We start from the raw sequence: 139,501 nt of genomic DNA on the forward strand, positions 1-139,501 counted from the left end.
TTTGGTATTCGGAATTTATGGTTTTTATGAATTTGAAAATCTCTAAAACAACATCTGTGTGTTTTGAACGGTGAATACAGGGCCTATACTCTATACACACCCTTGGAAATCTTAGGATTGACTCCAAAAGTCCACAGCACAAATTGTTCCCAAAATTTAAGCAGCAGCAGAAATTCATATTTTACTCTTCCTTTAACTATCTCATCTGCAACAGATCGTCCGCTTGTCTTCTTAATCAATATCCTCTCTCTCTTTCTCTCTCTCTTACTCTTCTTATCATGTATATCTAGGTCCGTCGCTAGTCGGCCCAACTGTTCATTCTGATCAGTGGGAGGTGGCAATGGTGGAAGGAAGAAGAGTTGGGGTTTTAGTTGAAAGAAGACTGACTTCTCTATTACTTGCATTTGACAGAGGTTTTAATCCATCGCACGAGTTTGAAGCCCTTCGCGTGCAGGGCTGACTTTGTATTCTTATTTGTTAAACATCCCCAACAGCAGCCATCAGCACCAAGTGCAGCCCAGAAATGTTTCTTTGTGGAAAGATCTTACATGACTTTCTATCAATTCATCACGCCACTAATTTTCGTTTTTTGTTGAAAATCATTCAAGGGTTTATGCATGCTAAGTTCCGTTCATGGAAGTGCAGTAAGTTCAGCTTTGGAGTTTACAGGGTACCTTAGTTAACGTTTGAAGAACAAAGATAACGGTCTATCAGGTAACCCTTTCCAATCCCATACTCATTTCAATCAATTGGGTAGAATTTGTTTTGACAATCTGTACTTTCCCCTTTTCTTTTCTTTTCCTTTTTATTTATTCTTCTTTCTCGCCCTTTTAGGCCAGAAACAATTCTAGTTTCACTACAAGTTGCTTATATGTCTAGATTTCCTAGTTAAACTCCCTAGCCCCCTAAATTTCACTACAAGTTGATTTTGCTTTATCTGGCATTTTTTTTTTGTTTTGACTTTTGAAAAAACAAAATTTCATAAAATACAAGCCATGTAAATGATAAACCAAATTCACTCAAAGATAAGGGCTATCAAAGTGGTTTCTTAAGATCACTGCATTAACCTCCATCCAAAAGATGTAGCAAATCATACAAAAGTCGAGGTTATCAAGGTGGTTCCTTGAGAGCAGAGAATTAATCTTGGCCTTCCATGCAGTATGCTAGGATTTCAACTGATCACAGCCATTCATGTAGGACACCAAATTTTACCAATTTTTTTTTTTTTTACTGAGACATCCTAAGATTAGTCATCTAATTCCAACCATCCAAATTATGTACTAAGATTTGATCTATTCTAGTCCATTTAAATGATGCATCCAATCAACCTAGGGATCTAAGCCATCAATGTGGTCTCTTGAGATCAATGAACTAATCTCAATCATCCAAGTGACATGTCAAAATTTTAACTAATTTGGGCTCATAGTTTTCAAGGCACCAAAGTGGAGCTAGGCGATGGATTCTTTTACATAGGAACCATGAATCTTTGGGTAATTCCCTAGGTCCCATATCAACCAGCTACCATCTTTCATTGATAATTATCTATGAACTTCATAAAAAATTATAACCTTCATGTTAAAACATAGAAAATCAACATATTTATGAGAAAAAGAAGAAAGAAAAGAGTGCTCAGAAAATATAGGGGCTAAGCCCCTATTTTTGTCTAGGAAAAGGAGCAAAAACAAAAAGAAAAGAAAAGAAGAAGAAAGCTGGAAGCAGAAATCGAGGCATAGATGGATTAAGGAAGGTGATGAGAATACTAAGTTTTTTCATGATGGAGCAAATGGGAGGAGGAGAAAAAATTTTGTATCTAAGTTAGAGGTAGGGGGGGGGGGAATTCACTAACCAGGATGATATTGCTAGGAAGTTTGTGGAACATTTCAAATCGATTTATAGAAGACCCTTGGAAGAGAGGAGGGAAATCGAAGGGATTGATTGGCAAAGGTTGGAGGAAGATCAGGTTAGGTGGTTGGAAAGAAACTTTGAGGAAGAAGAGATTAGGAAGGCGGTGTTTTTGATGGACAGATCCAAAGCTCCAAGACTAGATGGTTTTACAATGGCTTTTTACTAGGATTGTTGGGAGATGATAAAAGGTGATATTTGTGAGGTTTTTAATGAGTTTACAGAGAAGCATATAGTCAGTTGAGGCATTAATTCCACATTCTTGGCCCTAGTTCCAAAGAAAGCTGATGCTCTCCATCCTAAAGATTTTAGGCCAATTAGTTTGGTGACTAGTATTTATAAAATCCTGGCCAAGGTCTTGTCTTTAAGGATTAAAGAAATCCTCCCCTCCATTATTAGTCAGGCTCAAGGGGCTTTCATCCAAGGGCGTCAGATAATTGATCAGATTCTGATTGCCAATGAATGTGTGGAAGAGATGAAGAGGTCCAAGCAAAGAGGCTTTGTTTGTAAGCTTGATCTGGAGAAAGCCTATGACTTGGTGGACTGGTAGTTCCTACTAGAGGTTTTGAGGAAGTGTGGGTTTGGGGAAAGATGGTGTAGTTGGATGACTGGTTGTGTTAGCTCTTGTCACTATTCCATCCTAGTAAACTGGGTGGTGAGGGATTTTTTTTCCAGCTAGTAGGGGAATCAGACAAGGGGACCCACTTTCACCCTTCCTCTTTACCTTGGTAGCTGATGTGTTTAGTCGAATTGTCACTAGGGCTGATAGGGAAGATGTGATAAGGGGTTGGAGAGTAGGCGCAAACCGAATTCCAGTCACTCACCTTCAGTTTGCAGATGACTTGATGATCTTCTATGAGGGAGGCTTTGGTGAGAAGGTGGAAAATTTGAAAGAATTGATTACAGTTTTTGAAGGAGTCTCTAATTTGAAAATCAATCTAGGAAAAAGCTACATAACCGGAGTAAGTTTAGTTTTTGAGGAGGTTGAGGCGATTGCAGGCTGTCTTGAGTGCTCCATTTCCTCTTGGCCTTTGTCTTACTTAGGGCTTCCGTTGGGAGCAAATCCTAGGGAGAATAGGTTATGGACCCCAATCTTGGAGAAGTTAGAAAAGAGATTAGCTGTGTGGAAGAAAAATTATATCTCTTTGGGTGGGAGGATCACTTTGATAAAAGCTACCCTCATGAATCTACCTACCTATTATCTCTTTGTCTTTAGGATACCGTCTAGGGAAGTGAAGAAGTTGGAAAAATTGATGAGAGATTTTTTGTGGGAACCGGGAGAAGGTAAAAAGGACCATTTAATTAATTGGGGGGTTGTGGGTAGAAGCAAAGAGGAGGGAGGATTAGGGCTCGGGAATGTGCTTAAAAAGAACTCAGCTTTGTTAGGGAAGTGGTTGTGAAGATGGCCTTTGGAGTGGGATAGACTCTGGCACAAAGTAGTGAAGAGTATTCATGGATGTTCAGAGAGTGGTTGGGATGCTGGTGCATCAAGGAGGGCTAACCTAGCCACACCTTGGAAAGCAATTCACAAAAATCTTCCGCAGTTCCTCTATTGTGTCAGGTATGACGCTTGTTCAGGTAATTCTATTCGGTTTTGGGAGGACATTTGGGTTGGAGATCTCCCTCTGAAACCTTGTTCCTTCATTGTACTCTATTTCCTTGTATAAAAATGAGGTGATCTCAAAATTCCTTCCGTCGAATTTATTCTTACCAGCTTTGTCTTGGGATTTTGGTTTCCGTAGAGGGTTAAGGGATGAGAAAATTGAGTGTTTGTCTACTCTTATGTGTCTCCTTGATAAGGTTTGGCTGGATCCCTCAAAACCTGATAAAAGGATTTGGGCCATTCACCCCAATGGGTCTTTTTCTTGTGGCTCCTTTTTCAAGTTCCTTTGCCAATCTCCCTCTCAACAGAGTTTCCCTTCCAAAAAAGTCTGGTGTAGACCGGTCCCCCCCCAAGGTTATGGCTTTGTGCTGGGAAGTGTGGCAAGGTAAAGTAAACACGATATAACCTACAAAAGAGAAGACCCGTCCTTTGTATTTCACCAAACTGGTGCATTATTTGCAGATCTCATGGTGTGGATTGTAATCATCTATTTTTATCTTGTAGCGTAATTGCAGAGCTCTGGGCTTGGCTTCTATCTTTGTTTGGGTATAGTTGGGATATGCCAGCAGAATTAAGCACAATCTTTAACCCTTCTGTCTTCTCTTGGTCCCATAAAAGAGGAAGGAAAATGTGGAGATGCTCGGGAGCAGCATTGTTATGGACAGTATGGGAAGAAAGGAATGCCAGAACCTTCCAAGAAAAAGGAAGAAGCAATCAAGCCTTAAAGGACTGCATTATGTCCGGGTCATTACATTGGTTAAAGACTCTAGAATTATTTAACCATTTCACTTTTACTGATTGTTGGAAGGATTGGAAGTTGGTAGCAAGCTGTTCCTCCTACAAGGGAAGGGTAGTGACTAGCTGGGTCCCCCCTCCTCTTGGTTCTTTGAAGCTGAATTTTGATGGGAGTAGCCAGGGTAACCCGGGTCCCTCTGGGATGGGAGGTGTATTGAGGAATGAGGCTGGAGAGGTTGTCTTAATCTACTCTGGCCCTTTAGGAGTTGGGAAGTCTATCCGGGCAGAACTGTTAGCTGCAATACAAGGAATACTTCTTGCAAAAGAAGTGGGCGTGGAGCAGCTTATGATTGAAGGAGGCTTTAAGACAGTGATGGACTGGTTGAATAATCCGGAGGATGTCACTTGGGGCTACAAAAATGAGTAAAAGAAATTCAAATGGCTGACAAGAAATATGTCTATAACAGTACAATGGGTTTGGAGATCAGCTAATGCTTTTGCTGATGTCTTGGCAAAACAAGGGATAAATAGGGAAACCTTGTTCTGGGCACAATTGTAACTATTGTTTTAATTTCAACACTCATGTTTTCTCTGTTGTAGTTGTGTATTTGCTGTTTGGAGAGGCTGCTCCTCACGCCCCTAAGGGGATTTTCTTGTATCTATTCATTATTTTAATGGAATTGATGTTATTTATCAAAAAAAAAAGAAGAAGAATGTGTTGATTGGATAGAATTTTAAGTTCTTCCTTGCTTATTGGTTCAGGTTTTGAATTTGAGGAACTCTAACAAATAAAAAAATAATAAAAAGAAACTAGTATATAAACCCACAAATGAATATCTTAGTTTATGATATCCATTTAATTATTATAATATCAAAAACAAAAAAAAATAATAATAATGTTTCATAGCGGCATGTACAAAATAGGTATGAAAGCTGAACCACTGTAGTCGAAGTAGCAGAGAAGAGGAGAAGAAGAAGAGATGCTGAAAATGTCGAATTGTACTAGCCAGTCGACCAGTTCTTTATTTATAGATGAATATAGTACAAGGTACAAGAAATTACTGGGATGCCCCTGATTAGTGATGGGACACCCAAATGACTTAAATCATTAAACAGGATTAGGCCCATTAACACAAGCCCAGTTACAAGATAAGTTAAACATAAGAATGGGCTAATAAGAACTCTTATCAGCCGAACATCACTCTAACATTCTAACACTCCCCCTCAAGCTAAGCATAGATATCAATCATGTTTAGCTTGCCAAGTATGTCCCTGAACTTCATTGATGCCAGCCCTTTAGTTAATACATCTGCAATCTGCATCTCTGATGGAGTATAAGGCACACAGAGTTCTCCTGAAATAATTCTCTCTCTGACAAAGTGTCGATCAATTTCAATATGTTTTGTCCTGTCATGCTGCACAGGATTGTTGGCAATGTTGATAGCAGCTTTATTATCACAATACAGCTTGAGAGGACCCTCTGTCTTGATACGAAGCTCATTAAGGAGAGTCCTGAGCCATAAGAGTTCAGCAATCCCATGTGCCATAGCCCGGTATTCTGCTTCTGCACTTGATCTAGCCACAACATTCTGCTTCTTACTACGCCATGTGACTAGGTTTCCTCCCAAGAATGTACAGTAACATGAGGTTGATTTTCTGTCTTCAACAGACCCAGCCCAATTAGCATCAGTGTAGGCTTCAATTTCAAGTCCGCTGTTTTTTCTGAATAAAATTCCTTTCCCTGGGCAAGTCTTCAAGTATCTGAGGATTCTTTCCACTGCTCTCATATGAGGGGTCTTTGGTGAGTGCATGAATTGACTGACAACATGCACTGCATAGGCAATGTCTGGCCGAGTAAGGGATAAGTATATCAGTTTTCCTACCAACTTTTGGTACCTTTCCTTATCACAGTATTCCTCACCCATTGATTCTTGTAATCCATGGCTTGGTTCTATTGGAGTGTCTGCTGGCCTACACCCCATCATGCCTGTTTCCTCTAGGAGATCTAGCACATACTTTCTTTGACATATGTAGATTCCTTCTCTTGATCTAGCAACTTCAATTCCAAAAAAGTATCTCAGATTTCCCAAGTCTTTGATCTCAAACTCTGAAGCTAAGAACTCCTTCAGCCTCTTCATCTCTCTCACATCATTTCCAGTAATCACCATATCATCCACATACACAATGAGTGCTGTAAGTTTGTCATCCTGTCTCCTTGTAAAGTGAATCAGAATGTGAGTAAAAAACATAATCGGCTATGGGATGCCGAGTGGTACAAGAACGAACAGGCTTACGGAGAGCAATAGGAAGATCCAAATCTGAATTGAGTGAATCAGAATTACCTTGGATTGCAGAGACAGATTGATCTGAGTTCAACTGGTTGCAATCATGAGGTTGAGGGGCCTTCTTCCTTCTACTATATGTAAGTATCTCTTTCTCTTGTTTACTGGAACCTTCAGAAGTATCAGCCGAATCTGGAGAAGCAACTGGCACAGTGGAAGTCTCACTAGGTTGACCCGGAATGTTATAGCTAGTAGTAGTGGAAGGTGCTGAAATGGGAACAAAAAGGAAGGGAGAATGAGAATCCTCTTCCAACCCACTACTCTTCCCCTTAAGAGGATTTTGAGAAGACTCGAAATAGGGTTGAAACTCAAAAAAGACTACATCCCTGGTGACATATTTTTTCTTGGAGACAGGATCATAACACTTATACCCCTTCTGCGTAGGAGAGTACCCCAAAAATATTCCCTTTGTAGCCTTAGGATCCAGCTTGGTCTTCTTTGGATCTTTCACATGTATGAAGCATGTACAACCAAAAACCCGCGGGGGAAGAGGAAATTCTGGAAGAGTGGGACACAAAACAGAGAAAGGGGTCTTCATACCCAGTACCTTAGATGGCATCCGATTTATCAGGTATGATGCAGTGAGAACAGCTTGAGACCAATATTGCTTAGGCACATTGTGCTGGAAAAGAAGGGCTCGAGCTGTCTCCAATAGATGTCTGTTCTTGCGCTCAACGACCCCATTTTGCTGAGGGGTGTAAGCACACGATGATTGATGTAACATGCCTGCATCTTCCATGAATGAGTTCAGGGATCTTTCAAAGTATTCAGCTGCATTGTCTGAACGGAATTGCTTGATCTTTTTATCAAATTGTGTTTCAACCATCTTGCAAAACATCATAGTTATCCGGGGAACTTCTTCACGTCCTTTCAATATATAAATCCAAGTGCACCGAGAATAATGGTCAATAAAACTGATGAAGTAACGGAAGCCATCAATGGAAACAATGGGTGAAGGACCCCAAACATCAGAATGAACCAAGTCAAAAGGGGCTTGAATTTCATTACTAGAAATTGGATACATTGATCTACATTGTTTTGACATTTGACACACATCACAAATTAAACTTCGACTCGAAATGCCCTTACATAATTCGGGAAACAACATTGCTAAGGAAGAAAAGGACAAATGACCTAGCCTAGCATGCCACAAGTGCAGCCTTGCTATTGACTCCACACTCTCCGGACTAGTAGTAGAAGCTTGCATGGCTGAGCTGACATCTTCATCAAAGTAGTAGAGGCCCCCATACTCATGACCACTCCCAATCGTTCTCCTCGTCAATCTGTCCTGGAAGACACAATGAGAAGGAAAGAAAGTTATACTACAGTTCAAGTTTTTTGTAAACTTTGAAACAGACAACAGATTTGAGGTAAGACTAGGAACATGTAGGACTGATTTAAGAGAGAGATCCTTACTTAGGTCAACCACCCCCTTTGGAGAGGGACCCATCAGCTACTCTCATCTTATCTTGGCTAGACAACAAATGATATGTGGAGAATAAGGAGGACATATGTGTCTTATGGTCAGTGGCTCCGGAATCAATCACCCAAGAGGTAGAATTAATGGAACTAGATGCACTAAATGCAGAGGCTGTACCTGATTTGGCAAGAGAGGTGGAAGCTAAAGAATTGTTCTTCAGACGGGCTAATGCCCGACTGAGAATCTCTACCTCACTAGCTGTGAAGCCCAAAGTACTTGGTCCAGAGGAGTCGGCAGCCTGCCTTGCGGTGGAAGATGACACTGTCTGGATACCCTGTGAGTTGTCACTACTGTTGTTGGTGGCAAGATTCCCACTTGCTGTGTGGCCCTTCTGTTGCCTTTTGTCCTTTCTCAGAGCAGCTGGCTTCAGATGAGGGTACAGGACCCAACATTTCTCCTTTGTGTGTTTCTCACCACCACAATGTGTACACTTGAGGGACTTCTTATCTGAAAATCTATTCCCCTTAGTGGAGACTAAGACTGAATGCTCTCCAGGTTGTTCTGTTGACTGTGTCTGGGAGTCAACTTGCATCTCCTTTCTCCTTACTTCTTCATTCCTCACCAGGTAGTAGACATGGTGAAGCTCAGGTAATTCATCTCTCCCTAGAATCTGTGACCTTATACCTTCATATACAGGGTCAAGACCCGCCAAAAACTTGAAGGCTCTGCCCTCCTCAATCTGCTTATCATGCCTCCCCTTATCATTAGCATTTTCCCAATCCAAAATCAAATGGTGGTCAAGCTCTTCCCAGAGGCCTTCCAGTGTTGCAAAGTAGGTTGCCACGGACATGTCTCCTGTCCTGTAAATTCTTTATGTAGGTTCCAAGATCCTTAATTTCAAATCCACATAAACAATTAGGACCGACACCAAAGATCCCCTTCGCTTCACAAACAAGGTGTGATCGGATTGAGTCTTAGTGTAGCCAAAAGCAATCAAGGCCTTTCTGAATCTGTCAAACCATGCTCTGGGAGATTGTTTCAAGCCATAAAGTGACTTCTTAAGCCTGCATATGTTTCCCTTTTCAGTATCATTGTAAAAGCTAGTAGGAAGATCCATATACACTTCTTCTTGCAGATCCCCATTTAGGAAAACATTCTTCACATCAAGTTGAAATAAGGGCCAAGAGTATGAGGCAACAAGAGAAAGAAGTATCCGAACAGAGGTCATCTTTGCAACTGGTGCAAAGGTCTCTAAGTAATCAATGCCATAGGTCTGTGTGTACCCTTTTGCAACAAGTCTTGCCTTGTACCTTTCTATACTTCCATCTGCCTTATATTTTACTGTGTAAACCCATCTGCATCCAACTGTCTCCTTGCCTTCTGGTAGATCCACAATGTCCCATGTCTGATTCTTAATCAAAGCTGCCATCTCTTCCTGCATAGCTATCTTCCACTCAGGTTTGGAGAGAGCCTCACTAACACCCTTGGGTATAGACACTGAATCAAGAGAGGAAAGAAAAACACGGTAGGAAAGAGAAAGTCCACTGTAGGATAAGTACTATGAAATATAATGAGCAGTACACTTTCTCTTCCCTTTTCTGAGAGCAATAGGGAGATCAAGGTTATCTGTAACAATGTTAGTAGAATCAATGGGAACTGAAACAGTAGCAGGACCAAGAGGAATACCTGAATCCATGTCAGCCGAATCTGGAGTCTCCAAGGAATCGGTAGGAAGTGATGTGAGTTCTGCTGTAGTGGAATCAACCTCCTTGTGAAGTCTCTGTCGTAAGTAATGCTGAGAAGAAGAACGCAAAGGAGGTGGCAAGGTAGGTGACATAGGGTGGTGGTCAAGCACAGGAATAGACACGGGGACTGAAACTGGGAGAGGAATAGACTGCTGACTCACTTCCCCAAAACACTCCCCCTGAGAAGGATTCTTTGAGAAGAAGTGTGTGGATTCAAAAAAGGTGACATCCATGGTAACATACCGGCTCCCAGAGACTGGATCATAGCAGCAATACCCTTTCTGATTCTCTACATATCCAAGGAAGACACACTTCTTTGCCTTGGAATCAAGCTTCGAGCGGTGAGGACTAAGGATATGTGCGCAGACACACCCAAACACCCTGAGAGGAATATGAAAATCTTCCCCTGAGGAAAAAAGAAACTAAATGGGGTGCTGAATCCAAGTATATGAGAGGGCACCCTATTAATCAGATATACTGCTGTGAGAACTGCATCACCCCAAAACCGAACTAGAACTGTAGATGTGATCATCATGCTTCTTGCGATCTCAACAATGTGTCTGTTCTTCCTTCTGCAACACCATTCTGCTGTGGACTGTAGGGACAACTGCTCTGATGGACAACACCATATTCTAACAGATATGAGGTAAGGTGTCTTTCAAAATATTCCCTGGCACTGTCGGATCTGAACACCTTTATTATTGTTCCAAACTGTGTTAGTATCATCTGATGAAATTGCCTCACCAAGGATGGTACTTCATCGCTGGATCTCATCAGGTAAATCCAAGAGTATCGTGAGAAATCATCCACAAATAAGAGAAAATATCGATAGCCTCCCATAGAAAGAACATGGTAAGGGCCCCACACATCCGAATGAATAACATCAAAAGAAGAAGAACATCTTTTATTATTACGTTTAAATGAATGTCTGCAATGCTTTCCAAGTTGACAACCTTCACACTCCAGACTTGACAAACTAACAGACTCAAAAAGTTTTGGAAACAAAAAACTCAAAGAAGAAAAAGGTAAATGACCCAAACGATTATGCCAAAGCATAATTTGACCCACAGACCCTGACTCACTGTCCCTGCTGACATGATGACTCTGATAAGGAGGAAGTACATCCAGGAGGTAGATTCCATTCACTTCACGACCACTCCCAATCGTCCTCTTTGAATCTAGATCCTGCAAAATACAATGACCAGGAGAAAAAATTACTGACCAGTTCAGGTTCTTAGTCAAACTACTAACAGATAACAAATTAGTGCTCAATTTGGGAACATGAAGGACAGAGGGTAGAGAAATAGAATTACTAATCCAAGGAGGTCCCTCCTTACCTGAAGTAGAAACATAATTTGCAATGACGTGTGAACTACCTGTGTGAGCAAAGGAAGTAGAGTGGACTCCACCAGTGCCACCTGTACCTTGCTGTCTGCTTGCGGCTGAACTGGAACTAGCTGTATCTCGCTGGTTCAGAAGTAGCCCATACCTCTCAAGTTCGGCCCTTACTGCAACAACTGCAACAGACTCCAGAGCAGCTATAGTAGGAGGGGCCGGAATGTCATCAGTAACTTCCATGTGTGCATTTCCCTTCTTATTTTTCAATCTAGTTGGCACAAGATGTGGGTGAAGCTTCCAGCAAGTATCTCTTGTGTGTTTAGGCTTCTTACAGTAGTCACAGATCAAATCTCTTTTATCTTCCTTCTTGATTTCACTGCCACTCCAATCTCCACTTTGTTTAGGTTTCACAGCACTTACCATGGAAGACTGATCAGGAATAAGATTTTTCATCATCACATCTCTCCTGCACTCCTCCCCTGACACAAAGGCATATGCTTGAGAGAGAGTAACACTGTCCCTGGAAAGGTGCTGTCGTGCAATATCATACTCAGGATTTAAGCCAGTAAGAAATTCAAACACCCTATACTTCTCTAGATGTTTCTGATAGGTAGCTGCAACCTTAGTGGTTTCCCAAGCAAATGTCTCTAAATGGTCAATCTCCTGCCACAGGGTTTTAAGGGCTGAAAAATAGGCTGCAAAAGGTCTATCTCCCTGCCTTGTAGAAATAATCTGATTTCTCAACTGATAAGCCCTAGCAACATTCTCCCTCTGTGAATAAGTTTCTGCAACCCCATCCCATATTTCCTTAGTTGTATTTGCTCATAAAAAATTTTTACTTATATGGGGCAACATGGAATTACACAACTAAGTCATCACCATATAATTCTCCTGTACCCACCGGGAGTTGCTAGTATCGGGTTTCACCTCTTCACCAGTGATATACCCTAATTTCCCACGAGCACCAATGGCCATCTTTGTAGATTGTGACCATTCTAAGTAATTTGCACCATGCAACCTAACTATAGTAATGGTCCCAGCCCCGAAAGGGTCTCCAGCACCTCCTCCCAGCACCTCCTCCCACTGGTCTCATTTCACTCCCGGGCTTATTTTCAACTCCGTGGCCCTCCATGCTTCTCAAAAAATGTAAAGAAAATAATTGAAATTTGCAACAAGATCAAACAAAACACTTTTTGGAACCAACAACACCTTTCTGGTGTCCTAGACCTTCTTTCCACAAAAGATTCCTTTTCTGTGGGACGGGAGAAGAGAGAGAAGAGGCAACCGCTCTCTCTAGAAGCCTCCAAATCAGGCAGGACTTGAATCGCCCCTTACAAAAAACTCGAAGGAACCCTAAAAAATTAAGGCGCCACTTCCTAGGTCAAAATTGAAGAGTCCAACAGAAACAAGACTCTTCCTCTTCACTTTTTCCTGATTTTGATGAGAAACCCTAGACCAGCTACAGGGCACACAGATTCACAAAAAAAATCCAAAAACTGGGCTTACCCGAGAGCTTCGATCAGCCTCTTAAATCACCATGCAGTCGGCCGATCTAGGGCTGCATGAGAGAACAACTTCAAGGAACCTTTGGCCCGCTCTGATACCAAGTAGAAATCACTAATTTTTTTTTTGATGAATAAGTAGAAATCACTAATTGCAGATTTAATCGAGTTTCTTGTGAAAGGAAAGAGGGGGAAGATGAAGATTTCAGTAGTAGAGAAGAAAGGAGAAGAAGAAAAGAGTAGGAAGTCAACCAGGATTGTAAAATTAACCCTAGCCGCCTACCTCTCATTATATTTATACTTAACTTAAAGGATGAGATATTACAAGGATGCCCTTAGTAGGGTGACTACTAATATAGCTGAACAATCACAACTTAAAAAAACATAAACTAATGGGCCTAAAGCCCAACAACTTCCTAACTAAATAAAAAACAACTCGGACCAACTCAACACTCTTCTAAGTCTATGTTCAGGGCTTTGATCGCTGAGGAACATCATTCCTCTTTTCCTTATAAGAAAATCTGGTGTAGCCACATACCTACAAGAATTTGCTTCTTTGTTTGGGAAGCTTGCCTACAGAAAGTTAATACCTGCGATCTCCTTCAGAAAAAACTCTTGGGCAGACGCTTCATTTCTCCCCATGTTTGTATTCTATCTCGGTCAATGATATTAATAGAGATGTTTACCCCTTTCTGTTTTTCCCTCATCCCCTGCAAACAGTCTTGAAACACCCCGTTCTCTTCTGTGAAGGGGTGATTACCCTTAACTTTGACGGCTGTGCCTTAGGCTACCCTGGTTCTGTTGGTATTGGAGGTATAGTAAGGGACGAAAGGGGCAATATATGCTGGACTTTTAGTGGCCCAATTGGTTTAGTTGACTCCACAAAGGCTGAAGTGATGGCTGCTCTCACCGGAATCAGGACAATAAAAAATTTGGGAATTCAGAATTTGATTATTGCGGGAGATTTCAGCAAATACGATAAAATGGTTGAGAGACAAAGAGGGGGGCCCTTGGAGACTGAATCATTATCTGACAGAGGCTTGGGATTCTTTGAATTGTTTGAATGTTAACATAGTCTGGATTCCTAGGGAACAGAATCATGCTGCAGATGGCCTAGCTAAATTTTGTGTGTACTTGGAGCAATTGTATAGCAACAAGCTTCCTCCATTGTAACTAGTAGGGGTTATTCCCCTGCTTTGTATATCTCCCCTTGTTCCCTCTCTTTTTCCTAATGAAATCTGGTTAAATTTTTCTCAAAAAAAAAAAAAGTTCTTGGATGCCTCCATAACCAACATCACAAACACTAAAAAGTTAATTGAATGCTTTGAAATTGTCATTGGTTTGAGGGTTAGCTTCTGCAAAAGCTCTATAGTAGCTCTGAACTCTGTGGAAGTGGAACTCTTGGAGAGCTTCAAATCTTTGTTGGGGTGTAAAGAGGAGAGTCTTCATATCTCATACCTGGGGATGCCTCTTGGAGGGAATCCAAAATCTCTCAATTTCTGGAGACCGGTGGTGGAAAAATGCGAGAAGAAACTTTTAGTTTGGAAGAAGTGTTATCTTTAAAAAAGGGGAAGACTTACTCTTTTGAAGGCCTCCTTAGCAAATATGCTAGTCTACTTCCTTTCAACTTCCCAGATTCCAACCAAAATCAGAAATCAGATTGAGAAGCTTCAAAGGAACTTTTGTTGGGAAGGAGGTGGGGAGAAGAGGAGTCACTTAGTCAGTTGGAAGCAAATTTGCAAGCCTAAAGAGAATGGTGGCTTGGGAATTGGGCACCTAAAAGAAAAAAATTCTTCTCTCTTAGGTAAATGGCTATGGAGATTCCCTAAAGAACCCAATGCTCTCTGGACTGCTGTCATCTCAAGCAAATACGGATCAAATGCAAACGGGTGGGTTATCAATCTCCATTTGAACATGATAAAATCCACAAATCCATGGAAAGGTATCATCTCCACCTATTCTTCTTTCTTTCCTTTTATAAGATATAAAGTAGGAAATGGCTCAAAAATAAAATTCTGGATTCTGGAAAGACCTTTGGTGGGGGGAATCTATCCTTGCTGCCTCCTTCCATAGACTTTTTACCCTCACCCTTTACCAAGAAGGTCCTATTTCTGCTTTCCTTCCAGACCAAACTGTTGAGAACACCCTTAACCTTTGACTCAGAAGACCCCTAAGGGATTTGGAAAATTTTGAATTATTAACTTTAGTTCAGACCCTTAAAGAAGTTTACATCTCCCCCTCTAAGTCTGACACCCGAATCTGGACCCTGCATCCTACTAGCGAATTCTCTCCTAAGTCTATGTTCAAGGCTTTGATTACTGATGATTATCATCCCCCCTTTCCTTCTAAGAAGACCTGGTGCAGCCACATCCCCTCAAGAGTATGTTTCTTTGTCCGGGAAGCTTGCCTCTAGAAAGTTAACACTTGTGATTTCTTACAAAAAAAGTTTCTGGGAAGACTGTCTTTTTCCCCTCATGTTTGTTTTTTTTATGCCTCAGCGAAGGAGAATCAGCAGATCACATTTTTCTTCACTGCAAATTCACCCAAAAGATTTGGTTCCATTTTCTGAAAATGGCAGGTTACAGTTGGGTTACACCAAAGCATGTTAAGGACTTTCTACATCAGTGGCAAGGAACAGGTCTAAGTAAGAGGTGTAAAATTTATTGGCAACCAGTGTTACACGCAGTGCTGTGGGGTGTTTGGGATGAAAGAAACAAAAGGCTTTTTAACAACAGATCAAGGCCCCTGGAGGAGTTAATTTCAGACATCTCTTACCTGTGCAACCTTTGATGGTGAATTCTGATCTTTTCAGAGGTATCTCAATCAACGACCTCAATAGAGATGCTTACCCTTTCTTATTTCTCCCTCACCACCATCAATCACCCTTAAGGTTTCCTGAACCCATCAGTGAAGGTGAGATAATATTAAATTTTGATGGAAGTGCTTTAGGTAAACCCAGATTAGCTGGTATTGGAGGAACATTAATGGATGAAAGGGGCAACATCTGTTGGACTTTCAGCGGTCCAATAGGCGTGGCAGATTCCACAAAGACTGAAGTAATGGCTGCCCTCACAGGAATCAGAATAATAAAAAGCTTGGAAATTCAAAATATAACAATTACAGGTGATTCAGAAAATACTATAAAATGGTTAAGAGACAGAGGGGGGGCCTTGGAGATTAAGTCACTATTTAGAAGAGGCCAGGGACTCTTTGGACTGCCTAAATGTAAAGTTAGTTTGGATTCCTAGGGAACACAATCATACAGCAGATGGCTTAGCTAAATGTGGTGTATTCTTAGAGGAGCTATATAGCGACAAGCTTCCTCCTTTGTAGTTTGTAGGGGTTCTTCCCCTGCTTTGTACATCTTCTCATGTACCTCTTTTTTATTAATGAATCTTGGTTAACTTTTCTCAAAAAAAAATGGGAGGATTTTTGGTGAAAAGAGTGGAATAGAAATGGAAATATTTGATTTGGTGATAATCAAAGTGTCACATTGGGTGAAGACCCTAGAGTATTTCCAAAGGTTTCTCAGCAAACGACATTTTGAGAACTTGGAAGGAAGTGGCATTATTGGGCTCAAGCAAAGGAAAGAGTAAATATGGATTTTAGACCCCTAACAACCAACTTTATTAAACTCAAGTTTAATGGGAGTTATATTGGTAGTCAAGCTGTGTGATGTGGACAGAAAACAAATTACATTTAGCACCTCAGGTATACAACAATAAACTCAAGAAAAACCAAGTTGAAAACAACAAAACAAGTTGGATTTTTAGGGATTTCAGACCTAAAGTAAAACTCCTCCTGGAACAGTTTTGCTACAGTAACAATGGCAGTAAGCTGACCCCGTGCGAACATGCAGCAATAGAGGGATTGGAAGGTGCCAAAATGGGTCGATTCCTCAAACCTAAGCTCCCGATACTTGAAAACCCTACCTGGGGCTGAGCTACAACTCAAACAAGAGAGAAAGAACTAAAAAAGGACCCTACAGAAACAGCCCCCTTCTCTTTTATATGACCCAATGACTTGTTGAAGCCAATTAAAATATTTACACATAAACCCCCCCAAAAGATAACTTTTGTTACAAAAAGACTCAAGAGACCAAAACCCAACAGATGTGCACCCAAACCCAATTGCCTCTGACCAGGATCTAAATTATAAAATGACGAAAATACCCCTGGTCCCAAACTGTCAACAAAGCTACCCAAAAGCAACAATTCCTACTACAAAAGCATGCAAAACATAATACATTCACTTTTTTTTTTCTCTTTTTTTTTCCTTTTTTTTGGCCTCACCACTGTGGTTCGAATGAGAGAGGTGTTCCAAGACACAGAAGGAAAGGTGTTAGCACTGTTTTTAGGACCATTAGCAGATTGTAATGCATGGAAAATAGATCTGTGTGGATTGCTCCACTACTTAAGATTTGCTAAGCAATTTGGTTTCTACAACTTGGAGGTGAAAGCAGACTCTTAGGTGGTCATTTCATGGACAAGATGTAGCTCCCAAATCCCATGGGTCTATAAACATACCTTTTGGAAAATATAAAGCATTATTAAGGGAGTTGAATGTTGTCTTCAAATGAGTGAGAAGATCAAGAAATGGGATGGCGGATGTTTTGGCCAAACAAGGCACAAGAAGGCAACAAATGTTTTGGGCAAAATTATAAATTATAAAGTTTGTCTTTGGGGTGGAAAAAACCACCTTTTTTTTTCGGTTTTGATCAATAACAAGTAACTTTTATTAATCTTTATGAAGCTTTAAGTACAAGTAGTGTTTTAAAAGTGCAAGGCGCAAGGTGAGGCACAAAAATAAAAAAAAGAAATGTCAGAAAATTAAAAAAATGCCAAAAAATTAAAAAAATGTCGGAAAAATAAAAAAACATTAAACGTAATATTAATAAAAAATATAAATATAATTTTAAAATAATTGTATTAAAAAACCTATTATCTAAAATTAAAATACATAAACATAACCTGTGAAGCGTATTCAAATGAGAATTTAAAAATAAAACTAAACATATAAAACATTTTCCTCAATTGCATAACTTCAAGTAGCTAATGTGATGTAAAACATATTATATTCCTGATTCTATGAGCCACGTTTGTACCACGCCCCTCGAGACAAGCCCAAACAAGTCCATGTTAGGGTCTTAAATTCTTAGTTCTCACACAAAATTAATGATTTTATAATTTTAATTGCTTTTTAAGAAGATATTCTATTAAGATGAATGAATAAACAACACTACCAAATAGGGGGTTCTCAAAGCTTCGGTGAGCCTGGGCTAAGGCGCAAGGCGCATCAGGTGCACGCCTAGGCGCACCAGGTGCATGCCTAGGCGCACCAGGCAGGCACCTTTTGAAAGGGCTGAGCCTAAGATCTAGGCAAGGTGCATGCCCTAAAATGCACCTTGCCTATGCGCCTAGGTGCAGCTTTTAAATCACTGAGTACAAGTAGGGGGAGGAAAACTATCTTAACTCCCCCACAAGCAAAAAAAAAAGAAAAAAAGATTAGAAATGAGCCCAGAACAAAGAATCCCTATTCACCCCTTGCTTGGCTAACCCATCAGCAAATGAGTTAGCAATTCTCTTCACCCAGTTGCATTTTATCTCAATGTCCTTAGCCAACCATTTGAATTTTTCTTTTCATTGCTGTAGTTCCACATTTTGGGCTTGTCTTCCTTTACCAGCTCATCACCACCTCCGAGTCACCTTCAATTACCAGCCTCCTAATGTTCAATTCTCTTGCTCTTTGGATTCCTTCCAAGGCCGCAAAGATCTCATCTCTAAGAGAGTCACCTTCTCCAATTGGTCCTGAGAAAATGGCTAAGACATTCCCTACCTCATTCCTGAACACTCCCCCAATACCAGATAGCCCTGGATTCCTAATGCTATTGCAATCAAAATTCAGTTTTATGAAGCAAGAGGGGGGAGAGATCTAAGAAGGACTTGGAACCCTCTTAATCTGGGCAGAATTTGCTATCTTTTTCCAATTTCTCAGCAAGTCGTCCAAGGTAAAATCTATGAATTAGTCCGAGGATTTCAGCCATTGTACCACCCTTACATGGATCAGCTCTATTATGTTCTCAATGCTTCTCTCCTTGTCTGAGAAGATTCTTGAATTTCTTTCTTCCCATAATGATCGGCATACAACAGTCCTAATGCACTTCCACATGAAAAACCCACCTATTTGTAATACTTGAACTTGATATTAATAAAATCTCTTTTTACTGATAAAAAAAATCATATAGACCAGATTGAACAGTTCAGTGGTTGAAACATATGGTTAAATGTTTTTTTTTTTTTTTTGACTAAGTCAATTGTTTTTTGTCTACTGGTGGGTTTGGAGTAAAACCAAACCATCTTGGCCTTGGAGTGATGGGCTATATGTTGACTGTTTGGTTCAACAGGTTGAAAATGATACTTTTTTTCTTTTTACATAAACATGATCCTTTTCTTAGTGGTTTTCTTCCTTACAAAGTAATGCTTGTTTTACGTTCACAAGTTAAGGAGAAGGTGACCGTGCAAGGAGGAAAGGGATCGGTTGTTCCTAGAAATTTTGTTTCCATTGGATCATGCTTTCCTGCAGTTGCAAGTCCCAATTATGCTGCAGCATCACCCAAGAGCCCTCATATCATGGAGACACATGTTACAGCAACAGCCAATATTCTTCGTAAGTGTTGTTATTATCACCATCATCTTCTTCATCATCATGATTCAAATACTGGTTATGCCTCTTTAGAAAAATAGTTGTAATATCAATATATTTATACTAATGACAATTTTTATGTTCACCCGAATGTGTTAATGCAGCACCACCCAATGGCCCTCATATAATGGGCACAAGTGCTGCAGCACCACCAAATTGCCCTCGTATCACAGAGACACGTGTTACAGCAACAGCCAATATTCTTCGTAAGTGTTGCCATTATCACCATCATCTTCATCATCATGATTCAAATGCTAATATATCACATATGCCTCTTTATCCAAAAAGTTGTCATATCAATATATTTATAGTAATGACATTTTTTATGTTTTCACTCTAATGTAATTAACACAATTTGGAGGCACTTAAAGGGAAACAGAAAATTGAGTGAAAGTTCTTAACAAAATTTGTGAAATTCCTTACCTGTTTGACAAATCAAACATACACTAACAAACCTGTTTGATAGGAATAGAATTGTATGTGTAAGAAATGGTAATAATCAAGTTATGATTTCTCAATCCTTGATGGATAAGGATTAAGAAGGTTCTATTTAAGGGATGATCCCTCTTGTAATTTTTTTGATAGATCCTCCTCTTGTATTTTTTGCTACATTACTTCCCCATTTAGTGTAGTCTAAGAATGAGAAAAGAGGAGAGAACCATTAATGAAGGCATTTTGGTTCAAAAGAAATGAACGGTTGCCTTCATTCATTTTTATTTCTTTTATATTCCACTATCATTTATAAGAAATTCAAAGTTCTTATACTTGCTATTTTATGTGATTGATTTATCCAACACTTTGAATTGGATATGCACACACTTGGTGGGGCTGCCTTGCTTGCGCTGCAATGCCTTATCTCACTGCATTTGTGGGCACCCTGAAGGGATGGGATATCCATCACATGGATGCCCAAGTCTTGCGGAATGGACTGGGCGAATTTCAAAAAATTTCTCCCATCTTTGCAGGGAATCGAATTCCCTATTTTGAAAAACATATTTTTCAAGGATCAATCTTGAACCATGAACCAAACTAGATCTGAACCAAAAGGAGTAGGAGGGAGGATGTACCTGATACGGAGAATTAGTATCTCCCAATGGAGGTGTTCACGCCCAAGGAAGGATCCAAAGACTGTTCCCACTGAATATGGCGCAGTGCAGGATGGAGCAGAATCAACAATGTTCTTCAAAAGAACTTGACCCTTCGCAAGAATCAATTGGATGGCTTGTGAGTACAGTTCCAATCAATCTTTTTCCAAAAGATTGGTATCAAGATCAGATCTTGATTTCTCCCAAGAACTGGAGATCGAACTGAAGGTAATGGCGGCGACAGGAAGGAGGCGGCAAGAGAGATTTTGCAAAGGTTGTAGAAATCTCTTTTCTGTGATTTCAGTTCTGAAGACAAGAGTCTTAGGTTGCATGTCTAAAGGCTGCCGCCCCCTCCTCCTTTTATAGATTTAAAGGGATCAGCTCCTAATCCTATTAGGAGCTGCTGATCCAAATTATATTTGGATTAGAAGTCCCTTTAAGTGATAAGGGAGAACCCTTATCTTATCTGTAGATCAGATCAGCCATCTCCTAATCTAATTAGGAGGCTTCCAGATCTAAATCTTATTTAGATCTTGGACTCTCTAAGTGGATAGGGTCTAGACCCAATCCTATCAGCTGATCCATCTCAGAATTCACCCCCTTTAATTGACTGATCAAATCAGCCCAGTTCGAAATGGGCTTAAGGCCCATTTAAGGTTATGTACTCACTTAGCCTTCCAAACTGCTGCCCAGTTGGGCTTCCTTGGATTCCAATTTGTCCGGATTTGTTCTTTTAACGTGAGCCGGACAATCCCAAATCTTCAAGTGCCGTACCCTTAGTTTCTTTCCGGTCCAAAGCTCATAGGGAGTCTTAGGAACCGATTTGGTTGGAACCCGGTTCAGCACGTATATCGCAGTCTCTAATGCGTATCCCCAAAAAGATGTGGGTAACTCTGAATGGATGAGAAGTGACCGGACCATATCTAATAGGGTCCTATTCCTCTTCTCTGAAACACCGTTAAGTTGTGGTGTAGCAGGAGGAACTAACTGTGATACTATCCCGTTTACCTTTAAGTAGTCCCTGAATTCGTCAGAGAGATATTCGCCGCCTCGATCTGATCGAAGGGACTTAATTTCTCTCCCTAACTGTTTCTCAACCTCTTGTCTGAACTCTTTGAACTTTTCAAATGATTTAGACTTATGTCTCATTAGGTACACGTAACCATACCGAGAATAGTCATCGGTGAATGTAATGAAATACACGTGTTGGTTACGGGTCCTAACACTCAGGGGACCACATACATCAGTATGTATAAGGTCAAGCGTGCCTGTACATCTTTCAGGCTTACCGTTAAATGGTCTCTTTGTCATCTTACCCTGAAGGCAAGGCTCACAAGTGGGAAGATCTTCTACAGTTAGAAAATCCAAATGACCATCCTTTACCAGTCTTGTGATTCGGTCAATACTGATATGGCCAAGTCGGTAATGCCACAGGCACGTGGGATTAACTGTATCACGTGCTCTTTTCTTGGGGATTTCAGCCGACGTAGTTTCGGCTATGTTAGTTTCTAGAGAAGGATGTAGAACATAGAGACCATTCTCCAGTTCCCCATACGCGATGAATTTATTGTTTCTTTTAATAGTAATCGTATTACTGAAAAAGACAGAATATCCATCCACACAAAGTTTTGAGACAGAAATCAAATTTCTTCTTAGATTTTGCACAAAAAGACAATCTTTAAGTACAATATTTCCTTCTCTAAATTTTAATTCTACGGTGCCTATTGCCGTAGCTGCAACGCTTGCAGAAGTCCCCAAGTAGAGCATCACTTCTCCATCATTCAGCCTTCTGCTTACCTTGAACCCCTGCAGTGAATTACACGCATGAGTTGAAGCCCCGGAGTCAATACACCAGGATGCAGAAGCCACCGATAAGTTGGTTTCTATGACACAAGATTCAAAATTACCTTTCTTGGATTCCAGGTACTGAGGACAGTTCCTCTTCCAATGGCCGGTTTGTTTGCAGAAGTGATATGCATCTGCTGTCATGTCCTTCTTCTGCTTCTTGGGCTTGGTAGTCTTCTTCTGAGGCTTCTTTGCTTTTCTCTTTTTCTTGCCCGTTTTGTTAGCTTCAACAAGCATCACCACAGGCTCATCCTTCTTAAGTAAGTCCTTGACCCTTTGCAACATATTGCTGAGCTCTTGGATGCTGACATTCAGCTTGTTCATATTGTAGTTTAATATGAACCCATTGAAGGAAGAGGGCAAGGAGTTCAGAATGGCATCCACTTGAGTGCCAAGATCTAGCCCGGATCCAAGGGCTTCCAGCTCGTTAATGTATCCCATTATCCGAAGACAATGGTCGTGAACTTTCTGCCCCTTGGACATCTGAGCGGTCATGAACATTTTCAAGACCTTCTGTCAAGTAGAACGGTTCTGCTCTTCGTACATTGTTTTCAGACTGTCCAATATGTCCTTAGCGAGTTCGATCTGATCGAACTGCCTCTGTATTGAGTTGTCCAAAGAAGCAACGACATAGCAGCGGGCTAGGGAGTTTTTATCCTCCCAATCTTGGAATTCTCTCCTACGGGCTTTAGAAGCCCTATCACCCGGACGCTCCGAGGCAGGAGACTTGACTACCTTGTCCAGTTTTTCAGATGTTAAAACCAGCATTAGGTTACGGTACCAGTCGACATAGTTTGGGCCCTTAAGCTTGTTGTCGTCAAGAAGCTTTGCAAATTGTCCGTTTGCCATTTTCTGATAAAACAACAAATATCAGTCCACAACCTTATTTGATTCATGTTCATATCATAGACATGGATTTTAATCTATGTTCCATTCCCATTTGTTCATCTCTGAGTTTTCCCTCCTTCTCAGGGACAGAGACAGCGATTTGTCTCTGGAAATGTGGGAAACCACATAGGGTGCATGGAGCCAACTGTTTCAGCTGCAAAACCCCACCACCTTTCTGTGAAGGATCATATCCACTCATCATATGAGCTTTCCCTTTGGCCTCTTTCAGACAAGGTTCAGAGCCGTTTTCAGGTAAACCTTTCTGTCTAGTGAGTGCTCACCCATCATATTCGTGAACGCCAAGGTATCGTGAGAGAGTTCCCATTTTCTGGTGAAGCCTCTCCCACATCGGTCTATGACGCCCCTATCATCTTATGAAACACTTAGACAAGCCCAACAGGAAATGGATAGCCCATTTTCTGGTGCGTTTCCTCATTACTGAAGAACCCATCCTCATGCTAATGGGTTCAGCCCAGCCTTTGTTACAAGGCCTGGCCGAATACACTGTTATGGACAGTGCACCCCTGAAACCCATCTTATGGGCTCTATGGGCCCAACACTTACCCTAATTGGTCCCTGGGCCAAGCCACCTTGTAACACCCAGGGACTGTGGGCAGATGCAAGATTAGCCCATCAGGTATTATCCTCAATGGTCTTACACTTAATCTCTCAGCCCATAATGATCAAACACTGTCCAACAAGGGAGGACCTCTCCCTCGACTGCAAGGAATAGTGTTGCACTCTCTGCTTACATGGATCCCGGGAATTAAAACCTTTTGCAAATCATTTCGAAACCATAACTTATATATATATATTTATATAAATATATTTTGCAAAACAAAATCTCAACAATTGAAATCGGTTGCCGGCAGTCTTGGTTTCCATCAGAGAGAGTGCATCCCCGATCATTACCTTTGTCCGACAAAGGGGCTGATCTTGTCACTATGATCACCCACTCAGATGAATTCTCGGACTGTCCCAACATACCCAGGTTTTGACCCCCGCTAAGGATCTCACTGATTGGTACATCAAAGACAGCCCAATCCGACACCTAGTGTAGTATCATAATCGAGTCTAGGGGTCAGGTGTAACTTTCCAGTTTTGCCCATCTATCTCCAAGGTCCAGGGCAATACTAGAAATCTGGTCCGGTTCAAAGGTTCTATTAATCCTACACTGCATGTGCTTCGGGTCTCACCCTGGTAGCTGAGACAAGCCACCCCAACAGTTGGCAGCACACCAGTGTCAGCCTTGGTAGGATAAATCTCCCCAGACTTACCCAATGGCTGTGAACATTCTAAACTAACACAAGTCTCATTAAGTGTCCAGTTTAAGGGTATTACACAGAAACACACCACAGGAACATGAATCAAATGTGTACTTTATTCATTTACAATAAATTCATAATGTACATATTTCTGATTGAAGCTAAGGGCATACAACTGTCTAACACACCCTCCATATAAATCCTGGCTCCCTTTTGTAGGTGACAAGTGCCCTACTGATATATGCTCTATAGGTTTTTTGTTAAAAAGCCTCAAAGGTAGTAATATTTTTTTTTTGATAAGCAACAGTAGTAGTAATTCATTAATAGAAGAAAAACCTGTTTGCTCCCAAACAGCAGCAGACCAAGACTAGAAAAGCTAACTCCAATATAGGTTGTGGGCAACATGCTGAATTGGTGGATCATTTATGGATTCATTGTCCATTTTCCTCTCAGATTTGGGGATACTTTCTCAGAGTCTTGGAGTTCAGTTGGGTAATGCCCAGATCGGTTAAGATATCCTCGGTTGTTGGAAGGTGAGAGGCCTTAGTAAGAAAGGGAGCCTGGTGTGGAGGACTATTCCTGCTGCTGTCTTATGGTCCATTTGGGCTGAGAGGAACAGTAGAATCTTCAGTAAGAAAGGCAAAAGTCCTGAAGATACCATTCAAAGAGCTGTGGGCAAACTGATTTCTTGGATATCGTATCTGAGGAATTTAAAAATCTGAATTTATCTTCTTTTAATTGTTCTGATTTCTGGTGGAAAGTGTAACTGCTGTAGTCTTCAGGCTGCCCTTCTGGGCCTGATCCCAGTTTATAAGTTTTTGAGTTGAATAAAATTACTTTACCTTTTCCAAAAAGAAAACAACCAGAAAATAAATAAAATTCCAACTATTAGCTTTTTATGGATTGCTCCCTAGTCCAGGGCAACCCCATTCTAAATAATCTTTTGCCACCCCAGCCCTTGCTAAAGTGTCTTCTATGCCATCGGGACTCCTAGGCACCCAGTTGAATGAGCTATTCAAAGTGGCAGTCATGGTTTTGCCTGTCTTACCATTGGCCTAAACTCCAAAGGCATTATGCCTTGTGATCTCATCCAACATATTATAGTTTGGCAATTTCCTTCCGTCTCTATTTCTCTCATGCTCCATGCAATCATCAGTTCTAAACCCTGAAGAAGAGCATGCATCTCAGCTCTAAGAGAGTTTCCAAAACCTATTGGACCAGAAAAGCTGAGTAAAATCTGCCCATTTAGTCCCAAACAACTCTAATACGTGAATCTCCAGGGTTCCTGAGGCTGCATCCGTCAAAGTTGAACTTACTCTTGTGCTCTATTGGTTCGCACCATCTAACGGTTCTTTCAGGTTTTCTGATTTGGAAATCTGCAACAGCTGTCCATTCTCTTAGAAGATTGTTTAGAGTGATGCCTTTAAACCTGTCTAGATCATATTGGAGACAGCCTATTTCACAGCATAGCAGACACAGCAGATCCAGCTCCCTATGTGTCTGTGGTACAGTACACATTAAGCAACTTTTGCAGCTCATGTTGCACTTTGCATACTTAAAAATTTACTTATTGTAGAATTGTTCATTTTTAAATAGTTTGATTTTTTACATGTTTATTGCTAAATGTTTGCAGCAATAACTCCACATGCAAATCTTGTCAGATACGTCCCCCTGTATCAAGCAGCACTTAAAGGTGATTGGGAAAGAGCAGAAAAGTTTCTTCAAGAGCAGCAAAAAGAGATATGCCAACATTATGGGCCAAATAGTGCCCTCATATACGATTACAGAAGTATTGTAACTGCTAGAATCACAAATGCTTCAGAGACTGCTCTGCACATTGCAGCCGGAGCGAGACGAGTACACTTTGTAGAGGAATTAGTTAAGTTGATGCATCGAGAAGACCTAGAACTGAAAAACAAGGATGACAATACAGCTCTCTGTTTTGCAGCAGCTTCAGGAATTACCCAGATTGCAAAGGTAATGGTAGCAAAGAATCCAAAATTGCCAGGAATTAGGGGTAATAAAGGAGCGACACCACTTTATGTGGCCACTTTGCTAGGCCATAGGGACATGGTTTGGTATCTTTACTCTGCCTCTAAGAATTTTTTGACAGAGCACGACCTTGTCAAGCTTCTAATTGCTACCGTCACAACCAATTTATTCAGTAAGCAACAGTCCTCCTTCTTGTTCTTGTTCTTGTTCTTGTTCTTGTTCTTGTTCTTGTTCTTGTTCTTGTTCTTGTTCTTGTTCTTGTTCTTGTTCTTCCTTCTCCTCCTCCTCCTCCTCCTTGCAAGATGAGCAGGACCTCATCTTCTGACAAGTAAATTATTTATGCCACGACTGAGTCCAGATCTCGTACACTTTGCCATTACTCTAACCAATGGAAATTCATTAAATTCTTGTAGGGTGGGGGTTGGTGGGTCTATGATTTGATAAACTTTTAAACGTCAGTGGATGAATATGATAAGAGAAGACCTCCCCTTCTGTTTACCAATGCACTTACTCATCCCTTTTAGGTTGGGGTCAAGTTACTTCATCCCTCCATTAACATGCCCACAGTTCTAGGATGGAATGTGTTCAATTTGCATTTAGAACTTAGGTTGTGTTTGGTAACATTTGTGTTTCAACCAACACTGTTTTTAAGTTGAAATGCCATTTATACTTGAAACACAAAGACCACTATTTCTATTTGAATCCTGTTTAGTGAGAAATATGTGTTTTTGATCCATGTCAGCACCACATCAACACAACACAGTCAGGGCATTGAGGCTTTGGCTCCCACAACATTTTATTACTGTTTTAACTCAAAACAGTATCAACCAAACAGAAAATTGACCACTGAACTCAAAACACTTGAGTGGTGCCGATGTGGCAGTTTTTCAAGTAGAAATAGCCATGGTACCAAACATCCCCTTAATGTGTTCAATTATACAAACAAAAATATCTTTATTTATATATTTTAGAGCTATAGTGTTAAGTCATGAATGAAAAGCTAAAAACAGGATTGAGAAAATTAAAAAAAAGTAAAAACTCGATTTGGTAAAACAGAATTTAATGTTTATAAATGGGAGGCCTTTTTGTTAATTCTAAAATATATATTTTGGAGGCAAAGATAATATGTTTATTGTTTAGGGTCATTTGACAAAAAGGGGCTATTAAACTTAAGGATGGAATAAATAATAACTGAAATTCTAGGGAAGCATAAGTAATTTACCCTTATTATTATATGAAATTTTAAAAGGCAGTCTCTATTATTTGTGTATTCTGTCAGTCATCATATTCAAAATTTGGAATCCAGTTGCCATGACCAAGGGCCGAGGCCTTGTATTTAGGCAAGAAGTTTTGGAGTCTAATTTCATAGCAAACAAAATATGCTAGACTCTTTTTGCAGCACTTTGGAGAATTAGAGCTGAGTGGCTCTTGTTAATGTATCTTCAATCCCCTTCTAATGTGGTCTATGGAGCACGTGGAAGGATGCTGATAAGCCATTTTGTGCAAAAAATGCTGAAGGTTAGATCTATATTTAAGGGACCCCTACAAATAGAATGCAAGGTTCAAAATATTGCAACAATTTGATGCATGTCATACAACATGTATCAGTTTTTGGGGTCACTGATACATAGAATGCTTTGAGTTGAGTGATTTTAATAAGTATAGAGAGAGGAAAAGGTGTAGAGAGAGAGAGAGAGAGAAACTCCAAGGGACCTAGACTCACTTTAGAATTTGTAGGAATAATCCATACAGTAAGCTTGCAAAAGAACTGTAAAGAAATCTTCATTAGCTTCAAAAGGAAGAGAATACATCTATTTATATAGTGAATTGTGTGGGCGTGACTATTGTTCTTCATAATTACCAAAATGCCATGCCTATCTTGTGCATTAAGAAACTCAATAACTTTCTACCTACTAATGCAATTAAACGGAAATTAAAATATAAACCCTACTAAACTATAAGGACAAGATACTATGGGCCAGACCCACATGGACTGTCCAAAATGACGAAAATGCCCCTGAACAGATCAGTCAAATTGCCAAGAGTTTTCCCCATGCCAAATCAAAACCTGTTTTCTGGCCTTCTTACAAGAGTAGGTCTTATAAGGTGTGGATTGATCACCACCTCCCGTTGAGTTTATCTCTAACTTCCTCACTTCTTATGTTTGTTTTGTTCTTTTTTCTTGGTATTACTTTATAGTTTGGGGTTAAATTATCTGTTGTACTCCACTAACATGCTGTTGTTTTGGTGACTAGAAGTGCTCTTGTGACATTTATAGCTTTTATGAGCATAAATACCCTGTTTTATACTTATTGCAGGTGCTTTCTTGATTACCTAAAAAAAGAATTATACTTTAAGGGATAAGCTTTTCCAATCATAACATTAAATTGAGAATAAAAAGTTGCTGACAGATCTAGAAAAATTAAAATAAGATTAAAATTTGAGATAATACAACCATATTGAATGTTTATAAATGAGAGTACTTTTGTCAACTTCAAATTTATATTTGGAGTCAAAGCTAATAGTTTTATATTTTTTATTAGTAAAAAATGATTTTATTATATTACTTGGAATGTAAAAGTGATTAATACAACTTGTTTGACCCGAGTGTCAATTCTTACTTACAAACCCAAATTACATGGATGCCCAAGACAATTGTTGCCTCATAGCCCCTTATTTAGCTAAGGAGTCAGCTAACCCATTTGCTTCTAAGTTCTAACCTACTTGAATTCGACCACTATTTCTTTTGCAAGCTTTTCCACTTCCCTTGGCACATGTTGAAGGATCCGAGGAATACGCCTGTTGGATTTAGCCCATAAAATAACTACTTGTGAGTCTTCTTCCGCCTCAATCATTCTAAATCCTAGCTGTTTAGCTAACCTGAGGCCTTGCAGTAAAGCCAACAGTTCAGCCTTAAAAGAGTTTCCCAAACCAATTGGCCCTGAAAACATTGCCAAGATCCTCCTCTCAGAATTTCTGATAACCCTTCCTATTCCAGCCATGCCCAGGTTTCCAAGAGAACTCCCATCAAAATTCTATTTACTTTGTTTCCTTCTGGGGGTTGCCAATCCATCCTCACTCTATCTCGTGCTTTCGATGATTGCGACATTTCAGTCCAAGCCCTAAAGAAGCCAGTTACTGAGAAGGTTTTGAAGGTGTCCAAGGTCTTTGCCAATACTACTACCTTTATTTTTATGTTGTCTATTACTTCCTCCAGAGTCCTACTCTTTTCCAAGAAGATTCTACTATTCATCTCTTCCCACATCACCCAAATTGTTGCCTTAGTGTCTCTCCAGTGCACGTTCCCCCTTTTCTTTGGTTGCCTCAAGAAGTTAGGGTTGAAAAGATTCACTGCATCTTGAAGGGGTCCCACCTGTACCTGAAGAGAGACTAAAAAACTCCCAAATTCTATCATTCTATGCACTAAAGAACAAGAGATTAGTAAATGAGATAAGGTCTCACCACTACCCCTACATAAGAAGCACATTTGAGGAGAGAGGTAAATAAAAGGCCTTCTTTTTTGCCGCATGTCACAAGTATTTACCTTACCAAGAAAAAATTCCCAGCAGAAAGCTTGAATTTTAAGTGCAACAGGCCTACTCCAAATTTCTTTCACTAGGAAGTCCACCCCTTGAGTGTTAGACCCAGCAAGGGATTTAAAGGAGGAACAAGTAAAGAGGCCATTTGGAAACCGGCCAAATACTAGAGTCCTCAAGGGTAAAATCCAAAGAAGCCTACCTTAAAGTATCAAGTAAGTGGATTGAAAAAGAACACTCATTTTCCCTTAACCCCCTTCTAAACCCCAAGTTTAAACCAGTTGGAGAAGGTGCTCCCATTCTGGATATGGCCTCACCTTTAAACTGATAAATGGCAAAGAGTTCAGGAAATTGGTCTTTGAGTGGGGAACAGCCCAACCATAGATCCTCCTAGAAACGTATTTTGTCACCCCTTCCCACATCATACCCCTATTGGAGTAAGAAAGATTGGGTAGACTTCATGAATTTCTTTCCAAGGAGAAGCTGAAGAAGAGTAGGGAGCAACTTTACCATCCCAACTGTTGCCTTCCAACCCATGAATGCTTACTATATGTATCACAACCTTTCTCTCTCAAAGGAAAATCTCCATAACCATTTACCTAGTAGGGACATCTTCTAACACCAATCCATGCATCATGTGGGTCCCTTCTAATATCTTAATTATTGCTAATTTATTCTTGACAGATGTGGCCTTGGAGATCCTCTCAAAGTGTCCTCCATTGGCAATAGTTCGAGATGAAAATGAAGAGACCGCTTTACATATATTGGCCCAGAAACCTTCTGCCTTTGCAAGCGGATGCAACTTTGGGATTTGGAAGAGATTTCTTTATTCATGTAGGTGTCCTTGACATCTCATCTTTTTCTATTTCTTTGATTTTAATCTAGAGCTAACAAAACTATATAGATTGGATATTTGGATCAGGTAAAATTTCTATGCCAGGGCCTAAAGCTAATCCAGTCCACTAAGACTGGCTTTGGACCCAAACTCATGACATTTTTACCTAGATATGGCACTACAATATTCAATTATATCTATACATACACATACAAATATTGGATTAACGGGGCCAATTAAATGTCCATCAAAGGTGAAAATAACTAGTATCTGAGAAAAGGTAGTCCAACTCTATCTTCAGCTATAACTTATTTTATTTCACGTGTCAATTCTTCTAGGTGATGAAAAAATAAGTTTTCTTGGTCTCTTTGAGAACTGTTTTACCCATCCCATTTAATAGTTTAATGTTTGATTGCCCTCTTATACATGGTATTTCAATTTTATCTTAAAAGCAAATGGTAAATTAGATTCTATTATCTATGCTGTACCATTTAATGAGAGTACATCTGCTGTAACTGTGGTTGCAGCAGTCCTATGTGGCCTTCAATGAAACACAAGCATGCCAGAGATGAAGATAGGAAAGCCATTCATGTGATATTTTTGTTTTATTCACATAACTGGCATGCCCGCATTTCATTGAGGGGGTCATAAGGGAGTTCTGCAACCACGGTCAGAACAGATGTGCACTGTCATATAATTTGGTATCGTATTCCTAAATTATGTATTAAAAGTTTGGCCTACAAAATAAATAACATTATTAGACTATTGTTTCTCTCATTCTTAATCTAACCACTGAATTAAGACATTTAAATACAGTACAAAAAATTTCAAATCTAAATATTTTTTGTCTTTTTGTGCTTTTATCTTTACACACTTCTGCACATGCCCTTACACTAGTACATGCTAAAACAGATTCCAAACTTCAATCACCATGTGGCAAAATAAAGAGGAAGAGAAGAAGAAATACTTCTGTATTGATAATGTGTTGAAAAAACATGTTGAGCATACAACTTAAATAGGAAAAGATAGGAGAGACAAACTCCTAGGATCTCTCTCAATTACTCCTAGAATCTCTCTCAATTAGGGATTGATTAAATCTTTCCCTTAATCCTAGGATATGACTTTCCTAATTTTATTCAAATCTAATCTTTCCTAAATTTATACAAATTTGTAATCAATCAAATCAAATCTTTCTAAATTTGCAGCAAATTATATCTTTCTTAATTTGCCGCAAATCATATCTTGCCGACACTCCCCCTCAAGTTGGTGCAAAGATATCTATCATGCCCAACTTGCTAACTTGAAGTTCAAATGGCTGTCTCAACAAGCCCTTAGTCAAAACATCTGCAACTTGCTGCGTGGTTGGTACAAACGGAGTGCAAATTATTCCTTCTTCAAGCTTCTCCTTTATAAAGTGTCTGTCAATCTCAACATGTTTAGTCCTGTCATGTAGAACCGGATTATGAGCAATGCTGATAGCTGCCTTGTTATCACAATACAGTTTCATAGGAAAACTCACTGGTATCTTAAGATCTTCTAGCACCCTCTTTAGCCAAAGAGCCTCACACACTCCTTGAGCCATTGATCTGAATTCAGCCTCAACACTACTTCTAGCAACTACACTTTGCTTCTTGCTTCTCCAAGTAACTAAATTGCCCCAAAGAAATGTGCAGTACCCCGAAGTTGACCTTCTATCAGTGATCGAGCCTGTCCAATCCGCATCTGTATACACTTCAACCCCTCTCTTCTCATTTTTCTTGAAGAAGAGTCCTTTTCCTGGTGTGCCTTTTAGATACTTAAGAATTCGATACACAACTTCAAGATGTTCTTCGTACGGGGAGTGCATAAATTGACTCACCATGCTCACAGCGAAGGCAATGTCAGGACGTGTATGTGACAAGTAAATCAATCTTCCTACCAGCCTTTGAAGGTTTGCATCCACTCATTCTAGTTTCTTTCAAAAGGTCTAGAATATATTTTCGTTGCGAAACCACAATGCCCTTCTTTGATCTAGCCACTTCCATTCCAAGAAAGTACCTTAGTTGGCCTAAGTCTTTAATCTCGAATTCCTTGGCTAAGCTCTGCTTTAGTCTGCTCATCTCTTCAATATCATCTCCAGTCAAGATTATGTCATCAACATAGACAATCAGAACCGATACCTTGTGTTCGGTGGATCTTTTTGTGAAAAGAGTATGATCAGATTGTCTTTGACTATATCCTTGACTTTTAACGAACCTTGTGAATCTTTCAAACCAGGCTCTGGGAGACTGTTTAAGTCCATATAGAGACTTTTTTAGCTTGCATACCTTAGTTCCAAACTTCTCAGTGAAACCAGGTGAAGGCTCCGTATATACTTCTTCTTCCAAGTCTCCATTCAAGAAGGCATTCTTCGCATCCAGCTGATTCAGTGGCCAGTCAAGATTAGCTGCAACAGATAAGAGTACTCGAACTATATTTAATTTCGCCATTGGAGAAAAGATCTCAGAGTAGTCTACTCCATATGTCTGAGTAAAGCCTTTAGCTACTAGGCGAGCTTTGTATCTCTCCAAGGATCCATCTGAGTTGTACTTCAGAGTGAACACCCATTTACAACCAACAACTGTCTTTCCATCCAGCAGATCCACTTTCTCCCAAGTAGCATTCTTTTCCAAAGCTCTCATCTCCTCAAAAACAACTTCTTTCCACTTAGGAACATTTAGAGCCTCCTGGATACTGTTAGGAATGGATACACTAGACACTTGTGAAATAAAAACACAATATTTTTGTAAGATACAAAATTTGACAGAGGATGTTTTGTACAAGTCCTAACACCTTTCCTAAGAGCAATGGGAAGATCAAGCTGACTGGAAGAATTAGAATTACCTGGAGGAATATTTTCAGCTATTTTTGGAGAATTATCATGAATTTCATGATCCACCCTCAGATCAGATTCTTGTTGATGCTACGGAATAGTGCCTCTCCTTTTTAGTGCTAGATGTTCCCTTGAATATACAAGGCCTTTATACTGTTTCGCACGCATCTCTGTTGTTTCAGCTTTTTCATTTTGAGATGGCATCACCGAAGGTTGTTCATTTTCAATATTTAATTCATTTGTTTCCACTGATTTTGTATTTTTTGCCTCACTTTCTTTTGGTGACTGGTTGTGAGGAACATCATTATGGACAAATTCAAACATTAAATCATAACCATCTAAAAGACCATCTTCACTAGTGTGCTCTCCCCCTGAAGTTGGGAGTGTTTATAGTATGAGGTTCCTTCAAAGAATGTGACATCCATAGTCTCAAACATCCTTTTCAAAACTGGATCAAAGGATTTGTAACCTCTCTGATTAGTGGGATAGCCTACAAAAATACATTTATGTGCTTTTGGATCAAGTTTTGAACGTTTAGGATCATGGTTATGAACAAAGGCCACACTTCCAAAAATTTTTAAGGGAATGTTTGTCACTAGCCGAGAGTTTGGAAAATAGTCAATGAAAACCTGTATGGGTGTTTTAAAATCCAAAATTCGTGTAGGCAGTCTGTTAATCAAATAAGTGGCTGTTAAAACGGCTTCTCCCCAAAGATACTTAGGAACCTTAGTTTGAAAACTTAGGGCTCTAGCAACTTCAAGGAAATGTTTTTTTTTCCTTTTAGCCACCCCATTTTGTTGGTGTATTATTACACGAACTTTGGTGTACAATTCCTTTCTCAACAAAAAAATTCCCTAACACATTGTTAAAAAATTCCTTTCCATTATCACTTCAAAAAATTTTAATCCGAGTCTGAAATTGTGTTTGAACCATGTTATAGAAAGTTTTAAACACAGTTTCAGCATCTGATTTCTCTTTTAAAAGGAAAACCCAAGTGACCCTAGTATGGTCATCAATAAAAGTAATGAACCAACACTTTCTAGAAAGAGTTGTTACTCTAGAAGGACCCCAAACATCACTGTGAATCATGGTAAATGGTTTTGATTTTTTATATGGTTGGGACGGAAAAACAACACAATGATGTTTTGCTAATTCACAAGATTCACACTTAAAACACGAATGATTTTTATTCATGAATAACTTGGGAAATAGATGGTTTAAATATTGAAAGCTAGGATGTCCTAATCGATAATGCCATAACAAAACTTCACTGTCACTAGAAACAGAGATAGAGCTGAAACAAGTCTGTCGGTCTTGCCTTCCAAAGGTTGATCCTTTATTAAAGAGGTAGAGACCACCATCCAGTTTAGCACCCCCAATCATCTTCCCCAAGGTTAAATCCTAAAATTCACAACAAGAAGACCAAAAATTAACCCGACAATTATGATCAAGGGTTAGTTTGCTGACAGATAAGAGATTGTATGATAGGTTAGGAACATGTAGAACATCTTTAAGGTTTAGAGAAGGAGAAATAGATATAGTTCCTTTCCCAACAACAGTAGCAAAGGAACCATATGCAATTTTAACCTTTTGATTCCTTGCACAGGGTGTATATGAAGTGAAGAATTGTGAAGTGCCGGTCATATGATCAGTGGCACCTGAATCTAATATCCAGGAACCATTAGATTTGGTACAAGCAATGGCTGTAGTGAAAAAATTACCTGACTGGGCTAGAGAGCAGGATGGGTTAGAATTTCTTAACGATTGAGATTGAAACATTTTATATAAGTGCTCTATTTGTTCCTTTGTGAAAGGAAGAGACTCTGAGGATGATTGCTGCCCTGGATCCGAATTGCTTACTTGAAACGCGCGGACATCTCCCCCTGACTTCTTGTCACTGTCTGATTTTTTCTTCCAACCTGCTGGTTTCCCGTGCAGCTTCCAGCAGGTTTCCCAAGTATGCCATGGCTTTTTACAATGATCACACCAAGGCCTTTGCTTTCCTCCTCGTTTATCTCCGTCTACGTCTGCACCTCGGGTCACAAGAGCGGACCCTTCATTCTCAGTTTTTGTTTCATTAACATTCTTCAACATCACTTGCCGTCGTGCTTCTTCTCTACGCACTTCTGAAAAAACTTCTCTTATAGTAGGCAAGGGCTTTCGCCCTAAGATACGTCCCCGAACCTCATCGAGTTCTTTATTCAAACCAGCCAAGAAGACAAAGACCCGGCCTCTTTCTATCTTCTTTTTGTACTGAGCACTGTCACTCGGACTTTCCCATTCTTCTTCTTCAAATAGATCTAGCTCCTGCCAAACAGCCATCATCTCATTATAATAAGCAGTTATTTCACGCTTACCTTTGCTTTATCTTCCACATTCAGGTATTATGTTCGAACAGTTGTGAATGATTGTCCAGATCTGAATAGGTTTCCCTAACAACTTCCCACACATCATGAGCAGTTGGCAAGAACATGAATGGTTTTCCAATCACAGGATCCATAGAGTTGATCAACCAGGCAGTAACCATTGATTTTTCAGAACGCCATTGCTTGTACTTTGGATCATCAGTGGCTGGCGGTTTCACTTCGCCATTCAAATAGCCGAGTTTCCCTTTGTCGTCGATCACCAACCGCACGGACTGAGACCACTCAAGATAATTCTTTCCATTCAATTTGTGAATGGTAATTTGAAGAGAATTCTTAGAAAGAGAGGTGGCCGCTAACTGAATACCTCCCTCCGAAGATGTCACACCAGTGGTAGCATCCGAAGAGGCTGAACCAGAGCCAACCATGGTGGCCTTAAAATTCATGATCGAACCCTAAAGCTCTGATACCAAGTGGCAAAATAAAGAGGAAGAGAAGAAGAAATACTTTTGTATTGATAATGTGTTGAAAAAACATGTTGAGCATACAACTTAAATAGGAAAAGATAGGAGAGACAAACTCCTAGGATCTCTCTCAATTAGGGATTGATTAAATCTTTCCCTTAATCCCAGGATATGACTTTCCTAATTTTATTCAAATCTAATCTTTCCTAAATTTATTCAAATCTGTAATCAATCAAATCAAATCTTTCTAAATTTGCAGCAAATCATATCTTTCTTAATTTGCCGCAAATCATATCTTGCCGACACACCATCTAAGACTTGTCCCAGTGATATTGGATCAATTACATGAATCCTGTTCCACCATTCCACCTTGTTCAGTCCATGAGATACAAATTTTCCACATGCCTTCTTGTTTGTTGTTTATTGTACACCTGATATCATTGTCTGAAGCTTGGTTTCACTACTTCCAAAGGCCATACAACCTTTATTCTGCTGCTGCAAGTAATTCCATTTTGTGAGTCAGAATTAGTATATCACAAAACCTGTCCTAGCAATAACTGAATTTGGATATCTCATAGAGCGCATCTATAGTTACTTGCATATAAATCAGGCAATTAGGCAGAGTTATTGATTAGGAGTTGTCCAGTCCTCACCACCACAAACCTTAAGTTGACTGTTGTGTGTCCTTACTTGTAAGGAAATTCACGTGATCTATTCATAGTCATCAAGGTGACACCTAGGTGATAAGGTGTTCTTGGACGGTTGCCTCGTCCAAACGCCTACAAACTTATATGTAAGATAGCACATTATATTTTCATTTTATGTTATTAATAGTAGTATAATAGACACTATTAGACTAAATTATTGATATTGTAGGTTTATAGAATTAATATTATTATTCTTGTACTAATATTATTTTTATTTTTGTATTTGTTTGGGTCCAATCGATGCACAAGTCAAAGACAATCTTGAACCCTTTAGGACTTTAAAACCCAAATTGATAAGTAAGAAATAACTTAGAAGATTTTATTCAATTGACACACAAGAACAGTCAACTGGACTTTTTTCTTCTTCATCTTCTTTTTCTTTCAAGGACCATTATGTTTTGTATGTTTTCTTTCCTTTATTATTTTTCTTCTTATAAATATGTTGGTTTTCTATCTTTTGATATGGAGTTTATACTTATTTCTTAAGGATTATGGTAATTATTAGTTAAAGCTTACTATTTATTACTATGAAACCCAGGGAACTACCCTAGGATATATATTAAAAAACTCATTGCCTAAGCAAAACTTAAGCATCCATCATTAGGCGACAAGGCACTCTCCCTGTCCCCCATTGCCTAGCTTCACCTTGGCGTCTTGAAAACTATTGGATCTACTAATTTTGCTGGATCCATTGCTTGTTTATCATGCCACATGAGATTTCTGGCTTCCCATATTCTTTTTGAACAATTATTATTTATCTTTCTAGTTTTTTTTTCTATACATCTATTTATCGCTAATAAATAAATTGAATGAACTGAAAATGGCTTTGAGATTATAAATCATTAGTAAATTGCATAAAAGTAGGGCTTTATTCAAACTAGATGATGAACTCTTGTCTATTCAATTGGCAAATTTAGTGATGTTTTTGAAATAAGAACAAAGAAAAGTAAGTAGGAAGAAAAATATTATTTTTGGGACCAAATTTCCCTTGTTTTGAAAAAATTGAAAATTGAAGAATTATTTATCTCCCACTCCATTTCCATTCTTCCTCCCTCTCTACCTCCTCATCCAAACCTTCTTTTTTGTATTGGATACGTCTAAGTCTCAAGAAAACAATCAGATATATTACATACTAGATGATTTTAATGCAATGACAACTTCTGGATTTTCATATACCATCTGGTCTCTTGTACACCGAGTGATTTGTACTAGAAGAGGCTTTCTTAAAATGTTAAGGCCATGCAGTCTGTTTTATATCAGATGTCTTTTAGTCTTTAAAAAACAATCTGATCAAGTATACCAATAGTGTTTACCCTAAGGGGTCATCTAGAATTGTTGGAGATCATCTGGTTTGTTTAGTGCTGGATAAGTACCTTAAAACTAAAATGGTTTGTTATATACTAAATGATTTTTACCCTAAGGGACCTTCTAGAATTATTGAGGACCATTCGATCTGTTTTCTGTCGAATATCTTTAAATCTCTAAAAGGTGTTATATATATTTTTCCCTTTCATTTGCCCATTCATTCTTCCATCTCTGGCAATATTATTTCTCCTAGATTGAAATGATGGAGGGTGCACCTTGGCGCGAACAGTTGGGTTGCTCCATTGCGACCTGGGTGACCAGGGTTCAAATCTTGGGAACAGCCTCCCTGTATGTGCAGGGAGCCTCATGCACTGAGCTGCCCATTTTATAGATTGAAATGATGAAGATAACAGTTTGGCCTTGATCAATCTATAAATGCCTCCAATTTTTAGAGAGAGAGAGAGAGAAACTAATTGGCTCCCCATAAAAACAACATTATAATTATTCTTTAACCAGCATAGTGTGATTGTCATCCAACTTCTATCATCTCCCACCAACTCAAATCCATATTATCTGCACTTGATGGCTGTGTTAGGGTGTTTAGCCAATAATAATACCCCACGTCAGCCATGCATGTGAAGTGAGAACCAGCATAGTGTGATTGTCATCCAACTTATCATCTCCTGCCAACTCAAATCCAGATTAGCCACACTTGATAGCTGTGTTAGGGTGTTTAACCAATAAAACACCTCACATCAACGATGCATGCGAAGTGAGAGCCAGCATAGTGTGATTGTCATCCAACTTCAATCATCTTCTACCAACTCAAATCCGGATTTGCTGCACTTGATGGCTTGTTAGGGTGTTTAGCCAATAATAACACCCCACGTCAGCCATGCATGCGAAGTGAGAGGTTGTGAGCAGTTGTGCAGCATATACTCTTGATGGCTGACATGGGGCGTTATTAGTGGTTAAACTGCCCTTAACACAGCCATCAAGTGCAACTAATCCAAACTCTTAACTTCCTTTCTTTTTTCCCTCAACACAATCAATAAATTTCGCTTTGAACAGATCACTTTTTTTAGAAGCAAATTGACCACTACTGTCTTTTTTTTTCTCCTAAAGGTATTCATGTGGAATTACCTACCTTACCTTTTCAAAGGAAGACAAAGAGGTCTGCATGGCTCATATGATCACAGCAGGTGAGCTTTCTCTCTCTGATCAAAGCTGATAAAGTAGAGGCAACCCATGAGGAGACTCCAGTCTCCACCTATATTTGCCATGAAACTCTGTGGCCCTTTGCCAGATTGGCTATATGTTTACTACTTTCCACCTTGTATTACTGATATTTGTGTAAACTTTCTGAATGTAGCTGTCCATGAATTCAATGCACTACTTTGGAATAGCTTAAAGGCAATAGGTAAACAATACTTCTAAGTTCTAATGTGATCAATATTATTTTGTTCTGATGTAACTCATCTTTTTCTTGGAGAATTGAATCTGAAGCTTGATCTTTCTCCAGTTCCATATATAAAGCAGGTGTACGATACCAAAGTGATGCACTTTCAAGCAATAGAGGTAGTCAAAGTGCTTTGGCATGAAGTTCTGAAATTGGATGACAAAAATATGTCAGCATTACTAAGAGAGCCTTCACGACCACTCTTTGTTGCAGCAGAGCTGGGGATTGCTGAATTCATAGCTGTGCTTCTTCGTGACTATCCCGATCTACTTTGGAAAGTTAACAGTGATAATCAAAGCATATTTCATACAGCAGTTGCCCATCATCAAGAAAAAATCTTCATCCTCATACATGATATTGGTGCACTCAAGGATTTGATAACTTCTTATGTAGATGGCAACAACAATAACATGCTACATCTGGCTGGAAACTTAGCTCCTTCGTCTCGACTCAACACAATTTCAGGTGCTGCACTTCAGATGCAGCGAGAACACCAATGGTTCAAGGTTTTTCAATCCCCTTTACTTGGTTTCTTATTACAGAGATATGCTCGGGATTCAAATAAATATTTGAGATGATTATGCTATGCATGACCCTTAGTTTATGTTGCATTTGGATAAGCTCAGCATTTGTGCTTTCAATGCCCAAAAGCACAAAGCCACAATTTTAGGCTTTACACTTTGGGGCTTAAAGGTGTTTTGGCTTCAGATCATAATGTTTTTGAAAGTAACTCTTCCCAAATGCCCAAAATGCTTTTTGGCTCAATTTTGTTTTCCAAAGCCCAAAAGTTTATCCAAACACAATTGTTTGTCTTTTGCTTTTGTGTATAAGGTAATTAGATCATATACTAAATTCTATCCCTTTTCTGTAACATTCTCTGGTAGGAAGTGGAAAAGGTCATGCAACCATTGTACATGGAGATGAAGAACTCAGAAGGGAAAACGCCCCGCACGTTGTTTACAGAGAAGCATGCAAACTTGGTTAAGGAAGGCGAGAAGTGGATGAAGGATACAGCATCATCATGCATGATTGTAGCAACACTAATTGCCACTGTAGTGTTTGCTGCAGCCTTTACCGTTCCAGGTGGAAACTATGATGATAAGGGCATTCCTGTTTTTCTTGAAGTCAGGTCCTTTATAGTTTTTGCCATATCAGATGCATTAGCCCTATTCTCATCCATCACGTCAGTGTTAATGTTCTTATCTATCTTGACTTCAAGATATGCAGCAGAGGATTTCCTGGAGACATTACCCAGGAGGATGGTTCTTGGTCTTACAACCCTTTTCGTATCCATAGCTACCATGGTGATAGCTTTTAGTGCAACCCTTTTTATTGTTCTTAGAAGTCGATTGGATTGGATTGCCATTCCAATTGCCATACTGGCTTGTGTTCCAGTCACCATGTTTGCTTTGCTACAGTTTCCTCTTTTCATGGATATTATCCACTCTACACATGGATTTGGCATTTTCTACAGACCAGGTAAACACATGCTTTACTAGATAATGCCAATGCCAGACCGAAGCATTTGGATCATAGATAAACAATCAATCCTTTTTCCCACCATAAATTCAGTGTGTAACATAATTTGTTTACAGTAGATACCATACATCATGTATTTCTGTGTCCTAATTTCATGTAAGTCTGTTAAATTGTGTATATAAGTACTTGAATTGTATTCAAGACGGTCTTTGTAATAAAATTGTTCATGGTTGCAATTATAAATTCATTATAGTTTTCCCCTCTTCCCAACTTTGTGGTAAATCAATATTATTCATTATTATATAAACAATTTTAAAATTTATTATCATAATACCTTTAAGCAAAGTTGGAAGTATAGGAAATACAAAGTATGTTAGAAAGACAATTTTAAGAGATATAAGCTTTGGATATGCAGGGAAAATTATTAGAAAACCAATATGATTATTGTTAATATTTGTGAGTATATAAGTTTTAGTAATGAATTGTTTTTTCTCTTATTTTTGACAGATATGCACCAAAAAGGGAAAATATCTAAAAGTAAAAATTTAGAACCCTTGTGATTATGACAAATTGAAGCATGGTGTGGTGGTGAATTTGTTGCCTTTTTATGCCATAAAAGTTATGGGGTTATAGTATAGAGTAAATTAAGGGATTTTAATGACATGCATATTGATACACCCGTGGTATCAGTACATATTGGGTCAATAAACCCCATTGCTATCTTTAAACCCAATAGCCATTAATTTAAGCTGGAATTTGGTTTATGTTTTTTTTTTTTTTTAATGAATGTTTTATGGATTCCAAGGTGTTGCTTCTTCTATGATGAAAGAACCCAAACAAACATAAAAAATAATCATAAATTCTGACCTTTTCGGTTAAAAATCATAAACTTCAAATTTATGGGGACAGGTTAAAATTTAAGTCATACCAAATTACAAGAAGACCCTCTATGTAGGGGAATTATGACCTGGCTAGTATATGGTCAATGAAATCCAAACTTGACATGTATTGAAGCATCAAAACCCTATCCCAACCTTACATCCAAAGAAACATGATCCTAACCCAACCCTATAAGGTTGGGTGTCAAGACATCCAATGGACATAATTCACTTAATTTATTTATTAATTGACCAAATAAGCAACTTAATTAACTCAAATGACTTAATGCTTAAATAAATGATTCAGCTTAACATAATTAACTAATTTGACTTAATTAACTTAACTTGATGGACACAATTGACTTTATTATCTTAACTTATTTAATTGATTGAATTTATTTAATTTTAATAACATAGCTTAATTGAATTAACATAGTTAACTTAATTGAGTTATCTACCTACATTTCACTTAAAATAATATAAAATATTAAAAATTGAAAAGTTATTATTTAAATTTAATTTAAAAATAGTTTAAATTCCACTAAAAAAGATAAAGAAAGGTTAATAACTTCAATACTACTTTTAAATTTGAAATTCATCTAAAATAATACAAATTATCTAACACATGACCCAAAAATAATACTTGCATCGGACCTTGACCAAGTCTCCCTGGTCGAAATGTCTTAAGGCCCTATTTTAATTTCGCTAAACAAAACTCATGCATTACAAACAATAACTAAAAAAATTTTATTTATTTAAATTTAATTAAAAATTAATAAAAATAATGAAAATTTATCCAACAATAGACAAACTTAATAAACATTATTAAAAAATTATTGAAAATTAATACAACTTCATCAAAAAATACATAACACAAAAGAATGCTTGGGATGGATTTAGTTTGACCTGACCCAATTACGAATGGCATGTCTCTTCTTCCTTCCTTGCCCCAAGGGAACGCTCCTAGCCCCCTTCCTTATACCCTTGCAATCAAGTTGCCACCTCAGCAACTCTCTTTCTTTTCCACCCCTCTCAAGTTGCCACCTCAGCAACATTTTCTCTTTCCAACCCCAACTAAATATGTCAACCTACAACCAAAATCATTCACGATTCTAGGTCGTGATATAATACGAAACCACCCAAAAAATCCCAACTTCTTATAGAAACTTACTTCCCTATTCCATCTCTCTCTTCCCGCCCACAGGTCACTACATCACCTCTCTCTTCCTGCTCACAGTTCTCTCTCAGTTTTACTGAACAAAACCTATCTTCCCGTTCACAATTCCCTCTCAGTTTTACAGAACAAAACAGGGGCGGAACGCCATCAGTTTTGCACTATCCCAGGTAAGTCTTTCTGGCTTATGTGGGTCTGTTTTGATGGAAATAGTGGACGACGACGCCATTGGATCCCTTTGGCAGCCAAATTAGGGGCTTTGCTCCATCGTAAAAACAGGGGCTCCACCCCATCGTGCAGTATTGATGCACTATTCCATTCTTCTTTTGGACGTAAAAACAGGGGTTTCGCTCAATCACGTACATCCCATTCTCTTGCAGGTTATGGACGTCATACAACATTCTGTTAGTTTTGGACGAAAGAACAGGGGCAGAGCATGACCGTTCGCACCCTCTCAGGTATATCTTTCCGGCCTATGTGGGTCGGTTTTGATGCGAATAGTGCCATAGGGTGATCCCTTTGACAGACAAAAAACGGTGAAAGAGAACCCCTATTTTGCTACTGTCACTGCACCATGTCCAGCGACCACTGTAGCATATACGCGGGTCAAGAAGATGAATTTAAATTGATCAGATCCGAAGCCGAATCCAAACTTGGTATTAAACCGTGGCTGTGTTCGCTCTATCCCGTCGGTTTGGACCGCTTTCTTGATTTGGTCAACTCCAGTCCAGATTGTTTTTTGATCCGGTTGTTGTTTTGAAAATAATAATAATAATAATAATAATAATAATAATAATAATAATAACTTATTATTATTATTATTACTATTTAATAATTGTTATTATTATTCAATAACAATTTATTTACTATTGAAAATTATTAATTAACAAAAATTTAAATTAATGTTATCTATGAAAATTAACAGAAATTATCAATAATAAATGTTATTGATAAATAAAATTATTACCAACAACAGTTATAAAATAATAATTACACTTATTAAATAATAACAATAATAATAATAACAACAATATTTATTTATTATCAATAATAATAATAACAATAACAATAACAATAACAATAACAATAACAATAATAATAACAACATTTATTTATTATCAATAATAAATAAAATTATTGATAAATAATAACAACAACAATAAATAATTATAAAAACTATTGAAAATTACTCATAATTAAATAATAATGACAGTAATGTTCAAAATAGATTTTGTTACACAATACTTTTGTTATTATTATTGAAATATACTTTGGCACTATTTAATAACAATTATGAAATATTAGTAATAATGTTAATATTATTATCAAATTTTCAAAATTTCAGTAATTACTGTTGTTTAAAATGGTTTCAATAATAATTTGATAGTTTTCAAATTTTAAATTTTTTTAGTAATTTTGTTATTGAACAATTTATGGTAATTTCAGTAATTTTGCTATTCAAAATGATAATTAAATAAAAATAACAATTATTATCAATAATTATTGAAAATTAAATAGTAATGACAGTAATTTTCAAAATAATTTTTGAAAAGTTTTACTTATTAATGATAATTCAATAATTTGATAGTTATGATAATTTCAATAATTTTTTTACTGAAAATGATAATTAGATAATAATAATAATAATAATAATAGTAATAATAATAATAGCAGTAGTAATAATAATAATAATAAACAATTATCATCATCAAATAATACAGTAATTACATAATTTCAATAATTATAATTTGATAATTTTCAAAAACACCAGTGCAATGTTTGGCTATATTAACTTTATCTTTTATTCACATTGGTGAACTATATTAACCTTATTTCCATAATCTATATTTATTATTATTTTCATAAACTACATTAACTTCTATTATAGATCATCTTAGATTTTTGTCAAACTGCTTGGACTTGATAGGCTTATTTTTATTTTTATTTTTTCAATTTGCTTATAGGTTTCTATTGTTTCATTCTTGCTTAGCAAAACCCGTGCATCGCATGGGTCCCAACTACAATCAAGAAATAAAAAATAACTCCATCTCAATATGTATTTTACCAGAAAAACAAATTAGATGTATTTTGATTAGAAATAAATAACTTAATAGGGGTGTTCATTAATCATTAGTGAATTGTTTTTGTTTGGAAAATCACAATCTTACACATTGGGGAACAATGTATCGTTATTTTGTTTTTCAAAAACTTATTTTATTTTTTGAAGCCTTTGTCAAAACTTTTGATTGTTGTTAAAAATCACCCAATCTATTTTTCATCAAATGGAACTGAAATTGTCTCCAAGACTTGGTAAAACCATCTGGAGTAAAAAGGACCAAATGGTAAAAAATAATGATATGGTTCATCCCTTCTACAACTGTAACTGTTTTTTGTTGTTTTTAATTATTGGATGATGTTGTCCAAATTTTCATGCTCATGGATAATCCAATATGATTTATATTGGATGGTTTCAATAACTTAATGAAGAAATAAAAGAACACTGATAAATGCACTTATTTGGATAAATATTTTCTAAGAAAGGAAACGCTTGCCTAAATGAATAAGTTTGCCTAAGTAAGGTAAATGACTTATTAAAAAGCAAACAAAGCCCAAAAAGCATTTTCTCAAAATCATCATCCTTCTTGCGGTGGGAGTGACTGAGAAATAACTTGTCCCTGTATGCTCCACAAGTTTAGTCACAGTGACAAAGGAGGGAAGCACGCAAAAATGTGCATATTTGGGTGGTCGATCAACAACCACCCAAATCACCGGTAAGCCTTGGATAAAATCCAATAGTAGTATCACTCTAGACCTGAGAGGGTATTAGCAATGGTTGAGAAAGACCCCTGGTGCCTAAGTATCCTATTTGTTCTACAGACAGATGTTGCAAGATGCTACAAACTACAAACTTCTTCGTATCTTTGGTCATGGAAGAGCAATAAAATGATCATTGAAGTCGTGCCAGAGTTTTGCAATACCAAAGTGTCCGGCCACGAGTGAGGAATGATGTTCTTGCAGCAACCAGAGCTGCAAATCTAAAGAAGGAATGTAAGTTCTTCCATGAAAAAATAATAATCCATTCCGAACCATATGGTTGGGAAATTGTTCTAGCCATTCGACAACCAACTGTAAAAGCTCAAGGGTCTTGGGGTCAGTGATGTACGATTGTCGAATTTCATCGAAAATTTCTGGTACTGACCGAGAGCGAGAGAGAATGCTGGTTGGGACCATTGTGACAGGGCATCAGAGGCGACTTTAGCAGACCCAGATTTATATTGTATGGAGAACTCAAACCCGAGCAATTTCACAAGCCATTTCTGTTGGTTTGGCGTTTGAATGGTCTAATGAAGAAGCTCGTAGAGACTTCTGTGGTCTGTGAGAATAACAAAAGGTCGGCCAAGGATGTAAAACTGGCAACAGGACAATGGCCAAGAAAAAGTTGTATTTCCTTCATTAAACTTATCAAATATATAGGCATTTATCAAAACAGATTCATAACCGACTTTATAACAAACTTCATTGCGAGAGTAAAACTCATCGCAACTTGCTTCAACTGGTATTCTCCTAATACTCCCCTTCAAGTTGGAGCATGAGGATTAAAGATGCTCAACTTGGGTAATAAAGAAGCAAACCTATCTCGGCCAACAGCTTTGGTAAAGATATCTGCAAGCTGAGTTGATGTAGGAAGATGAGCCGTAGTTATAGCTTTAGACTGAAAGTGCTCTCGTATGAAGTGACAATCTATTTCAATATGTATGATACGCTTATGGAATATTGGATTAGCAGTTATGTGGAGTGTTACCTTGTTGTCACAGTATAACTTCATGGGTTGTGGATGAGAGAGACCAAGATCAAAGAAGAGTTTCTTCAGCCACAACAGTTCACATGTGGCAATTGCCATTGCACGATACTTGGCTTCAACAGAAGAGCGTGCCACTGTTGCTTGCTTCTTACTCTTCCATGACAAAGGAGAGTGTCCTAGAGTTGTGAGATAGCCGGTGACGGATTTCCGAGTGGTTGGGCAACTAGCCCAATCCGAGTCACAGTAAGTTCGCAATTGAAGATCACAATCAGCCGAAAGGAGTATTCCTTGCTCAGGTGCAGCCTTTAAGTATCAAAGTACATGAATTGCAATATCTAAATGGTGTTGTCTAGGATCACTCATAAACTGACTTAGAATATGAACTAAATAAGCGACTTCTGGTCTTGTAATAGTAAGATAGAGAAGATGACCCACAAGTCGCCTGTACTAATCAGGTTAAGCAATTGGCAAGCCAGATTCAGGTCCCAAATGATGTTGTTGTGCAATGGGAAACATATATGACCCACAAGTCGCCTGTACTAATCAAATTAAGCAATTGGCAAGCCAGATTCAGGTCCCAAATGATGTTGTTGTGCAATGGGAAACATATTAGGTTTGCAACCTAGCATGCATGCATCCTTAAGGATGTCAAGGGTATATTTCCATTGACTGAGAAAAATGTCGGAAGAAGACTGGGAGATCTCAATTCCAAGAAAATATCGAAGGGCTTCGAGGTCCTTAATTGGAAAGCACTGTCGTAGGTAATCCTTGAGAGCATAAATACGAGCTAGATCATTTCTGGCAATCACCAAGTCATCAACATATGCAAGTATAACAAAAATGCTGCCTAATTGTACTAAAGTAAAAAAAGGTATTATCAACAACTGATTGCTTGAAACCCCGTTGGTGAAGAGCATGAGCTAGAGTTTCAAACCAATTACGTGAGGCTTGCTTGAGACCATAAATGGATTTGTTCAAGCGACATACACGCTGATCCCTAGGAGGCAGAAGTCCAGGTGGAGGAATCATGTATATTCTTCATGGAGAGTGCCATGGAGGAATGTATTGTCCACATCCATCTGATGTAATTCCCAATTTCGGGTTGCAGCCAGAGCTAAGAGGCAATGTACTGTTACGAGCTTAGCAACTGGGGCATATGTCTTTGTATAATCAATGCCTTTAGTTTGAGTGTAGCCTTTTTCTACCAAGCGGACTTTGTAACGCTCAACAGTTCCATCAGACTTAAACTTGACTTTGTAGACCCAACAACACCCAATGGGAGTCTTTCCCAGTGGTAAGTCAGTTAATGTCCAGGTATGAGTCTGCTTAAGTGCAGCTAGTTCAGTTGACATAGCTTGCTTCCAACAGTCATGCTTGTTAGCTTCATTATAACAAGAAGGCTCGAATTGTGTAGAGGGGATTGAAGTCATAGTTATTAAATTGGAGATTGGGTAGTGAGTGTTGCATGAGTCAATTTGTGACTGAAGTGTTGGACAAATATAATCAGCCAGGTGTGGAGGAGGTCTCTTGGAGCAAAGTGGACGATGGTTATGTGAGGTTGGTGGGCTATAGCAGGTTTAGGAGTTGGCGAAATGATAATGTCCATGTCACTAGTGTAAATGTTAGGCTCATTAAGAGTTCATTGTGATGGACTCAGGGGTTCATTGTTTCCTACAGTGAATTTGGCCAGGCCTTGTAACAAAGGTTGGACTGAACCCATGTGGTTGATGTATAGATCGATGTAAGGGTCCCACGCCATACAAAGATAACCAACTAGGCAACAAGTTAAGGAGTAAACGAGCACATAAGCTTAATGGGCCTAAAGCCCAATTCGAACTAGGCTTAAGTTAGTTAATTAAAAAGGGCAAGATATAATTTATAATCTGATTAGGATTAGCTAAAGGATAAGATAAGTCTTATCCATTCAAGAGTCCAGATCCAAATATCATATTTGGATCAAGAAACTCTCTCCTAATTAAATTAAGAGGTTGATCCTAAGAAGGCTATAAATAGGGGGCAAATTCCTCAGTTTCAAGACACAACAATCTACAGAGTTCTCCTATGTTCTTGCCGCCCCTACCCAGTTCGATCTTCACTTGTGGAAGTGATCAAGAAGTGTTCTTGGTATTGCTTCTTGGCAGAAGAAGCAATCTGAAGTCGTGCTCACCAGCCCTTGTTCGATTCTTGCTGAAGAATCCTAGTTCTTGCTGAAGAGTCATCCTACCAATCCTGCTTCAACACGCACTGTCATATTCAGTGGAAGCGGGTTTTGGTTTTCTCCTTGGGCGTGAACACCTTCATTGGGAGTTACTACTACTTCGTATCAGGTATATCCCTCACTTCCTAATGGTTTCAGATCTGGTTCGGTTTTGTTTAAAAAATGATCATTGAAAATGCAATTTTCTAAAATAGGGGATGCGATTCCCAGATGGAAGAGAGAAAATTTTGAAATTTCGCCCAACTTTCCTACAGGGTTCGGCCATCCATATGATGAATCCATCATCCATTCACACTGTACTAGGACTATCAAAAGGATGGAGGTAGAAGCGTGAATTCTGATCATTGGAAGAGGAGATCTATTCGGTAAGAGCCCGGAGCTCTGATACCATATAAAACTATATGGCAGCAGGACAATGGCGAAGAAAAAGCTGTATTTCCATCATTAAACTTATCAAATATATAGGTGTTTATTACAAGGATCCAAAGGAGGCTGGCGTGGCATTTACCAAAATCGATTCATAACTAACTTGATAACAAATTTCATTGCGAGAGTAAAACTCATGGCAACTTGCTTCAACCGGTATTCTCCTAATAAAGGAGGTATTGCCGCCATTTATGAACGACAGCTGTGATCGCCTTCCTCCTTAATATATGTGGAAGCTTGCTGAAGCCGAGGTCCCAATTTTGCGCTGAAATAAGCTATTGGGTGGTGGTTCTGGGAGAGAATTACCCCAACAGCAGTCGACGATGCATCTGTTTCCACCGTGAAGGGAATGGAAAAGTTGGGTAATGCCAACACAAGGACAGATACCATAGTGGATTTGAGAGCATGAAAGGCTTCTGCAGCAGCTGGAGACCAATAAAAATGATCCCGTTTGAGGAGATCAGTGAGAGGAGCTGCAATAGTGGCATGGTGTCAGAAAAACCTGCGGTAATAACCCAAGGAAACCACGGAGTGCTGATATGGTGGTCGGTTGAGGCCATGAAACCATTGCCAAAATCTTCTGAGGATCGGCCTTAACCCCCTCTTGAGAGATTAGATGCCCCAGATACTCAACCTCGCGCCTCCCAAAAGAATATTTAGATAGCTTAGCATAAAACGTGTCGTCCGAAAGAGTCTTGACCGTCTCAAGGTGCTGCAGATGGTTAGTTCAAGAGGAACTGTAAACCAGTATGTCGTCGAAACACACCAAAGCATACCTTCGTAGATACGTCAGAAAATTGAGTTCATTATAACCTGAAAGGTATCCGGACCATATTCGACAAGCCGAAAGGCATTACGAGAAATTCATAATGGCCCTCGTCTGTTGAGAAAGTCATTTTTGGCACATCTGATTCATGTACTCGGGTTTGGAAATAGCCGGAGCGTAGATCAATTTTCGAAAAATAGGCAGCCCCATCTTACTTGTTGAGCAACTTACTGTCGCGATCGGAAATTGATCTTTGGTAGTTACTGCATTCAAGTCTCTATAGTCGACACAGAATCGCCATGAGCCATCTTTCTTCTTTACTAGAAAGACTGGTGAGGAGAAGGCACTGGTACTATGGCGGATGAGTTGGGCTCTTAAAATTTCCTTCACCTGACGCTCGATTTCTTCTTTCTGGAAGTGGGGGCAGCAGTATGGGCAAACGTTGACAGGGGAGGATTGTGGTACGAGGGAAATACGGTGCTCAATTGGGCAATGGGGTCGTAGTTGAGTTGTTGAGTCAAAAACAGGGGAGAATTTAAGGATCAAGGCTCGAAAGTCTGGTGGGGTGTCCATGGGAATTTGGCCTGAAAGGGAGGAGGGTGGAAAAATGGAGGGCTCGTTGCACCTCGATAGTCGATATGGTAGAAAGCAGCTGCCACGTCAGTTGAAACCAATTGATGGAGCTGATTGTGAGAAATCAGGGTGGGACTAGAAGGAGAAGTGATGCCATGTAGTTTGATCTAGTTCCCTTGGAGATGGAAGGACATGGTGAGGGCCTTATGTTCAATTGTAACGGGGCCAAGAGTTTCTAACCATTGGATTCCTAGGCGGTATTTCTCGTAGCAATTGAAGCACAAGCCTTATGCTGACGAGCTTGCTGCTCTGATGGGGTAAGATGACGGATATGCAGGGGAAGCTTCGGAGGTGGAGGTAGGGTCAACAACGGTGGTTTGTGGGAAGGTTTGGTCAGAACAGAGCTGGTGGAAGGGAGTAGAGTTATGGATGGTGGCAGTGGTCGAGGGGTGGTGGAAGGAGGGTGGGTTGGAGGTGGATAATGCTGGAGCTTATCTTCGATCAACTTTGCCAATGCAATAGCCGACGAGATTGAGGCAGGGTTCATGACGGCTAATTCTCTCTGAATCTCTGTTTTAAGACCCGAGAGGAAACAATTCAAAATGGTTGTAGCAGGCAACCCATCGATCCTGTTGGTGATGGTCTCAAATTAAGATTGGTATTCAGAGACGGTAGAAGTTTGGGTGAGCTTGAATAGGGAGGCTTCGTGGTTGACGAAGGAGGATGGACCAAATCTTTCTTCGATGGCTATTGTGAGGTTCTTCTAGGTAGAGCTGCCAATTCTTGTGCATCCACTAGAACCAGCTCAGAGCCTTGCCGATCATGTAAAAGGATGCTATATCAATCCTCTTCTCGTCAGGAATATGATGGAAGTCAAAATATCGTTCGGCTTAGAAGATCCAATCGTGGGGATTAGAGTCGTCGAAATGGCAAATCTCACAAGGGAGGGGGCGGATGGTGGTAATGGCTGAAGAAGGTTGGTGAAAGTAAGAAAATGTGTGGCACACCACTTGGCTAGTTCAGTGCATACCAGGCAAATCCCAGACACTTGGACTAATCTAAGGCTAGGACCCAGACCAAGGATCGGCCGTACTGTAGGGATGGCAATTTTCCCCATCCCCAATAGGGTCAGGGATGGGGATTAATAAGGATCATCGGGGTTGGGAATGGGGAATGAGGTCCCCGCCCCACCTCGACCCGACCCAACCCCGAGTATATATTAAATCTATAGTATTATTATATATATGATATTATTGATATTTTAAAAATTTTATTTATTTTAAGTAATTTTTTTTCAAAAAATACTATTAACTAAAAAAAATCTAGGGATTCGGGTCCCCACGAGGAAATCGAGGATTGGGGATGGAGGACAACTTTTATCCCCAACAAGGATAGGGGTCGGGAATGGGGATTTTATTCCAAATTTGGGGTTGGGGATGGGGAATATGATCCCTGCCCCATTGCCATTCCCTATCATGCATTTCAATTCTCAAATTCATACCTCTTGAATCCTTCCATAATGCCATATACAAACTGATACAAAATAAATCCCCATTCCCCAAAACAAACTTGAGTTAGGAGACGAGAAAGAATTTCTACCTGCTAAGAAAATATATTTCAAATATATATTTTCTACCCAATAATTAATTAAATCAAACTATAATTGATGTGGATAGACATTATTGAGCCGCAACCAGATAGATCTAAGCTTCTGCAAACCTCTGAGTTTGTGGTACCCTTGATTTATCTTTGACTAGCCTTTCACTTGCTTCTCTGTTATCCCCTTCCACTAGATTTTCGATCCTTGCAAAGACAGGCTTGGGCTGAGCCATGACCTGGCCCTGCTTCAGCCCACCCCATTTGGTATCACTCTGCAAAGAACATGAAAACACTCAATCCAATTATTGAAACCTATAACCTAGATTTTAAACTTGATATAACTGCAGGGGAAAACAAACCCAGGTTGTAGCATCAAATTGATCCTTTGAATAGCCAAGCTGTGCATATATCCTTAAACTTAAACTTGGAGCAATAGGAGATAATGCAATGGCTATGATCCTCATAGCTTCCAATATGGTAACAAGATCCTGAACAAAAGACCCACAATAATAAAAGGAATCAGTTATCAGTAAGAACTTCAAAAGTAGCCCTGCTTCACTTGGTTCAGCATAGAATCTAGCAGATGCAAACTGTAATTATTTTGGAGAAAAGAAAGGGGAATCATATTACTTGGGTTAACCTTCTATAACCAATGCCAATGGTTTCCTAAGACTGATCCAGTGCAAAATTTATTTCTTTTTTTTAATGGGGAAAAATAAGGAAATGAAGTTGTTAAAAAATAATTGGGGGAACGGGGGCAGATGTGGGGGAAGTGGTTTATTGAATATGAGCTAGTTATGAACCACACTTAATTTACTCACCCTAATCATCTTTCATTTTATTCCTACCTTCCCCCTTTTTCTCTTCCTACTTGTCTCTCATGTCATGGTTATGAAAAAGAAAATTGAGGATCCAAGATGATTAGTGAGTCAAACAAGAAACCTTCACAGCAGCTTCTGAAGCAGCACCCCCTTTCTTGAAAAGAGACCACGGTGCATGATCATCCATGTACAAGTTCCCAGCATTACCAATCTCTAGTACAGCTTCACAAGCTGATGAGAGTGAAAGGGATTCATAGTGAATCCTTGCTTTCTCGACCTGAAAAGTAAAATAGCCAAAAGACATTAAGAACAAGAAAAGGCCATCAGTTGAATGTAGATTTGATACCAAATTAAAGCAACCTGCTTCAATCAAGGAAACATGCATATATAGTATTTTTTATAAGCAACATAATATATTGCTATTATCGCAAGCTAAAAGAACCAGATTCTCAAGGATCTGGATGAAACTATGTACAAATAAAGAACAGCATAATGCTGACCAGTAGGACAAAAATCAGAGAAGTAAAAGTTCAACTTTAGTTTACCCGTTTCTAGGCCCTTCCACTCTACCATTCTTTGTGTTGTCCCTGATAAAACACTTGCAACTGTCTGCCAACCCCTTAACAGATAATCCATTGAAACCTCCTTGAAGTCTTCACAGGCCAAAACCCAATAAATGGTTCTCACCTTAGAGATCAACTGAGTTTGTATCTTTAGCTTTTTTTTTTCTAAAAAATTCTTAGCATTCCATTATCCCAAAATATTCCACAAGATGGTTGAGTGCAACAACATAATTTCTCTCTTTTTTTGTGTGCAAGGTTCAAAATATCGTCACATATCGGCCGATACGTATCGTATTGGAGCCTTCCCGATACACCCCTACAGGGGGTGTTTCGGGTCAGCGAGTGGTTCAGGGGAGTAAACTGGCCCCTCTGAACCAGGTTCAAAAATAAAAAATAAAACAAAAAACAGTACCGATACAGGCCAATACACCCTACCGGTGTATCACCCTGTATCAATATTTTGAACCTTTTTTGTGTGGCAAGAAGCAGGTTGAGTGATAAACAACTCATTAATATCTGAGGGAGGTGAGCAAGAGGAGGATAAATCCAAGTGTATAGTATTGTGTAAACTAATGAGTTGTTTATTATATACGATTTCCAAGTGTATATCCAAGGGTATAGTATATCTAAGCTAACAATTAATATTATATTATATACGATTCCACTACATGCATAGTTTGTACTAATGGGTCTACAAAATAAAATACAATAATATGATGCAAGCTGTCTTACAAAATGCCATGTATATGTAATTTGATGTATCCAAAATAGAGATTGATTGGATGGTACTAGGCATCTTATGTATTGTCCTTTCCCCTGTAGATGGCATAATATTTCCAGATTGCCCAAAAGAAATGGTGGTAATTTGGATTGTTAAGGCCAGGCCATTGTTCCCAATTCATGCCATTGGGCCATAATGTGATTTGGGCCTCAGTTTAGATGCATCATCAATAATTCGGAAATAGATCTTATTAACTCAATTGTAAGTTTAGTCAGCGCATTTTTTTGGTAAGTAACTGAAATTTTATTAGAAAAATAAAAAGAGTAAATACAACAGAGCAAGGAGAGGGGTAAAATCACTTAACCCTCCCCAAGATAAATATTGTATTACAGCATTGCCTGAAACATATTAGCTCTTCCCACCCCTTGTTTTGCAAGTTCACCACAAAGGAGTTAGCACTTCCTTTACTCCACTGAAGCGAAGCTTAATTTCCATGTCATTGAGTTAGCCTCTTATGCAACTTTTTCTCATTTGAAAACGTCCAGAACCCATTCTCTTCCTTTTGAAGCCAGCCAATGGCCAACATTGAGTCACCTTCTACAATCAATTGTCTGATGTTTATTTCCTTTCCTCTCCTTATCCCTTCCAGAGCCGCCAAAACCTCAGCTCTTAAAGAATCCCTACAGCAATGGGACCGGAAAACATGGCAAGAATTTTACCTTCCATATCCCTAAAAATTCTTCCTATACCAGACGGGCCTGAGTTGCCTTCACTACTTTCATCAAAATTCAGTTTTGTGAAGCCAACAGCTGGAGGGGACCAAAGTGGAATAGTCACAGATTTAATGGAAGATGAGTAAGCCACTTCTTTCCAATTTTTGATAATATTTCCTGCTGAAAAACCTTCAGTTTAACCGGTGCATTGTCCACCTTGGAAGTCAGGATGGTAGAGAATGGATGGCGGAAAGATCAGACTATTTTACAATCAAATCCTTTTCTCTAAGATGGAGGGTGCTAGCCGTCAATCTTTCCTTGGAAGCAGATTTTGGAGGTTTCATGTTCTATCCAAGGTTTTCCTTCTCTATGTACGCAATAAGTCTTCACAAAATTCTTGTAAAGGATCACCTGATTGTAAACAGATTGAACATTGGTAATTTTTGCTATGTGGATAGAAGGAAGGCAATGTGATATTGGCATTGGCTGATCAATTGCAAGGTTGGCCATGAAATCTGACGCTCATTTCTTGAGACTTTTCAATCACCATTAGGTGGTTCTGGAGAAAATGGCATGTCTATCCTCTTGGTCTTTTGATTGGATTAAACATGAGAGGCAAGATCCTTTGGAACATTTTGCCTTTTGCTCTTTTCTAAGTGATGTGGTAGGAAAGAACAATAAGATTTTCAATTAGAAAAGTGCCACAGTGGGATTGATCATTGGCAAGATCGAGAACATTATCATAACATGGTCTAGGGTAATTAAAGAATTTTCTGGAGTATAGCAAGTTTATTTTAGGAAGCAGTGGGATCGCATCATCTTTGACTAAACAGGTTGTCCTTTTAGGGGAATTTGTAAATGTTGCTTCTAATTGCTCTTTGAAATCCTATGTAGTTGAATCTCATATAAGTAAACTTCCCCCTTTTTCCTGTTTTAAGTAATGAGAATTTTCCAACCATTTATCAGATAAAAAATTAAGTATCAGTAATAGAGGAACGAATGTGGGGCCTCTTGACAGTGTTGGCCGGCCAGAAATAAGAGGAAGAGAAGAGAAGAGAAGAGAAGAGAAGAGAGGAGAGAAGAAAGTAGGTTTTGCAATGTAACAGTACTGGCGGCGCCAGTCTTTATTTTACTATATATAGGGCGGCAGAAATAACAAGGGAAAAGACCCTTGTGCACCTGAGTACAATAACCGACATAACAGAAATAAAAAAACACTTTAATTAGACAAACAGGCCCTAACATCTGCAACTAAGTTATTTTAACATTATTCTAACACTCCTCCTCAAGTTGGAGCATAGATGTCAATCATGCCCAACTTGTCACACGAATCTTTGTGCCGCACATGATGGAGACCTTTAGTGAAGATATCTGCAAGTTGTTCTTCCGAGCTGACATATGGTGTACACACTTCTCCACTTTCAAGTTTCTCTCTAATAAAATGCTTGTCCACTTCAATGTGTTTCGTCCTATCATGCAGAACTGGATTAGCAGCAATATTGATGGCAGCTTTATTGTCACAATAGAGTAACATAGGATTGCTTACTGCGAAACCCAGTTCACCTAACAGATTTCTTATCCACATGATTTCCGCAACCCCATGAGCCATCGCTCTATACTCTGCTTCAGCACTAGATCTAGCCACCACACTTTGTTTTTTGCTTCTCCATGTGACAAGGTTTCCTCCTACAAAGGCACAATACCCACTGGTAGACTTTCGGTCATTGACTGCTCCTGCCCAATCTGCATCAGTATATACTTCCACTTTTAAGTGACTGTGTTTCTGGAACAACAAACCAGCTCCAGGAAACTTCTTGAGGTATCTCAATATCCTCTCTGCAGCCTCAAAGTGAGTTGTCCTAGGGTTGTGCATGAATTGACTAAGGACACCCATTGCATAGGCAATATCAGGCCTGGTCATAGACAAATACAAAAGTCTCCCCATGAGTCTCTGGAACATCTTTACATCTTTCAAAAACTCTCCCTGACTGTCTCCCAGATGGTGATTAGGTTCAATAGGTGAATCAAATGGTTTTACCCCCAACTTGCTTGTGTCTTCTAGTAGATCTAGTACATATTTCCTTTGGGAAATAAAGATGCCCATGTGAGAGCGGGCAACTTCAATTCCAAGAAAGTATCGTAAGGGGCCTAGATCCTTCACCTCAAATTTAGTGGCTATGAATTTTTTTAGTCTCTGGATTTCAGCCTCCCAATCTCCTATGATCACTATGTCATCCACATACACAACAAGAGCTACAATTTTACCTTCACCTTTTTTCACAAATAGGGTATGATCTGACTGGCATTGATTGAATCCCATCTGTTGGACTGCTAAATGGAACTTACTAAACCAAGCCCGAGGTGATTGTTTCAACCCATATAGGGATTTTTTTAACCTGCACACCTTTTGTTCACTGCCTTTGGCACAGAACCCTGGGGGTTGGGTCATGTACACTTCCTCTTCCAAGTCACCATTCAAGAAGGCATTCTTGATGTCCAATTGGTGAAGATCCTAGTCAAGATTTGCTGCCAAGGAAAGGAGAATCCGGATAGAGTTCATCTTGGCTACTGGAGCAAAAGTCTCTGCATAGTCCACTCCATATACCTGTGTGAAGCCTCTTGCTACCAGTCTAGCCTTGTATCTTTCAACAGTTCCATCAGCATTGTGTTTTACTGTGAACACCCACTTGCACCCCACTGATTCCTTTCCTTCAGGAAGATTTACCAACTCCCAAGTACCATTTTTGTGTAAGGCATCAATTTCTTCCTGCATTGCATCTGTCCATTCAAGTTTTGACAAAGCTTCTGCCACGGTCTTAGGAACGGGGACACTATCCACAGAAGAGAGAAAGGCACGGTACGAAGGTAAAACATGCTCATAGGACACAAAATTAGAGATAGGATGATTAGTGGTACAAGATCTAACACCCTTTCTCTTAGCAATAGGAATATTAAAATCATTGGTGACAGGGGAATCAACATTTAAAGGAGCAATGGGAGCAAGTGTACCTGGCTGATGAGACGGATCTGCCTCGGGTGAATCCGATGATGTTGGTTGCATAGTGTCTGTCTCCACGGCTCTTGAACTCTGCTGGCTCTTATGGCGACGATGAAAAACCCGGAACAGAGGAGGATCGGGTAAAGGAGGTAGTTGATTTGAGTTGTCGCCTATTTCTCCTCAATCCTACTCTCCCCCTGAGGAGAAACCGAGAAAAATGGTTGACTCTCAAAGAATGAGACATCAATGGAAACATAGTACTTGCGGGCAATGGGATCATAGCAACGATACCCCTTTTGAGATAAAGGGTAACCAAGAAAAACACAAGGAATAGCCCGAGGGTCAAGTTTACCACGAGTAGGTGAGGGTTGTGGACAAAACAATGACACCCAAAAACACGCATCGAAATGGTGGACAGCTGTAGAGAACAAGAGCTGCTATGAGGCCTTATACTCTAGTAGCCGAGAGGGCATGCGATTGATGATATATGTCGCACACAATACTATATCCATCCAGAACTGTTTTGGCACATTCATATGAATCAGCAAGCCACGAACAACTTCGAGAAGGTGATGGTTTTTCCGTTCAGCCACACCATTTTGTTGGGGTGTCCTGGCACAAGAGCTTCGCTGAAGTGACCCACTCGAAGCAAAGAACTTCGTGAGATCACCATGGAAATATTCATTTGCATTGTCCGACTGGAAGATATGGATTTCCGTTTGGAACTGAGTGAACACCATACGTTGAAAATCTTTCACAATTTGTGGCACTTCATCTCGAGATCACATAGGGTAAACCCAAGTGTATCGAGAATAATCATCAATCAAAGTAACAAAATACTTATAGCCAGCCGTAGTAGGTAGAGTAACAGGGCCCCAAACATCAGAATAAACAATATGAAATGGAAATTCAGATCTTTTATTTCGTAAAGGTAAAGAACTTCTACAATGCTTACTCAACTGAAAAGTTTGACACTGTAACCGACTCACGGACAAGGACTCAAACAACTTTGGGAACATAACTTTTAACGACTCAAAAGAAAGGTGACCTAAACGACTATGCCATAAATAGGCCTGACTCTCACTTGACGAACTCGTGGACTCAGCCGCCACTAGACCAGCATTATTCTCCAACACGTAGAGACCATCCACCATGCTTCCTCTACCAATCGTCTTCCCCGAGGTCAAATCCTGAAACACACATGAAGATGGAAAAAAAGTGACTGAGCAGTTCAAAGAGTGAGTAAGACTACTAATGGACAGCAAATTAATAGGTAATTTCGGAACGTGCGGTACATTAGGAAGAGTAAGGCCAAGTGGGAGAGGTATGGTGCCTCGGCCACCTATGGTAGAAAAAGAACCATCAGCCAGTCTTACCTTATCTCTCCCAGAGAGAAGGTTATATGTCTGAAACAAATTTGACTTACCAGTCATGTGATTTGAAGCTCCGGAGTCAATAATCCAAGGAGAATCAGTAGTATGAGATGACACATGGAAGGCTGTGGCATTACCTGATGTAGACACAAATGAGGTAGAAGGAGTAGGCCCAGAATCCATCTGGCGGAGAGTCCTACCATACAATTCCAAATGTTCACGGAAGGAGTTGATAATATCTTCCTTAGGGTCAGAACTGGGATGTCTCTCCTGAGTTACTGAAGGACTAGTCTCTGTCGATGCCATATTAGCTGAGTTATACCTTTTTTTATTCTGCTGGCCTGGTTTCTTGCCCTGATCAGGTGCTGATTTCTTACCCAAATCCTGTGCCCATTTAGGTTTTCCATGGAGATCCCAGCATGTATCTTTCGTGTGTCGTGTCTTCTGGCAGTGAGTGCACCAAAGCTTGCTTTTATCATCTGATTTTTTCCAAGTGTCACCCCTTTTAAAGCCACCTCCGACATTTGTATCTGAATTTCCCCGGACAGCTAGAGCAATTGACTCTCCTTCTACACCATTCATCACACTTCTTCTGCTTTCTTCTGACTGCACCAAGGCATACACCTCCTGAACCGATGGCAAGTCTTTACTACCCAAGATCTGTACCCTGATGGACTCATATGACGGATTCAGCCCTAGGAGGAAGGCAAACACTCGTTGTTGTGATACAAGTGACTTATAGGCCTTTGCATCTTCATCACACTTCCAATTCACATTCTGATAGTGATCAAGTTCTTTCCAAATTGATGTCAAATCAGAATAGTACATCGAGAGACTCCTCTCCCCCTGCTTGCAAGTAGAAGATTCAGCTTGTAGTTGATATATCTTGGCATGGTGTCTCTGCTCTAAATAGGTGGACTTCGCTTGTTCCCATATCTCACAAGCAGTTTCAGCCCACATAAAAGTCTTCCTTACTTGTGGCAGCATTGAAACCAAGAGCCAAGACATCACCATACTATTCTTTGGTTCCACCTATCATGCTCAGCAATTCCATACTTTGGTTCCTTTACTCTCCCATTGATGTATCCTATTCTCCCCCTAGCAGTGATGTAGAGTTTTATTCCCCTAGACCACTCAAGGTAATTCAGACCATCAAAGGGAATAACAGCCATGGGAAAGGTCATATCAACTCCCCCACTCACTCCATTGTGACTCCCTGAGATCTCTGAAGTAGCAGAATTCTCAGTCGACATGGTCAAGCAGTTAATCAGTCCCAAACACCGGACTTAGGACCCCTCCTTACTCCACAAAACAATGCTCCACTCAGTTCACACCCACACACTTGGGTTTAACAACCAGGTTAAGTACAAACTGTACCAAATTCCAGACAAAACAGAGGTAATATTCGGAAGATTTCAGACCTGTATAGTTTTAACAGTCCCCACCTACCAGAATTCCAGAATGTCTAACAGCCACTAATCAGCAGGAGAGATCCTTCTTACTTATAGTCAACTCAAACCATTGAGAAGACAGGTCATCCTTGACCTACAGTTGTCTTAACACATGAACAGGATCACACGATCCAAGAAAATTGGGGTTACACAGGTTCGACAGCATTCAGCCGCCCCAAACTCATAGGGTTTTTACTCGGCACATGACCAAGGAGGGTAAATAAGAGAAAAACAGGGAGAACTGTACCAGTTGTAGCTATTTTGTAGTTCAGAATCAGATTTCTGTTCCGCCCAGGTTCTGCTAGTCTGTTCGATCTGTTCTCTGGGTTGATCGATCTGCTCTTGACAGTAGGGTTGATCGATCTGCTCTCTTCAATCAGTATTCCCACTCTGATACCATCTTGACAGTGTTGGCCGGCCAGAAATAAGAGGAAGAGAAGAGAATAGAAGAGAAGAAGAGAAGAGAAGAGAAGAGAGGAGAGAAGAAAGAAGGTTTTGCAATGTAACAGTACTGGCGGCGCCAGTCTTTATTTTACTATATATAGGGCGGCAGAAATAACAAGGGAAAAGACCCTTGTGCCCCTGAGTACAATAACCGACATAACAGAAATAAAAAACGAAATAAAAAAACACTTTAATTAGCCAAACAGACCCTAACATCTGCAATTAAGTTATTTTAACAATATTCTAACAGGGCCTAAACTTCCATTAAAGAACTTCACTACCAACTGATGCGAAACTTGCATAGTCAAATTTTAAATCAAACTTCAACAACTTCTGGTCAAATTTCATAAAGTTTAATCATTCCAGTCAAAATATTAGACAATAGTACAAAAAGAAATACATAAACTTGTCTTGTAGAGACTGTAATCAGTCCTACTCTAGATGAGAGTTCAATATGAAAAGTTTAGAGAATAGAAGAGGAAGAGAGAGAGAGAGAGAGAGAGAGAGAGAAATCGAAGAGGGGAGAATTCAGAAAAGAGTGTGGGTCAATTAACATTGCCCCCCCCCTCCCCACTCAGCTATTTATATTAATAGCTTAAAACATAGTAAACTTACAATACTGCCCCTACTGTTAACACAAATAAACAGAAGCTGAAAAATAACTAAAATAACTAACTGACACTACTAACATGCTAACAGCTAACATGATAACAGCAACATAAATAATATGCTAACAGCAACATAAATAACATTCTAACTAACTCTACAGTCCCCCTCAAGTTGGGAGTAGATATCAATCATTCCCAACTTAACTAAAATAACTAACTGACACTACTAACATGCTAACAGCTAACATGATAACAGCAACATAAATAGCATTCTAACTAACTCTACACTCCCCCTCAAGTTGGGAGTAGATATCAATCATTCCCAACTTGGTCTTTGGGACTGCCTTAGTGAAGAGATCAACAAGCTACATGTTAGAGGCAATATATGGAAGGCACCCTTCTTGAGAAGCAACTCTCTCTTTGATAAAGTGACAATCCACTTAAATATGCTTAGTTCTGTCATGTTGAACCGGATTATGGGCAATGTTAATAGCGGCCTAATTATCACAATACAGCATCAAGGGCTTCTCATAAGCAATGCCCAATTCCTCAAATAGGGATCTCAACCATAATACTTCAGCCACACCAACAAGCAACAACATTTTGTCTCTTGCTTCTCCAAGAGACAATATTTCCTCCAACAAAAGCACAATACCCAAAGGTAGATCTCCTATCATCAACACACCCAGCCCAATCAGCATCTATGTAGACTTCTATTTTCATGTGGCCATTATCTTTGACGAGTACGGCTCTACCTGGACATCTCTTCAGATAAGCAAGGATTCTCTCAACTACAAGAAGGTGAGTGATTCTTGGGGAATGCATATACTGGCTAACAACACTGACTGCATAAGAAATGTCCGATCATGTGAGGCAAAGATAAAGGAGTTTCCCAACCAATCATTGAAGCATAACCATGTCTTCAAGGTGCGCCAGCAAGTTTAACACCTAGCTTCCTAGTTTCTTCCAAAAGGTCGAGAACATACTTCATTTGGGAAACAAAAATTTCATATTTAAACCGTGTTACCTCAATGCCCAAGAAATACCGTAGTTCTCCCAAATCTTTGACCTCAAATTCTTGGTGAAGCAATTGCTTAAGTGTAGAGAGACTGGGCCGAATGGGCTCTAGCCCATTACTATTTTATTGATTAGCTTTTTCTTGTTATTTGTTATTAATAAGCCTTTAATTCTTTTTCTGTTTTCTAAGTATGATGATGAGGTGAACGCCCACTTAAGGGAAGACTTGTAACTTATGTAATCTTAGTAAGATTGATAAAAGATTAGAGTGGAGAAAGAGGAGATTATCGAACTCCTTTCTCCCTTCTCCATTCTTCGTTCTTCTTCTTGCGGTCTTCTTCTCTTCCTTTTCTGCCATAATCTAAAATATTTTTACTATTTTTTATTGGTCTGAATCACATCTTGGTATCAGAGCAGGTCTCCCTTCTCTTTTATCTTTCTTTTCTTTTCCCATACACTCTTCTAATCGAAAGGTGTATGGAGAGATAAGTTGTTGATTATTCAAAGAGATTATATGCCTAGTTGGTAAAGGGTTTGGAGAGTCAAAATCTAGTTGTAGATTGCCAAGAAAGTGGGGCTGCTGATTTTTTGCCCAAAACCCTAGCCGACTAGAGATTTTCCAGTTACAGGTTAAAGAGACTGTTTGGGTGTGGGCGCTCAAGGCTTAGAGGGTTCCTTTTGATCTCCAAAAGTGGGCAGTTACAGTTGGAAGAGGTTTGGGAAGCTCTGGTTTGAGCTGCTACTTCTCTCTCTCTCTCCGGAGGCCAGGTACAGTGAAACCCTAGTTTTGGGATTTTTAAGTGCTGGACTGACCTCAGTTAGGTCTATAAAGCTTGAAAACCTTGTATTTTTATTTTCGTTTAATCAATGGAGCAATTTGAAAGTGAGATGAAGTAGATCCTAGTGTCGGGGGTTGGTCCTGTAGATTCCATTTTGACAGGAGTGACTACAATCAAACTTGATGGAACAAATTATTTAGCTTGGGCACAATCTATAAAGATTCATGTATGCAGTAGAGGTAAACTAGGGTTTCTCACAGGTAGTAAGGAGAAACCGGAAGAGACTGATCCTACATATGAGAAATGGATGTAGGATAACTACACAGTTATTTGCTGGTTGGTAAATTTTGTGCAGCCCCACATAAGTCAACATTATCTTTGGATGACTTCAGCCAAGGAGATTTGGGGTAGTGTTATAGAAACATATTCTCATAAATTGAATGTTGCAAGGGCCTACAAACTGAAGAATGATGTGAAAAATCTGAAACAAGGGGAGAGGAGTGTAGTTGTCTACTACTCAATGTTGAAGTCACTATGGTAGGAGATTGATGTTACCGAAGCAATTGTATGGGAAAGCACCAAGGATGCCGAGACATTTAGGAAATTTGTGGAAAGAAACAAGGTGTTTGAGTTTCTTGCAAGACTTAACCCTGAATTTGACATTACGAGACAGAATATTCTAGCCAATGATGAAGTAACACTTGCTCAGGCATATTTTATAGTGAGTAGTGAAGAGAGCAGGCAACAAGTACAGTTACAGGGTCCACCACCTTTAGAACATTTTGCACATGCTAGAATACAACCAAAGGGGTCAGCTGAGAAGAAAGAGGTGATATGTGAATATTGCAAGAAGCCGATACATACTAAGGATACTTGTACGAAAATTCATCCAGATCTTCTTCAAGATAGGTTTCGGAACAACAACTTTAAGAAAGGTGGTCAGTCTGGAAAGCCCAAGAATGCAAATGTTGCTACAACATCTGAAGGTGGAAATAGAGAAAGTGAAGAAAAATGTTGTGGAGCAACTAGCAACAGTGACGGTAGAATTTGATAGATATTGGAGGTTAATTAATCACTTGGAGACTACTATTGCATCTTCCTTCTCAGGCAACACCTCTTCATCCACATTTGCCCATTCAGGTATTCGTACTTCTACAAATCATGCTACAGCCTCAGGTAATCGTAGAATTCCTTGGATTATAGGTTCTGGTGCATTAGACCATATGACAAGCATATCTAACATTTTCTATTCATCCCAGCTCCTCTCTGGTAGAGAGAAGATTTCCCTTGTCGAAGGGCGTCTTGCTCCCATCTCTGGAAAAGGGAATATTAGAGCCTTTGATTCCCTTGTTTTGTCTTCTATCCTTCATGTTCCCAAACTTAGCACTAACCTTTTATCTGTTAGTAGCTTAACAAAATCAATGAATTGCAATGTAACCTTCTTTCCTACTCATTGTATTTTTCAGGACCAGAAAACTCAGAGGACAATTAAGAGTGGCCATGAGGTGAATGGAATATATTTGTTGGATATCTCTGATCGAAGTCCTAGACCACCTAGTGTAGTAGCTTTGGAGTCTATCTCATCAGAGTCAGTTGATAAAGTCATGTTATGTCATTTGATATTTGGTCATTTGTTTTTTTCAGCTTTGAGTCATTTGTTTCCATAAATGTTTAAGGGAATATCCCTATCGTGTCTTCATTGTGAGTCATGTGAACTTGCAAAACATTGTAGACAATCTTTCTCAGTGAGTAATAAAAGATTAGTTTCTCCTTTCCATATTATGCACTCTGATGTGTGGGGGCCGTATAATTTATCTACTATGGGGGGTTACAAGTATTTCATCATTTTCATTGATGATTTCTCTCGTTACAACTAGATTTACCTTATGAGATACCAGGATGAAGTACCAAATATTGTACAAAAATTTCATGAACTTATTCTTACCCAATTTAATACTCGGATCAAAATATTTCGATCTGATAATGCAAAGGAATATTTTGAGAAGAGCATTTCCTCTCGCTTTGATACCTTTGGAGTTATTCATCAGAGTTCTTGTTCCTACACTCCACAACAAAATGGAGTGGCGAAAAGGAAGAACTGACATGTGGTTGAGGTTGCAAGGAGCCTCCTTTTTGCTTCTCATGTTCCTATTAAGTTTTGGGGGGATGTTGTCCTTACAGCTACATACCTGATAAACTGGATGCCTTCCTAAATTCTGGGTTTTAAAACCCCCTTTAGCCTCCTATTTTCAAATGAGGATCTCTTCTCTCTTCCTTTCCGAGTGTTTGGGTGCACTTGTTAATGTTCATGTTCACAGTCATCAGAGACATAAGTTTGAGCCTAAAGCACACAAGTGTGTCTTCTTGGGATATGCCTCCACACAAAAGGGGTATTGCTGTTTTGGTCCAGTTCATGGCATTCTCTTTGTTTCTAGAGATGTCACATTTGCTGAGTTTATTCCTTTCTTTGGTACTTTTCCTGAGGGGGAGCATTCAGAGGAGTTGTTTGTGATGTCACCATCTGTCCCTCTTCCAATCCCCATTGAGACTTCTATTGAGTCTCCTCTCATCGAGTCTTCTATTGGGTCTTCTTCTCATGTTCCTGCTCCCCCTCCTCCTGCTCATCCTCCCACATTTTCTTCCCATCCTATTATCCAAAGGTGGTACCGGAGATAAAGACTCAGGGATGTGCAAGTTGTTTCCACACCTTCATATGAGCCTCTTGCACCTCCCATCACTATTGAGGTAACAGGTCAACCCTCTTCTACCACTTTTGATACCTTCCCTGACCTTGATCTCCCTATTGCTCTTCGCAAAGGCAAACGGAAATGTATAGCTCATTACATTTCCAAACACCTATCCTACAACCTTATTTCCCCTTCTTAGTATTCCTTTCTTGCCACTGTTTCCACACATGTGACTCCCAAATTTGTCCCAAAAGCCTTATCCAAACCAAAATGGAGGGATGCTATGATGACTGAATTAGATGCTTTGCATAAGAACAATACCTAGGAAATTGTGGATTTGCTTGAGGGAAAGGAACCGGTTGGCTATAAGTGGGTGTTCACTATCAAGTATCATTCAGATAGTACTATTGAAAGATTTAAGGCCCGTTTGGTTGCTAAAAGATACACTCAGATGTATGGTATTGTTTACCTGGAGCCTTTTGCCCCAGTGGCCAAAATGACTTCAGTTCAAGTTTTGCTATCTTAGCTACTACTTTTGATTGGCCACTTCATCAATTCGATGTTAAAAATGCTTTCTTGAATGGGGACCTACATGAAGAGGTCTATATGTCTTTACCTGAAGAAGTCCCTTTATGGCCTTAAGCAATCTCATAGAGCCTGGTTTGACAGATTTCGGGCTGCCCTTGTTACTTTTGGGTACACACAGACTCAGCCAGATCATACCCTATTTGTTAAGAAGAGAGATTCCTTAGTGACCCTTCTGATTATCTATGTTGATGATATTGTGGTTACTGGTAATGACACTTACGAATTTACTCATCTCAAAATATTTCTTAACACTGAGTTTGAGATTAAAGACTTAGGTGAACTTAGATATTTCTTGGGAATTGAAGTTGCCAGGTCTAAGGATAGTATCTTCATTTCTTAACGTAAGTATGTTCTTGATCTTCTTGCAGAGACTAGCAAACTAGGTGCTCAACCAGCTTCCACTCCTATAGACCTAAATCATAAGTTGTCAGCTATTGATGGTGAACTGTTGACTGATAGGGGAGTGTTCCAGAGACTGGTTGGGAAGTTATTATATCTTTACATGACTCGACTAGATATTTCCTATGCAATTAGTGTAATTTTCCAGTTCATGCATTCTCCCAGAGATACACATTTAGCAACTGCTGAGAGGGTTTTGTGCTATCTAAAAGGGACTCCAAGGAAAGGTATCTTGTTTGCGAAGCATGGGCACATGAAGTTGAAAGCATACACTGATGCAGAGTACAGGGCAATGGCACATGGAGTTTCAGAACTTTTGTGGTTAAAATCACTTTTAGAATAATTGGGTATAGACTGTGAGAAGCCAATGATGTTATATTGTGACTACCAGACCGCTGTTCAGCATGACAAAACTAAGCACATAGAAGTTGACAGGCACTTAATACGAGAGAGAGTTGCTTCAAGAGAAGTCTGTTTGCCATTTATTGCTTTTGAAGAACAAGTTGATGTTTTGACAAAAGGTGTTCCTAAAGGAAAGCGGGTTCACTATATAAGCAAGTTGGGCATGATTGATATCTATGCTCAGCTTGAGAAGGAGTGTAGAGAGATTAGGCTGAATGGGCTCTAGCCCATTACTATCTTATTGATTAGTTCTTTCTTGTTATTTGTTCTTTATGGCCCTTCAATTCTTTTTATGTTTTCTAAGTATGTTGATGAGGTGGACACCCACTTAAGGGCAAACTTGTAATTTATGTAATCTTAGTAAGATTAACAAAAGATTAGAGTGGAGAAAGAGGAGATTATCGAACTCCTTTCTCCCTTCTTCTCCATTCTTCCTTCTTCTTGTTGTCTTCTTCTCTTCCTCTTCTGCTATAATCTGAAATATTTTTACTATTTTTTATTGGTCTTAATCACATCTTTAAGAGAGTTAATCTCACGGGTATCACTCCCTATCACCACAATATCATCCACATATACAACAAATAGAGAAGAAGGAATCTCTTTTCTTAATGAAAAGGGTGTGATTTGATTGAGCTTGAACATAGCCGAATTTTTCAAGGGCCATCAAACCATGTTCTTGGAGATTGTTTTGTTCATTATAAATCTTTATTTAGCCGGCAGACCTTCTTCCCCGCTTCTATAGAATCCAGGAGGTAACTCCATATACACCTCCTCTTGCAAATCACCACTGAGGAAGGAATTTTTGACATCCATATATAACAACGGCCATGAGAAATTTGCTGCAATGGATAGTAAAACTCTGATAGTATTCATTTTGGCCACTGGTGCAAAAGTCTCCAGATAGTCTATGCCATATGTCTGTGTAAACCCCTATGCAACTAATCTAGCCTTATATTTTTCAATAGAACTATCAGCATTATGTTTCACTGTAACTACCCATCTACACCAGACCGGTTTCTTTCCTTTAGGTTGATCAACTAACTCCCATGTATTATTCTTTAGAAGAGCATTCATCTCTACCTGCATTGCATCCTTCCACTCAAGTATTGACAAGGCTTCCTACACTGTTCTAGGAATGGAAATAGCAGTAATAGAGGCCAAAAAAGACTTATAGGATGGAGACGAATGATCATAAGACAAACTAGGAAATACAATGTGCTATAGATGAGGTACAACGATGCTTCTCTTTATGAACTGCAATTGGAAGATCAAGATTATCCAGAGGAGGAGAAGGCTCAACAATGGGAGGCATCTCATCTGTAGTAGGAGATAAAAGAACTATGGTACTTGGATCTGGAGCCATAGAGGAAATTGAAGTTGGCCTGGACTGCTGATGACCAAAATCAACCTACCTCCACCGCTTGTGATACACCCTCAAATCCTGGCATCTTTGACAACCCTCCTCACTATACTCCCCTTCAAAGATTGGGGCAAGTAATGGAATTTCTGATGAATGAGACCCCGTCTCACTACTCTCCCCATGAGAAGAAACTCTATGATAATAAGGTACATCCTCAAAAAATGTGACATGCATAGAAACAAACCGTTTCCTAGAAATAGGTTCATAGCAGCAATATCCTTTTTGATTTTGTGCATACCCAATAAAAATACATTTTGAAGCTTTATGATCAAATTTGGAGCGATGAGGCCCAAGGATTTGAACAAAGCAAGTGCATCCAAAGGTCTTAAGGGGAATAATAAATAGGTCCTTATCGGGATATAATAGGTTAAATGGAATTTTCATGTATAGGACCCATGAAGGAATTCGGTTGATGAGGTACACAGCAGTGTGGATAGTATCCCTCCAAAAATGTGTGGGAACATTGGAGTTTAGCATAATGCTTCCGGCTACTTCCAATATATGCCTATTTTTCCTCTCAACAACCCCATTTTGCTGAGGTGTATGGGGGGGACAGGAGCTTTGATGGATAACCCCATGGTCAAGGAAATATGAAGCCAATGGTTTTGCAAAATACTCTTAGCATTATCGGATTTGAAATTTTTGATTTTGACCCCAAATTGGGTCAAAACCATCGGACCTCATCTTGAGAGCACATAAAATAAACCCATGAGCATGGTTTCAAATGTCACGAAATGTCGCTAATGTCGCCCGACATGTCGATGTCGAGGCTCACCAACATGAAAATGGATGGTAATATAAAAATTACATTATTTCGGTCGACATTTCCTATATTTCGGAAATGTTGACCAAATCGGTCCAAATGACCAAAAACAAAGACAGTTTTTTCTATTATGTCAACAGGATGTCGACTAATGTCGATAAAATGTCGACTAATGTATATTAATAATATAATATATTAGTATATTATATTATTAAAATACAATATATTAATATAAATTATTCCATTAACAATTTCTATTTAATATTTCAAATAAAATATTTATAAAGAAGAATTAACAAAATATAAAAACAAAAGAATAAATTAATTACTTTATAATATAAAACATAAAATATTTTTCAAGTAATAAAATATTAACTAGTTAGTACTTTTTAAAATATTTATTAAAACCAGAAAATATTTATTAAATTTTATAATAAATCATATTCTACATTTAATATAAAAAATATAATAAATTTATAAAATTTTATACTAAATCATAATTTATTATAAGTTTAGTATTAAAAATCATAATAAATTCATTAAGTTTTATAAGAAATCAGAATTTATCATAATGTTAATACTACAAAAAAGAGAATCAGCTTATTAAATTTATAAAAAAACATAATGTATTATAACTTTAATATTTAAAAAATCAGAATAAATGTATTTCTATTTACTAGTGTGAAATAAATATATTAGAATTTATAATAAACCATAATTAAAAATAAGAAAAGAAAATATCAGATAACCTTGTAAAAACATCAAAATGCATAATACATCAGTAAATCGTCATTTACTAATTTGTTATTGATCTTAGTTTCTTAACTTTATATAATGGTTGGGAATAAGATAATAGTCTAGAAATATGTATTAATGCTTCTTTTATCATTTTACAAAATATCATTGCATATTTCCACATATTTCATAATATTTCCACAACGTCTCTAATTTTTACAATATTTCCCCTCGACATTTCTGATATTTCCGACATATGTCCTATATTTTGGTAAGCGACATTTCCATCGACACCGACACTTTAAACCTTGCCCATGAGAAACGAGTGTAGTCATCAACAAATAGCAGAAAATATTCGTATCCCCCCATGGCAGTGATGTGATATGGTCCCCAAACATCAGTATGCACAATCTAAAAAGGAATACTACTTTTATTGCTCAAAGAATAGGTTGTTCTACAATGCTTTGCAAGTTCACAACTTTTACACTTTAACTAGACACTTGGCCTGACTCAAACAAACTAGGAAATAAACTCTTCAAAGACCTAACTGATTATGCCAGAGCATAACCTGACTCACAGACTGAGAAACTAATGACCTCCCCACTTCTTATCTTCCCCATGTGAATGCCCTCCAAGAAGGTAATTCCATTCGTCTCATGACCAATATTAATCACCTTCCTTGTCTCCAGATCCTAAAAAACACACCGATATGGAAAGAAAGTCATTGAGCAGTTCTGATTTTTCAGTAATGCTAGTAACTGAAAGCAGGTTAGTACTAAGTTTAGGAACATGCAAAACTGAGGACAAGGAGATGGCATTAGATAGTCTAATGTCTCCCTTGCCAGAGATGGGAACAAGGGAGCTACCAACAATAGACACTTTGTCTTTGCCAGAGGATAAGCAATAGTAGTAGTGAGATGGGGTCACATTCATCAGAAATTCCATTACCTATTCCAATCCCTTCTGGCAGAGACAAAGTGTCTATTGTTGATAGTTCCCTTGTTCCCGTCTCTGGCAAGGGAGACATTAGACTGTCTAATGCCATCTCCTTGTCCTCAGTTTTGCATGTTCCTAAACTTAGTACTAACTTGCTTTCAGTTAGTAGCATTACTAACTGTTCCATGAACCTATTTGCTAATGTTGTTCATTCATTCATTCTAATAAGATACCTTCTTAAAAGAAAATTAAAGTTATAAAATCATTATTTTTCATGTGAGAAATAAGAATTTTCAGACCCTAACATAGACTTGTTCGGGCTTGCCTCAAGGGGCATGGTACAAAGGCGACTCATAGAATCAAGAATGTTATATGTTTTACATCACATTAGCTACTTCAAGCAATGCAATTAAGGAAAAAACAGAGATTGTGGGTTTTACATGCTTGAAAATGCTTTATATGTTTGCTTTTATTTTTAAATTTCATTTGAATATGCTTTACATATTATGTTTATGTATTTTAATTTTAGATAATTGGTTTTCTAAAACATTTATTTTAAAATTTATGTTTATATTTTTTATTAACACTATGTTTAATATTTTTTGAATTTTTGCATTTTTAAATTTTTTTTAGCATTCTTGTTTGAATTTTCTGACTTTTTTTATCTTTTTCTTGTAGTTTTGCGCCTTTCTTAAAAAGGTGTGTGCCTCACCTTGCGCCTTGCACCTCAAGCGCAAATTGGCCCTTGTGCCTTTTTTGCGCCTTGCGCTTTTAAAACACTGGTGTAGTCATCAACAAACAACAAAAAAATATCTGTATCCCCCCATAGTAGTATTGTGATATGGTCCCTAAACATCAATATGCACAATTTCAAAAGGAATATTACTTTTATTGCTCAAAGAATAGGCTGTTCTATAATGCTTTGCAAGTTCACAACTTTCGCGTTTTAAACTAGACATTTGAACTGACTCAAACAAACTGGGAAATAAACTCTTCAAAGACCTAAATGACAAATGACCTAACCGATTATGCCAAAGCATAACCTGGCTCACAGATTGAGAAACTAATGACATCCCCACTTCTTTATCTTCCCCATGTGAATGCCCTCCAAACAGGTAGATTCCATTCGTCTTACGATCAATCCCAATCACCTTCCTTGTCTCCAGATCCTAAAAAACACACCGATCAAGAAAGAAAGTCATTGAACATTTTTAGTGATGCTACTAACTAAAAGCAGGTTAGTACTAAGTTTAGGAACATGCAAAACTGAGGACAATGAGATGGCATTAGACAATCTAATGTCTCCCTTGCCAGAGGATAAGCAATAAGTGGTAAACAATGAGGATAAACCAGTCATATGGTCAGATGCACCTAAATCTATAATCCAACAAGGTTCATTGTTACTTGGGGCTGAACCATGATATGCTGAAGCTCTTGTACCTGAATGAGCAAATGCTGAAGTGGGAGTAGCAAATGTTGTAGTTGGTAGCTGAGATGAGGGGGCTGAAGTGCCAACTTCACTTTCCAACTGAGTTAGAGCAGCTCGGACAGCAGCTAAAGTGTTTAGAGGTGTGGCTCTTGTGCTCGAGGATGATACACCATCAATAGTAATTGCTACATTGGCATTCCCCTTTTTGTTCCTAAGCTTTCCTAGCTGGTCTAAATCTAGAATATGATATTGTGAGGCAACTCCTCACCAAGGAGAGTGTGAGGATGATACACCACCAATAGTAATTGCTACATTGGCATTCCCCTTTTTGTTCCTGAGCTTTGCTAGAATTAGATGTGGATACAACTTCCAACAAGTATCACCGGCATGCTTCGGTTTCTTGCAATGATCGCACACTACCTCCCTCTTGTCTTCTTTCTTCATATCCATTTCCTTGTCACCCCCAAACTTTGGTTTCATTATTGTTAGGGTTGATTCCATGGGTTGATATTGTAGCATAACCTTTCTCCTACTTTCTTCACTGTGCACTAGGGAATAGGCCTGAGACAAGGTCAACCTCTCCTTGGTGAGGAGTTGTTGCCTCACAATATCATATTCTAGATTCAGACCAGCTAGGTATTCAAAAACTCTATTGGTTTTTTATTTGTATGTGCATCCTTCTGACTTTCCCATTCAATTGGCTCTAGGTGATCAATTTCATACCACAAAGACTTTAAAGTGGAGAAGTAAACTGAGACTGGTTTCTCTCCTTGCTTAAGATTACTGACTTCACATTTCATCTCATAGGCCCTAGCAACATTAATTTGCTAGGAGTAGGTTTCTCTCATGATGTCCCAAATTTCCTTAGCAGCTTTGGCCCACAAGTAATTTTGGCTGATATGAGGCTGCATGGAATTGCACAGCCAAGTCATGACCAAATAGTTCTCCTGAACCCATTTGGCATATGTGGGTCTTCCTTGGCTGGTTTCTTTACATTCTCCATCACATAGCCTAATTTCCCTCTACCCCCAATAGCCATCATAGCTAACTAAGCCCATTCCAAGTAATTTGATCCATCAAATTTGATAGTGGTAATCTGAAAAGTATTTTTAGTCATGTTTCCAGCCCCCAAAACACCTTCCCCTTGAGTCTTTAACTCAGTTCCTGTCATCTCTATTAAGAAATTAATCAAAAAGAACTCCTTTTATGCTAAAACAGAGTAATTATCACACAGAAATTGCTAACAGCCCACTTGGAGTGCTGAAAAAGGTCTAGCAAACACCTAGAAATGTTGAAACAGATCTAATAATCTCCCAAAGATTATTATCAATCAATCTGGAATGCTAAAACAGATCTAACTGTTACCCAGAAACCAATAATAGTTAGAATGCTAGGGTTTAAATTAGAGAACTGATCGTAGTTTTGGGAAAACCCTAAAAAAAATCAAAGAAATTAGGAAAAAACCCAGCCACTCCTTCCACACCACTATCAGTTTCTGATTTCTGTCGATCTCAAAGGAAAACTGAAACTTACCTAGAACAGGCTGGCCGCCACTTCCAATCCTTAGTCTGAACCCTAATCATGAATTTCTTTCCTTCCCTCTACTTCTTCCTGATCACCAGAGACTTTCCAAGGCTCTACAATCCCTTGAAGAGCTGCCGCACTCTACCAGTAATCTCCAGGAACCAGCCGATGGACCATTCTTGCTAAAACTTCCAACCCTAGGAAGTTCTCATGCAGTTGGCCTGATTAGACTCACATGGGAAACCCTAGGTTGACTCTGATACCAACTTGTCTTGTAGAGACTGTAATCAGTCCTACTCTAGATGAGAATTCAATAAGAAAAGCTCAGAGAATAGAAGAGGAAGAGAGAGAGAGGAGAAGAAGAAGAAGAAGAAGAAGAGAGAAATTGAAGAGAGGAGAATTCAGAAAAGAATGAGGGTCAATTAACATTGCCGCCCCACTCAGCTATTTATATTAATAGCTTAAAACATAGTAAACTTGCAATATTGCCCTACTGTTAACACAAATAAACAGCAGCTGAAAAATAACTGAAATAACTAACTTACTGACAGTACTAACATGATAACAGCAACATAAATAATATGCTAACAGCAACATAAATAACATGCTAACTAACTCTACACATAATATCAGTTGAAACAAGAAAGAGTGCCGACTAAAACATTTAAAAAGAAACATAGTAGAGAAAGAAGATTTCTTGCATCAAAAATAATAAAAAAGAATAGGTTCTCTTAAAACTTTAAGAAAAACCAACATGCCAAAACAAAAGCATTTGATGCCTCAAATAAGCATAAATCAATTTTGTATTTTTTGTGATAAAAGATGAATTACCTTAAGGTTACAGCTCTGATTTGTTTAAGTATTGTTTTTATGTTATGAATATCAGACATGTATCTTCCTATTTTAAATTGTTAATTTAGTTGCATAATGGGTCCCAAGTGTGTAGTGATGCTTATTCTATCTTTTCTCTAAAAGTATATTGTAAATCCCAATATTTTCATAGTTCTCTTATGGTTTCTATGCTTTTATGATGTTTCTGTGCCATTGCCATAAACTTCCATGACTTTGTTCACTTCAACATGAACCAAAGTTTAAAATCATGCACAGAAGGAATCAAAAGACCTTTAGTAAGCACTTCACAATAACTAAATAAGAAATTCCTCCAGTGCAGTTGTACTACTCTCAAATACATCTAATGTATGTTGACCCCATTTTTCCCTTTAGTATAACACTAACAATTGCATGCAGCAAATAAATCTATTAAATTGATAGAAGTTGCTAATGGCCATGAAATTAAATGAAGTGTTTGTATAAACTTTACCAACTTCTCTACAGTGCCCTTGAATGCATTTCCTTCAGCAGCAATAGTTGAATCAACTGCCAAAGTTGACTGACAATTCTTCTTAAGAAGCCCAAGTGTACGGTTAAGAAGATTTCCTGCAAAATGTAAGCCAATGAATGTTGTAAAGCAATGCCTACATATCTTAAAACAACAACATAAAATTATTTGTCCTCTTAAAACAGGCATTAAGCGTTAAGGACAAACCAATTGATCTAGCAGCATACTTGACATTTATAGAATTTCCAATGCATCGCAAATTTAAGAATACACTTGAAAATGTCCATAAATTTCTTAATATTTCCATGGTGTATTTTCATTTCCATGGGTGCCAACACGAAATATTACTGAAACAACATATTTCCCAATGAAAGCTACTAGTGCTATGTGGACTACAAGAGATAATATTTTTGATAAGTAAATTAAGATTTCATTAATAGAAGAATAAAACAGTTACAAGCTTCCCATGGAGAGGCGCGACCTGCATCCTCACCTAACATCAGGAAAAAAGGAAGAAATAGAAAACAGATTCAGTTTACAGTTGAATCCAATACAATCTTTCCCTATTTACCCCTTGCTTTGCAAGACCATCAGCCATAGCGTTTGCTGATCTCCCCACCCATTGTATTCTCACTGTCAAGCTCCTTATTAGCCAATTGAATTTTTTAATTTCATTCTTAAAGCACCACACTATAGAATCTGGGTTTTGTAGCCAACCCACTACCACTTTGGAGTCCCCTTCTATTAGCAACTGTTCCACACCTGATGCAGGAGCTGAAGAGTCAAAATTGGAATTTTAGGATATTTTATGTATTTCTGTATTTTTGGACAATAAGGGTATTTTTGTCACTTTTGCAATTTTCTGTGGGGTCTAATAATAGGTTTGGTTGTCTAGTTATAGTTTGTTTGTGTTTAAAATTTCAGAGTCATTGCATAAGTAGCATTAGAGTTATTGAATCTTCTTTGAATTGAAATAGGATAAGGACAGCTTAGTTTGAGTCCAACTAGGATTATTGAGTCTTAACAGTTTGACTCCTAAGACTTTTATGAGTCTAACAGTTTGACTCCTAGGATTACTATGAGTTAGAGTCTATAAATATGTATGGACGTTTTACACAACGGCAATGAAGTTTATTAAGTTTTCTTCAGCCTTTGCTAGCTATGGTGAGTGATTCCCACCATTCAACATTCTCCAAGGACTAGAACTGAGCTGGTCCTATATCAACACCTATCTGCACTGCTAGTTGTATTCCCAAACTCATTCCTTAGTACCCCTCCCACCCCTGACCGACCTGGATTTCCAAGACTACTACCATCAAAATTCAGCTTCAAGAAGCCTTTAGGGGGGGGGGGGGGGGGGGGGGTCCAAACCCATACTCTAGAACAATTTGCCACTGTTAACCAATTCCTCCAAATATCATTAAATGAGAATTGATGGAATAGGTCCAATGATTTTAGCCACAAGATCACCCTATTTAGGATGCACTCCTTCAGCTCTTCTAGGCTTCTCTCCTTCTCTTGGAAAATTCTGGTATTTCCCTCTTCCCACACTGACCAAATCAGTTGGTAACAGTTGAAAAACAGTCCTTGATGTATGGAACTACTTGAGATTAGATGCAAACCAGAAAATAAACAAACAAGAGAGGAAGAAGAGAGAGAGAGTTGGCGCAATGAGGGTCAGAGAGTAAGAGGTTCGAACTTAACGTCCCTCTAACACTCTAAACATTTTATTAAGAAGTTAATCTTTGAAATATTACAGAGAGGCCCTTGAGTGAGCAAGAAAATACAAAAAACAGAACATTACAGAGTATGGGCCCAGAATAAGGCCCATTACAGAGGGAAACACAACATAACATGAAATGACAGTCTATGGGCCATTCGGCCCATCTCCTCTACACTCCCCCTCAAGTTGAGCATAGATGTTAATCATGCCCAGCTTGCCAATGTCATGTTGAAGCCTTGCCTTGGAAATGCCCTTGGTGAGGAAATCTGCCAATTGTCCTTCAGAAATAATGAGTGGAAGACACACTTCACCGGAGGAGACTCTTTCTCGAATAAAGTGTCTATCAACCTCAATATGTTTGGTTCTATCATGTTGTACTGGGTTGTGAGCAATGTTGATGGCGGCCTGATTATCACAGTACAACATCATGGGTTTGTCATGATCAATCCCAAGTTCTTCCATTAAGGACCTTAGCCACAACAATTCCGAGACTCCATGTGCCATGGCTCTATACTCGGCTTCTGCGGAGGGTCGGGACACAACTGACTGTTTCTTACTCCTCCAAGAGACAACATTACCAGCCACTAGACTGCAATACCCTGAAGTAGATCTTCTATCATCAATATTTCCAGCCCAATCAGCATCAGTATAGGCTTCAAGTTTCAGATGACCATGCTTGGTAAATAGAATTCCTTTTCCTGGAGAGACTTTCAGATAGCATAAAATCCGTTCTGCTGCTGCCATATGGGTATCTCTAGGAGCATGCATGAACTGGCTATTGCAACTGACAGCATACGCAATATCTGGCCTAGTCATGCACAGGTACAGAAGCTTCCCAAGAAGTCTTTGAAAGACCCCTTTGTCTTCCAACAAAGTTCCATCCGAAGCTGAAAGTTTGTGACTCATATCAATGGGAGTTGCAGCAGGTCTTGCACCCATTTTTCTAGTTTCAGACAACAAATCAAGGACATATTTCCTCTGGGAAATAAGAATTCCATCATTGCATCTAGCAACTTCTATGCCAAGGAAGTATCTCAACTCCCCCAGATCCTTAATCTCAAATTCCATATGGAGGAAAGACTTAAGGGCTAGAATGCCTGAGGCATCATCACCAGTCACTATAATGTCATCAACATACACAATGAGATACACTGCTAGAGATCCACTTTTCTTCACAAAAAGAGTATGATTTGATTGTGTCTGAACATAGCCGAATTTAACAAATGCAGCTCTAAATCTCTCAAACCAGGCTCTAGGAGATTGTTTGAGGCCATAAAGTGATTTCTTCAATTTACATACCTTTCCTTGCATATCTTTCCCATACATTCCTGGAGGAAGACACATGTAGACCTCCTCATGTAAGTCACCATTCAGAAATGCATTCTTTACATCTAACTGATAGAGAGGTCAATCAAAGTGAGCTGCCAGAGATAAAAGAACCCTCACAGATGTCATCTTGGCAACAGGGGCAAAAGTCTCCAGGTAGTCAATCCCATATGTCTGTGTGTAGCCTTTTGCAACAAGTCTGGCCTTGTACCTCTCAATAGTCCCATCAGCCCTGTATTTAATGGTAAAAACCCACTTCCACCCAACTGGATCATTCCCTTCAGGCAAATCCACCACCTCCCAAGTACCATTTTCATGTAGAGCATCCATTTCAGTCTTCATGGCATCTCTCCATTCTGGAATCCCAAGAGCTTTTGATACAGACCTAGGAATGGGGTTAAAAGCAACTGAAGAGAGGTAGGCAAAGTACGAAGGAGAAAGTAGATCATAAGAAAGGTGTTTGGAAATGCAGTGTGCAGTGCACTTCCGCTTTCCTTTCCAGACAACAATGGGGACATCAAGATCTGGGAAGGATGATTCCGAAGGGGCTGAAGCAGTACCTGTTATCTCATCTGTGATTGGGAATGTATGAGCCTCATCTGTTGTAAGGGAAACTACTTGCTCATTCCTGGATCTCTGCCTTTGATACACTTTGGGGATTATGGGTAGGACGAGGAGGTAAAGAAATAGGAGCACTAGGACAAGAGGAATGAAGTGGCTGATCCTCCTTTGATTCATTTGGTGAGGATACAGGCTTGTCAAGAGACTCAACTGGGACAGGATGAGGAAGAGCAAAAACTTGTGACAGACTCTCCCCCTATTGACAATGTCCTTCCTAAGAGGAACCATAAAAAGGAGAAAGTCCATCAACAGTAACATCCATAGAGACATGTCGGGTGCCAGTCTTTGGATCAAAACAACAATAACCCTTTTGTGTGGGGGAGTAACCAAGGAAGATGCATTTGTGGGCTTTTGGTTCAAACTTATGTCTCTGCACACTTGGAATGTGAACATAACAGGTACAGCCAAACACACGAAGAGGAATTGGGAAGAGATCCCTGTCTGGATGAAAAAGACTGAAGGGGATTTAAACCCTAAAACCCTGGATGGCATACGGTTTATGAGATAGGTAGTAGTAAGTACAACATCACCCCAAAATCTTGTGGGAACATGTGAGGCAAACAAAAGGCTCCTTGCAACTTCAACAATATGTCTATTTTTCCTCTCAACAACTCCATTTTGTTCAGGGGTTCTAACACAGGAGCTTTGGTGAATAACCCCCATGTCAGAGAGATACAAGGATAAACTCTTCTCAAAATACTCTTTTGCATTGTTAGATCTGAAAACTTTAATTCAGGTATCAAATTGAGTTAAAACAAGCTCATGAAATTGCCTCACAAGTCTTGGGACTTCATCCCGGGATTTCATTAAGTATATCCAAGTGAATCTAGAAAAGTCATCAATAAACAGGATAAAATATCTGTAGCCCCCCATAGAGGATAAGTGGTAAGGCCCCCACAATCAGAGTGCATAATATGAAAAGGAAAAGAAGATCTTTTATTGCTCACAGGGTAATTGTTTCTACAATGCTTTGACAACTGACATGACTCACAATTGAGACTGGACACACTGACTCCCTTAAACAGTTTGGGAAGTAAATGACTTAAAGCAAAAAAAGGTAAATGACCCAACCGACAATGACTCAACATAATTTGACTAACAGACTCTGAAGAAGTAGAACCAAAAGCAACATTCTTGGGATGATCAAAGCATTGGCTAGGGGTGTCGAGCAAGTATATTCCATTCGCTTCATGGCCACTCCCAATCACCTTCCGAGACTTCAGGCCCTGAAACACACAGTGAGAAGGGAAAAATGTAACACAACAATTCAATGACTTAGTCAAGCTACTTACAGATAATAAGTTGGTATTTAATTTAAGTACATGAAGAGTGGAAGATAAGAGTAAAGAGACTGTAGGCTTGACAGTTCCCTTGCCAGAAATGAGGGCAAGAGAACCATCAGCTAAGGTGATTTTGTCACGACCAGGAAGCAAATCATATGAAACAAACAAAGTGGAAAGGTTGGTCATGTGATCAAAAGCACCTGAGTCTATGATCCAAGGGGTCTTGGGATTACCTGAGGTGGATGCATGGTTAGCAGAAGCCCTTATACCTGAGTGAGCAAATGCGGTGGTGGCTAGACTTTCAGAAGGGTTGGATGATGAAGTTACACCTTCAAACCGGCTTATCATCTTTCCAAACTTCTCATATTCAGCTTTCATGGCTGCCAACTGTGCACTGGTAGACTCAACCTCTGTATCTGTACTTGTGGCTGCATGTGCACTACCTATCTTTCTACTATCATTCTTCTTCTGGAATCGGATAGGGACAAGACTGGGATGCAATTTCTAGCAATTGTCCTTGGTGTGTTTCGGCTTCTTGCAATATTCACACACCACCTCCTTCTTTCCTGTGCCATTGGTAGCTCCTGTAACCCCTTTGGGTTTAATTCCTATATTTGCAAAATGATCATTGATACTGACTCCTTGAACCTGCACTTGCCTCCTACTTTCTTCACTGCTGACCAAAGCATATGCTTAAGACAATGAAACATCTTCCTTGGACAAAATGTTTTGCTTTGTGATGTCATATTCAGAATTCAGCCCTGTCAAGAACTCAAAGACCCTATTCCTTTCAACCAATTTCCTGTATGTTTCAGCATCCTTGGGGGTATCCCATGTCACAGCCTCTATCAAATCAATCTCTTGCCATAGAGATTTCAGGGTTGAGAAGTATGCTGCAAGTGACTTCTCCCCCTGCCTTAGATTCTTCACATCACTTCTCAGTTTGTAGGCTCTGGCAACATTCAACTTCTGGGAGTAAGTTTCTACAACACTATCCCAGATTTCTTTAGCCGAGTTCATCCACAGATAATGCTGACTAATCTGTGGCTGCATTGAGTTCACAAGCCACCCAATCACTGTGTAGTTTTCTTGCACCCATCTCTCATAAGATGGATCATCCTCTGGAGGAGCTTTCTTGCTCCCAGAAATAAAACCCCATTTTCCTCTGCTACAAATATGGATTTTCATTGATTGAGACCAAGCCAAGTAGTTGGTCCCATCAAGTTTAACTATAGTTACAGCCAACATAGAATCGGCTGGAGTTCCCAAAGTCTGTCCATATTCAGCAGCATTCTTGTTTTCAAGGTTTGAGAAATCCATCATGTAAAGGCTCCAATTAGGATTTTAATAAGCTTTCCAAAGTACTGGGGGTCTTGATGAGCTTAGTTTGAGCTGAATAGGCAACAACAACCAGCTCATAGAATCAGTTCAATCTTGATAACTGTGACAGTCCAGCTCGGTGGTAGTTCTTTCTATATTGTTTTAGCCTTCAAAGGGCAACCAGCAAACCCCCCAATCACAAGGTATTTCAGGTCCCCAACAACCGTTGTCCCAAAGAGAAAGAAAAAAAAAAGGCCACAGTCCTTAAGAGACCTTTTGTCAAACACTCAATGTGCAGTAGTTAACAGCCTACTGTTAACTAGAAGAAACCACTTCAAAGTGTTCTGTATAGGTCCAAGAAGAGGCTGGGATGAAGATGAGACTAGTACCACTTAGTTTAAATCAGTTCCAACAGCTTGGCAGTCCAATAACAGCCGAACAGCTCTTCCAAAATAACCCAGAAATTTCTGAGTTGAATTAGTCCAGCAACAGTAGGGCAGAATGGAGGAGGGGTTTGAATGCTTTAACAGTCCTCCCAAACAACAAAATAACCCAGCAAAGAACTGAGAAAAAACTTACAGTAAGAGAATCTCTGATTTGAACTTCAAACCAGGCCGAACACCTTGCTCTCTGAGATAACTTCGAAATCCTTTTCTCTGATTTCAAATCAAGCCGAACACCTTGCTCTCTGATTCTTCCTGGTCACCAAACCCTTCTCCAAGTGTGTAGAGACTTGGGCACCCTCCAATGACCTCCAAGAACCAGACGAATGACTATAAACTTTCAGCCCTAGAACCTCCTCATGCAGTTGGCTGAACTAGAACCACATGAGGAACACGCCAAGCAATGTCCCGCTCTGATACCAAGTTGAAAAACAGTCCTCTTGATGTATGGAACTACTTGAGATTAGATGCAAACCAGCAAATAAACAAACAAGAGAGGAAGAAGAGAGAGAGAGCTGGCGGCAATGAGGGTTAGAGAGTAAGAGGTTCGAACTTAACCTCCCTCTAACACTCTAAACATTTTATTAAGAAGTTAATCTTTGAAATATTACAGAGAGACCCTTGAGTGGGCAAGAAAATACAAAAAACAGAACATTACAGAGTATGGGCCCAGAATAAGGCCCATTACAGAGGGAAACATAACATAACATGAAATGACAGTCTATGGGCCATTTGGCCCATCTCCTCTACAGTAACAATGTTTTAGATACGCAGAGTAATAGTGTTATTGCCCACCTAATAGACATGACCAAAACTTTAAGCCAGCTTGAAATTCTTTTCAAACATCAATTTAAATATTAGTTTTTATTGTATAATAAATTATTCGGTTGATCTATTATAATCATTTGCAATTTCTATGAGTTTGAATTATGCTTGAACTTCATCATGCCATTTTGAGGACTTGGAACAAGATAACAACTTAAAAGGGTCTACCTATGCATCTTTTATCATTACATAAAATAGTGTTCTATATTTTTGAATATTTCACAATGTTTCTACCAGGTCTACAATTTGCTTCTTTTATAACTCGTTACATAGGATAAAATCTAAAGAGACTCGCTTGGCTAATTGGTTTTGCAAAATCAGACAGTGTTTAATGGGCTTTAGCATACATGACACAAGGTCCTAACTATAGAATAATGAACTTTTCCAAACAACTGCAAATAAATAGTCTGCAAATGAACACAGCATAAAATTAATCTGAGCAATTAGTAGCAAAAGTAACCTTAACCATCAAAGTAAGAATAATAAAACTAGATCTACCAATTGTATTGGCAAGATGTGCATTGACAATATTGATGAAACGATCCTCCGAGTAGTCTCCATCACTTCCAAATTCCACTTCCCTGAGGAAGAAATACCTTACTGCATCAGATCCAAATCTGTTCACCAAATCCTTTGGATCAAGTGTGTTACCAAGTGACTTCCCCATCTTCATGCCATCCTAAAATTTTCAAAATAAAAGGCATAGCTACATGAAATGAAAATATATATAAGATATAATATCAGAACTTACCACTCAGATATTTAACGTCATTATAAGTTGAGTAAACACAAATTGCATTGTAGAATGTACAACAGATGAGAGACAACATGATCATAATTTTTGCTTGCATATGGCCCTAAAAGCTTTTTTTATCACAAAAAAAAAAAAAAATCAAAACACTAAGGATGAAAAACCAAACTAACAAAGAGATTTACAAGTGTTGCACAATATTTATTGAAGACCTTGAAGAATAGACTTTCTGGTTCAAGTTGATTTTGGGTGGAAATTGTAGTTGAAAATGTTGGAGGGAGTAGTAGTTAAAGAGGTGGGGAGGTTGAAAGAGAGATTGCGATTCCTACGTGGAGCACTGGGCAAGTTCAGGATGGAGGAGATTTAGTTTTTCTTGTGTTAGAAGGTTGCGAGCTTGCTTGTTTCTGTTTAGCTTCAGAAGAAAGAAGGATATGGAAACAGCTCTTGAAAGAGAAATTAGGTTTTAAGAAATCCAGAAATAAGGTTGGATAGGAAGACGCCATCGGCCATTGTTAGAGCGAATTGTTTTTTTTTTATTTTTTGAATGGTTAAATCTGGTGGCATTTGGTTCGATTGCAACAGAACACCAAGGGGCACAGTTCCTGATAACAAGATGTAAAATATTGGAAAGAAAGAACACAGAACAAGCAAGAAACCATGGAAAACTCCCCAATAATCTCACAAAGTCTAAAAAACTAAACTGAATCAAACAAACTGATTCTAGTCCCAGACATCCCTACCAACCAAACATCTCCCAATCCCCCCATGTCCCCAGTTCCCAGGTGATCATCCTCAAATTCAAGCATAGTTCAACCAGAAAATGTCATTCAGCACATAAAAGCTTCCCTGTGGGGTTGGCATCAAATGGAACATCTGACTGAATTTGAGAGTGTGTTGTTCGCTGGCGAACTGGAGATTACCACTAACGAAGAGGAGCATGCCACCAGCAGGGCCACAGGGCTAGCAGTCGTTGGTGGAGATGCTGTGCTGGCACTGCTGGAAGGGGAGGCCGGTGAGGTGGGTTACAATATTCTGAGCGCCTTGGATCTTCTGGCCCTCGAATGTGAGCATTGATCCCTCCTGATACAAGTTAGCCAGCCCTGCCTGGTTCGCATCGAATGTGGAGTAGTAGTGCTCCACAAATGCCTTCGCTACTAAATCTGGATCCATCTTCGCTGTTAATCGTAATCCATTCCACGGCCGCTCACCTTCTTACTTCCCTCTCTCTCTCTCTTGTTCGTCTCTCTCTCCCTTATAGTCTTATAGTCTCTTAGCTTTGGTTTTGCAGCTGCGGGCGGCCAGCACAAAAAGGTTGCAGACAAAACTACGTTTGGATTGATGTTGTGATCTTTCCTGAGAGAGAGACGAGAGAGAGAGAGAGAAGATAAGAGAGAGAGAGAGGAGAAGAGGATGAAGAGGAGAAGAGAAGAGAGAGAGAGAAGTTCAATTGATAATCAAAGACAAGGGCTGGTGGCTACCAGCTTGTTATTTATATTCACTTAAAATAAGAAGATCAGTAGTTACAATAATGCCCCTGGCGGCAAATCCTAACACTAAACAAATAACAAGAAAGAAAAGAAAAAACTAGCTGACAGCACCTAGGTTGACTATGCTGACAGCATACTAACAGAGAACTAATAAATAAGTTTCACAACACTCCCCCCTCAAGTTGGGTTTTATATGTTTATCATGCCCAACTTGTCACACAACTTATTGTGTCGCGAGTATGGAAGTCCTTTTGTGAGGACATCAGCAAGTTGTTCCTTAGAGTTGACATAAGGGATGCAAATTTCCCTTTTTTCCAATTTTTCCCTTATGAAGTGTTTGTCCACTTCAATGTGTTTGGTCCTCTCTTGTTGTCACAGTAAAGAGACATAGGATTATGAACAGAAAATCCAAGCTCCCCTAGAAGATTTTTCAGCCAAAGAACTCCAGCCACCCCATGTGCCATAGCTCTATACTCCGCTTCAGCACTTGACCTTGTTTACCACACTTTGTTTCTTGTTTTTCCATGTCACTAGGTTTCCTCCCACAAATGTGCAATACCCACTTGTGGACTTTCTGTCATCCACAGCACCTGCCCAATCAGCATCTGTAAAGACTTCCACCTTCAGATGATTATGCTTACTAAATAGTAGACTTGTTCCTGGATACTTTTTTAAGTATCTAAGAACTCTTTCTGCTGCCTCCAAATGAGGTTTCTTAGGAGAGTGCAGAATTGGCTTAGGACCTCAACCGAATAGACAATGTCTAGACGAGTCATGGACAAATAAATCAACTTCCCCACTAACCTTTGGAACTGTTTTACATCTTTCAGAGGTTCACCATCACAGTTACCCAATTTATGATCAACATCCATAGGAGTATCTACTGGCCTTGCACCTAACTTGCATGTCTCTTGTAACAGATCAAGAGTGTACTTCCTTTGAGAAATGAAGATACCCCTTTTTGAGCAGGCAACTTCGATTCCAGGAAAATACTTTAGAGGACCTAGATCATTCACTTCAAATTTAGATGCAAGGAATTGTTTCAACTGTTGTATTTCTAAACTCCAATTTCCTGTAATGATGAATATCATCCACATATACTATCAAAACAGCAACTTGTTCCTGACATCTCTTCACAAAGAGTGTGTGATTGGACTGACATTGCTTGAACCCTACTTGCTGAACTGCCATATGAAACTTACTGAACCAAGCCCCGGGAGATTGTTTCAAACCATAGAGAGACTTTCTTAGCTTACACACCTTATTTTCAATTCCCAATCAAGATTCACAGCTAATGATAAAAGAACTCAGATTGAGTTCATCTTAGCTACCGGAGCAAATGTCTCATCATAGTCAACTTCGTACACTTGAGCGTACCCCTTCGCTACTAATCTTGCTTTATATCTTTCAACTGTCCCGTCCGCCTTGTGTTTAACTGTAAACACCCACTTACACCCCACTGGGTCTTTCCCCCTTGAAAGATCCACCAATTCCCAAGTTTGATTTTTATGGAGGGCATTAATCTCCTCCTTCATAGCATATGTCCATTCAGGGTATTTTAAGGCTTATGCAACATTTTCTGGCTACAGGGATGCAATTAACTGCAAATAGAAAGGCTCGGTATGAGGGGAAAATGTGATCATAGGAGACACACTAGGTGATGGGGTGTTTGGTAGTGCATGACCTAACTCCCTTTCTTTGAGCAATAGGAATATCAAGGTCATCCACAGTAAGAGTAGGGGTGTCAATAGGTGTAGCAGGGTTTGGACTTACCTCTTGGGAGTCTGACGATCTTGGAAGTTTAGTGTTTGGTAGTTCCACATCTTTGTTACATTGCTGATCTCTACGGCGTGTACGTTGGAAGACACGAAAGGGGGGCCAAGTCCGGAATAGAAGGAAGAGAGACTTGGCGGACCTGAACCTGCTTCTCCTCTTCCACACTACTCTCCCCCTAAGGAGAAGTAGGGAAGAACGGTTCAGACTCAAAGAAGGACACATCCATAGAGACAAAAAATTTATGACTAACGAGGTCAAAGCACTGATACCCCTTTTGAGAGGAGAGATACCCCAGAAAGATACAAGGAATGGACCAAGGGTCTAACTTACCCTGAGACGGAGACAAATCATGGACAAAGGCACAACAACCAAAGACTCTCATGGGAATGGAAAATAAAGGAGACTGAGGGAACAACAACTGATGAGGGGCCATGTAGTTCAGCACTCTGGAGGGCATGCGATTGATGACATAAGTAGCTGCAAGTATAGCATCCATCCAAAACCTTTTTGGAACATTTATGTGTAACATCATCCCTTGAGCTACCTCAAGAAGGTGTTTGTTTTTTCTTTCGGAAACACCATTTTGTTGCAGTGTTCTTGCGCATGAGCTCCTATGAATAGATCCATGGGAGGCAAAGAAATCATTAAGCTCACCATGGAAACATTCCTTGGCATTATCTGATTGAAAGATTTGTATTTCAACATGGAACTGCATAAACACCATCCTCTGGAATTCTTTCACGATCTTTGGAACTTCATCTCTGCTACGCATCGGGAATACCCATGTATAGTAGGATAAATCATCGATCAAAGTGATAAAGCACTTATACCCCGCCCTCAGAGATTATAGTAGTAAGCCCCCATACATCAGAATACACGATATGAAAAGGAAAACTGGATCTTTTATTACTTGAATGAAAAGTTGTTCTACATTGTTTGCTTAACTGGCATGTTTGACACTGAAAATCGGACAATGAACATGACTTAAAATAAAACGGAAACAAAGACTTCACTATTTCAAATGAAACATGACCTAACCGACTATGCCACAAAAAAGTTTGACTCTTATTTGACTGCTATATGACTCCGAGGACGACACCGAGAGACCAGCTTTGTTGTCGAGAATATAGAGACCATCCTTTAGGCTTCCTCTACCAATCGTCCTCCCAGAAATTAGATTCTGAAAAACACATGAACCAAGAAAAAAGGTTACACTACAGTTTAAAGAGTTTGTGATGCTACTGATTGAAAGCAAATTTATAAGAAGTTAGGGAACATGCAACACACTATTTAGGTTAAGGCCATGGGGAAGGGATATTGATCCTTGGCCTGCAATGGAGGAGAATGATCCATCTACAAGCCTCACTTTATCCCTTCCAGACAAAAGGCTATAAATCTTAAACAAATTTGGCTTACCGGTCATGTGGTTAGAGGCCCCTGAGTCAACGATCCAAGGGGAAATAGTGGTAGTAGTGACATGGAATGCAGAAGCCGCATTACCTGATGTAGATGCAAATGAAGTAGGAGTACCAGTAGTTGAACTATCCATTTGTCGTAAAGCCCTACCATACGACTCCAAGTGATCTCTGAAGGAATTCATGATATCTTCCTTGGGGTCAAAACTAGTAAAATGGTCACGAGTAGTACCAACAACCGAAGTATCTTGGGTTGCCACATGCGTTGCATTATGTGTTGTATTCGGCTTCTTCTGATCTTGCACTTTACCTTGTTCTTGGTTCTTCACTGCCCACTTGGGCTTCCCATGAATTTCCCAACATGTGTCACGTGAATGTCACGAGCGCCGACAGTGGGTACAAAACAACTTGTCTTTATCATCAGCCTTGTTAGAGTCACTTTTCTTCCCCATATTGCTATTACTCATTGCAGCCAATGCTACCTGTTGCTCCCCCTCAGTTGTAACCATCACACTCTGCCTACTTTCTTCAGATTGAACAAGGGCATATACCTCTTGAACCAAAGGCAACTCTTTGCTTCCTAAGATCTGAACTTTCTCAAGGGTTCATAAGCAGGGTTCAGTCCCAACAAGAAAGCAAACACCCACTACTGAGAAACCAGCTTCTTATAGGCCTTAGCATCACCATCATCATGTTTCCACTCTATAGCCCGATAGTGATCCAATTCTTTCCATACGGAAGTCAGGGCTGAATGATAGGCAGACAAACTACGATTTCCCTGTTTACAAGTTGAGGATTCAGCTTGCAACTGGTAAATCTTTGCATAATGCCTTTGCTCAAAATAGGTGGTTTTGGCATGTTCCCAAATCTTACTAGCGGTGTCTGCCCACATAAAGTTCTTCACATCGGGTTCCATGGCTGCAAGGAGCCAAAACATCACCATACTGTTTTCTTGGTCCCACCTATCATGTTCAGATGTCTCACACTTGGGTTCTTTCACTCTGCCATTTATGTAACCAGCTTTTTCCCTTGCTGTTACATAAAGTTTCACACATTTAGCCCATTCCAGGTAATGCAGGCCATTTAAAGGGGTAATTGGCATGGGAAACATCATGTGTTCACCCCCCCATACCAGTTGTACTACGAGTTGGTGTAACTCCAAATGATGTTGAATCATAGTTTGCCATTGAGAAAAAAGGGTCACAAATATATCAGACCAAATAACACACAAACAGAATGCTAAACTCCCAAGAATTTTCACTTCCAGAATGAGAAAGATACTGCTGAAATCAGTCCAGCAATTGTTCGGCCCTTAGAATAGCCCAATAATCAGTCCAGCAACTAGTCTTCTAACAGGCTACTGAAAACAGTCTACTAACAGCAATAGTTCGGCCACAAGCAGTCATTAACAAAGGCCTACTAACAGTTCGACACAGCACATGATTAAAAAAAACGCATACCCCTGTCCAGCACCTGTACAAAGGTGTAAACCTCAAAACCAAGGCCTTCAGAGCCCTTCACAGCATAGACCACAGAGAAAATGGGCAAACAAGAGAGGAAGAGAAGAGAGAGCTGGCGGCAGTGAGTGTTAGAGAGTAAGAGGTTTGAACCTTAACCCTCTCTAACACTCTAAACATCTTATTAATAAGTTAATCTTTGACAAATTACAGAAAGGCCCTTGAGTGAGCAGGAAAATACAAAAAACAGAATATTACAGAGTATGGGCCCAAAATAAGGCCCACAACAGAGAGAAGAAACATAACATAACATGAAATGACAGTCTATGGGCCATTCGGCCCATCTTCTCTACAGACACATACCCCTGTCCAGCACCTGTACGAAGGTGCAAACCCAGAAAAAAATTTTCACAGCATCGAACTAAGAGAGGAGAGTCATTCCAGCATCGCCCCTCTTCTATTAGGGTTTCCTTGGTGTTATGACCAAGGAAGAACCCAAAGAACAACAGCCGCAAGAACTCTGATCAGTCCGATTAGAATTCTTGGTCTTCCACATCCAAGAGATCAAGAGAAAAATAAAAAAAAGAACTGAGATTTAGATGAGAAAAAAATTTGAGCCTAGAATTATAGCTCTGATACCATGTGATCTTTCCTGAGAGAGAGAGAGAAGAGAAGAGAGAGAGAGAGAGAGGTTCGATTGAGAATCAAAGACAAGGGCTGGCGGCTACCAGCTTGTTATTTATATTCACTTAAAATTAGAAGATCAGAAGTTACAATAATGCCCCTGGGCGGCAAATCCTAACAATAAACAAATAACAAGAAAGAAAAGAAAAAACTAGCTGACAGCACCTAGGTTGACTAGGCTGACAGCATACTAACAGCATACAAACAGAGAACTAATAAATAAGTTTCATAACAGATGCTTATAGTGTCCCTTTGCATGCTTGGAGCACACGACGATCAATGCATTAGGCAATGCATGCAGGAGGTTCAAACGTTTTGATTATCACAATGGGACATGGGAGCAGATCCAATTTGTGCAACTCCTCATTGAAACAGAGGATATCAAGTCAATCCCTAGACAGTTAGATCTCATTTACTTGGGTGTGGTTTTTGAACTATGTATTGTAGTGGCAGGAAGCGGCACAATATTTCTCAGAAGTTGATAAGGTTGGAGAGGTGAAAGTTAAAGGGAATGAAGCTAATGAAAATTTTAGGCTTTTTCAAGGTGATAGGGGAGAGGAAAGGTCGTAGTGAGAGGTTGAAAATGAAGGTGACAGGTCGGGTCAGTATAGGGACCAAGTTTAAATTTCAAAAGATAAAAGGAGTTATGGTAAAAAATGAAAGGAGGAGGTTTTAGTGATGGGGTGATTTCTAACATGATCCCATTATGGCCCAATAAAATGTGGACAGGTCCCCTTCACAAGCACCAACATCCCAACTGAAGTGGCTAGCAAATAGAAAAACCACATCCTCACTTTTCATTACTCACCCAAGAAAGCCACATTCATGTGCTCATAACTTTGTAGAAGATAGATAGTTAAAGAAGAGATTGCAGGTATGCTAATCCCAAGATGAAATTAGAGGTCAAGTGGGGTACTTAATTCCAAGAATTTACATTGTATCAACCCTTAGGCCACAGCCATTCAAATCTTAACAATTGTTGAACCCAAGCCCACCATTGCAACCCTAGGTGCAATCTTTGTATAACATCATTCCCACAGCCTAAAGTACCTTCCATATCATTATTCCAATGATCTTTCATCCTAAGAGAGATCAAAAAAACAGGCCAGTTGATATGCCATGCCTAGCAGCAATAGTTTTTAACTACACTTTGTAGCCTAGAATGATGAGAGATGATGCATTTTGAATGTGATTCCATATTTTTCATCATCTTATTCTGGATTTCTGTTCATTGAAGATGCGCATCTTTCTTTTTTTTATTAAGTTGGTAAAAGGTAACAAATGAAACAGGGAATAAGCCCAACCCACGATACATCTAACAGAAGAAGCCCTGACAGACCACATAATAAAACCATCATGTGATGAGCTCACCTGGCCAAGAGGTCCAGAGCTCTATTATCCTCATGAAATATGAGAAATTATACCACATTATCTTTAAGTAGAGGGTCTGTCCAAGGGATTATACATCATAATTAGTTAATACAATCTCTACCATTGATGCAGTGTGGCGTTTATGGAGTTAACTACCTTTGTCAGAAATCCATGACCAAAGACCGTCCTAGGAATACTTAGCCCAGCTGACATTAGCATAGCTGGCCAGTAAACTGCATGGAACCGTAGGATGTCCTGCAGAATAAAACAAAAAAGAAAAATGATAAACATATTTCTATACAACATGAGATAGGGAAATATTCTTTAAAAAACTGAGACACCCTCCTACTAAAATTTCAGGAAATAAATGAAAAGTTAAACCCAAGTCACAAGATCATTTTAAATAAATTGTAAGAGAACAAAAAAAATGAGATTATTGTGCACAATTCTATGAAAAAGAAAAAAAAATGAAAACAGGATGCTTGTATTGTTGTTCTTCTTTAACTTTTACACGCATAAGGGCATTGAAGTCTTCAAATAAACATCAGTTCTAAGAACATATGCATAGAAAAGTGCAATTAGCAAGTTGAAATGCACTACAGAATAATAGTAGCAAAATATAATTAGTGTGTTCTCTTTCCTAACAGCAATTAAGCCATGTAAACCCAACCCAGGAAGAAGGAAAAAATTGATGAGAACCCGGTAACGGCCCAATCAGAACCAGGCCCATTACAGACTTTCGCTGCTAGGCCCAGGCCTCCCATCGAGCTGGTGTTTGGTCGTAAGAAGAGGAGCCACACCCATGCAGCCGTTAACACTCAGGCCACATCAGCCACATCTGATATCTGAGGACAACTGTTCATTCTACCAGTTAGTTAGAACAGACAATGAAACATAAATAGTATTTGCCTTCGACTCTCTCTCTCTCATTTCAGGAGGTTGAACTCCTCGAACAGGTTCCTGCAGTGAGCAGATCTCACCATTTGTGCTATCAGAGCCAGGTCGTCATCAAGCAGAGATGCCCCACACTCGTTCAGTGTCCATCGATGACAGGGTGAATAGTCTGGAGGTTGGCCTTCATCAAATGGCCTCGGACATGAAGGAGATGAAGGAGGCTCTGGATGTATAATCTCCAGGAGAGAACAGTTGGCGGCTGAAGGAAGAAACGCTGACCAAGAGAAGTCGAGTCAGGGTAGTCACCGTCGGGGACAGCCGTGGTCGGCGCGGGCGACCAAGATCAATTTCCCATCTTACGTTGGGGGAGATCCAATCCCTTGGATCTTCAAGGCTGAGCAATATTTTGAGTATCATGAGGTGCAGGGGCACCAAAGAGTAGCCATAGCTTCCATTCATTTAGATGGTGATGCCATACTCTGGTATCAATGGTTTCATTGAACCCACCCCCAAATCACTTGGTCTGATTTCACCGACGCTCTATGCATCCACTTCGGACCAACAGGTTACAAGAACTGTGATGAAGTCTTGTCGAAGCTAAAACAACCCGGCACAGTCTAGGATTACTAGTCGGAGTTCGAGAAATTAGCCTCCAGGGTTTTCGGGTGGCCGGAGAATGCGCTGGTTGGAAGTTTCATTGGTGGGTTGAGGGATGATATTCGTCTGGAAGTGAAGGCCCTACGCCCAACGACATAGACAGCAGCGATAGGGTTTGCAAGGTTGCATGAAGAGAGGTTGGACCGGGTAAGGAAAGCAATTCGACCCAGTGGACCTCTCCTGAGGACCCCCCTAGATCCGATGGGCTGTTGCCGAAGCATGCACCTGAAACGGGTGGGAACAGGCCCACCACTGAGACCATAGCTAGGGGTGGCAATTTTTCACCCAACCCGCTGAACCCACCCATTTACTTGGCGGGTTGGAAATGGGTTGATCACCCAACCCGCCCATTTAAATGGGTTGGGTTGGGTAGGGTTGTGGATAACCATTGGGTTAACCATTGCAAAAATAAGTACTAATTCCTTAGCCTTTTTTTTATTTTCTTCATTTGAATGAAATAATTTATAATTAATGCATTAATTTTCAATTAATTATTGACTAAATTTAGTTTTGTCTCGAATCAACACACTTCACCCAATTCGACATAAATCCAAATCAACTTGACTCGAGTCTGGACCAGCTCAACTTGGTCTAAATATGAACAGACCCGATCACCTCGGTCCGGTTCGTTCGGGTTGGTTAGCGGTCCGACCCAACATAGTACATGTCGATCCAGGTCGACCCGAATCCGAAACAGGCTAGTGCAGGATAGTTCGACACCCGGTTGCTTTGCCCGGTTTGGACCGTCCGGTCTTACCAATATTCGCACAACCCGACCCGAATCCGGACCGGCCCGATTTACTTCTCTTGACCCGCTTCGGTCCCAAACCCGTGCACAAACCTGATATGGGCCAGTCCAAGTCAATCCACCATTGGCTGAACCGGTCCGACTGGACTGATCTAGATCTAAACAGTTCAACCACCCTTAATGAGATTAGCTCAAAGATAATCCAATTAGATTGTTCAAGTTGGTCTGACTGGTTTGAACCTAGGTGGTTCGGTCAAACCCGAAACCCAAACATAGTCAAATGGCTTCGCCGCTTGTGTAAAAATAACATGCATGTAACGTGATTTGAACCTTCACCACTTGTGTAAATAGCAACTACTATTACCACCAAGCTATGACCAACTTATTTGTTAAGAGAGAGTTTCTTTTTTAAGTACATAAATATAAGATTAATGGGTTTGGAGGGGTTGGATTGGGTTAAAGCGGGTTTGGGTTGAACCCAACCCATTTAATTTTATATAATTGGGTCATTAATGGGTTGGCGGATTACATGGGTTGGGTTGAAGCTCAACCCAAACCAAACCAAACCCAATCCGCCCAATTGCCACCACTACCCACAGCCCAGTAAGGCCCTAACTCTTAAAAACACTGTCCCTTTAAAACGTCTTTCTTGGGCCAAGATGCAGGCCCGACGTGAGAAAGGATTGTGTTATAACTGTGACGAAAAATTTGGCCCGGGTCATAGGTGCAAATCTCAGCAGTTCTTTTTACTTCACATGGACGAGCCAGAAGATGATCTAGTGGAGGTCGATGCAGTTGGAGAGGGGCAGGAGGAAGGGGACACTGACAGTGGGGTGCTGGAGATATCATTGCAAGCCCTGACCGGTGGGACCTCAATTCAGTCCATGAGGGTCATTGGGAGGCTCAGAGGTAGGACCATATCAATCCTCATAGACAGCGGGAGCTCCCTCAATTTTATAACTCATGAGCTTGCTCACCAACTAGGTATGACAGTCCTATATACCTCTCCCTTTGCAGTTCATGTTGCCAATGGTAGTAAGATAAATTATGATGGCATTTGTAAAGATGAAAGAATATACATACAGGGCATTACTTTCACCTTGGATCTGCACCCCTTGGACTTTAGTGGGGCAGACCTGGTAGTTAGGCCCAGCATTGTATGATTGGACCACCATGACAATGGATTTCTATATGGAGGGGGGGGTAAACTCTGCCATCTACAGGGTCATAAACCCAAGGAACCCAAAAATGAAAGGGCTTGGGCCTTCCTAAAGCTGTGCAGCACCGTAGCCCAACCCACTTTGCTCCAATTGGACCCACAGCCCATGAACCCCACTCTCTCCACTAAGGGTGACTAGCAGTCGGGCCCAGAAGATATGAGAGCCCTTGAAGGGGTTCTAGACCAGTACACCATAGTCTTTGGTGAACCCACTCAGCTGCCCCCAGACCGAAGCCAGGATCACTGAATTCCCCTACACTACCCGGGAGTAACCCAATCAATGTATGCCCCTACCACTACCCCCATTACCAGAAAATCGAAATAGAAAAGAAGGTGGGGGAACTTCTGGAAAAAGGGCTGATCCGACCAAGTACCATCCCATTTTCTTCCCCAGTACTTTTGGTAAAGAAAAAGGATGGGTCCTGGAGATTCTGTGTTGACTATAGGGCCCTGAACCAAGTCACAGTCAAGGATCGGTTCCCAATCCCCATGATCAACGAATTACTGGACGAGTTGGGCCAGGCCAAGATATTCTCCAAAATGGACCTGAGGTCCAGCTACCATCAGATAAAAGTTCACCAAGATGATGTGCACAAGACAGCTTTCCGAACACACAACGGACATTATGAGTTCACTGTTGTGCCATTCGGGTTGACGAATACCCCCTCCACTTTTCAAGCTGTTATGAATGATCTATTCTGCCCGTACTTACGACGGTTTATTCTGGTCTTCTTTGACGATATACTTGTATACAGCCAGGATTGGGATTCTCATCTCAGGTACTTGACTACAGCCTTGGAGATCCTCAAGACAAACCAGTTCTTCGCCAAGAGGTCCAAATGCACCTTTGGACAAACCCAGGTCCATTATCTCGGACATATAGTTTCTACAGGGCTAGTGAAGGCAGACCCAAAGAAAATCAGGTGCATGCAAGAATGGTCCACACCGCAATCAGTGAAGGCTCTAAGGGGATTCCTGGGCTTAACAGGCTATTACCGGAGGTTTATAGCAGGGTACAGCTGTTAGACAGTTTTGTATGCCCTTAGCTTCAATCAGAATGATGTACTTTATGAGTTTATTATAAATGAATAAAAGTGCATATTTGATTCATGTTCCCTTGGTACGTTTCTGTGTAATACCCTTAAACTGGACACTTAATGAGACTCGTGTTAGTTTAGAATGTTCACAGCTAGTGGATCGGTCTGGGGAGATCTATCCTGACAAGGCTGACACTGTGGTGCCACCAAGTCGGTTGGGGTGGCCTGTCTCAGCTACCAGGGTGAGACCCTAGGCACATACAATGTAGGATTAATTGAATCTTTGAACTGGACCAGATTTTCAGTATTGCCCTGGACCTTGGAGATTGATGGGCAAAACTGGAAAGTTACACCCGACCCCTAGACTCGATTATGATACTGCACTAGGTGTCGGATTGGGCTGTCTTTGATATACCATTCAGTGAGATCCTTAGCGGGGTCAAAACCTGGGTATGTTGGGACTGTCTAAGAATTCATCTGAGTGGGTGATCATAGTGACAGGATCAGCCTCTTTGTCGGACAAAGGTAATGATCGGGGATGCACTCTCACTGATGGAAACCAAGACTGCCGGCAGCCGATTTCAATCGTTGAGATTTGTTTTGCAAAATATATTTTATATGAGATATAAAAGTATATATACTATGGTTTCTAAAATGTTTGCAAGAAGGTTTTAATTCCCGGGATCCATATAAGTAGAGAGTGCAACACTGTTCCTTGCAGCCGAGGGAGAGGTCCTCTCTTGTCGGGTAGTGTATGATCATTATGGGCTGAGAGGTTAAGTGTAAGACCATTGAGGATAATACCTAATGGGCTAATCTTGCATCTGCCCACAGTCCCTGGGTGTTACAAGGTGGCTTGGCCCAGGGACCACTTAGGGTAAGTGTTGGGCCCATAGAGCCCATTTGATGGGTTTCAGGGGGTGCACTGTCTTTAATAGTGTATTCGGCCAGGCCTTGTAACAAAGGTTGGGCCGAACCCATGTGGCTGATGTGTAGATCAATGCTTGGGTCCCACGCCATACAAGGAAGCCCAACTGGGCAGCAGTTAGGAAGGTTAAGTGAGCACATAAGCTTAATGGGCCTAAAGCCCATTTCGAACTGGGCTATTTATTTAGTTAATTAAAGGGGCGAATTCTGAGATGGATTAGCAGATAGGATAGGGTCTTGACCCTATCCACTCAGAGAGTCCAGATCTGAATGTGATTCAGATCTAGAAACCTCCTAATGAGATTAGGAGAAAGCTGATCTAATCTGCAGATAAGATAAGGGTTTATCCTTATCACCTGAAGAGAAGGCTGATCCAAATATGATTTGGATAAGCAGCTCCTAATGGGATTAGGAGCTGATCCTTTAGATCAACAAAAGAAGGAGGGGGCGGCAGCCTTTAGGGAACATCCAATCAGATTTTCTTCAGTGCTGAAATCACAAGAAGAGAGAATTCTGCACCCTGCGAATACTCTCTTGCCGCCTCCCTGTTCTTGCTGCCCTGTTTGCCAGTTCGATCTCCAGTTGTGGGAGAAGTCAAGATTGGATCTTGACATCAGTTCTTGGAGGAAGAATTGATAGGAAGCTGTGCTCACGTGCCATCCTGCTGATCCTTGCGAATGACAGAGTTCTTGGAGAAGAACACTGCTGATTCTGCTCCATCCTGCACGGCGCCATCTTCAGTGGGAGCAGTTTTTGGATCCTTCCTTGGGCGTGAACACCTTCGTTGGGAGATACTACTTCTCCGTATCAAGGTATAATCCTCTCCTACACCTTTTGGTTCAGATCTGGTTCAGTTTCGCCCCCTAATTCCGCAATCTTCGGGCGTCCATATGATGGATCTCTCATCCTTTCAACAGCCGCTTAGCAAGCCTACTCACACAGCTATTGAGGAAGGACTCTTTTACATGGACACCCGAAGCCCAACAGGCCTTTGAAGCCTTGAAGAAGGCAGTATCCACACCCCCAATTCTGGCCCTTCCCAACTTCAATGATACCTTCGTGTTGGAATGTGACACGTCCAGGACAGGATTGGGAGTCGTACTGATGCAAAGGGGGCAACCCATCTCTTATTTCAGCAAGGCACTTTAGGCCCATGGCCAGGCCCAATCTACTTATATTAAGGAGCTCAAGGCCATTGTATTGGCGGTTCAGAAATGGCAGGACTACCTCCTGGGCCAGTGATTCATCATACGAACTGATCAAGGAAGTCTCAAGTACTTGTTAGAACAGAGGGTTCACACCACGGACCAGCAAAAATGGATCTCTAAATTGCTCGGCTATGATTACGCCATAGAACACAAACCTAGCCCGACAAACAAGGCGACAGATGCCCTCTCACGGGTGGCGGAAATGAACCAACTAGTAGTCTCCCAGCCCATGTACCCCCTCTTCAAGACCATTAGAAAGGAAGCTCGAGAATCAGAATTGCTAGAGCCATGGAGGATTAAATGCCAGCAGAGTCCCGTTAACACTAATGGATGTAAACTAGTGGGCCCAGATTTGTTTTTCAAAGGGTGGTTTGTAATCCTATCCACCTCAGCCCACATAACAGCCCTGCTCCAGCTCTTCCATGATTCAGCCCAAGGGGGACACTCAAGAGTCATGCGGACCTACAAGAGGCTCGCCTCTCACTATTATTGGGCCGGTATGAAGAAAAGGGTCCAGCAGTATGTGGCCTCTTGCTGTATTTGTCAGCAGCACAAATACAGTTCTCAAGCACCACCTGGCCTATTGCAGCCCCTAAAAATTCCAGAGCTGGTTTGGGAAGAAGCCTCTATGGAATTCATTACTGGGCTGCCGAAGTCACGGGGAAAGCCTGTCATCTTGGTCGTAGTCGACCGTCTGAGCAAATATGCCCATTTCTCAACACTGCCCCACCCCTAAACCGCTGCCATGGTGGCAAGCACATCTGTAAGAGAGGTTGCAAAACTCCATGGACCCCCTGGGCCATTGTTTTGGATCGAGATCCCACCTTTCTCAGTCAGTTCTGGAAGGAGTACTTTTGGCTACAGGGGACCGAGCTGAGTCAATCTACCAGCTACCACCCCAGTCCAACAGTCAAACGGAGGTGGTGAACAGGTGTTTGGAGACATATCTCCGGTGTTTCACTAGTGGAAAACCAAGGCAGTGGGCTGACTGGCTTCCTTGAGCCGAATACTACTATAATTCCACCTTTCAATCTACTGCTGGGATGACCCCCTTTAAGGCCCTCTATGGCTGTGATCCCCCAGCCATCCCACTTTATGAACCCGGATCCACTGTTGTGGCAACAATCGAAGCCCAACTGATGGTCCGCGATGACATCCTAAGGTTACTCCTGGATAATCTCCACAAGGCGCAGCAGAAGATGAAACAACACTATGACAGGAGGCACAGGTTCGTGGAATACCAAGTTGGGGACTTTGTTTACCTCAAGCTTCAGCCCTACAGGCAGGTCACGCTGGCCCATCATCCGTGGCCCAAGCTCGCCCCCAGATACTTCGGCCCATTCAAGATAGTGGAAATGATCGACACTCTCGCGTACTGCCTAGAACTGACAGCATCGTCCAGATTGCACCCCGTATTTCATGTGGTTATGCTCAAAAAGGCCATTGGATCTGAGGCCATTACCAGCCCCAGCCTCCCTGAATACAGAAGACGGTGAGCTCATCACTCAACCATCGCGCATCACTGACTTTCGATGGGTGAAGGTAGGAACGAAGGTTGTCCAACAAGCACTAGTTGAGTGAACAGGCTTACCCACAGCCGCGCCACCTGGGAGCCCTACTGGCAACTCAAGAACCAGTTCCCTGGTCTCGACCTCGAGGACAAGGTAGTACTGAAGGAGGGGGAGATGATGAGAACCCAGTAACGGCCCAATCAGAACCAGGCCCATTACAGACTTTCGCTGCTAGACCCAAGCCTCCCATCAAGCTGGTGTTTGGTCGTAAGAAGAGGAGCCAGGTCCATGCATCCGTTAACACTCAGGCCACATCAGCCAGTCTGATATCTGAGGACAACTATCCGTTCTGCCAGTTAGTTAGAATATTTGTACCGCCCACCATCTATATAAGGGGGCTACAACAGATAATGAAACATAAATAGTATTTGCCTTCAACTCTCCCTCTCTCTCTCTCTCTCTCTCATTTCAGGAGGTTGAACCCCTTGAACAGGTTCCTGAGATGAGCAGATCTCACCAAAAAATCATGAAAATATAAACATACATAATTCTCCATGCATAGCAAAAGAACCAAAGACATCATACCTTGCCAATTAAGTGGAGTGACGCAGGCCAACCTGAAGAGACTGCACCTTGTAAAGTAGGTTTTTCTTTGTTCTCTGATAATGCTGATATATATCTGCAACAAAGAGAAAAAGATGTTGAAAGAAACCACAATAACTACACAAGCACAATAAAGCATAAAATTACAAAAAAAAAAAAACCACAGGAGTGACATAATTTAACTAGAAGGAAATTAATTTATACTTTTCTAAGACATGTCTAAAACCTAAAGAATTACTAGAATCTAGATGTCTAGAATTAGCAATATCAACTCTTTAGAATTAATCTGGGTTTTTTTATCCAAACAACTCATCATGTACAGCATCATCTATCTCCTAAACCCACAATTTATACATGAAATATCTTAACTCATCATAAATGATGTTCTCAAACCTGGACCAAACCTACCAGTTGGACCATTCCAACCATGACCAAGCAGTTTTTACAGGGTTTTAGATACTCCTGTTTCCAAAATTTTCAAGACTGAGTTAAAAAAAATTGAGTTTTAAATTTAGTTTCTAGTTGTAGGTGTTTTAAGAATAAGGTATTAAGTATTCTAGATTTTTTTCAGTACAGGCAAAGTATACTTCTATTATTGAGTATAAATGGGAGAGACTCCCAATACAGCGAGTGACTGTACATCATATATGGAATCATAAAACTTCAAAAGTATTATAGTTACAAAATAATGAGTCGGCAGTTATGCTGAAGTGCTAGCCCAAGATATGATCTTTACAGTTACATTGCACCAAATTTCATCAATTTGAGAGGATTTGTTCTCAAAAACTCTGCAGTTCCTCTCCATCTAAATTGATCATAGGACACAAGCAGGTAGAAGGTGCCAGATGATTCTTCCATTGCTGTCCAGACCCTCAATAGTCCAGATTTCTAGAAAGTTATGAAATGTCTTGAGAAACTTACTATTATCAGTAAATCATTGTGGTTATTTATGGTAATTTTGGACTTACTATTTATAGCAATTCCAATAATTACAATTTATAGTAAAATTGTGATATGTACTATCCTTAGTAGTTTCGGGATTCTTTGCATTTAGTTTTAGTAGGATTAGGTAAGCAGAACTAGAGTTGTTACTTGAGTGTCCTTGTGTGTTACCTATGGGTTTGCCTTGGTCTTTTAGCAATTAAAAGTTGTTTTCAATTAGTGTTTGAGATCAAATTAGAGTCTGTAAAGGGACACCTGAGTTCTTATATCAAGTATATCAATAGAGTCATGATTTAAAAATGAAGAGTTGGTTGGGTCTCCTGCTGGTCGTAGTGGAGACTTGGGATCGAATCCCACCTGCACCTGGGTTGGGGGGGTTTATGGGTTGAGGGATGGGCTACCCCTGTTGTGTAGCCCTTCAGAAAATATCAAAAAAATAAAAAATAATAACAAAAAAAGAGTTGATCAGATGAAATAAAGTTTAATTTAGTCAAGCCTTGTTCTTGCAAGGAAATTTTCTCTTTTTTTCTCTTTCTCACCTGTTTCTTCTTCTAAGTGATCTATCTCTTTGCAGTTTATCCTAGCAGCAAGAGTTCTCTTTCTTCCTAATATCTTGCTCATTCTTTGGTGAATAGCAAGCTATCTATTTGCTTTTCCATCCCTATCCCAGAACACAGGTTGTACCTAACAAAGGGTACAAAGAAAGAAAGGACTTTCTACTGGGAAAGTGGCAACATCTGCTCCAAGCAGAAGTGTTGCTCAACCTCTACAGTCTCCACCTTATGCAGATTTTTTTAAGCTAAACTTTGATGGAAGCAGTAAAGGTAACCCTGGTCCATCAAGGATTGGTGGAGTTTTAAGGACAAAGGAAGGTTCTGCCATAGCGTTCTCAAGACCAATTGGGGTGGGGGACTCATTGCGTGCAGAAATTATGGCTTTGATGGAAGGTGTGAAAAGAGCTAAGGAGCCAAGTGTTAGCAAGCTGATCATTGAGGGAGATTCTAAGGTGGTAATAAATTGGTTAGGGAAGGAAGATGATGGATTATGGACATACATTAATGAACGAAGACACTTCGTGTGGCTAACTCAGGGTATGGATGTGAGAATGCAATGGGTCAAAAGATGTGCCAATTCATTTGCAGATGCACTTGCTAAACAAGGGGTGGGAAGAGATCAGTTACTTTGGGCTATATTGTAATGTTGTATCTTTTTGGGGGGAGTTAAGAGAGTTTACCTCCCCCCACCTTTGTACTAAAAATAAGACTCCAACTAATACCAATCAACACGCTGCCACGATCTGCCTTCCATATTGTCTTTCAGGATCTGCCTTAAGGATTCCGGAACGTCTGGCCACCACTATGTTTCATTTCTGAAGGAGCGACCCAAATTTTCCATATGGTCAGATGCTTTGTTTGCTTTTCTATAGAACTTCTCAATTTTAATCTCTTCAAACTGCCTTAGTAGCTTGCTTGTATCACTAGTCAATCTACAGAACACCCTTGCCTCTGATTTTTCCCAAGGCTTCAGCACACTGATATGGTGATTCATAAAGATAAAGAGATGATCTTTTATATTGCTAATTTTTTCATCCTTGCAATTCTTATTACCAAGTTTAGAGCTCATGATTTGAAACAGTTCTTGATTGTCTGCCACTTCAAAACTCAAGTATGAGTTCTTTTGAATCAAGGGAGAATGATATAGAACAAAATAAAGGAAAGAATCCATGGAGAAATAAATCAGTTTTCCAATTCCTATACAAATTTCAAAATCTTTGGTAATAGAGATACTGGTATTTTTGAGAAATGGTAAAGCATAATTTCAATAACAAAAGACAATAAACATGTACAACAAGCCATTGTACATAGGGGTATTCACAGCTGATGCTCAAACAATTCACATTCATTTTTTCTTTTCTATCACCACGTGGTTCATCTCGTGCCAGCTCATCACCTTCTTCAACCTTTCGACTCTCACTCCAGAGAGACACTTCATGTTCTGTCAACACCCACACTTCAGCAATCGTCAGCTCTACTACACGGAGATTGGAAGTAACAGAGGATATAAGAAAACCTCCAAGCATGGCAGTGATCTTCTCAAACGAGGACTTCTTCCAGAGATTAAAGGGAAGTCCCACCAATTTGATAGCAAAGGGACCATCCCTCAATTCCTTGCTATTACAGGATGTAGTCCAGCTCCAGACAAAGGTTACACCCAGTTCAGATTCAACAGTGAAAATGTCCACCGCTTTATCTATGCCAGTCAGAAGGGAGCACCTGTCGTCAAAAGGAAAAACAGAGACTTCAACATCAACTTTGAGTTTCTTCTTAATTTCTTCCACGATAACTCCCCAGTCATTCACCCCCATCTCTTCTTTCCATACCAAAGATTTTTCCTTACCATCTTTGTTTTCCTGTAAGAACAGCTTCTGTATTCTGTTGGATTTCATTAGTGCAAAATCTTGCACCTTTTCCACTTGCATGCCTTCCATTGACCCTTCTTTGCTGGTCCCAGTGATGCTCAAGATTTCTATCGACTTTTCTTTGAGTATTCTTGAGCCCTTCCATTCTATGCAGCATTGCCTCAAACCATCCTCTTCCTTCTTTAACAGAAAGCCCTTTAGCTTTTCCCCCACCATCATCCTTCCCCGACCCCTCTTCCCTTCTAGGAAGCAGACTAGTTGCTGCTTATTATTACCATAAAATTCTGAAACTGCCACAAACCACCCCTTTTGATTACATCGCAGCTCGACCTGGTATCTCCTTCTGTTCATTTCCAGAGAGCTCTTCCAAGCCATTTTCTTGACAGAGAGCACCACCCCATCGATAAATCCTTTCAGCCATTGTGTAGCTTCGCCAATTAGGTAAATACTTGATCTTCCTGCTTCCCTGATTTTCAACGAGATTTGTCCTTTGTATTTTCCTTCAGTAGTAGCTTCTTTGCTTCAATCACCATTTCCTCTCTCCATCTTGCGGCAAGGCAGAATAATCTCTCATCACTTTGCACTTCACACTTCTGCTCACTTCGCTCCATTTCAGCTCCACTGCTTTGGTAGTAGCTGAGACTGCTGACATGGCATGCCTTGTTTTATTTTATTTTACAAACACATACATATTTTATATATATTTATATATATATATATGTATATGTATGTATGTATGTATGTATGTATATACACATTGATAAGTAACAAGAAAATTTTATTTAAAAAGAAAATACTGAATGCAACCTAATGGCAGGTCACGTGTTAACACCCCCAAACCCAGCAACTCCTACTAACCGCCTAGAATGGGAAAACGGGAAGAGAAAACAGTATATGAAACCACTCTTGCACACCAACTGCAATGCCAACAAAGCAACTAATAGGCTCAAATCAATCTTCCACCTCACCAAACTCTTCCAGGCCTCCTTCATCCCAAATTTCTCCCCCTAATGCTTCAGAAGCCTTTCTCAAGTTTTCTTCCTTCCTCTTCCTCTCGAACAATTCAAAAGTTCTTCTAGCAAAGCTTTCTCCTCCTAAGAAAAACAAGCCTAAAGACTTGCCAATTTCCACCTATTTATCAACTAGTCTTCAAGTCCACTCTTCCTTTCTTCATTTCCCTTTCCTCCGGCATCACCTCAACAGAAACCTCTTCCAAAACAGTTCCATCCCTACTAGCTTTCTCTGACAAGTCAGACTTTGTCGACTCCTCCCATTAAGAATCAACCGGAGGAATGCAACTTTCCAGCCCCTTCGGATAAAAGTGAAAATTCTGTACAAGGTTTCTCAAGACTCTGAGTTCTGAGTTTTACCCCTCTTCTTTTATAGATCCTTTTATACTTATTGGTCGGCCCAACTCCCACCAGACCATCTTTTAACCTTGAAAAGACCTTCATAACATGAACAACATTGAGCTTGCTTGAAGCTCTGGACTTCTTTGGAGTCTCCAAAACATCACCGCTTCTAGCCAAACTAGTATCTTTGCCCTTTCAGCCCAAATCAACTCCTAGTCTTTCAACAACCACTTCAGATACCAAATAATTGGAATCATTCCCAAGAAGAGCATCTTGATTTAAATTTTTTAAGTCATTCACCTTCTCACCCACACCTTCACCTTCTTCTAAGCTGCCTCCTTCCTTATCGCCTCCCTCCTCCCAGTCCTTGGTCTTATCATTCACCCCCTCTTCCACCACTTCCACACCCTAAATTCACTCACAGCCCCTTCTCCCGACTCCCTCTCTGAAAATCCCTCCTAATAACCAGCAACAAAACCCCTACTCTCCTATCTCAACTCAGAAAAAGAAGCAGGGCTCTGACCTTGCATACCTTCAACTGGTTCAAGTTGTAGAGCATTGGACGTAACCTCACCCAACTCACATTGAAGAAGCTCCTTAGGATGCGATTCAGCTTCACAAATCATCAAGAAAAGCCCTTTTACTCTAACACTGGAAGCAGCAGCCTCCAAGGAGCCAGGAATTAAAACGTTCTTCCAATGAAATCTAAAACCCGCCCAACTCCTCTTTTTCTTCTCTCAAATCTCCCCCTTTACCTTTCATCACGCCTTTACCTTTAACATGGACCTAATATTTCACTCCTAAAGCCTTGCCTTTAAAATACGAAGACCTCTTTATTGTCACTTGGAAACCGCCCAAAGGCAAAACCATTTCCCTTCTAACCACATGGGCCCCACTCTTAAAATGCTCCAAATTCATTCTTGGAAAGGTGTTTTTAACCTTTTAGAAATCAGCCCCCTTCTTAAAATCTCCCACCACATGTCCCTCCTCAACTAAAGACCTCTCATACTATTCGACACCCCATTATTTTCCTCCTCCAGACTCCTGGTCTCCTACTCAGATGACTCCCCCTTTTCCTCTTCAAAATAATCAAACCCCTGAGTTCAATTTGGCATAACCACGGAATCCTCCTCAAGCCAATGTAGCAGTATGTATGCAACCTTCAATCACCAACCTCAAGTCATACCACTCTCCTGCAAAGTTTAACGCCACACTCATAGGAACCAAGTGTATGTTCTCAACTTCAACCAGGATTCTTGCTGCAACCAGATTCTTTAACTTGTATGTGTGGGCATCAATTCTTCTGAAGCTACCGCAAGTGTTTCCCACAGCACAAAACATATTCAAATTCCAGGCATGGAGAAGAATCTCAAAGACATTAATCCAAACAAGGCTCTTACTCCCCACTTCTCGTATTGCCTCCACTAGCAGATTCCATCTACCCAGCCTGAGATTTGGCATTCTAATATTAGTTGTTTCTCGATCCAGGACTTCATCTGCCTCTTCCTTACTGCTGAAAATAAAAAGAAAGAAACCTGCATTTAACTTTCTCACCTGAACGTCTTAGGCAAACAGGGATCAGTGTTTTTGGGCTCAGTTGTAAGGATGAAAAACCAAAAGTGATAGGTGGCATCTTAAGTTTTAGTGGGGTAGCCGAGGCTACTCATAATCTGTAATTCATAACCTGTATTCTTTCCTCACCACCTTAATGAAATTCTCTTTTACTGATCAAGAAAAGCAAAAACAACAACCCATGTGTTGTGGTCCTTAAGGCATGCTTTCTTGAGGCATCTGTAAAAACAATCTTATTCAGTTCAGACCCACTTTGTATTTATAGTGAATAGATTGAGTTACAAAAAGGCACTCAAGCCGGAGAGTATATGTCATATAGTCCCAGCTTGTCACATATGTAATCTACTCTGCCCCAAGACAGTCCCTTTGTAAAGAGATCTGCCCACTGGTTTCCTGAGCTCACATGAGATGTAGTTATCACTCCACTAATCACTTTTTCTCTTACAAAGTGGCAATCGACTTCAATATGCTTTGTTCTATCATGGAAGACTAGATTAGAAGAGATGTGTACAGCAGCTTGATTATCACAGTATAATCTCATGGGTTTGTCAACTGAGAATTCCATCTATTGTAGCAAGTTATTCAACCATACTAGTTCACATGTAGTATGAGCCATAGCCTTGTACTCAGCTTCAGCATTACTCCTTGCCACCACTGTTTGTTTCTTGCTCTTCCAAATTACTAGATTGCCACCAAGAAAAGTACAGTATCTTGTAGTTGATCTCCTGTCTGATACAAAACCAGCCCAATCAGCATATGTATATCCTTCTATCTCAAGAGTTCCTCCACTCTTGTATAGTAGACCACGACTTGGAGCACCCTTCAGATACCTAACAATTCTTAGAACTGCTTCCCAATGAGGAATCCGAGAATGTTGCATAAACTGACTCACCATACAGCAAATGATATATATGGCTATGTGATAGTCAGATAGTTTAATTTTTCCATCAACCTCCTGTACCTTCCAGGATCATCAAATTCCTCACCTTCATCCACACTCAACTTATCATTTGGTTCCATAGGTGTCTCGGCTGGTTTAGCACCTAACAGCCCTGTTTCATCAAGTAGGTCAATGACATATTTCCTTTGACATAGGTTAATTCCATGCCTTGACCTTGCAACTTCTATTCCCAAGAAGTACTTCAGCTTACCCAGACCTTTTGTGTTGAAGTGATCCTGAAGGAAGTTCTTCAACCTGTCAATCCCACTACTGTCACTCCCAGTTATGACAATATCATCCACATACATCACTAGCAAGATTTTCCCATCTTTTGAGTCATGGCTGAACATGGAATGATCTACCTGACATTGTTTCATCCCAAAATTCTTCACTACTTCATTGAATCTACCAAACCATGCACGTGGAGATTATTTCAGCCCATAAATTGCCTTTTTAAGTCAACAAACCTTACCATTCTCCCCCTGAGCAACAAACCCCGATGGTTGCTCCATATATACCTCCTCAACTAGATTACCATGTAGGAAGGCATTTTTTATGTCAAGTTGCAAGGGAGGCCAGTCATACATTGCTGCTAATGAAATCAATATCTAAACTGAGCCAATTTTAGCCACAGGAGAAAATGTCTCCATATAGTCCACACCATACAACTGAGAGTAGCCCTTGGCCACTAACCCAGCCTTTAATCGTTCCACACTGCCATCTGGAAGATACTTCACTATGTAGACCCACTTACATCCAACAACATGCTTACCAGGAGGGAGAGTAGTAAATTCCCACGTGTTATTGTGTTGTAAAGCAGACAATTCCTCTTCCATAGCTTGTCGCCACCCTAGAGAGGTAAGAGCTTCCTAGACAGTTTTGGGAGTGGAAACAGAGGACAGCAAGGATATAAAATGGCGATGGGAAGCAAAAAGGTGAGCAACTGAAACATAGTGAGAGATGGGATGAAATGTACAACTACGTTTACCTTTCCGCAAAGCAATCGGAAGACCAAGATCTGAAGGAGGAGGTGCAACCACAGGATCTATCAACGAGGACTGAATTGGAGGCAGGGTTAGTGCTCTTTTGTGAGTATACACTTGTCGGATTGGTGGCCGCTCAGTAGTAACCTGTATGGGAGAGGAAGGTGAAGGAACGGGAACCGAAGGAGGGGCATCTGCCATTGGAACAGGAACCACGGGGAGGGGATCCTCAACAGGAACAGGAAGAGGGACCACGGGGGAAGGAGGAGGGACCTCAATACTCAAGAAAAATGGGACTGATTTAAAGAAAGTGACATCCGAACACACAAATGACTTCTGAGAGGTAGGGTTATAACATTTATACCCTTTTAAGTCTTGAAATATCCAAGGAAGATGCATTTAGTAGCACGTGCATCTAACTTGTCTAAACCAGGCCCCAAATTTTGAACAAAACAAATGCATCCAAAGACTCTTGGAACAAGAGGAAATGGAGATAAAGTGGGAAACAAAACTGAGAAGGGGGATTAACTTCCAAGGATAGACATGGGCATCCGATTGATGAGGAAACATGAGGTTAGGACAGCATCACTCCAAAAACGCTTTGGAACATTCTTATTAAGCATAATGGACTGAGCAATTTCAAGTAGATGTTGGTTTTTGCGTTCAGCCACACCGTTTTGTTGTGGGGTGTAGAAACAAGAAGTTTGAGGAATTATTCCATGGTGCTCTAAGTATTGCTGAAATGGTGTTGAGGTGTACTCTTTTGCATTATTGGAGCGAAGAATTTTAATATGAATTCCAAATTGATTACGAATTTCAGCATAAATTTTTTTAAAAATGGAGAACAATTCACTGCAATCTTTCATAAGATATAGCCATGTCATCCTTGAAAAGTCATCAACAAAAATTACAAAATACTTATAACCATTGTAGGACACTACTCTATTTGGACCCCAAACATCATAATGAACTAAAGAAAAATGACTCAAGACACGACTATCAACTCTTGGACTAAAAGAGACTCTATGGTGTTTCCCAAGCTAACACGATTCACAATCCGACGATGAAAGATAACTTAAGGACGGAACCAGCAACTTTAGAGCCTTGAGATATGGATGACCAAGTCTGTAGCGCCATTGGAGAGGAGTAAGAGACGACTGAAATGCTACTAGCTGGCCACCATCATCAAGGTAATACAATCCACCTGCCTCATTCCCTCCACCAATCTTCATCCCCGTCTTGAGATCCTGAAACACACAAGAAGAGGGATAAAAGGTTATAAAACAATTAAGTGACTTGGTTAATCTACTAACAGATAGAAGGTTAAATGGGAACTTGGGAACATATAAAACAGATGATAGAGATAAGGAGGTAAGATAAACATCACCAACACCACAAATGGGAGATGTAGAACCATTAGCAAGGGTAACTGTTTGGGATGTAGAAGACTAAGAAAGAGAAGAAAACACGTTTGAAGTCCCAGACATATGATCCGAGGCTCTAGAGTCAATGATCGAGTGTGAAGGTTTGGAAGCCAAGCAAGTCATACCTGAATGGGCAAGAGTAGTTGTGTTCTACTGAGAGGATGTCTGAAGGAACTTCTCATATACCTCACGTGGTACACTCACCATCTCCTTCCCAGAAGCACTAGTAGATGTGGAGGGAGTCTGATCAGTTTGTTGATTTCCACTAACTGTACCACTACCACTAGTCACAGCATGATTAGCCCAAGTGTTGGGTGGACCATGTAAATCATAGCAGAAATTAACAGTGTGCCCCTCTAATCCACAGTATGTGCATTTTCTAGGTGCATTACTCCTTCCTCTACCACGACCTCCCCCTAACTCTCGACCACCACTGCGGCCACTAGAACAATTAAACATAGAACCACCTCGGTTTCCTGGAAACCCACGGCCACCACCTCCACCTCTATTTTCGCGACCTCCCCCTCTAGTCACCACAAAACCAGATCTGTCTAGGAGAGAAGAAGACTCTGTAAACTCAACAGATGTCCTCCGAAGGCGGGCAAACACTTCTTCAAGTGAGGGAAGAGCTGACCCCACCAATATTTGTGCCCGAACAGGTTCATATTCAACCTTCAGACCCATTAGGAACCTTGTCACATCAAGTTGCTCTCATTGTTGTTGTTGAACCTGAACATACGGAGTCGGAGGATGATATACATTAAGCTCATTTCTGATATTCCTCATGCTTGCATAGTATTCCTCCAAGCTTTGGTTACCTTGCTTCAGATTAAAGTACTCTTGGTACAACTGATATGCCCTAGTAGTATTATCTTGGCCAGAGTAAAGTTTCTTAGCATGGTCCCAGATTTCTTTAGTTGTATCTAGGAACATAAAATTCACACTGATTTTAGGTTCCATGCTATTCCACAATCAGGTCATGATTTGTGCATCCTTCTGTTCCCAATCACTGAACCCTAGAGAATCAGAGGAGGGTTTCTCCTCTCTCACATGTTTTACCTTTTTCTTGGCCTTTAAAAACACCTCCACATATTTGGCCCACGGCACATAATTCTCACCATTCAACTTAATATATGTCATTTGAACATTTAGGTAATCTGTAGAAATCATAACACCTGTTTTACTATCATTCCCATCTCCAATTGATGCCATCTTAACTAATTCGCCTCACTTAACAAAAAAAAAATACTGTTATAAACAAAGTATTCACCTTCAACTATTCAGCACAACTCCATGCACCACCACAAAACCCCAACTCACTTTCAGCACCACCGACTTCTTCAAATACACATCACACACCTAATACAAGAGCTGTAATCAATCAGCCATCACATCAAACACCTATACTGCACACTACAAAACCAACCTGTACTCGACTAAACACTTCTCCACCCGAACCTGCTCTCTTCGTACCATCGAATAGAGAGCTTCCTACCAATCACCACAAACAACCACCACACCACAAACCGGAGGCATGAAGGCCTCCTACAAAGAAAAACGATCACTCCTTTGCAGCCTTTCCCTTAATCTCCTAGTGGTTCTTGAGAAATCTGTGAAACCCTAGAGAAAAGGATGAAAAAAGAAAAAAAAAACTGGGTAAATCAGAAAAAAAAAATGAGCAGATCTGAACTTGTTATATTCGCTCTGATACTATATAAAAAACAATCTTATTCAGTTCAGATTTGAAGTATGAAGAAGAAGAAGAAGAAGAAGAAGAAGAAGAAGGAGAAGAAGGAGAAGAAGAAGAAGAAAAGAAGGGTTCGGCAGTAAAGGAAAAGTTAATCACTCTAGCCGACCCACTTTGTATTTAGAAAAAGACAGTATTGTCCCTAATAAGTGATGGGACATATAACTTAAACCTGAATAAAGAAGACCTTTCACTTTCAACTAGATAAACCAAAAGACTAAAATACCCCTGTACTGTCGACACTAACAGCATCAAACCCTGGTACAACTAATTCCCATTAGCACTTTGTCTAGCTAGATTATCTGCCAGCCCATTGGCCAATACTGGAGCTCATTTATAGATAGATCTCAGTTCTTCTGTCAAGCCTTCAATTTCCCTCACCTCACTGACCACTGTATATTTATATTCCATGAACCTGTCCTGTTTTTGCATAACCAGCCCACCACTGTACAAATCCCCTTCCACTCTAAGTACAGGACCACAGTCATACTTTTTTGGAAACCACCAGAGGTAAATAGGCTGAAATTAAATTTTGATGGTAGCTCTTTTGGCAATCCAGGAAGGGCAGGCATAGGAGGAGAGTTATCAGGAACCATCAAGGATTATGACCCTGCTGCAAGGTTTAAAAATAGCCCCACAGCTAGAAGTTAGAGAATTGGAAGTGGAAGGAGATGCTCTTTTGGTGATTTCTTGGGCAAAGAAAATACAGTCAGCACCCTGGAAATACAGGTTTGCATTCAGGGAGATTAATCATCTTGCAAGAAAGGTTAATGCAAAGTTTGAATGGGTAAGAAGAACAGCAAACGGAATGGCAGATGCTTTAGCAAAACAGGGGGCAGATAGACCAACCTTATTTTGGGTAAAGCTGTAACTGATGCAGTGAAAAAGAAACTAGATGGCCTATGTAGTTGAAAGCTTTTGCTTCCTTGTAATTTGGGCAACTCTTCAGTAAAACAATTGTAAACTTACTTCATTTTAATAAATAAAGTTTATTTGCTGATCAAAAAATAATCTCAAGGGTTACTCACCCTCCTTACAGTCCCATTACTATTAGTAAAATTGTGATCTACCATTTGTAGTAATTTCGTGTTTCTTTACATTAAGTTAGTTTTAGTTGGATTAGGAATGCATTATTAGAGTTACTTTAAGAGTTAAGAGTCCTTATTTGAGTGTCCTTATGGGTTACCCATGGGTTTGTTTTGTTTTAAAGCACTGAAAGTTGTCTTGGGTCAACTTTTGAGTTCAAATTGGAGCCTGAAGGGACATCCGAGTTCTTATGATGAGTTCATAAATAGAGTAAATAAAGTTTGGTTTAGTGAATTACGGTTGTTTCCAGGAATTTTTTTTTTCTTTTTCTTCTCTCTCAACTATTTATTCTCCAAGTGGCTGTCTCTTTGTTGTTTGTCATTACAGCAAGAGCTCTTATCTTTATTTCTAATTTTGGTTCATTCTTTTGTGGATAACAAGCTGTCCACATGCTTCTCCATCCCTATTCTTCATCCTGAATCACCCAAAGCCCCTCCTTCACCCCAAAAAGCCCACCACTAAATTTGTAGAAACCTCACCTTATTCTACATCACCTGTTTGTACATCCAAATAGCCAGATGAAAGAACAAAATTGTACACAAGACAGATGCTTCACATGGAAGAATGCATTCATCATGTAAAAAAAGTGCAGACATATGGACAATGACATACAAATATACACCTCTATGAGATTTCTTGTTATTGCTTCTTTAAAGAAAGAAAGGAAATGAAAGAAAACCCTGCAGACATAGTGACCAATAGCATTCATACAAAAGCATGTTCCTACAACATATTTACTAAAGAAAAGATTACAAAAACAATTTCCATAAATAGGTAATATCGAAGGGTTAAGGAATATTTGAAGGTAACTGCAAGAAAGACTGTACCCCAGTAAAGCATCAAACCAAACATATATAGTCTGCTTATTATCATTAGGTACAGGAATGCCCCAATCCACAGATGCCCGGGAAATGGAGAAATCTCTCAGACCACTTCTAACCCAACTTTGCACCTGAAGAACTGTTTGCATCAGAAAAGAAACCTTGGAAGAGAATAGTTTCTAAGGATGCATTTGCATTCATATATGCATGGAAGATATTAATTAAGTTCAGACAAAAATGATTTCTGTGGATGAATTAATGTTCAGAACATATCATCATGCCATAGCTAGAGAAGGTTTTCAGCTTTCTTGTTAATAAAGTAAAAAGACAATTTCATTTCGAGGGGAACAGTCAGGTTTCTTTGAATCTATCAAGTGAAGTCCAACCTTTTTGGGATGGGACAACTATTTTACCCTGTACCTTCTTTTAGTGGGTAAACCCCACTCCCCAATTCAAGGTGTCAAATTTCAACAATTTCTAGGGCTAATGTTTTCTTGCCCTTCCTCTATCAGGTCTCTGAAAATGGCAGTGTTAGTGACAAATCACTCTCTAGAAGAATTTTTTTCCTTTTAAACAGTTACACAATTGATCCTCCAAACTATTGAAACTTCTAACTTTAATAACAAAAACTCTGTCAAATTTTCATAAGTTTTCAAAAACATCTTCTATTTGAGGAGAACAATACCAAGATGGCTTCACTTCAGACAAAATTCCAAAGCCTCATCCTGATTATAGATAGATTCCAGATAAAAATTAATCAAGAGAAAAGGAAAGGAAATGGAAAATATGCCTTCATTTGTTATATGCATCTTGTAAAGGTTATTGAAAGAAAGAGCAAGATTTTGAAAAAAGATTAAGATTTTACATGTATAATTATCAAATACAAAATGCATTGTCTATATGATACAAAAAAATGATTCAAGGACTTATGATTTGCCAGAAAGCATGATTCTTGATAGGGCACAATGGTGGGACAGGATTCATGTTGATAGCACCAATTACTTCAGATTAAGACTGGGTTGAGTTGAGTAGAATAAACGTTTTGGCATGACAAACAGAATAAGGTAGTATCAAAAAATTTAGTTAGTATTTTCTCATTATGGCCTAAAAAGAACATAGAAGCTTGTTTATTAAAACCTTGGACAAGACTCAACAAAACAAGCTCATAGATTATGGCATGTAATGGTTGTGAATGCATTATACTTATTCAAAACTGTTAATGGAAGCAGATCAAAAATATATAGCCAGGTTATTATAATTTATGAAGAAGATATAGAAAAAAAAAATATTGGAACTTGGTATCAGACTTAAGAGTAAATTATAGACAAGGAAATTTATCCTTGGCTGTATGCAAGTTGAAGTTAATCTAGCATCATAGAATGCTAACCATCTAAAGGAGTTTGCTCAAAAGTCTATTATGAAGTGGCCTAGATCATCAAGGTAAACTTCGATGGTAAATTTTTCTCAAAAACAAATTCAAATAAGCAGACCATGAGGTCAACCTTGAAAGGCCTGACTCATAAGATATGGATCTATCAACCATATAGCAGAATTAAATATTGGCTCAATATTTCAGTTTCTGCAATAATTATAATGAGTGATGATGCTACCTAGATCTTATAGAATATAGTCCCAAAATAAAAATAAAAAAGGCCATTACCCAATGTTGGTCCTAGTTATCTGGGGTCTTGGGAGGGGTGGACTGGATACAGTCCTAACCTCTGGCATTTTTTGCACAAAGTTGCCACTCAGACTCGAAGCCATGTTCCTTTTTTTATCAGCAACACAAAATTTTTATTAAAATTAAAAGGGAAAGAAATTGCAACAAGAGGTTGTTAAAACTAAAACCCAATACAATAAGAATCCCATCACCCTGTTAAAATTGGGCCCAGGAGTTTCCCATTAAGAAATTACTCGAACCCGTATTCTCATGCTTGACAGCCCAAGATTTCACCATAACACCAAGTAATGGACCTTAATATAACCCCAAAATAAAACTCATAATTTCTCTTTTAGCAGTTACTCTAGAACTTTAAATTGAAAAAACACAAAATATAATATATATATAAAAGGTGGAACCTGCAGCCTCACCTCATTCAAGCGAAAAGAAGGCTGTACGAAGTCTGGGTTGTGTGCCAAAACCTCTTCCAATGACTTTTGATACTTTGACAAAGCAAAAAAATAATTGTCCTCCTTTCGTTGAACACAAGGTTTGAGGTGTATTGGGCAACAGTTGTTATCAAGTAGTTCCTTCTCATCCTAACAGTTTTAACCAGAGCAAAGGAAAATTGTAAATAATGATGATGATTACCACAATGCAAATATAAACAAAACTCCATCCTCCAATAAAAATAATGAAGTAGATTACCAAGTTCTTGTAATTATAAAAAGTTAATTTCTTTGAAAATAACTAGAAACAGTTAAAGGGATGCACGATGAAATGATAAAAATGAGTAGAGAGTGCATGAAAATGCAACTATCAATGGCAGATTTACCATAAAGGCAGTTATAACCAAGTACATCTCAGCACTTATAGAAGGCAGACAAGAGGTGAAACTCGACACTTGTTATCAATATATGAAATTCAGTATTTGATTAGCCCCCTACAAATGATATCTCCATAAATATCCAACTAATTCGATAGTTTTCTTACCATTTTTATTCGATGGTTTTTTTCTTACCTACCAATCCAAAACATTCTTCCACACAACTCAAAAGTTTCATAGAAAAATGATTCAGGAAGAGAAAAAAGACAGTTAAAATCATTGATGAGGTCAACATCTCTTTTTCCTTAGCAGAATTCCTAAATAGAATGCATTGAATGATGGGTTCACCCTCGCATGAACTTCTATTCTATGCTAGATCATCAGCATGGTCATGAAATGCATTTGGATTCAAGAGATTGATGAATCGCAATTAAAATTCTTATGTTCAATTAAAAAGTACCATCCACCTTATACTCCTCACAGTTGATACAATAAAGGCCCTCGTAATCAGCTCGGTAAATGTCACCATTGCCGAGGACTCTAGAGTAAAATTCCTTGACAATTGCTTCATGACTTGGATCAGTTGTTCGAATGAACTTGTCATAAGATACGTCTAGCTACAACCAAAAGGAAATAAATCATACTTCCATTGTATACTGGCATAGAAGTTGAGCTTTAACCTGTGCTTGGTTTGAAGAAAAGGTAAGGAAGGGAAAGGTAGGGAAACCTAATACAAACCTTGTAGAGGTTTCCCTACCTTTTTCCTTCAAACCAAACACAGCCTTAAAAAATGATGTGAATTGAGACAAAAGTTTCTATAGTAGGAGATGTACATCCTTCCAAAGCATCTTGTAAGCATGAGAAATGGTATCACAGTGTTCACTTGGGCTGGCACCACAGGCAGTGGCGGCAGTAGCAATTTTCTCACCGTGTTCATCCGTGCCAGTGACAAATATAACCTTCTTCCCCAACAGTCTCTGGCATAAGAAATCAAAATAAAATAAAATAAACAAAATAGATCTTGTACACAGTGAATGCAGAAATTATCAAAATTTGGAGTTATCAGCATTTTTTATGGGTTTTGTATTCATTTTATCCGCTTTCGTAAGCAGGTTAAGTGAAAATATTGGATATCTATGTTTATACCTCATAGTGATGCTATTAAATTCAAATGAGTTAAGAACTAAGAAATTACTCATGGAGCATATACTCCCAATTGAATCCATGTTAAGTCCACATTCATTTTGCTCCAGATATAAATGAGAGAATTTCAAAGAGAATACCCAAAATGAAAGCTAATTTGGAAAAAGAGAACATTTTACAAACTTAAAGCTACAATCATACCATGTTTCAAAAGAAAGAACTTCATATTATTCCATCCTAAGAATCAAAGAAGTAGTTAAACAACGCTAATCATATTATTCCATCTATAAGCTTCAATCCACACTAATATAGTTATAAATATAAAAAACAATGTATTCAAATGAAGAAATGTTAAAGTTCTTTTCCTTCTGTCTTCTTAATTAATAACTGCTTCAGTGAGATACTATGATTTGCAATAACTCTTTACAATCATCGATTTCATTCCAATCTGTATTTGAAAATGCTACCACATTTGAACTAAACAAGGACTACCATAGAAACATTTGTGACAGACACAATCCAAACCAACAAACTTCCTCTTTATGGGAAGGAGGACCAAAAGTACCTGAAATCGAGCAATTGCATCAGCAGCGATGGTGGTATAAGCGCTTCCCATGTGGGGAGGAGCGTTTACGTAGTAAAGTGGGGTGGTGAGAACGAAAGGTTCAATAGTAATGGATTCTTCTCCACCACTCTGGCTCTGAAGATGGCTTCTACAACTGCAAAACATTACTGACTTGGATGATGGCGAAGAAAATGGACTTCGATGGAAATGGAGCCGATTTCTGAGATGTTTGCCTTTAGAATTCATAGAAGATAAAGGAGAGAATAACCAGACACCATTCTGCAACGAGAAGAGTACTCTCCCCGCCATTTTTTTCACCTGTTCAATTTGGTAGATTTCTCTCCCTCTCACAGTATCATTCACTTAGAACCAAGGTTCTAAAAGGCTAAAGGCGGATGGGAGGCAAGGTGTAAGCCCCAAATTTAAAAAAATAAAAATAAAAAATTATGGACATATCCATAAATAATGATAACATTAAAAAACAAATAACTGAAATTTTATGTAACTATGTATGGTTTATTTAATATATTAAAGGTCTAATAACAGGACTTGTTGATTGTTCCTGTGGTTGAAGACTTGAATTTGAGTTCCTATGCAACACAAAGACAAACAAAAAAAATACAGTGTAAGGCAAGTAGGCAACAAAAAAATAAAGCAAAGTCCTTTTCATTTTGATAAAACAGAATTCAGATGATAAAATTCATGGAAAGATGCTACCATAATAATAAAGTAAAATACAGAGATGACAAAACAGAATTTTTTTTTGTTGAAGAAATATAATCAATTAAATGGAAAAATGGTATTTGCTATTCATGATTAATTGATCAGTTCACTAATCACTATTCAAAAAACAAAGAAAATGAGCAGTTGAACCAATCAACTCTCATGCAAGCCCGGGGATCAGGGAGGTGAAGAGATCCGTTTATGCAATGAATTTCCATGTTTACAACCAAGCTAATATAGGGGACTTTGCAACAAGTGAAATCTATCGAAACACAAATAGAATTTCCATGTTTACAACCAAGCTAATATAGGGGGCTTTGTAACAAGTGAAATATCAAAACACAAATAAATAGAATTTCCATGTTTACAACCAAGCTAATATAGGGGACTTTGTAACAAGTGAAATCTATCAAAACATAAATAGAATTTCCATGTTTTCAACCAAGCTAATATAGGGAACTTCGTAGCGAGTGAAATCTATCAAAACACAAATAGAATTTCCATGTTTACTACCACTTTATTCTCCAGTCAATCAAAGATATTGAAATTGACCATATAAATAGACAACAAAACAGAACCAATGTTCCAAATTATGATAATAAAAATAAACGACCAAAAGAAATTTAAAAATAAAAGGAAAAAATCTTGAAATGACAAGGAACATGGATAGAAACGGAGAAATGGTTGGATAAATCAAACGTTAAGCAAGCATAACATGTTAAGAAGACAAAGTGAAGTTCACAAGCAGGAACTATCCTTCTCTTCACTTTTCATAGAATTTTCTACAAAATAGAAGAATCCATTTCCAACCTATACTGAAAAGAAAAGGCAGAAACATATCAAATTTGTCCATAGAAACTTCAAACAATAGTGCAACACAAATCCAAACCAGAGCCAACTACCGTAGAAGAAAAACATCGTAACCAATGATTTGTGTTTGACATCGTATCCTGTTGGTTCCAAAAACTAAACGATATTTGGGGGAGGGGGGTCTCACATTCAAGAAGTTCGTAATCCAACTTTAATCTTTGAAAGTTGAAAATAAATCACAGCCAGTGCTAGTGTTCGCCAATCTGAAGAAGAATAAGAAGAATTAGGACTCACCAGTTCGTTGTAATCACCAACAGCAGTTCAGACTTCGAGCTTTCTTTCTTTGATACAATGGAAGAGAGCTTAACAGAGGCGCGACATAGCCCTCCCCGCCATATCCAAGAAAGCTATGAATCTTAAATCACAGGGAACCTCATGGAGGTAGCTCTCCTCTTGAAGTTGTCCTTTGTTCGTCAACCAGTCAGTGGCGGAGTTCCCTTCCCGCTTCCCGGTGGACGTGAACCAACTTGATCCTTTTGAGGAAGCCTTTGAGCTATTCGTTGACACTCTTCGACCATCGAACAGAGCTTTTATCATCAGGGAATCTCCTTCAATCGTTATGTAGGCATTCTGAACCTGAGCTGCTGAGCAGCTAGCTTGTGGGCCTGGGCCTGGGCCTGGGCCTCTACAGAAGCAGTAGACAACATTTTACACTGTTTCGAGTTCAATCTTTGGGCCAGGCCTATCCAAATTTTGGCAAAAGCTCAACCGGGCCCAGCACATGAACAGGTTTACTCTTTTAAGGCTGATGGAGCAACTTGGGGTCTATCCGTTTCCTCTCTAATTCTTATCAGGAATCTTGCAACTTTAAGAGGAAAAGGGTTGCTCATTTTTTCTTCTCTTAAAGGAAAATCTTATATTTTTTTTGTTTTGTTTTTCAATGATACTCCCAACACCCAAAACACTTCTTCCTCCTTATAACTAACGGGCCTCATATGCAATAATAATAATTAATACTTACAAACTATTATTAATTAATTAATAATAGTCATTAATTAGTATTTATTATTAACTATTAATTATTAAGAATTATTACAATTAATTATTCAGAATTGAAGATTATTATCTAATAATAATTATTAGTTCACAAATACTAATTATTATAATAATTAGTATTAGTTATAACATAAATTTTAATTAATTATTAATTATTAACTATTAGTTTTTAATAATTATTAATTAGTATTATTTAATAATTATTTATTATTTATTAATATTAATTATTATTTATTAAAAATAATTATTAATTATTACAATCATTATATTAAATATTAATTAATTATTAATCATTATAAAATTTTTAATATTATTTCTTTATTTAATTACAACAAAAATAATAATTAATTATTATTATTATTATTATTAATTATTAATTATAATAATTAGTATTAGTAATAAATTAATTATTAGTTGTTAATTAATTATAAACTATTATATTAATTAATAATTATTATTATAATTAATTAATAATTAACACAAATTATTTCTTAATAAATAATAATTTTTATTAATTAATTATTAATCATTATAATAATTTTTAATTATTTTTTATTGGATTATATAGACAAACAAAAGATTTCATACTGGGGTTAAAATGGATATTTGACAATTTTCAAAATTCAGAACAACATTCTTTGCATTTAGAGTTCAAAGGAAAGAAAAGTTCACCAATACCAATATACCTCTCAATGTAAGTATTGCACTTTCAAATGTCAACTGTGAGAGCAAACAAACAAGCCCTTAATCTCTTGTAGATTATACATTTTATTTTTAAAAGTTTTTTCATTTCTATTTTTTCAAAGGTACCACATTTTATAGTTAACTCTTTCCTATAGCAAAGGAATTTTCAATTCATTTTTTTCAGCATTTTATCCCACCAAATTAATGGGTTATTTAGTTCATGGGAATAAGGTCTATAATTAGAATCCATTCGTTTGGGCAGAATTAGAATCCCACTCCCATTACATTTTCCATTTGAGAGAATGGTCATTCCCTCCCCCTCCCTTGGGAATGATAATGCCATTCTCGCATATATCCAATTCCTATCTAAACCAACCCGGAAAGGGGAATAGACCATTCTAATTCCAATTCTCGTTCTACCTGCAAACCAAATGGACCCTATTGCCAATCTAATTGTCCATCCATACATTTTATTGATTTCCATTTCCAGTTTTACAAATTAATTCCATTTTTTTATTTTTTCTAGGTCCATGAAGACAATTTAGGGGCCCTAAGACCAAATTTTGGTCTTTTTGCACGGTCAGTATACATATTTTTTTATTAATTAGTCGAAATTATGATTCATGGCTTCTGATGGTGCGTAATCCGGACACTCCTAGCTGGCACTTACGTGGCTCCTGTAAGGTACCTGAGATGGAGAAGAAGAAGAATCCCTGGGGGCTTGCCCGGCGGGAACACTCTGATGCTTAAGTTAGTATTCTGTAGGAGAAGCAAGGAGAAGATGAAGGCTAAGAGTGCAAATAGCGCGAGAGTAGAAGATGATACCTCTGTCCCTTGATATTAGCTCCTTATAACAGAAATCCGTTGTATCCGGTCCACTGGCCTCTAACAAGAAAGGTATAACCGCCACTCTCAGTCTGTCGTAGCCGTTACTGGCTGGGCTGAGGTGGCACGCGCGGGGCCGTCACCGCAGGGTACGTGCCTGTCAGGTGTAAGGCACCCTCTAAAGGTGGCAGGCACGATGCTGTCTGATGAGGGATATGGTTGTTGCGCCTAGATTTGTCGGGTACGATGGTCGGGCAGGAGATCCTCCTGCGATGTGCCGAGCTACCCTTCTGCGAGTTACCCTGTGCCGGGCTATCTTATAAGCGACGAGCTGCCTGTGGCAAGCTAGGCCGAGCTGTCTACCCCGAGGTGAAGACACCTCGGGGTATCTATAAGCGGATCGGTGTGTTCCTGTCTGGGAGTGGCCTAAGGTCCACTAGGAGGAGCTCGGATATTAGGAGAGGTCAGTGGATCGGTGTGTTCCTGTCTGGGAGTGGCCTAAGGTCCACTAGGAGGAGCTCGGATATTAGGAGAGGTCAGGGGGCTCCGAGCTCGGAGGCAGCTTGGGGTACCTTAGCCCCGGGGAGGAGGTGCGGGCTAGGTGGCTCCCGGTGAGTAGTCTATCCCGCCGATTTGCTAGACTGAACTCGGTGTGACTTTCCCACCAAATTGCGGTTGTGCCTACTGTGCTGTCACACTGAGTCATCGCTTAAGCAAGGTCACGCCCATGTGTACCCGTGCTACGAGGTCGGGCCAAATCGTCCTCCATCAGCTTCTATCATAGTCCATCTTATCTTCAAATCCTTTAATTATAAAGTGTTTTCCATTAATTGTTTTAGTCATAAACATAATCTACCAATTATTAATCTTACTAATCAATTTTACATAATATTATACTATATTATCAATAACTGACATATACCATAGATTCTAGCTTTCACATAAATATATTATTTTGTTAGTCAATCCATAATTGTTGAAAAAAGGATGTAACTAAGTACTGACCCTTACAAACCCATTTTAATTGAAAATTTTCTCACCTCCCCTACCTTGAGTTCTTACACTAGTAATGAAATTTGTTGAATTTACAAGATCCAAACTTGATTCCAAATCGATGCTAATAATTGATTAAGATCTTCAATTCACTTTCAAATAGTTGAATGTGGTTGAAAAGGATTTTCAATTTATGTAACCTAACAAAATGAGAAATGTATGATGGACTAGACGATCAATACACTTGTTTCTAATCTCTTTTATTTTTTTTATTTTGCTTACTTTTTTTACCAAACTTGTATTATTTTATATATCAATAATTAATATCCATTTTCGTGTGGAGTGATAGAGCGTAATTGGATTTTACTTTTTATTTCTTGGCATTGTAAACTAGGTTCAAAAAGACATTAGGGCATTAAGTTATGGGAAGTAGCATGCAAGGGTCAATGCGTATCTCATACCCCCATGGTGATTGGTGACCCCCTAGACTATAGGCAATTGTGATTATATTGCGGGCATAAAGCCATCATTCGGGTGTTAGAAACACATCGCCATCCAAGCCATCTATTTTTCTCTTGTCCTTAAAAGTTGGTAAACCACCTATTACCTATATGCACGGATTCATATGGTTCTTACTACTATTTATTATTGATTATCTTGTTAATTATTAGAGAAATATCACGTAAAATGATTGCTATTTCTTTACTCGTGCAATCCAATAATACCAAGATTATGTAAGGGGTGGTCGAACAAGGCATCCAAGGTAAGGATGCAAACAGATCAGATTGGATTCGAATCGATGTATATTCGAATCTAACCTGATAATACAAATCTTAGGTCCTACAAGATCCGAATATCCAATTGGATCTAACAAACATTGATTCAAATCTGAATCTAGTAAGGATGTTGGATATCTAAATCTTATCCAATTCAATTTAATTTCTGAAAAAATTTAAAAAATTATTAAAAGAAAAGTACTTTTTCAACTATTTTCATCATATATCTACATGTCTTTTTTATATAAAAAAAATAAAAAATGCAACATGAAAATATTTATAAATAAATAAATAACATATATAGGATATCATGGTTCTTTCAAATCGGATAGGGGGTGATTTGAATTTTAATCATATCCTATTGTCCGATTCAAAAATCCAAAAGGGGATATCTAAATCCGACAAAATATGATCATATTTGAAATCAGATTAGGTCATGATTCGCTCCATTTATATCCCTACTCCAAAGACAAGCAATTGATGAATTGAAATGTAAAATTGCAAATATACACTCAATTTCTACCATGAGCATTAATACATATATAACCATATGCAACAATATTATATCAACAAAATCTAGCAAGATAAATTAGTATAGACATAAGAACAAAGAAGTAATGACTACACATGCAATAATCAACCTCAAAAAAGCAACAACATCGCAACAATGAGTGTAAATACTATAACTTATATCATGATGGAAAATAAAGAATTGTCCAACTTTTCATGGTTTGTTTATAAGTATGGAAAAGAAAAATCATAGGCACACTTATAAGTGGTTGCATAGTTAATTTTAAAGAAAAATCCCAAAAGAGGGAAAAATGTTGTAATGTTAACAAAATAACTTAGATTGCAACCACAAGGAGACATTGCCACAAATAGAAGTACAACCATTGACTATAGAGCATACCCCAACAAAATGAACAATTGGAATAAATTTTGCACATAAACATTCAAGACCCATGTATATATAGGCAAGAATAATACCCTATAATAAAACGATATCATTGTAATGTTCTATCAGTCATTGCAATGTCATCATCAATACAAACTCTGAATTTGTAAAGCAATAATGGATATTCGTCAACAATAGCAAAAACAAACAATGATATCAATATCACTGGCTCAAGCCACAAACATAGTATCAATTTATTTAATAACATAGATAATGAATACTTTTAGAAAATTATTGCAAGAAAAAAGGCCAAAAGATTCAAAAATTAGCTTAAAATTTGAACAATAATTACCCATAAAGGGAATAAGATGGTAGACAATGCATTAAATATAAAAAAGAACAAAAACAAAACAAAATACAAAATACAAATAAAAAAATGGATTAATAATTCATTTGATAACACATGTAGGAAAACTCTTAGACAATCATTACAAGATGAAACAATTAGTATATAAATAAAAGACAAATAACCTTGATAAGAATAAGATGGTAGGAAATGCATTAAACATGAGAAAAATGGATATAAAACAAAATCCAAATTACAAAGTAATGCACTTATAAATACTTAATCCCTGATAAATAGTAAAAGCTTTGGCTTCATTAAATACAAACCAATAATATATGAGAAAGCACTCGATTGTTATGCATTGCAGTTTTGCTAACCTACTGCTAAAGTGTTTGAAGTTGCCACTAGAAGGGAAAAGATATGTTGTTGCTGGAAGAAAATTGTTGCTTCTCTAAATCGTTGTGTTCTCCGTTAGATAGTTGGCAAAAGTTTGTTCTAAATAAGTATATACTTCATTTTCTTTGGAAAATCATGATAAACAGTATATTTCAAGCGATGGGAGTGGCAAGGTTGCTAGCGGTGTGTTTTCTAACTCTTGCTCTAGCCATTGTTGGATTGATGCAATGCCGGCGTGTGATAATAGCTATCGGTTGCTGGGTGTCGAGGTTGAAGACAACCTCTGTTGTTTCTTCAGTGCTAAGACGATGTTTGGTTTTTTTAAGATGGAATATGGTTTGTTTTGGTTGAACCAAGTAGGACCGGTTTGTAATATTGGATGTGGTTGGTTCATGTATACAAAGGGAAATATTATTAGCTGAATAGGTTTGTTTAAAAAACCTATTTCCATTCAACCAAACTATGAATAAATGAGAAAAAATAAATATTATTTAATAATATTTGAATCAACTTATTTCGGTTCAAACAACAAATATTTGAATCGAGTTAGTCTTAACCTATTGGGTTCAACTTAAAATAATTAAAAAATATATGATTGTAATATATATAAATTATATTATATTATATTATATACATTATATAATATTATATAACATATAATATAATAGTGTATTTATTTATTATATTTCATTATATATACATATTTATTATATATATATATGTATATATATACATATATTATTGTCAAAAAGAGCACCAGCATAAAAAATTAAAAAAGGTAATAATAAAAAATTATTAGAAAAATTTGTAATATGAGATATAATAGAAAAAAGGTAAAAAAAACAAATGGATAAAATAAATAATAATTTCTTTATTTATTTTATTTGTGCAAATTCTACTACTCTTCCTAATATAAATATTAGAAATATTACATAAATATATAGTAAACATATCACATATATATATATATAGACACACACATATAGTTGTGTTTGATTGCAATATAAATATGAATCGACATAAAACTTCACAATCAGTTCGCATTTATGTGTTTATTTACAGTGCAAACGCAAAATAAGGTAAAACTTCACACCTAATACACTTTTTAAAGCGTTTGTTTCCACTATAAAATTTATATTGAAAATCGATGTAAACCATATAATTAATTGACTTTTCTATTATAAAATTGATGTATTTTTATGTCGATTCTCACATCAAAATTCCCTCAACAATCTATTCGAATTTTTCCATCATAATCAAACGCAACCTATATGTATAAAATATAATACATTTACATCTATATTACATATATACAATATATGTATGCACACATATATATGATATATAATAGACATATGTATGCACACATATATATGATATAGTATATTATATGTGTAAATATATATCTACACATATTAATATTTATATTTTAGCAAATTTTTTATTTTATGATTCTAAATATAAGATTTAAAACTAAGGATCCAAATTATGCAATGTAAACATAACAATATATTGGAGGTGCATAGTTACAAAAGTAAATAAAAACACTTTATTATATGTTGAAGAAAAACTTAAACAATAAAGGTTTTTACAAACACTTTCTTACATAAAACAAACTATTATTTACAATAAAAATTTACAAATACTCTTGACAATCTAAATGCATATTTGAATATATTTTTTTGACACTCTTAAGAAAATGAGAGGCCTTTTTATATATAGGCGAAATATGAACCTTTTAGATTCGAACCCATCCACCGGAGATGCCTTCTTATTTTCTTTGTGTTTAGGATGATCAATAATATAATCATTTTCCAATTAAAAAATGATGAACATTAGACTATCAGTGCCATATATTATATTATATGTGTATATATGTATGATATATATATATATATATCTATAATATTTAATACGCACACATATATTATCTACATGTAATTTATAATGAGATATGCAATACATAATATATATATATAATTATAGATTATTCATTTATTTATTTTATTTTGATCATATTTCATAAGGGTTTTTATCGATTACTCCACTTTAGAAATCAAAATGGTTGATGGCCTTGTACGGATTGCGATTTGATTGTTGACTCCCGCTAATAAATATGTAATTACCGTTTACTCCACCAACTCGAACACTTCCGCTCAACAGTAGTTTTTATTCCAACTATACCCCTTGAGTTCTTAACTTCTTTTTGTTTTTAGTTTCTTCATCTACCTCCACATTCACCGTCTTTCTCCCATCATTTGAGTTCTTACCCTCGAGTTCCACCAACTCCGCATTCACCATCTTCCACCTCGAGTTGTTGCCCTTGAGTTGATTCTCCCAGCCTCGTGTATTCATCTTCCTCCGATTTTTAGCTTCATCCTCTTCCTTTCTCTTTCATCGTCTTGCTTTCCCTCCTAATCTCACTCGAGTCCTTAACCTTTGAAATCGAAACAAGCATAAAGCTGACGTGTTCGACTATACCCCTTTTTCTTCATCTACCCTATATTCGTTCCCATCTTCTTCGTTCTCTTTGTTATCATAGAACCATCTCGTTTGAGAGCCTATGTTACTAGTTTTTCTTATACTTTTATTAATTTATTATTATTTTTAACAATAGTCTATATATAATTATATATGTACATAAATAAATTATACGGAAAAGTACGGATAGGCCTAATGCAGATTTCTGATTTCCACTATAAAGCTATAAGCATTCAAAATGACAACAACCCACACTTTATGCACCAATGCCCACCCGTGAATTAGCATAAATTCTAAGCTGGCACCTACCCCAACAGTACTTTGGGCCTACAAATTATGACCCTGGGCTGAACCGTCATTCTCCCTATATTATATATGTGTACAAATGTGACATATATTATTTACATATATAATATAATATAATATAATATAATATAATATAACATAATATAATAATGCATTTAATGTATATATTTGTATGTATATTACTAATATATGTAATATATACCCATTTACATGTATGACTGATCGGTACATTTGTTGGTTTATATTATAATTTTTTAATATATTTAGAAAGTCAATATATAATATTTTGGATTTAGTATGTTGAAATGTGCAAATTTAATATATATAGTTAAGTTATCGTATATATTATTGCTAATATGTTTCCTAATATAGGTGTATAAATAACATTAAAGGATAAAGTAAGGGCAAATTAAGACCCTAAACTCGTAAAGATATTCTTATATGCCTGTATAAATGAAACACTATCAATCGATTTGGTATGTCAATCTTAACCACGTGTACCTCAAAAAACACAGGAGTTTACAAGGGTTTTTGAGAGCAAAAAAAACTCAAAAACCAATATGATTATTTAAGGAAATAGTATAAAAAATGGTCTTCTTTGATATTTGTGATAGGTGAAGGTTTTGATCCAGTCATTAGTACAATGAATTCATCTGATGAACAGTGAAATGATTATTTAAAGGTAATAGGCAATAATTATTTGATTTTTTCCATATTTTGATATTCATTAAAAATTTTCTCTAATTCTTCATACCATATAAACAGAAAGTCACTCATGTGCGAAGTAGTTTAGACGTTCAGGGCTCTAATGGGCTAATGAGTGTAAACCATTATTCTGAGGTGTCTGTGTCACTAGACAAGACTATTGGAGTCTAAGGAAATGAGGATTAGTGCCATGAGATTCATTATCTAATTTGAAGAATACTTTTAGTAATACACCACATTCTAATAGTGGTTTCCATATTAGTGTGGCAATAGGACGTACGAAGGAGAAAAATGATTCTAGTGATAATCATGGTGAGCGAGTATAATTTATATTTGGTCCGTCTTTGATTATACGAAAAAATCTAGACGAGTAGAATTGCTAAAGTGTTTAAAGATCTCTAAAACATCAATGATTCTATTAGCAACTTAATAAATATTTTGAGGAAACATGTGCCACAAAACCCATTTCTTATACCAATCCAAGCAACCCACATCCAAATGAAATTGAATCACGACCCATAGTCGCAGAGTGTATATATGCATTATTGGAATTTGGGGTATTCGAAACACACCCGTAGCATATTTCACCATCCATGCTATTTGTCGAGAATGTGAAATATAAAATGAAATGGATAAGGCTACATGGGAATGTGCCTATAAATGTGCAACTCGCATTGTTGCAATAAATGGTGGGAAAACTCTTCATATTATGAGGGATGCCTATGATTGCAAGTTACTTTTATGGGTTCTTTTCTTCATTAGTTATATCTATTATCATTTGTGTTGGTTGAATTTGTTTTTTTTTGTAACTTTTAAACTATTTTAAATTAATTTATCTAAAAAATATTACTAATTACTTTAATAATTAGCTTATATAAATATAAAAGTGTTCTTATGTACCTTTGTGTTTTTTCAGAATTTAAAACAATAATTTAGCAAATTATATTTCATTAATAGTCAAGGCCAATTAGAATTGTATTGTGATTCAATACCATGCAACACGTTATCAATTTTCTCATATGTTTAAAATATAGATGTTAACAGTAGATGTTAGGATTACATTGGTTAACATTCTACTTCAATTGTAATTTTTAAAAGTAATATTTACAAATTAAAACTTATCGCCTAGACAATTAATCTTCACTTAGCGAACATTGGTATACTATACTACTTATAAGTTGAGACGAGCAAATACACAAGACAATATAATTGTAACATTATCGTCAAAGAGAATATATTACAATTTTTCTTTTCTGGCATTTGTCAAATTTAACAATTTTCTATGATAAATATCATTTTTAACATTTAAAGAATACCATGTACCATGTATTCCATGAAGTGTTGGACGCCATAATGGCATTTGTAGGTGAGATGATTATATCAACCTAGGATCTAAGCCCAAGTAATATTGGTCACCATCAAAGGATTTAATAGATATTTCAGGTACAAATTTTTAAATACAATTATATATTTTAAGCACGATTCAATTTATTTATTAACAATATTTTTATTATGTATAAAGGTGTCGTATATGCATTAGATTGTACATTTATATCCACAATTATCCCACCAGAGTGAATGCCATACAGAGCTAATGGTGGAAAGCATTGTTACCAAAATGTCTAATCTATCTCTGACTTTAATATAATATTTATATATGTTACAGTTGGGTGGAGAGGGTTACACATGATGTAAGGAGTTTGAGAACCATTGTAATTGATCAGTTAAATCACCAATTTTAGTTATTGCCTCTCATTAAACATTTAGTTCCACTTTTTAAAGATTATAACAATTATAAATTCTTCTCGTATGTTAAAATTAATAATATTATAATATTTATTTTAGATAATTATAACTTGTGTGATCAAACACTTTCACACACTCATTATTTAATGGTTTTATATCAAGAACAAGAATATTAGATATCAGATTTCTATCATAGTTGACCAAGAAATAGGGATGAGAGGTTTAAATAAGCTTATGTGAAATTACAGAATGTAAATAGGCGAGAATTCGAGATTCTTAAAACACGATTTCAAATTTTGAAACTAATGACATTATTCATTTTTTCTAGTTCAACGAGATTTAGTTATTACATATTTTGCACTCCATAACTACATAACGAGTGTGAATGTTGGGATGAAGTGTTTACAGAAAATGAAGGCAATAATGTAGAAGGGGACAGAGATGAAGAATCAATTAAAAATGAAGATGATTCACCTAAGGATCATAAATTTATGATTTTGTTACATGAAAATTAGGGGTGAGCACTATTCAGTTAAAACAAAAAAACCGAATAAAAAATTTCGATTTCGGTTTTGATTAAATTGACTCGGTTAATTTGATTTTTAGCTAATTTGATTTTCGAATTCAGTTATTAGAATTAGAATTTTGGTTAACCGAATTAACCAAACTTTTTATTATTATATGTAATATATAATATGTAACATATAATATAATAATATAATTATATAATTATATATTAATATATAATATACTAAAATTTGGTTTCATAATATATATTATATATTATATGTTATAATATATATAATAGAGTATATATTATTAAAATTCGATTTTAACCAAAATAACAAAAAATCGAACCAAAAATTTTAGTTTCAGTTATTTTGGTTTTTCTAAATTTTGGTTTAGTTCTTATTTTTTAAGTTTAATTTTTAAAATTTTGATTTATTCAGTTCGGTTTTTAGCTAATAAACCAAATGTTCACCCCTAGTGAAAATATTACTGACAAATGTAGTAGATGATATGATGGTGCACCAATATTATATGGCATTACGTCTTTCTCGTGGATATTGATATTGAGCAATGATAAAACTTTGATATAATTGTTCTTTTTTTTAACAAACCATCATTTCATTCGTATTAGTTATCTTAAATATTGTGTATTGATCTATTCTTGATAGACATAGAAGGACGTTTTGTTTTAGTTTTATTCGATGTTAAAACTTATTTGTTTTATTATGTTATTGTCATTTTATTCATTAAATTATTATTGTTTTTCGTAGAGTGACAAAAAGAAACAATGGTAATCATAGTATTATGTATAACCATAGTGCAGTACAATTCTTCTTAGACAAATGTATATAAGAGGTAACAATACATGGTAGTCATAGTATTATGTATTACCATGGTGCGGAACAATTCTTCTTGGACAGGTGTATATAAGAGGTAACAATACATGGTAGGCATTATTTATTTATGAGGAAACAATATTGGATACAAGTTGTTGTCCACGTAAAGGAAAATTTTCATGTTCAATTAGAACAAACGCAGTTGAAACACTAATATTATTATATGACGTACAAGTATTAGACATGCATGATTTTAATTAAAACACCTAGGGATGTATTCTTTAAATTGGATGTCTAAACAATGAGAGGCTTACCTTGCAGTAATATTTATTTGAATAGAGTTTGTATCACACATATAAAATTTGTATGTATTCTAAACTACGCTTCTTTAAAAATAGGAACATCTGTGTGCTTCTTCATCTTAGTAATCATGGTTGCAATTTTTTGATAAATATAGGGTTTTATTTAGTGGATTGCTATGAGGTCTTTAATACCTATCACAAATCAACAGGCAAAATGTCTAAAGGGGTGGCAATTAGATCTCACACGGATCATTTTTTTCTTTTAATTTCTTTTTCGAAGGGTTACATAACGGAATGTAGCACATCCCCCAACCCAAAACCTCGCCAACTTAGGTGTAGGCGGGATTCGATTCCAAGTCTTCGCTACGACTAACCAAAGACCTTACCAACTAGTTTGTTGGAAGTTGGTACCTTATTGCATCATTCTTTTGCTTAATGTTACAATTTATATTGATTGCCCTCATTCTATTTATGTTGATCATAATGATTTCTCTTAAATGAGACAATTAAGGGAGAAAATAATGTCACATCGGAGACTATTTATGTTGTAGTGCAAAATGTACTCACTGAAATAATCAAATAATTAGTAGGTAGTTGCTTAAATAAATACTCTTTACACGTAACAAGTTGCAATTAATTAGGAATTTTTTTAATTTTTAAATATGTATTTTTAGAAATAATTATATATTCAATTAACTATTAATGAAATAATCAAGTTGTTAGAATTATTTGAAAAATGGTAATTTAACACAACAACTAAGCGCTAATTAATAAATTCATTAATTATAATATCAATTACAATAATCCTTTTTAATAATTATAATAATAATATTATTAATTTCAGTAATTAGTTAATATTGTAAAAGTAATAACATTATAGTATTATTGTCATAATAATTAATATTATAATATAGCAATTAAATATTATAATATTAATCATAGTAATAAAATATTAATGATGCTACAATAGTTTACATTTTTTATTATAGCATAATAGTATTCTAATATTAATAATATAATATTCTATTATAAATTAATTAATTATAATAATTGTTAGCATCTTATAATTTATAATAATGATGATGATAATAATAATAACAATAATAATAGGTAATATAATATTGTTATAGTGTCCATAATATAATATTATAAAATTAATAACATAATAAAATGATTCAATATTAATATTGTGATAATTAATGTTCTAATATGTAGAAAATAAGAAAATATTAATCAATATTATAATATAATATTAATATAGTATTATAATGTAAAATTAGTATTCACAACTAATATAGTAATATAATTGTTCTTAATTAAGAACAACAATAATAAATATTTAATCATAATTAATTATTAGTTATTATAACAAATTTTAATTTTTAGTACTAATACATTATTAATGACGTTATTATATAAAATTAAGAACATAATATAATATAATATTTATATTTAAAGATAATTATTGTAATATAAAATTGATCAATTATTAATTGGTAATAATTATTATAATTAATTATTAGTCATTATAAAACTATTAGCTTTTACATAATTAATAAATAATATTTATTTAGAATAATTAGTATGAATTATTAATTACTAATGAATCGGTAATTCACTATTCGTTACTAATAATTATTCATTATTATTGATGATTAATTAATTGTTAATGATTATAATACTTATTATAAATTATTCGATATTATGGTGATTATTTGTAATTATGAATCAATAATAATTCTTAAAATTAATTATTAATTAATTTATTTATTATTATTATAATAATTATCGTTAATTTTTATGATTTTGTAATTAATCATTATAATCATTATTAATGATTACTATCAAATCATTAATTATTAATCATCATAATAATTTTTTATTTTGTTTCTTTATTGAATTACATCGATAGACAAAAGTTTTCATATGTGGGGTTAAAATGGACATTTGACAATTTGTTTTACTCATTTGTCAAAAAAAATATAAGATTTAGCATTGTTTGGATAGACTTTTACTTTTGTACTTATAAAAATATCAAAGTATAAAGTACATAAAATACTTTTACTTTTGTTGTGTTTGGAAATGATATAATGGAGTGTAAATCCCGGTTCAGGGTAAATTTACACTCTGGTTCAATTTTGCCTGTGTTTGGTAATAATGCATTAATGCATTGACAAATGATAGAAAACACATTTCCAATGCATGTTTACATCGATAATGAGATGTAAAAGTACATGAATAAAAAGAAGTCAATTTGCATTGAAGTGGGCTTTTGATAAAAAAAGCATATACTTTATTAGGTGTTTACATCCATTGCAGCTAAAAACCTGTTTGGTAAGAAGGTAAATTTGTCAATGCAAAACTAACCCAATGTTGTGCTTGCATGAACCGTTTTACACTGCATATTTGCATTCACACTCTATTTGTATCATTTACAAACGCAGCCTTTGGTATTTTTGCTTTGAAAACCATTTGGGTAAAAAAATTAGAAAAGTATGCTTTCCAAAACAAAAGTACCATTTTCTATTTGGCAAAACCACACCCATTTGTACTTCTGGTGATAGTTTCTGGTGGTTTTGGGGTTTGAGACTAGTAACGGTAGTTTAATTCTAGCAGTGGCAAGTAGAGGTTGGGTTAAGAGTTTTATCGAAGGGTAGTCACGTTTACGAAAATGAAAGCACAATTTCGCCAAAAGCACAAATTATAAAAAGTTGACTTCGTGCTTTTGGCTGCGTTAGGAAACAATGCAAATAAGTGTAAATGCAAATATGTAGAGTGTAAAGCAGTCCATATAAATTGCAAAGTTGGGTTAATTTTGCACTGACACATTTACCTTCTTACCAAACAAACTTTTAGTTGTAATGGATGCAAACACAAATTCCAATAAATCATATGCATTTTTATCAAAAGCCCACATGAATGCAAATTTACTTCTTTTTTTTTTATTGATGTACTTTTACATCTTATTATCAATGTAAATATGCATAAGAAAATGTGTTTTTTTGTCATTTGTCAGTACATAAATGTAATGTTGCCAAACACAAGCAAAAGTGAACCAGAGTACAAATTTACCCAGAACCAGGATTTACACTCCATTTGCATTGTTTCCAAAAGTAGCCTTTGGGGTTTTTCATACTTTTAAAAGTGTAAAAGCAAAAGGTATAAAGTACACAATACAAATGCTATGTTGTGTTTTTCATCCACACTTATATATATAGTACAGATTTTTATGAAAAGACAATGGATACTCCTTATTTAACATGAGAAGGAACCCCATTTTCTTCTTCCTTTTTCACTGTTGCTAGAACCCCCTTGAATGCTGCTACCCATCATTGTCGAGAGCATAGATAGGTGAGTTTTTTTGCCACCATTTGGGAGCCTAATGTTATGAAAAACATATTCTCCCTTTGTTATATCTATTTTACCATTAGTCTCATTCCTTTTCTCTATTTTCATCTTTGCAAGTAGTTTTGTTCCATAGAATCATTCCCATTGATTGGAATAGGCATGTTTCTCGATTCTTCCCCATTCTTTTCACATTTTGTTCATTGCATGTTCAACATTATCCTTCCCATTTTCTCTTTTTATAGATTTTGGGAGCCCTAAAATCAACATTTTTGTGATAGGCTATTCTAGTCCTATGAATTTTTCACAAATAAACAAAATGTGGTATTTTTATAATTTATTAATAATATTTAATAATTTTCAGTAATTATTTATTATGTTTTTTTACTCAAAAGAATTATTTTTTTTTTTGTAAATAATATGTTATTAGTATATAATTTAGGGTCATTTACTAAAACATCTCATATAGTTTTATGAACTTATTAAAACCTACCCTAGCCCTGCACCTAGTCAGCTCAGCACAACACAGGCAGCCCTGCACCTGGTTAGCTCGACACCACACAGGCAGCCCTGCACCTGGTCAGCCCGGCACCTCACAGGCAGCTCGCCACCTGGTCAGCCCAGCACCTCACAGGCAGCTCGGCACCTAGGCAGCTCCACTTCGGCCTCTGAGTCATCGGCCACTTGGAAGCGGACCAAATGACGAGGTACTTAGCCAAAAGATTGATATATAACCAAAAAATGATTCTTTAATTGGCGCCGTCAGTGGGAAATGCTACAAAAAGCTAAGTTCTCATCCTCCCAAAGGCTAAGGCCTCTTCTTCCAAAAAGCTAAGTTCTCACCTTTTAGAAACTAATAGCTCTCACTTTCTAGTTTCCATTTTTTATGAACTCAAAGACTAAGCAGCTCTACCAACTTTATTTCATCTCGGATAAAACCTCATCAGTCCTCTTCGCGAGGTCCCCTCTACAAAGATGAGCTCTTCATTCATGGCTTCCGCGGGAGTTAACGGCCAACAGATTGCATGGACGCCCCTGTCGGTCGAGCCATCCAAGGCTCCCGTGCGAGTTGGTGACCTAAAGTCAGTAGTGCTTCCCCGTAGGTCGAGCTCCTAGTAGCTTCTTGTAGGAGTGGGTAACCGACGTCACTAACGAGGGTGATGCAGCGCAGCCGTGGCCCAGGCGTGACCTGGCGGCCTGGCCTTGAACCTGACACGACCTGGCGGCCTAGTCCTGGCACAGGCACGTCCTAGCGGCCTGGTTCTGACCCTAGCGCGACCTGGCAGCCTGGCACAGGCACGACCTGACAGCCTGGCACAAGTGTGGCCTAGCGGCCTGGCCCAGGCGCGACCTAACGGCCTGGCCCAGGAGCAGACCTAGCGACTTGGCCCAGGCGCGAACTGGTGAACTGATAAAAGACTTCGGCTCCACATAAGACCCAATCGCTTCTTCAGCATGGGCAAAGTTCAGGAGTGGACTACAAGTCGCTCCCAAAGCCTAAGGGCCACATTACTACTTAAGACCCAGTCGCTTCTTCACCATGGACAAAGTTCTGGAGTGGACTACAAGTCGCTCCCAAAGCCTAAGGGCCACAATACTGCTTAAGACCCAGTCGCTTCTTCAGCATGGGAAAAGTTCAAGAGTGGACTACAAGTCGCTTCCAAAGCCTAAGGGCCACATTACTGCACATGACCCAGTTGCCTCTTCGGCATGGGAAAAGTCCAGGAATGGACCAGAAGTCGCTTCCAGAGCCTAAGGGCTACAGTACCAAACTGGCAGAGATCTCAGCACCTTACGGGCAGCTCCTCGAGCCTAAGAAACTGAATCAGCGTTTACGAGCTCGTCGAATTACGGGCCAAAAGGAGAAATCTACTCCCTTCGCCGAGTTACTTTCAGCACGGGAGTGAGGGGCAAATGAGGAGGGCGGATTTGGCCCTCTAGTGACATTGTGACACCTCGCACCTCATGCCAACTAAGTGCAGCCTCTTGTCAATTAGGCAGCTCGCCACAGGTAACTCGCCACAGGAAGCTCGCCACAGGTAGCTCGCCACAGGCAGCTCACCACAAGCAACTCACCATCTTGTAGCCTGGCAACTTAGACAACTCGGCACTGCACAAGCAGCTCGTCACAGGCAGCCCTGCACCTGGTCAGCTCGGCACCTCATAGGCATCTTGCACCTGGTCAGCTCGGCACCTCACAGGCAGCCCTGCACCTGGTCAGCTCGGCACCACACAAGTAGCCCTGCACCTGGTCAGCTTGGCACCACAGAGGGAGCCCTACACCTGGTCAGCCCGACGTCTCACAGGCAGCTCGCCACCTGGTCAGCCCAGCACCTCACAGGCAGCTCGGCACCTCACAGGTAGCTTGGCACCTAGGCAGCTCCACTTCGGCCTCTAAGTCATCGGCCACCTGGAAGCAAACCAAAAGACGAGGTACTTAGCCAAAAGATTGATATATAACCAAAAATGGATTATTCAATTGGCGTCGTCT

The 139,501-nt window shown here is 38.5% G+C and overlaps 2 protein-coding genes and 1 pseudogene across 2 annotated transcripts; 1 reads left to right on the top strand and 2 right to left on the bottom strand.

Annotated features, from left to right (window-relative positions):
• The first annotated feature begins 15,175 nt into the window (after window positions 1-15,175).
• On the top strand, window positions 15,176-41,603 carry LOC104599655 (uncharacterized). Its single transcript, XM_088892327.1, has 10 exons — window positions 15,176-15,401; window positions 19,086-19,253; window positions 19,394-19,495; window positions 26,006-26,536; window positions 30,585-30,734; window positions 36,864-36,927; window positions 39,551-39,627; window positions 39,798-39,845; window positions 39,948-40,390; window positions 40,769-41,603. The coding sequence occupies exons 1-10, from the start codon at window positions 15,377-15,379 to the stop codon at window positions 41,381-41,383; spliced, it is 2,223 nt and encodes a 740-aa protein (XP_088748453.1). The 5' UTR covers window positions 15,176-15,376; the 3' UTR covers window positions 41,384-41,603.
• An 11,008-nt stretch (window positions 41,604-52,611) lies between these two features.
• Window positions 52,612-121,411, bottom strand: OVA1 (methionyl-tRNA synthetase / methionine-tRNA ligase / MetRS (cpMetRS)). Its single transcript, XM_010262277.3, has 13 exons — window positions 121,103-121,411; window positions 119,276-119,865; window positions 118,401-118,544; window positions 118,035-118,184; window positions 117,173-117,340; window positions 115,088-115,212; window positions 101,778-101,871; window positions 93,148-93,246; window positions 84,549-84,729; window positions 76,492-76,607; window positions 53,742-53,897; window positions 53,159-53,287; window positions 52,612-53,071 (listed from the first exon to the last, which is right to left on the bottom strand). Exons 2-13 carry the CDS (start codon window positions 119,582-119,584, stop codon window positions 52,904-52,906), a joined length of 1,839 nt encoding a protein of 612 aa, XP_010260579.1. The 5' UTR covers window positions 119,585-119,865; window positions 121,103-121,411; the 3' UTR covers window positions 52,612-52,903.
• On the bottom strand, window positions 84,749-86,472 carry LOC148790507 (nuclear transport factor 2B pseudogene; annotated as a pseudogene).
• Window positions 121,412-139,501: the final 18,090 nt, after the last annotated feature.

Source organism: Nelumbo nucifera, chromosome 7 (genome assembly GCF_055504915.1).
Source record: "Nelumbo nucifera cultivar China Antique chromosome 7, China Antique-T2T, whole genome shotgun sequence".
Taxonomy (NCBI): domain Eukaryota; kingdom Viridiplantae; phylum Streptophyta; class Magnoliopsida; order Proteales; family Nelumbonaceae; genus Nelumbo; species Nelumbo nucifera.

Bases quoted from the DNA above. Each gene is read 5' to 3' on its own strand.
- LOC104599655 (XM_088892327.1), top strand. From the start codon at position 15,377: ATGGTGAATTCTGATCTTTTCAGAG. The intron at 15,402-19,085 runs GTATCTCAATCA...TACGTTCACAAG, and splicing joins GAATTCTGATCTTTTCAGAG to TTAAGGAGAAGGTGACCGTG. The intron at 40,391-40,768 runs GTTTTTCAATCC...ATTCTCTGGTAG, and splicing joins GAGAACACCAATGGTTCAAG to GAAGTGGAAAAGGTCATGCA.
- OVA1 (XM_010262277.3), bottom strand. From the start codon at position 119,584: ATGGCGGGGAGAGTACTCTTCTCGTTGCAGAATGGTGTCTGGTTATTC. The intron at 118,185-118,400 runs GTACATCTCCTA...TTTTGGTTGTAG, and splicing joins ACAAGATGCTTTGGAAGGAT to CTAGACGTATCTTATGACAA. The intron at 53,898-76,491 runs GTAAAGTTTATA...TTTACTTTTCAG, and splicing joins AGGGCACTGTAGAGAAGTTG to GTCGAGAAAGCAAGGATTCA.